Source organism: Phoenix dactylifera, chromosome 9, assembly GCF_051530095.1.
Source record: "Phoenix dactylifera cultivar Ajwa chromosome 9, Ajwa_hap1_PhDact_Kaust_v1.1, whole genome shotgun sequence".
Taxonomy (NCBI): domain Eukaryota; kingdom Viridiplantae; phylum Streptophyta; class Magnoliopsida; order Arecales; family Arecaceae; genus Phoenix; species Phoenix dactylifera.
Genome location: NC_143198.1, coordinates 33403980 through 33544071, shown reverse-complemented (window position 1 = coordinate 33544071; position 140092 = coordinate 33403980). Strand labels below are relative to the sequence as shown.

The 140092-nt window shown below is 39.8% G+C and overlaps 12 protein-coding genes and 1 pseudogene across 26 annotated transcripts; 8 read left to right on the top strand and 5 right to left on the bottom strand.

Annotated features, from left to right (window-relative positions):
- Positions 1-1230: 1230 nt before the first annotated feature.
- LOC103721202 (transcription initiation factor TFIID subunit 7-like) lies at positions 1231-6820 on the bottom strand. Of its 6 annotated transcripts, none has more exons than XM_088705181.2 (6): positions 6596-6820; positions 5979-6151; positions 2862-2995; positions 2538-2790; positions 2023-2194; positions 1231-1249 (listed from the first exon to the last, which is right to left on the bottom strand). In XM_088705181.2, the coding sequence occupies exons 2-5, from the start codon at positions 6091-6093 to the stop codon at positions 2031-2033; spliced, it is 666 nt and encodes a 221-aa protein (XP_088561307.2). In that variant the 5' UTR covers positions 6094-6151; positions 6596-6820; the 3' UTR covers positions 1231-1249; positions 2023-2030. The 6 variants fall into 6 exon arrangements, with proteins under 6 accessions (XP_088561307.2, XP_088561306.2, XP_008809541.2 ...); XM_088705180.2 differs by lacking the exon at positions 1231-1249 and adding an exon at positions 1325-1340; XM_008811319.6 differs by lacking the exon at positions 1231-1249 and adding an exon at positions 1695-1913.
- Positions 6821-8867: 2047 nt separating this feature from the next.
- LOC103721195 (subtilisin-like protease 4 pseudogene) lies at positions 8868-11201 on the bottom strand (annotated as a pseudogene).
- Positions 11202-22061: 10860 nt separating this feature from the next.
- LOC103721181 (potassium channel AKT1-like) lies at positions 22062-30400 on the top strand. 2 transcript variants are annotated; one of them, XM_008811277.6, is made up of 11 exons: positions 22062-23232; positions 23848-24213; positions 24393-24450; positions 24534-24851; positions 24950-25195; positions 25300-25398; positions 25563-25595; positions 25704-25889; positions 26030-26227; positions 26324-26399; positions 28908-30400. In XM_008811277.6, the coding sequence occupies exons 1-11, from the start codon at positions 23039-23041 to the stop codon at positions 29822-29824; spliced, it is 2691 nt and encodes an 896-aa protein (XP_008809499.2). In that variant the 5' UTR covers positions 22062-23038; the 3' UTR covers positions 29825-30400. The 2 variants fall into 2 exon arrangements, with proteins under 2 accessions (XP_008809499.2, XP_008809491.2); XM_008811269.6 differs by having other exon boundaries at positions 22449-23232; positions 25701-25889.
- Positions 30401-31439: 1039 nt separating this feature from the next.
- Positions 31440-35942, bottom strand: LOC103721173 (boron transporter 4). Its single transcript, XM_008811256.5, has 12 exons — positions 35839-35942; positions 35660-35742; positions 35111-35303; positions 34861-34999; positions 34609-34774; positions 34356-34522; positions 34002-34175; positions 33726-33821; positions 33512-33631; positions 32628-32950; positions 32014-32314; positions 31440-31771 (listed from the first exon to the last, which is right to left on the bottom strand). Exons 1-12 carry the CDS (start codon positions 35940-35942, stop codon positions 31565-31567), a joined length of 2073 nt encoding a protein of 690 aa, XP_008809478.3. The 3' UTR covers positions 31440-31564.
- Positions 35943-39285: 3343 nt separating this feature from the next.
- LOC103721163 (uncharacterized) lies at positions 39286-45611 on the top strand. Its single transcript, XM_008811246.6, has 6 exons — positions 39286-39535; positions 40798-40956; positions 42139-42306; positions 42531-42688; positions 44437-44606; positions 45387-45611. Exons 1-6 carry the CDS (start codon positions 39442-39444, stop codon positions 45439-45441), a joined length of 804 nt encoding a protein of 267 aa, XP_008809468.3. The 5' UTR covers positions 39286-39441; the 3' UTR covers positions 45442-45611.
- A 2646-nt stretch (positions 45612-48257) lies between these two features.
- LOC103721157 (EG45-like domain containing protein) lies at positions 48258-52608 on the top strand. The gene is made up of 3 exons (XM_008811234.5): positions 48258-48490; positions 48578-48878; positions 50099-52608. The coding sequence occupies exons 1-3, from the start codon at positions 48379-48381 to the stop codon at positions 50103-50105; spliced, it is 420 nt and encodes a 139-aa protein (XP_008809456.1). The 5' UTR covers positions 48258-48378; the 3' UTR covers positions 50106-52608.
- A 4217-nt stretch (positions 52609-56825) lies between these two features.
- LOC103721143 (uncharacterized) lies at positions 56826-64575 on the top strand. 2 transcript variants are annotated; one of them, XM_088705175.2, is made up of 7 exons: positions 56826-57271; positions 57393-57595; positions 59559-59644; positions 61462-61608; positions 62821-62944; positions 63837-63997; positions 64219-64575. In XM_088705175.2, the coding sequence occupies exons 2-7, from the start codon at positions 57421-57423 to the stop codon at positions 64309-64311; spliced, it is 786 nt and encodes a 261-aa protein (XP_088561301.1). In that variant the 5' UTR covers positions 56826-57271; positions 57393-57420; the 3' UTR covers positions 64312-64575. The 2 variants fall into 2 exon arrangements, with proteins under 2 accessions (XP_088561301.1, XP_088561300.1); XM_088705174.2 differs by having other exon boundaries at positions 63837-64123.
- A 5274-nt stretch (positions 64576-69849) lies between these two features.
- On the top strand, positions 69850-75928 carry LOC103721128 (uncharacterized). 3 transcript variants are annotated; one of them, XM_088705173.2, is made up of 6 exons: positions 69850-70029; positions 70110-70149; positions 70250-70330; positions 70461-70668; positions 74075-74342; positions 74539-74677. In XM_088705173.2, the coding sequence occupies exons 1-6, from the start codon at positions 69877-69879 to the stop codon at positions 74545-74547; spliced, it is 759 nt and encodes a 252-aa protein (XP_088561299.2). In that variant the 5' UTR covers positions 69850-69876; the 3' UTR covers positions 74548-74677. The 3 variants fall into 3 exon arrangements, with proteins under 3 accessions (XP_088561299.2, XP_008809417.4, XP_008809425.4); XM_008811195.6 differs by lacking the exon at positions 74539-74677 and adding an exon at positions 75560-75928 and having other exon boundaries at positions 69860-70029; XM_008811203.6 differs by lacking the exon at positions 74539-74677 and adding an exon at positions 75560-75928 and having other exon boundaries at positions 69862-70029; positions 70479-70668.
- A 1650-nt stretch (positions 75929-77578) lies between these two features.
- Positions 77579-96105, top strand: TTN7 (Structural maintenance of chromosomes (SMC) family protein). Of its 6 annotated transcripts, none has more exons than XR_015969175.2 (31): positions 77579-77716; positions 78361-78395; positions 78524-78599; positions 79811-79849; positions 79987-80054; positions 80156-80227; positions 81589-81668; positions 81765-81843; positions 81959-82076; positions 82155-82330; positions 83604-83849; positions 83936-84057; positions 84154-84298; positions 84842-85014; positions 85105-85204; positions 85623-85759; positions 85851-86052; positions 87588-87675; positions 87756-87906; positions 88761-88911; positions 89037-89228; positions 89326-89509; positions 89592-89662; positions 89737-89888; positions 91664-91832; positions 91922-92068; positions 93892-93987; positions 94700-94874; positions 95228-95421; positions 95495-95615; positions 95745-96105. XR_015969175.2 is itself a non-coding variant. In XM_088705171.2 (30 exons), exons 2-29 carry the CDS (start codon positions 78381-78383, stop codon positions 95416-95418), a joined length of 3495 nt encoding a protein of 1164 aa, XP_088561297.2. In that variant the 5' UTR covers positions 77579-77716; positions 78361-78380; the 3' UTR covers positions 95419-95421; positions 95495-95704. The 6 variants fall into 6 exon arrangements, 4 of the variants coding, with proteins under 4 accessions (XP_088561297.2, XP_088561295.2, XP_088561298.2 ...); XR_015969174.2 differs by having other exon boundaries at positions 95495-95633; XM_088705171.2 differs by lacking the exons at positions 87756-87906; positions 95745-96105 and adding an exon at positions 88630-88700 and having other exon boundaries at positions 88801-88911; positions 95495-95704.
- A 569-nt stretch (positions 96106-96674) lies between these two features.
- On the bottom strand, positions 96675-109038 carry LOC103721099 (uncharacterized). The gene is made up of 3 exons (XM_008811151.6): positions 108771-109038; positions 107244-107366; positions 96675-97143 (listed from the first exon to the last, which is right to left on the bottom strand). Exons 1-3 carry the CDS (start codon positions 108907-108909, stop codon positions 96926-96928), a joined length of 480 nt encoding a protein of 159 aa, XP_008809373.1. The 5' UTR covers positions 108910-109038; the 3' UTR covers positions 96675-96925.
- Positions 109039-112453: 3415 nt separating this feature from the next.
- LOC103721092 (uncharacterized) lies at positions 112454-120063 on the bottom strand. The gene is made up of 7 exons (XM_008811145.5): positions 119289-120063; positions 117721-118028; positions 116614-117336; positions 115580-115708; positions 114989-115192; positions 113276-113476; positions 112454-112638 (listed from the first exon to the last, which is right to left on the bottom strand). Exons 1-7 carry the CDS (start codon positions 119554-119556, stop codon positions 112516-112518), a joined length of 1956 nt encoding a protein of 651 aa, XP_008809367.2. The 5' UTR covers positions 119557-120063; the 3' UTR covers positions 112454-112515.
- Positions 120064-127485: 7422 nt separating this feature from the next.
- Positions 127486-128191, top strand: LOC103721663 (GDP-fucose transporter 1; the record flags this gene model as incomplete). Its single annotated transcript, XM_008811959.4, is given in 7 exon segments — positions 127486-127554; positions 127557-127609; positions 127611-127673; positions 127675-127698; positions 127700-127889; positions 127891-127956; positions 127958-128191. Coding segments are annotated over 7 exon segments (699 nt in total), but the record flags the coding sequence as incomplete, so codon positions are not given.
- A 2142-nt stretch (positions 128192-130333) lies between these two features.
- Positions 130334-136071, top strand: LOC103721087 (ADP,ATP carrier protein 2, chloroplastic). Its single transcript, XM_008811132.6, has 5 exons — positions 130334-131330; positions 131952-132218; positions 132302-132445; positions 132581-132928; positions 135369-136071. Exons 1-5 carry the CDS (start codon positions 130479-130481, stop codon positions 135801-135803), a joined length of 2046 nt encoding a protein of 681 aa, XP_008809354.4. The 5' UTR covers positions 130334-130478; the 3' UTR covers positions 135804-136071.
- Positions 136072-140092: the final 4021 nt, after the last annotated feature.

Sequence of the window (140092 nt, the reverse complement as noted above, 5' to 3'; positions counted from 1 at the left end):
CACAAGAGAAGGGTGTGGAGTGACTCTTTTATCCTGTACGGAACGGTGCAATTTAATCCTGATTAACTCGTGAAAATAGAAAAAGAAAGGAATATCACATCATGCATGCTTATAGATATCTATGTGGGGCTGATGAGTTCATTTTCTTCAGGCATCTCTTGGTACTGTAATAAGCTGCCTGTGTAGATTACTCATCCACCATGATAACGAGGAACTCAGCATTGCCGCTGTTTATGTTGATTTTTTAATCATACAACTTTTAGACTTCCTCATTACTGTGGTCTCATCCATCATCTAATTTGGGCTTTGTTGTATCCAGATTTTTAGAATAATACCCTCTTTATTCTAATTATGCCATTTCTTCGACTAAATTTCCCCAAGGTAACTGCAAGGTTTAAAATAATGGTCATCAAAAGTTTATCATGTTATGATTATTGTTCAAGTGATTTGGGAGGTCCCTCGTTGCATTCCATGGAGTTTTAGATAACAACTGCTATTTAGTTGTCATCGTGCTATAGGGACTCATATTATAGAAACGGCCATTATTTAATAGTTTTTACTTATCGTCTAATTAGATAATTTTAAAACTCGAGCCTTCAAATCGAGTCAAGAAAATGAGATTTTATTCTGCAATCAGAGAAATTATAAAATAACATCACCACTTTATTGTTTATCCATAATTTTCTATCATGACAAATGATAACTCCTATCGTAAAAGAAATTATTTTATTTCTCATATTATTCACCCCAAGGTTAAGACTAAGCAAGAATTGGTCATTATTTTGACCATTACGGAAGATGTCAGATGGTATAGAAAATTGCCCAAGAAGATTGATAGACATATAGACACCCTTTGAAGAAATACAAAATTACCATTGCAAAGGCATGAAATAATGATTTTTTTTTCCTTTCCCGACGACAGGTTGCATAGATTTTTTGAGCCTGGCATCTCCTATGTAACCACAGGCAATTGAACTTCAACAGCACAAAGGCAGCACAAATGGTTTCTAGAATGCAGGATATTCATCTCCACATGGCTAAGGATCAAGACATGCTTTTAATGGCCGAGGTCTTCCACATCTAAAATTCAATTCTATTGATGATATGGTCTACTCCCTGAATTTGCCTATATGTTAAACCAGTCCGTCGTGGATGTCTGAGAAGAATGTACTTTAATTGTCAGCTGAAGCAGGGAAAATCAAGATTTTATCAGGACAGAGGATGGAAGTTTTACTAATCTCTCACTGCCCTGCATTGCAGAAACTATTGGTTAAGCTCCTCATCAGAAACTCCACTGGCAACGGCAACTATTGATTAAGCTCTTCAACAGAAACTCGAGTCTGTAGGAGATATCAAGAAGGCTAAATAAACATCACGGCCAAATTTTGAGGAAATTGCATGGCCATCATCACCCTATATAGCTTGAAAGGAAAATTACTACCAAATTTTGAAAATCAACTAGCATGAATATCAAAAATAAAATATCCCGATAATCAGATTTATTTCCCTTGCCTTTATCACATAGAACACATGCACAACGTGCGCTCGGATCTTGGTTTGAGCTAGTGCAGCTACTTTGACAACAAGCATGGCACAGCCTCTTTCTTTAGCTAAGCTTCATACAGGCAACCAAAAAATTGGCATTATCCAATGCAAAAGGGCTATAAGAGAACTGCCTTTGAGAAAATGTAGGATTGTAACAAAAAAGCGACCCGGGACCAGTTTTATTCTCCTCCAAAATGAGGTTTTTGAAGTTCCAAGACAGGCCAAGAGAATTTAACGCGAGTTTTTTTCCATGACAGCATAAGCACTTGTAAAACCTTATAGAAGTTAATGGGCCAATTTAGCATGCCTCTTTTAGAGGACAAGCTGGGGGCCTTTTCCTACAACCTCTCGGTTGTTGCAGCCAAAGTCTGCAGGAGATCAGCACAATTTGCACCTCTATCATGCACTTCAGAGGGCTAAAGTAAAGCTATGAGAAGCCTTAGATAGTAATGCACATTCTACCAACCAAGTCAGTACCTGCTACCCTAACTTTCAGGCTCCAGCGAATCATCAGAGTCACCTCTTTCGCGTTCGCCGCCCCCATTAGTAGCAGCCTCCAAAGGAACATCTTCTGGCTTTGCCACAGGCGTCGGAGCATCTTTCTTGCGCTCACCACCTGCCTCAGGCCCAACCATTTCAACATGCAAACCTAGGAAGCAGTCAAGGAGCCATTTCACCATAAATAATTGATACATCTGCGTCTTACATGGAAAGAAGTGCGTGGAAATTTCAAATCTAACATATAACCGAACTTAAGACATAGAGGTGTTTCAGATAGGGAACAGGAATCAAATTGAAAAGAAATGCACTGTTAGTTCACAGTTCATTACTGCTGGAGAATAAGAAGGTGAGAACAACACTGGAAAATGAATACAAATGGTCACATGCATGCATGCATGAAACGACCTCCCAGGAATTCATCTGCACGCACAAGTTCCCAGTTGCATGAAAAGCAATGATATCTCTGCAACGGTATCATCCAGAAAGGATATTCTCTACTGTCCCACCAGACATGATGTTGAGTAGATCTTTTTCAACCCGCTGGACAAGCTCCGGCTGCACATGCAAAAAGATGTGAGAACTACCAAAAATATCATAGACAAAAGTTGCACCTAGGTACAGTACATTAAGATCAGGTTCTCTGCGGAATCGCCTTCTGCGAGCATCCCTCATTGGTGGGGTAAGGCCATGCTTGTACTCGATCCCTTCTGGAGCAGGATCGCCTTCTTCTCTTAACGTAATAATCTGTTCCATTTAAATAGCTCAAGTACTAATCCACCTTTAACCATGCAAAACAGTGGACGGTCATCAATTACCTGACCAATATCAGCAGTTTTGATTAACACACTATCATCATAAGTTTTATAAGATTCAACTATGCAAGGAAGATCCAAGAGGGAGGCAGGAAATCTTTCATTGCCAATCATAAAAGTACCAGATCTTCCATCCTCTGCATGAAATAGAACTTATTAGAAGTTCACAAAAACAATCAAGAGAAGAAACATATGAACTCAGAACCAAACATCATACAAGAAAATGCTTGGTGCATGCAAGATGCAACATAAACAACATAAGATAAAAGAACAGGTAGGCATTAGAACACCATAGAAGGAACCAAATTTTCTTTTTAAATTATGAACTACAGGTCACTGCATCCAGAAGAAAAACCAGATGGATAATTACATTAACAACATTAATAGGTTGAATCTTCCTTTACATTATTGGAAGGTATTCCCTGTAAAAGGGACACTTAAGTGCCTGGGAGGGCTCATTATGAGGTTAAAGTAGAACCACTCTGTAGTTAAAAATATTTATCTCTACCCGTATCATGCTCAAGTAATAGGTCCACAATCCATCCGCACTATCTTCCCCCACAACTTCACCCCTTAAGATATCTTTCCTCTTTTAAGCTCCACTCCACAAACAGTTTTTCAAGCACATTCTATTATAAATTGGATAAATAGAGAGAATCAAAATGCTCTTATTATATTTTCGTGCTATGACAATGATAATATTATTTTGAGAAAAATAATGATATATCATCTCGTAGGAACCTTGGAAAGGAGCTGAATCAAGCACTCTGCTCTTTCTTGTCAATTTTTTATTTGGCTAATTACCTCAATATAATCTATTTAGGAGTGAAACATAACCTTTTTTGATAGTTTAGAATCACTTCCTTTGCTAATCAAGTATCTCTCCTTGTGATTTAGTTGGAAACCACATCACTTCAAAAAAAAAAAGCAACAATTTCTACTTGGAATTCAAATAATATAATATGCACTAGAATTTAAGAACATGGCAAAGAAATTATTAGAAAATCAAAGACAAAATCAATAGTAACCATGAAACTTTAAGATTAAGATTAAAAATAATAATTACATAAGTAAAACTTTTTTTTTTTTAATCCATTCACATACAATGATACTAATAAAATGTAAACACTATGCAATTAAACAAGTTCAAGCCATTAGCGAAGTTCAATCACTGGGCATCATACATATCTACTTCTTAGAAAAAAATAATAAAACAAAACAAAACAAACCAATAAGAAGAAGAAGTACATATAAGAGGGAGCACCATATTATCTTTATCCTGTTATAAATATAGACTTGGACGTAGTCAAAGCACTAGGGCAAAGGTGATGCATAGACTACCCTGTTGCCTTCCTAGTGTGCCAATGATGATGGTCCCATGTGGGGCATTGATGGGATGATGGGTTCAACTGTCATGAAGCCTCACTCATCTAAACATTCTGTGAGTGGCGGTCCTGCTGAGGAAAACATCGCCTATCTTGGGTGATCACTCATGGCCTCAATCAAGGGTGACAAGGATGATGGGTTCAACCTCTGTCACGGACATCTTTTACCATCCAAAGATTGCAATGAATGGTGGCCTGATGTCAATGAGAACGTCGTCATTGATCTCTGGTGGCAATCACAGATGGCCTAGCTAATGCCATGGCAGAGAATGAAGACATGGCCAATGATGGTGATCCCTTTGATGAGGGCACTAGAGTCATGACGCAGAGGAACCTTTAGCCAAGGGGATCGGCAAGGTGGATGTTGGCGGGCAAAAATCTCGGGAGAAAGATAAGTAGCGAGAGGGAAGAGGGATTGTGGGTATTTTTGGGATAAGTAATGGGCCTTGATCCTGGAATAAAGGAATCCACCTCTCCTAATAGAGTAGTTTATTCCAGGTTTACCAGGGTAATGGAAAGTTTGACTGGAGTAATTTACTCCACATTAACTAGAATAAAGTTCTCTTGTTTGGCAAAATAGTTGGTTTAGTTGATATTTATTCCACGGTATTTTGCTTCCAAACATAGCCTAAGAAATCAACAATATGCAAAGCAATTAAAAAAATGATCATATATTTTAAAGATGGGGGAAATCCAAATTGCAATGTCTAAAACACACAAACTGCATCTGATGAATATACTACCATGGTATCAATAATAACGAAATCTTCTGAATAAGTCAAGATGAACTAACCTCATTTAACAAAGGAAAATAACTTGGAACTACTTTAGACGAACATGACAATCAAGTTCTCGTGCAAGCATAACAATGTGACATGCAACTGTCGACAGATTGCAACTAGCAATAGCTTTAAATTGCCAGAAGCTAACTCCCACACCATCCATTATTTCAGAGAGCAACCTTATCACCTCCTCTGAACTGAAGCTCATACCAAGATTCTATAATTTATCCCATCCCAAACCCATGACTAACATATTAACCTCCCTATTCCAATCAACTATCCAATTGCAACGCCTATATCTTGATTTATAATGCTTGTGCTTGAACTATAATCATATTTATACATCATATTGCATAATTCTCGACAAGTTTTGAAATGCATGAGCTACAGTTGACCTAATATTCTGGCTAAGAAAAGTTCTAATATATGAGAAAAGATGAACAGGATTTCAGAGCTCTTGCACTCAAAGAGGTATATGTCCTGGTTAAGAAAATTCGATCTCCTAAATGGTTTCTTCGCTCTCTCCTGTACATTTTTTAGAACTGGTTAGCATTCTCCTAGATCTGTCTAGGCAAAACTTCCAGAACTACCTTCTGTGAGGTCCACACCATTGGCCGCACAATTTGTCGTAAGAGAGTGGTAGTGTGACAGATTTTCTTACAGGAAACCCCATCAGCCCTAGTCAACTAAATAGGAATTACCATCACTTTCACACGCAGGTCTTGTGATCTCCAACTATGCCTTCATGAAAAGTACATCATAAGACTACAAATTTGCATGAAAAGTAGTGAATCATGGGTAAGGAGAAGAGATTGCCACAAGCGCACCATTACAGTTTGCAACGCAACTCAAGCCCTTCGACAATTATCAGCAACAATCAGGTGTGAACTAGATTACCTTGCAGGACTATTTTAAAAATATGGAAAATAAAAGGCATAGGCACAGGGAAATACCTGAAAAGGACAAATCCAACGAACCGTCTTCTGAAGAGGAAGCGTTCTCATTGAAAAGGCGTTCTATTCGTTCGGACACAGAAGGGGGGACCCGGAGTATGAATTGTTCTTCCATCTCCCAGACGCTCCCAACTCAAGCGGTGCAAACTCCTTAGGAAAACAAATCTCCAACCCTAAAGATGAAATGAAAACAGCATATAATACCTCTCAAAAGGAATTGAATAATATAGCAAAATATCCATGATGCTGAATCCGACACTTCACCAACTACTATGCTTAAATTTGCCCTGAATCCCATCAGAATTCAGCAAAACCCTAGCTTGCACAATGAGAATATCGATAGGTATAGCCTTGCATCCCAGAAGAACCACTCGTGCAACCCATCAATTATGAAACCCTATAATAAATTAATCAGAAAAATAGAATAATGGGGTTGGGTGGGGGAGCGACGAGATTACGACTATATTCGATCGAAAAATCCTCAATAAGGTAGTTGTGAATTGCAGATCAAAGATTAATTTATTAAAAAGAAAGGGATGCATGAAAAGGGTTGAAAGAAAAGCATCGGGGGAGATTCAAAAAAAGAAAAAGAAAGGAAGAAAGGAAGAAAGACGCACCGAGTGGATCCCAAAACCCCACAACGATCACAGAAAACCTGTCCCTCGCGAGCGGATATACAAATCGAAGAATACGAAACCCTAAAGAACACGGATATTAGGAAAGGAGAAAAAAAGCCATTTTTTGCGTCGACCGGAGGAGGTTAGGAGAGGGTTCTCTCTCGCCCTCCTTCCCAAGAGCTCAGGAAGGGCTTCGAATGGGACGAGGGAAGAACGAAATTTGGGGAGTCGGGGTAGTTATAGGCGCGGCGCTTAGCATTCATTTAACGCGACCATTTGGACCGTTCGATTTAATCGCGCTCTGGCTCAACTGTATGAGCATACACGTGGCAGGTAGCAACGGCGTCGTCGATGGGAAAGGGAAAAAACCATTGCTTTGTCATTTATTATCTCTAAATTCTGTTGGCTTCACTAAACAAGAATAGTGTAAACAGTCGTTCTAACTAAAATAAATAAATATTAATAATAATAATAATAAAAGTTCTGCTTGAAATTCTAAACACCTTGTCTATTGATTGGAAAAATTTTACTATAAAAACCAGTGGGTTTTTTCTTTTTTTTTAAACTTGCAAAAACGAGTGGGTCAATCTAAACTATAGAATAATAATAAATATGTAAGTTGGAGAGAGGGATGTGAATAGTATCAAAAAATTTGATAACACGATTAGATTATTTTACAATAATCATATATATATATATACACACATATTCAAATTAAATTTTTGATAGTCTTATGAAATAGAATTTGGATTTTATATTTAGGATTCAGTTGCCCAACTCGAATTTACAATGTTTGAATATGAAAACTTGATAACTTGAAAAACTGAAGAACGTAGATGTATGTGGTATATGTAAATACATCAATATAACAAAAAAAATCAATTGTTCATCTCCTATGTCATGGTTATTTTCTGATGCAATTTCTATTGTAATAAGAATTCTTTTAATTTTGAAAATTATTAACCTTCAGAAAGTTGGCACACTAAAATCATATACCAAATTAAACATCAAGAAAAACTTGAATCCAATTACTAATCAAATTTGGATGAGAGTTTTTGTCTTACTGTTTTTTATGAATTCAAACCGAGCCCAAACTTGATCTCTTAAAAGTTGGCGCACTAGAATCATGTATTACATTGAATACCAAGAAAAAAAAACTTGAATTTGACTGCTGATTAAGGTTGATGGGAGTTTAAATCCTAATTTTTTTTTGATGGATTTGAATTCCAATCCCAACTCAATTTTTCTTATTAAGTTCAGATGCATATATAATATGGATCTTACCAGAATCCTACCCATCTAAAACCCTAGTTTTAGGGATAGTATTACGTTGGATCATGTCTAGGTTTCATTATTCTTGAACTATACCCGCTAGGACCATGGGCTTATTCTTGTAGCAATATTGTTGGACCATCTAAATCCATTAAGCAGTTATATTACCGTGTTATTATCACATGATGGCTGCTAAGCATTGTCCTTCTTAAATAACACTTCTCTAATTCAACTCGAGGGAGAGAAAGATATCAAATCCCAAGACCACCTATCAGCCAAGCAATTTGGAGTTCCAAGGGGGAAGAGCGATCCGGACATCAACCATTAAAGAGTGTGTTTTTGCTGCGTGCATAGAGATATAATTATACATGTGAATGAACAAACATATGAAAAAAAACGATCAGGGCAATGGCAAGTACAAAAATCTTGATTCAAAATCTTAAACATCTTATCAATTTTAATAAAGCGAGGGTTTATGGGAAAGCAAGGAACCAGCAACCCGACCTTCTCAGCGACCCAGCCCATGAGAACAACCTGTACGCTTGTCAAAGAGCAGGGCTCGTAACATGGCTGTCAGCTTGACACATCCAACCGTTGCACATACATGGACGGGAAATAATCAAAATCGGCCAGTAAATATTATTACTATTATTGAGGGGCATGATATAACAGCACACAGATCCGAAAATCAAGAACCAGCCAATTTAAAGAGCGAGCGTTTATGTATGCTTGAGTGAAGGGTGACAGGCTCCAAAGTCGGAATTTTCTTTCTTTGGAGGGTATTATATCAGTGGCTGAGGCCATAACATTGTACGAAACAACTAACCGTGCAAGATTAAATTAGCCAGCAAGCCTCAGCAAGATTATATTTATTTTCGCAACAACGATCATTATATGTGTGTGTATATATATATGTTATATGTTATTGTACCCCAGGAAGTAGAAGAAGATGGAGCAGCAGCAAGCAAGCACACGTCGGTCGTAGCTCAGGCATCGGCAATTAAAACGCGACAGAGATGGGACTCCTGACGACGTGCTTCTTAGAAATCCAACGGAGCTGTCCTTCCGAGTACCGGCCTGGAGACTTTCCGTTGGTGCTAAACTCGACGGTATAGCTCTTCTCTTCATTGAGACTGGAGAACTGAAGCACCTGAGGAGTTACTTTCACGCTCACCCCTTCTGGTTCATCAACCTTCGCCGAAAAGACTGAGTTGGCCTCCCCAACGTTGGTCGCGGTTCGACTTACGGTCGTCGTCGTCGAAGACACTCCAGGCTTGTTAAGGGGCGATCTTCCAAGGTTCACCGAGATTGATGGCAAATTTAGCTGGTCAGCTTCGATCTTCTTGACAGCGGAACACTGGATTCGACGTCCGACGACCGTAGAAACCTGGGAATCGGAGTACTTCAAGCCGCCACAAAGGTAGCCAATGTACTCCTCTGGCTGGATGTCGTAGATCAGTCCTGGATCGTTGGCTTCGGATGGATCGACATGTCCGGCACCCATGGCGAAGACGCTAGCGGGAGCCATATTGCCGGATGCTTCATCAGCGATGGGCTTCCCTTCACGATCTACCGTGTGCGCCGTCGTCATGATTGCTGATTTAATTGCAGCTGGCGACCAGTCCGGGTGGGAACTGTTGAGCAGCGCTGCGACTCCAGCTAGATGAGGCGTGGCCATGGAGCAGCCAAATGCAAAGTTGAATATCCTGTCCGTCTTCCCAGAGGGGTTCGGTCCGACCTCCTCGTGCCATGCTGATAGAATATCCACACCGGGACCGATGATATCGGGCTTCAGAATACCGCCGTTCACCAGGCTCGGCCCCCTCGAGGAGAAGGAGGCAACTGCTGGAGCTCGGCGGGCTCCGTATAGCGTGCCTTTGAAAATTATGGTGGCCGTCGGGTTCTTTTCCGTAGAGAAGTAGTTTACGACCTTCAGAGAATCTTCGTGGTTCAGATGGGCAGCTGGGATGACATGAGGATCGGCTCTAGTGGTGAAATTGTCCCACCTCTGGTTCAGAACTATGAGGGCAGCCCCTCCGGCGGCCTTCACGAGCTCGCCCTTGTTCACGGGGTCGTTGAATCCTTGCCCGCACAGCACGATCTTCCCTCTTATGTTCATGCCGGCGAACGCCCCCTTCTGGCAAGCTTTCTTGACATCTGTATCTACGACCCCAGGGTAGGCGATGGGCATCATCGTGGAGCCGCTGAAGTTCCCCGGTTGGTAGGCAGATTCTCCGTCAAATTCCATCCCGTTACCGAGCCTCACGGTCGCGCTCGCTACCCTGTCGATGGAGCTTGCCCCCACGGTCAGAATCCACGGTGCATCATTACCTGTGCTGCTGGGGTAGGGCCCTTCATTTCCAGCGCAGCAGACGGAGATGATGCCCTTCTCCATCGCTCGGAACGTGCCTTGGGCGATGCCGCTTTTGTGAAGTGCGTCCCCCTCCTTATAGATGGACATCGAAAGCACATCGACGCCGTCACCGATGGCCTTGTCGATGCCGGCTAATATGTCGGTGTCGCTGCAGCCGGTTTTGTGGAACAATGTGCGGCACACCTTGTAGACCGCCAGGTGAGCTCTAGGGGCCACGCCGGCTGCGGTGCCCTTGGCTTGACCGAGTACTTGAGCACCATGGACGAAGCTTCCAGCCGCGATGCCGGCAACGTGAGTCCCGTGCCCGATGTCATCGTCCGGCGTGCGGCTGAACCCGAAGGCCGCCGCACCGATGAGCTTGTTGTTGCAGGGCTTCGGGACCCACCTGTTGCATCTGGTATTGTTGAACTCGCAGCAGCCACGCCATCTCATGGGGGGTTCCGGCATGCCCTCGTCGTCGAAAGAAGGATGAGTGGGAACGATGCCGCTGTCTAGCACCCCTATGATGACCCCCTCGCCCTGCCTGGACTTCTTCCAGAGGCTGCTGTATTGGTCCAAACCCAAGAATTTTGGAGTATAGGTCGTGCCGAGACGAAGGTGCTGCTCGGGTCGTGCGGACACGAACCCCTCCATCTTCTCCATGGCCTTCACTTCGTCCGGGGTGAGCCTCCCTGCAAACCCACTGATCGCACGGTGGTACGAGTAGACCAGCCTCGGCTCACCCGAGTCGAGGGTGGTGTTGGGCAAGAAGGATTTGTGCCAGTTCTCAAGTTGTTCAGCGCCAAGGAGCTCGACGTCCTCGGGGGGGTAAACGTGAACGATGTACGTCTGGAATATTTGGCTGCCATTGCCGCCAACTGGATCGACTATAGGAAGAAGCTTGCTGCAAGTGGGGACCAGAACATTCCATGCTAAGAAGAAGGCGAGCAAGGAAAAGCCCGTACCTCCTAGGCTCGCCATGATCAGAAAGGATGGTAGGGGACTGTTGATTGGGGAATATTAATTGTACAGAGGAGAGAGGGAGGTTGGCCTTCTGAACTGATGATGAAGCTTAAATAAAGGGAGACGCGCGGGAACTTTGGATTCCCTATAGTATCCAAACAAGCTTGAACGTAGAGGATTCGTGGAAGGGGGCAACTCCAGCTGCGACCGAACAGAACGGGCGGCAATCATGGACTGCCTGATGGACAACTAGTGGCAATCATGCACTACCTGATGAACAACTAGTGGCAATCATCAGAGCTTCTTTAGCTCTGAACCATGAAAGGGCTAAAGTTATTGGATCAGGGTTTATCTTTAAAGGCCCATTGTTTAATGGATGAATATTATGAAAATGTTGATCAACTTCTTTTTTATTACTCAACTTATCCATATTATTATGCTTCCCTCCATGGATAAATTATTTTTTCTATAGGTTGTATTCGCCCATAAAACGGAAGGAAATCTTATCCACCAAAGCGAATGATAAGTCATTTTTCCATCGGCCAGAAAAATAACTTTTTATTTATTTTCTAAAATACCCCTAACTCTATAATAATAATATATAATTTATATTATACTATACTATATATAATATAATACAATAGTATTATTATATAATAATATGTTATTATCATATATGATAATATTATTATATAGTGAAATTTATTAATTTAAAGGATATTATGGAAAATATAGATAGATCTTAGCAACTTATCCGGAAAAGAAGTAATGAAAAGAACATGGGTAAGATACTTCGGAGTTTTTTTTGTATGCATAAAAGAACATGTGTAAATTATTTTTTTCTCTCTAAATATTATCAGAAAAATACTTACATAGAAAAGTATAAATCTTCGAGTAAATTTTTTAACCTCTAATTAAAGAACAAGTCCTAAGTGACTTTGCTATGAGGGGTCTTATCCAGATTTCTCATTAATAATGGTGTACCTCATTATTCATTATGATAAGCTTTTTTGAAAGAAAGATTCTTTTCATTAGTTGAAACAAAAAAAAAAAGAGAGTTAGTTAAATCTTCCTGAAGAAATTGAAATCAATGTCCGACAACACGATTCTATCTTTCTCCAAAGAGCTATCATTCCAATATCGCCATGTTTAACTGTCGTATTAAAATTGTGATAAGAATCATTCTCATTTGTCGTTTTCGTCCAACTCGGAGAGGGGCCAAAAGCGGGGCTCTTTCTTTGAAAAGGGACCGAGCTTTTATTTTGTCTTCCTTTGATTTGGAAGAAGGTCTGGGTGAGAAAAAATAGAATATGAGAGCTCACCAACGAACCTATCTCACATAGATATTGGAGAAGTATGTATTGTGCATGATTTTCTAATATGTTACAATAGTATAGCAATTAGTTTAACAGTTTTGAATCCAATGCGTGATTTAAGTTTGGATAGATGGTGCATATTCTGTTATAAAAGATAAAAATGGATGTTCAATCTCAAAATGCAATTTTTTTGAAGTATGTCCTTTTTTTAAGGAAATTAAACATACCTCTTTTTCTGGTAAATATAAGCATAACTTTTTTTTTTAGTGAATCATAATGTTTCATACATGAAACATATATATTAAGGTATATGGCTCCAAAAAAAGTCTGCTCCTACTTTTATTATGCAGCGATAAGCAGCCATAATGATGGTGTTGTCAAAAACCTCAGTCGTAGGCTACTTAGGGTTAACAAGAGAACTACGATGGGCGTCATTTTTCGTTAAGAGAAAAAAAAAAATCTTTCCTTGGGGCCTCGTTGATATTTTTCGTTAAGAAAAAAATATATTTTATGTAACAGCTATTTTCTCAACAAACCGATTTATCTTTTTGGAGTCATGTATAATTATGCATTGGTGTAACATGTTCATTGGCTTCTACTCGCATGCTGCGCAGTTGTTGGGTTATTACTATCTACAACTTGAAGATCTAGAGCGCTGCATTAGGGTTCTGAATTTTTGGCACACTGAAGATGTTGCATAAAGTCATAAAGATGTTTTAGATGATGTTGCATTTGTAGCTCTACCATATCTCATTGTAGATGGCAAAACTACCAACTCTAATCGAACAATTATTATAGGAGGATAAGTTGTACATGTGAATGTGCCAGATTTTAAAATTTGAGATTTTTTTTTTGATCTTTTTACTTAGTTTTGTGTATTTTATTTTCTAATTTTTATAAATATTTTTTTAGAAATTTAAATCATCCGTTTAAAAAAAATGAGGCTATGTGTAAATGTGAAGAGCTCTGCCAAAATTATTATTACTTTTTGAATGAAAAGGAAGGTAAAAACCATCCAGCATTCACTGAATTTAATAATTTAAGGTAGAGAAAAGAGATGCCACTGCAGACAAAGGTTTTCAGCCAGCAAAGTATGGAAGCAGAACACGATTGAGGCTTCCAGGTAAAACTGACACCGAACCAAGTTTAATTGATGCGTAAGAGTTATATGAGAATTAGTGCTTGCCTTTTCATACCTTTAGTTTGTAATACTAAATACTTGTTTAATTTTAAAGAATTTTTTCTTCCTTTTAGGTAGACAAATGAGGGCATTGCCCCCACAATTACATATGCTCAACACAACTCCTAATGGATCTACCATTATATTATAATGGAAAAAAATTACCTTCATCCATCATAGTTACCAAGATAAATAGGGAAAGTTTTGTGTTCATTTGCGACTATCTTTTAGCCAAGTCTTGGTGTAACAAATTTACTATACTCTTACAAGATGTAGCACTACTATCTTTAGTGCAAATACTCCATCCCTCCACGAACATTCATCACCACTTGTGGATCCACCAACTTGAGAGCAAGGGATCCATACCTTGGTAATCAAAGAAAAGAAGGCAAAGACAGGACGAAGCATAGTGGGAGGGCAAGGGGAGGGTCTTGGGGAGGTAAAATAGCATTCAAAGGAGAAGCATGGTAGAATGGTAATCGGGAAGGATGACGAGGCAGCCAATTAGGATATCATAACAATTTGACACCCTTCTAAGGAATAGGCTATACTTGTATAAGAAAATTAAGTCTATTCTTAGCCATGTTTCTATGCTTGAATGAAATAGGATAGATTAACTGGATTATTCCATCCCTATTCAGCCATCCATATTGGAGCTAAAATTTCCCCCATTTTTTATTTGAGCATATTGATGGAGCCTAATTATGTCCAACTATATGGACAAATTATATCTTATACTCACTGTACCAGCTTAGCAGTACATCGAGCCAACAATATGCTGCCGCGTGGATATTCTAGCCACCTCAATGCAAGGAAAAAAAGGAAGTGAATTTGGCCGAGTGCTCCACCCCATCTCTCGAGCCATTGGAACCCTAATCGAGCACTCCATCCTTCTCTTCCAAGCAAATGACCTCGCAAGAAATTATATCCTCCCTCACTTTCTATCCTCCATCGAATCAGATTGCTACCAACCCGTCTTTACTCGATCCAACGCCACATATCTTCCCATATGTCCTTCCACCTCCATCTCTGCTTCCGCCTCTGCTCCCCCACAATGTCGTCGTCTACCCTGACACGAACCGTTTCATCCCTCCTATTTCCAGCACCTTCGTCGCTGTTGGTGGTTGTGGTTTCTCCATTGATTCTAGTACCTCCCTTCCGACATCAAAATACTCTTTGATGGGACGGTACTCTCTCTCTACTCTTCTGTCGGCTGAATTTCCTTACCATACCAGAAAATCGCCACAAAGCCCCTCCAACATCCTTTCCCCTTTCCCTCCTCTGCTGCCACCGCCCTCCGCTACTCCCTCCTGCACCACTCTCGATCCTTGTTCAACATCTTCTGGAAGCATGACACTTTCAACGATCCTGGCTCTAACCCTGACACCATAGACTTCCTTTTGCCACCACCTCCACTACCAATGGCAACCTTCTTTGGGAAGATCTAGATGTGTGGTAGTTAGCGGGAGCTCTGGCCATCATAGCTAGAGTGGTGGATATTGCCGAAGAGGCTGATGATTGGGGGCTTCACCTTGAGATTAGTACAGAAATGTAAAAAATTCAAAGCCATGCATGCATATTAGCATGGTTGGACTTGGGCTTGGTGCTTCCCTTGGTAGAGTCCTCCCGATCGTATATAACATTCATGTTCATCCATTCGATCTCATCCTTGATTGGGACCACGAAGGTCTCCGCCAGAAATTTTGGCCCCTTCAATGCTGCTGGAGATAAATCCAACGACCGCTTTCCTTTGCCGCTGGCTTTTTTCCTTACTTCGAGATAGTCAGAATGTGCACATGGCAACATATTATTGGTTTGGTATACCGCTAAGCTAGTACACTGAGTGTAGGCTAGATTTTTCTAGCTATGTGGGATAGCTTGTTCGATACCATGAGTTGGATGTCTTGGTGGAAAAATAATAAATGAAAGAGGAGTGCATTATTGGAACATTAAAATAAGCATGCTTTTCCTTCTTCTTTTCTGTCCTTATAGAGACGACCAATCTCGATAGTTGGTTACTGATTGAAATCCATTGGGCATTTCTTCCTATCCATTTATTCTTGTTTTATTTTTGAAGAACATAGAGGGGGGAGGGGGAGAGAGAGAGAGAGAGTTCTAATTTGATCTTTCCTCCTTATAAATTTGCTCTCATGATCATTTAAGGTTTTAGTAGGATGCAAAAGGTCTCATACAATTATCTTCAAAATGGAAGTATAAACACATTCATGATTATTTTTGTTTTTCTTGTTGGACAAGTTAAAAAGGGACACTAAAAAAAGATAATATTGGAAAAGTATTCTAGCACTTTTATTTCTCCGTATTTTGGAGATGGCTAATGTCATTGGGCTCTTTGAACCAAACTTGAAAACCTATTAGAATGCCATTCAACCTCTAGCACGCTCCTATCTAACAATGCTTGATCTCTCCTTCTACAAGATCATCTATAGGAAGTTCCTCTATAGACTGGGCTCTCCATTCCAGGCAGTCTTGACTCATCCTACATGAGAACCTGTGTGGTTGTATTTGATACCATATTGATTGTGCATTGGGTAAATATTAAGTACTTATACAAAATCAAAGAATTCAAATAATATTTTTCAACTAGTTTTTTCTTACAAGGTTTTAAATTATAATAAAATGGTATTAGAGTGGATCCAATCCATTGCCCATGCAGACCAACTAGCCCTTTTGGATGAGGTACATGATTGTTACATTCCAAATCTCAGTTGATTTTTTTAAGAGTTTGTTTGGATGATTGAGTTGAAAATTCTATAAGATTAGTAGATTAGGCGAGTACAACGAATAAGATCATAAAATTACAAGCTGAGTTTGATATGTATTCATAAAACTCAAGAATAGCTATGGAGTGGGCAAGTCCGAGCCCCTAGGCAGAAAAAAGAGAATTGTTGAGTTTTTTTTTCTTTATGGGAGTCGAGCATGTCTATTCCAAAGCTAATTCTAGGTACTTATGAATATAGGCTTAGTTCAGCCGGCAATTCTATGATTTTGCTGATTGTACTGGCTCAATCAACAAATTCAGTAAAATTTTTAGTCCAATCAACCATTAGACCTCGAACAAGAAATTTGGGATTCAGATCTAATTTTTAGAAGCAGCTTCACCCTTGAATTTTGGGTTTTATGCGATTTATCATTCTTTTTTATTAGAAGTCGGAACGCGGGGACCCTAGACACCGGGCCTCGTAGAAGCCCGATGGTGATCGAGGCTCAGGAGCATGGGACAAGCAGGGCAGTGCGAAGAAACTCAAATGTCAAAGCCCCTCGTCCAAATGTGAAAAGATGGAAATGACTTTGAAAGTACGGAATATGGAATAAAAACTTCTTTTGTTGTATAAAATTAAGTCCTCCCTTAAATCCGCAGGAAGAAACGTCCAGGGGGTTGGTTTCAAAGATGGTGCAAGAGGAGGATGAGGGGGCTTTAGGTTTTTTTTTGTATTATTTATTTTTTTTTGGATAAAAGCAGCTACTCATCTCATATAGATCGAATGTGAGTACAGCTATCCCGATCACAGAAGGCTTTGGGCTCCGCTAGAATTCATCTTTCCCCAAAAAATGGATTCAATGGATGGACGACTTAAACCATTTAATAAACTGTCTCACAATTTGGTCCCATAACAAGGTTTAACTGCTTCTCTCTCTCTCTCTCTCTCTCTCTCTCTCTCTCTCTCTGACATTTTATGTGCAGATTTTATCTCCAATATTGAGCATCAACGTCTCGCCTCGCGAAGAAAGATGAAGCGCAGCTTGTGCCAAAAAAAAAAAAAATAAATAAGGATAAAGCATAGCACCTAAAATGATGAGCCCTAAAATGATGGCTGGTTATTATTGGGCCACCCAATTTGCTAGAAAGTGATTGCAAGCTCGAGGCAGAATTCAATGTAATGATGGGCTGCCCAGACACCTCGATGCAGGCCATCATGCCTGCCCGGGAAATGGGATGCATTGGCTTTAAAGGTTGCAACAATGAATGCCGGCTTTGGAAGACCGAATTTTGGGGCGCGCGAACATCTAGTGACTGACGTCCCGGAAGTCCTACAAACTGTGGGACACCCATGCCAAAGCCCGTCACTGCTCCAACTGCAACCAATCTCTCCGGCGCTTCACATGCATACAGTGGACGGTGTTTTCGAGTCGGTGCATCTTTATACATTTTTGAATAGCCATTTCATCGTCTATACAAAAAGGTCAATAGCTAGCTATTGCAGCTCTTCAAAAAAAAAAAAAAATCACATCCATCTTCAACATAAGTGATATAAAAGCTATGCAGTTAAGTGTTCCCTATATTTATTTCATAGCTTGAGGAACTAAAAAGAAAATAAAAGGTGGCCCAAGAATGGTGGTCCATGAATGGCCCTCACCGCCTAAATAATGGCCCTTCGTATCTAGATCTTAAATAGATATATAGGTAATATAAATATATCTTTTATTAAATAACAAAAAGAAAACAAACTTTGCTTACATTTTGACCTCCATTGACCAATTTTGTGGGCAGGGACAGAGTATCAAAGTTTACACGAGCTTAATTTATTTGAACAAAATTCTGGAATAGGAAACCTGCCCACCGAATCCAATGCAGCGACTTGGAGGTCATGTGATGTGATCGAAATACACCACCTTTTTGGATCCACGCAAGTATCGTGTGCAACTTGCACTTATTTTCCCCTTTTCTTTCCCCTTTTTTTTTGACCCTTTTGGAATTTGCGAGTGCTTCCGTGCCTTAATTATCTTCTTTTCACGTTTTAAAAAGGCTTCGTGGGTTTAGTGGGATCCAAACTAAAGACGTTCTTGATTGGAGCCGAGAGAACCATCGGAGCTGCGTTTAATTTGCTCTCTTGTGAGCCCTCTTTTCTTTCTTTGGGGCGGCCTCTGACTTCCTTTTCAAAGAATCCCGGTAAAATGACCTTTCTTGAAGGGATTCATCCTGGATCCTGTCCGCCATCGCATCGGACTTATAAGAGTTATGCTAACCAGACTCATGGTTACACGTGGACCGTCACTGCCGTTCAAAACTTTAAATCATGCATGATTCCTTTCTCAATGAATCATGACAAAGATTTGCTTAAAGAAAAAACATACAAAGGAAGGAAAAAAAAAAAATCAAAGCATGATAGGCGCAAGCCTAATGGGACTAGCGGAGGCCACTCTTTCCAGTGTTCTGGCATGAACTTGTAGTTGCACACACGATGAACTTTGATCCCTCACAAATCTAGTCTCCGGAAATTTTGAGAACTCTGTTAGAGATTCAGCCTATCTGCCTGATATGTAAATAACTCGTTTTGAACACTCTTAAGAACAAGTACTTTCGTTGTTCTACCTTATTTATTTTAGTTATCCGTTTCCTGCTTTGGCAATTCTGTTGTACTAATATTTAGGAGAATTATTATAAATTTAAATTGCATGCTTTATTTTTAAAATCCATACTTGGTAATAGAATATAATGATAGATGGCGTTGCCAGTGGACTTTGTTATTTTAGAGGGTGGACCATGGTGAGCAGAAAAAGGGTGATACCTCCTCAAATTTTTTAAAAAAAATGTTGAGTTTGTTATTTTAGAGAGTCTGAAATGAAATTTTCTTTTGATCTTTCTACAGAGAGAGAAAGAAAAAGTTATTGTTTAATCAAAAAAAGAGAGGAATAGATAGAACATGAGGAGTAATACAGTATCCTGAAAGTGAAAAAAATTGGAGAAGCAAAGATTGCATGCAGTGATGGTAAGACAGCTCTATAACCTTAACCTTAAGGTCTTGATCGAATTTATATGATTAAATATTTCCTCATGTTGAAAGCTTGTAATATACAGTATAATAGATTTTTTTTTCTTTTGACTGAAAGGGAGATGTTAACCACCCCGGCATAATAGAATATTTTATACACAAGGGAGGAGTTTGGTCCATGCAGAGCAAAGGTCATGAGCTATTTTCCTGAAAATGTTGGAAGAAACTCAAACAGGACGCTACTGAATATTGAAAGGATATTTCATCCATTTCATGATAGGCACAGCCTACTTACTAGGGAAAGGCTTGTTAGAGAGCTTAATAACTTGGTCCTTGTTGAATTGGTTGTGCCTATCATGAATGGTTGTTAGGACCGATCCTTATTAAATAGGTAGTCCTTATTAAAGCTCATACTCGTTTTTTAAAAAAAAAATGATGGAAGAAACTAAAAACAAGATGCATGTGAATATGGCAAGGACAGATCAATCATTTCACGATAGGCAGAACCTATTTAATAAGGACTAGCTGCAATATTGGGCGATGTCTTATTCTTTTTATCTAAAATTTACATATATGACTCAGAATACCAAAATTACTACAAGTGATATCAAGACGGAAAGATATATGTATATATATAAAAGAAGTCCAAGGAATAGGCTCTTCCAATTCAAGTACCATGGCATATTCTCAGAATTGTTGGAAGAAACCCAATCCAAACGTTACGGGGATTTATTTATATGGTAACCTGATCAAGTATCTGAAGGCGCCAAGCTATTGTTTTTGGTATATATGTCCACATTTACGAGGTTAGTTATGAATCTAGCTTGGAGGCGTATAAGGATAGAAAGACGGACACTGTTTGGATTTTTCTTTTTTTTTTTTGATGAAAAGGAGGCTAAAAAAAGCAGCCACCCGGCTTTTATTAAGGATGATAATATATTTACAAAAGGAGTGAGATCAGGTGATAAGTTACCCGGGCGGAGAAAGGATGAATGGAAGATGGAAGCATCTCAAGCATCATTTAACATCAAATGTGTAAAGCCGCGAGCAATCTCATCATTCTCCAAGAGGTTTCCAAGTCAAGCTCTACTTCCCTCATAGCCCCCAACCAGTTGAAGATTCTGTTTCACAAGCATCGAGGAACCAGCCGGGTTTGTTCAGATCTAGACATCAGGGAAGTGGAAGCCGGAGAGTATGGAAGTATGAGAAGCTATCCTCAAACACTGACTTGCCGAGAAGGCTCGGAGGAGTAGCGTCACAACTCGAACTCGACACCTAGATTCGAAACACGACATAGCTACATACTCTCTAAAGTACAGCTTTAGAGAATATGCTAGACTTAAAAATTTATCACAACTTAAATATACGTAAACCAAAAATAATCTCAATTGATAACATATAACAAATCTATTTAAATTACAAAATTTAATCATCTAATCAATATTAGTGATGCTCTATCTAATCATTTCTTCCACCCGTGATTTCAACCATAGCCATATACTATGCAACCTGCAACTTTGAAAAAGAAAAAGATGAAGAAGGTTGCAAGCTTTATAGCCTAGTAAATATCCGAAACTGCTATACCATAAGTAATAAAAAATAATTAATTAATAATGCAAGATGAATATTGTATCAACGGTCAGAAAAACTCATAAATATTGTGCACATAAATTCTTATTATCATCTTTTCAAGTAGCATATATACATATATATATATATATATATATATATATATATATATATATATATATATATTACTAATTGTTCAACTTATGTCATGTTATTTGTTTCTCATTAACTTGATTTTCAAGTTTCTTATTAATTTTTTTTTGTTTTGGACTAACCAAGATCATGACCTAGCTCGAAGCTGATACCATGCATAAGCTCGTGATGGCTTTATGACCCAACTCGAGGATGATCTTACGTGTAAGCCCGTGGTGGTTTCATGACCCAGCTCGAGGCTGATACGACACATAAGCTCGTGATGGCTTTATGACCCAACTCTAGGCTGATACCGTGCATAAATCCGTGGTGGCTTTATGACCCAGCTCAAGGCTGATACCACACATAAGTCCGTAGTAGCTATCCAACCCACGTTATAGCTCATGGTGGCTTCCCATGTATTAGCAAAAGTAGTCAAAACCATATCTCATCCGTCTGATTTGTCTGTTACTCTTGTCAAATCAATTATCATATATACAATAATTTTATCAATATAGCACCAAGTTATTTTGTATCAGTCACTCTCGCCATATTAATGAATCAATTATTCAGTAATTACCTAATTTTATAGTTCTAGTATTACCCGTATTCTCTACTCTCCTTTAATTGAAAATTAAGATAAAAGGTTGGGGCCTTACCTCAATTAAGAAATTAGAGTATAAGATTTTGTAGGGCTTCTTCTTGCCTGGATGACTATATCTATAAAATATAGATTTGTATAGAAAGATATACTAAGCCAGTTAGATGACGACCAATTATTTGAATCGGTTAGCACAACGTAACTCAATCCATCTAATAAAAATATTATGGGTTCAATGGTAGCTGACAACATTCGGGTGCATGACGGACAAAGTCGACTAGGTAGCAGGGTCTGATGATCCAGGTCGGTTCGCTTTGGCTATTCAAGCCAGTCAACTCATGAAACAAGAAATGCATCGCTCTATTTTCTACCCCTTGTAGAGCTAAGGGTTCAAAGTTTTGGGCCATCCAGGTAAGGAAGCGGAGAGATGATAGCAAGTCAGATTTCCAGCAGCGGAGCAAGGAATTCGGAGGAGCCAACAATGGCAGCTTCGGTTCAGCAGAAAAAGAATTCAGAATATAGCGATGGTCAGCTGCTGAGCACAGAAATGGACAACTTAGAATGAGTCTGGCACGCAGCTCATGCATAGACATCGACCTTTTCCAGTCTTGACAAGAAGAAGGTCAATTTCGGATCCTCTGCGGTCACTGATACCCGCCACGGCAAGAGTTGGAAAAAAAAGGGCAGCCGCACGTCTCTAAAATTATTGATGCGGCGACTATCCGCGAAGGTACGCCACTGCGGTGCAAAAGTACCGCCAGGATCCCCATTCAAATTTCACGCTTGTTTCGATCCTAGCCCATGACAATTCCCACCCGTAGCCGTAGCCGTAGCCGTAGCCGTAGCCGTAGGCGTCTTTCCTATCGCAGGTGAGCTGGGCCTGCCAGACGGAGAGACCGTTGCCTGCGTGCGCTCTCATCCCCTATAAAAGAAGCAAACCCCTCGAAACCGAGCGCCAGCGAGCCATGGCGGAATTTGGGAAGGACTTTTGCTAGGGTTTCCAAGCTCTTTCGAGCGATCTATTTCGTATAGCAGACGGGGAGAGAGAGAGAGAGGGGGGAGGAGTGGTGATGGGAAAAAAATCGGGAAAGAGGGATTACGAAGGGTGAGATCGAAGGGAGACTTCCTTTAGCGTCGGTGGCGGTGGTGGTTGGAAATAGATTTATTGTTCTTTAGGGTTTTCTCTTATAAATAATAATAAAGAAGACTTTTTTTTAATTATATATAAAAGAAACAAGGGAGACGGAGAGAGGGAGAGCGTTCAGAGAGACGCTGGAAACAGGGGATAGAAGAAGGGTCTGGACTGCGGAGGCGGAGAAGAAGAGATGGCGGCGAGGAGGAAGAAGGGGGTGTTCAATATGCCGGTGATGATGTGCGGACGGGAAGCGGAGACGGAGCTGTCGAGGGACGGGAGCCATTACAGCTTATCAAGCGGGATACTCCCCTCCCTTGGGGCCATGAGCAACCGGAGGGTCAAGCTCCGCAGGTTCATCGTATCCCCTTACGAGCGGAGATACAGGTTATTCTTTCTAATCCTCTTCTTGTTCTTGCCCTTTTGCTTCGCATCGTTCGAGAGAGATCATGGGCTTTTGCTTCGCTTAAATCTGTGGAAACTTGTTTGTTTCCGTACTTGGCCCCCCTGTTCTTGCTTGGGCTGTGGACATTTGGAAAGAGAAACGGGTGTTTTGATGAGATGTTTTTCTCTATCTTTTTCAAAGAACGGCGGAGTAGAAATTTTGGTTCAAAACCTTATTTGAATGGGTTTTTCACCAAAAGAAACTCTTTTGCATTTTTTGTCTCATCGAGTCGTTGATATTGCTAATTTCAAATATGTTAAATCGTTTTTTCTTGGGAGAATTTTTATGAATTAGAAACGTGCTGACATGGGTCTGCAAATAATAGAGAGCCAATAAATTTGATGATTTTTTCCTCCCTTCCCGTTTTCTTGTCTTTACTGTTAATGGATTTTAATTTTACTTGCGTTTTACCGAAGAACGAGCCATGCTAAGTGTAACGAGTTTTAATTTTTGGAAAGCAATAGAGAGGAAACCAAAGGAAGCTCGGGTACCAAGATGACATATTTTTGATGAAAAAGATATCATGCGAATGCTGATGTTAAAATTGGTTCATGCAGATCGTGGGAAACATTTCTGATCATTCTGGTCATATATTCTGCCTGGGTATCTCCGTTTGAATTCGGGTTCCTAGTGAAGGAAAACGGGGCTCTAGCTATGATTGATAATATTGTTAATGGGTTCTTTGCAATCGATATTATTTTGACCTTCTTTGTAGCCTTCATCGATAGAGCAACATATCTTCTCATAGATGATCCCAAGCAGATTGCTTGGAAGTACATGACCAGCTGGTTTGTTCTGGATGTTGTTTCCACCATCCCCACAGAACTTGCTCGGAAGATTCTGCCTCCAAAGGTTCGGTCGTATGGATTCTTCAACATGCTTCGGCTCTGGCGTCTCCGAAGAGTTAGTGCACTTTTTGCTCGGTATGATTGCATGAGCATTCTCTAGCGTTTCAATCCTTCATTTCAGGATATTTAAATTCTCTCTCTCTCCTTTTCATATTTCTGCTAAAAGGTGCCGAAGGATGCAGTTTCAACTCTCGTGGCAAACTTTTCATTTTTGTACAAATTTTTAAATTTATTTTTTAATATCAATTGTCCAGGTTGGAAAAAGATAGGAACTTTAACTACTTTTGGGTTCGATGCGTAAAGCTTATTTGTGTGAGTATCTTTACTTGAAAACTGGTCCTTTGCGGTAATTTCATAGAAATACCTCACTCATTCATCTCATAATGATCTTATAGGTGACTCTTTTTGCTGTCCATTGTGCTGGGTGCTTCTATTATCTTCTTGCTGCAAGATACCACAATCCCAGCAAGACATGGATAGGGGTTTATATGCCGGATTTCCATGAAAGAAGCTTGTGGGTCCGGTATGTAACCTCTATGTACTGGTCAATCACCACTCTAACAACTGTAGGGTATGGAGACTTGCATGCAGAAAATACGAGGGAGATGATCTTTGACATCTTTTATATGCTCTTCAACCTTGGACTAACAGCGTATTTGATTGGTAATATGACCAATTTAGTTGTTCATAGGACAGGCCGAACTAGAAAATATGTGAGCTCTTTTGACTTGTAGTGCAATCTTATCTTTATAAGCATGGAAGTGAATGTGATAAATGTTTTGTCTGCTTTGTGGTTGATGTGTTTCTTCAGAGGGATACAATTCAAGCTGCCACAGGTTTTGCGCAAAGAAACCAGCTCCCAGTTCGTCTGCAAGACCAGATGATCTCACATCTGAGTTTGAAGTTCAGGACAGACTCCGAAGGGCTTCAACAGCAGGAGACTCTCGATGCCCTTCCCAAAGCCATCCGATCCAGCATTTCGCACTATCTATTCTACAATCTTGTTCAGAAGGTTTACTTGTTTCGAGGAGTTTCCAATGATCTGCTTTTCCAGCTGGTACAGCAATACGAATGTTCTCTGACCTTTTTTAACTTTTCTTCCTTTAGTGCTACTTGAGCTATGCTCTCACCTGTGTGCCTTGTTTAACTAAATTTTTGGAGGTCTCTGAGATGAGAGCTGAATACTTTCCTCCAAGGGAGGATGTTATCTTGCAGAATGAAGCACCCACAGACTTCTACGTACTAGTGACTGGCACTGCTGTGAGTATAAAGTCTTTGTTCGTGAAGTAATTTTGGCACAACCTGTAACTACATCACATGAATTAGGATTTGCTTTACTTGTACACAACAAGTTTAAAGAACTTCTTCTGCATCTTTTAAACATCAATCATGTCTTGAGGCTGATGCCTTGAACTCCCGTGTAGGAACTGATAGATCACAAGAATGGAATTGAACAGGTAAATTTTTGATTGATTTAAACATTTGAGAGATAGGCTATAGTGGAATATTTCACATTAGAGATTTGTAGGCAGACAATTTGCTCAAAAGTACTGATCATTCAGCAGATTTTGCGGGTGGCCAGGGCAGGCGATCTTGTTGGAGAGATCGGAGTTCTTTGTTACAGGCCCCAACTATTCACAGTTCGAACTAAATCACTGTGCCAGCTATTACGTTTGAACCGTACTGCATTTCTTAGTACCGTTCAGTCAAATGTTGGAGATGGCACAACAATTATGAACAATCTACTTCAGGTTCATAAACTTGATAGCCTTATGTTGCATAAATAAATGTGTAAAATTCTGATATATTTTACACCATTCCCTTATTTTTATTATAAACAAGCCACCTGTTTTCGTGCTTTGCTCTCATATGTCGTTCTGTTTTTCTACAGTATCTGAAAGAGCAGGAGGAGGACCCTGTGATGGAAGGAGTCTTGAGAGAGATAGAGAACATGCTGACTTGGGGTCGACTGGACTTGCCTCTTACTCTATGTTTTGCAGTAATTAGAGGAGATGATTTACTTTTGCATCAGCTTCTGAGACGTGGTCTGGATCCAAATGAATCGGACAACAATGGGCACACGGCACTGGTCTGGAATCTGTATATCATGGCATCTGTAGTCCTTACTCCCATCTCAAATACATGAAAAAATTTGACTCCCTTCTTTTCTCTATTTGTTAACCAGCATATAGCAGCATCACAAGGAAGTGAGCATTGTATTCGTCTGCTGCTAGATTATGGGGCAAATCCCAACTGCAGAGGTATGCTAAAAATGTATCTATAATTTCACAAAATGCCCATAATAAGCTGAATCCATCTTGCTATATTTGAAGGTTCCTTTTATTCACTTTAGCTTACAGTTAACTATTTTACCTTACCAATAGGGTGTTAGTGGATCTATTAGCTGCCTCTTGACTACCTCATAGGCATGTACAGGCTCATTGCAGATTCCATTTTCCACGAAATTGTGTAGAATTAGATTAGTTACTCGCCACCACGAGACAAGCTACAAGATTTTTGAGTTGAGATTAAGGTCATTATCAGGTTGCCCTTATTCACTCTTGCTTATAGTCATCTATTTTACATTACCAAAAGGGGATTGTCAGATTCTATTAGCTTCCACATGACTACCTAATAGGCATATACGGATTTATTCTACCAAATTGTGCAGAATTTAGTTCTTTACTACCACCAGACAAGCTGCAGACTGTTGAATTGGAAATATTAATGCCATTATCATGGTTTCCCTTGTTCAATTTTGCTTACCGAAAGGGTATTATTAAATTCTGTTGGCTGCCACTTGACTATCTCATAGGCATATTTCCACCGAAGTGTAGAATTAAATTAGTTAATTTTCTTCATCTGACAAGCTGCAGACATTTGAATTTGAATCACTGTCAGATTTTCCCTGAACTAATTTTGATCTATTAAGATCTTACTTAGATCCTTTCTCTGTGTTGTCCATTTTCAAATATTTATTACTCCACAGAAGCACTATTCCTTATCTAGATCAGGAGCAAGACCGCATGCATCTATTGATTTATGAGTCTGGAATTGCCATAATATTTACATTTTATAATTTGTTTTAATGGCATCCTCATTTCGTTTTTGTCCTGGTTCCCCTCTTAAGTCTCTGAACAACAAAGTGATGCCCCTGTGTAGTTACACATGCTAACTTGACTTACTGTTTTAGCTGCTTCGCATCTATCATCTTAAACAGCCATGGCTCAATTCGGCTTTATGGCTCATGTGGCTATGAACTTTAAAGTGGTTTTGTTGTGAGACTTCATTGCTCAAATAGGTCTTTAAGCAGCTTAGCACCTTTGAATAATATTTGGACTTGTATTAGTTCGGATGCCCATGGAACCATCATATTTTTCTGATTTTCATCGTTTAATCATGTCAAATCAAATTACATAAAATATAATATGGAGAATTAGATGTAGCATGGAGCTCAGTGGTACATTTTGAGTATGGTGGTTATCATGGGGAACAAAATATAAATGTTTTCACGTGGGTCCAATATGCTGGTTTTTATACATAATCACAAGGATAAGCGATTCGGATATGGGCTTTAAGATTTCTTAAATGCCAATTTATCTACTTATCTCCATGATTTTCTGAGTTCTTGCTGTGGCTGGTTATTCATTTAGTGTAGTTCTTGTTGATGGCTATTACATGCAGAAAGGTAGCCCATGTATCGTATTAATGTCTAGAGTGTAAGATAACCACTTATACCGAAGCCTGACAATTTGCCTGATTTTTGCCACTGGTCACTACCATCACGCAAGGGTTATTTTATTGACATATTTATATCAAATTATTAATTATTATGCTAATATTACTGCTTAACTTTTAAAGAGGGGAGGACCTAAACTTACGTAGTACTATTATGGCTAGTTGTGTTGCAATTTGAATGCGGACAACATGATTTCATGTAAGTTCAATCTGTCTATTTGTTTAAATGGCTCCTGATCTGAATGACTTCTTGCATATGTATGATTGCTTGTTATTGATCAATGTTGCTCACATGATCAACTACTATAGGCAGAATGTTACTCACTACGTAATATTGTGCCATAGAGTGTAAAATATCTGCTTTTGGATAGTTCACTTGTATGGAAGCACAACTTGCTCTGCTTTTACCAATAATGGCTTCCATCATGCAGGTTTTTATGTATATTTAGCATCTATATGTACGTTTTTTTTGTGAGAGAGAGAACCTAAGCTTGTCATGGATGGAACCTAAGCTTGGAGACTGCTGTTTTTGGTATTCTTTAACGGATCGGTTGGCTAAATAAGGGTTCATTAAGCTGATCAAAACTAGACATCCTTCTCTTAAGAAAATGGTTGTTGGGATTCCCCATCTTTTCATCAAAAATAGAAACAACTAGATATTGTTAGTTTTACTTTATGAGACGACTTCCTGAGTTGTTTAATTTTCCCCTGTGATTCCTGATCATGTGGCTAAATTTAATCACATACTTATCCGTAGCAATGTTATTTGGAAAATTGATCTCCTGGATCTTTAGAATGTCATTCTCTTTCACAGGGAAGATATCGAATGCAAATACTGTTTTTCTGTTTATTTTTTCTATAATTTATTTTATGCATATTGGCATTGAACCTTTATATACAATCTGTCATCTTCGTGCTGAATGTTATGATCTGACACTGTCCTATCTAGCTAGCTATCTAATTTCAAGTCCATCTCTCCATTCTGTTCCATAGAGCGGTGCTAACGTATCATTATATTTTGATGTGCCCAGATTCTGAAGGAAGTGTTCCCCTATGGGAGGCTATACTTGGGAAGCATGATGCTGCGGTCAAACTGTTAAGAGATAATGGTGCAAATCTCTCAGCCGGTGACATGGGCCTGTTTGCTTGCATAGCCGCTGAGCAGAACAGCCTAGAGCTGCTTAAGGACGTCATTCGTTATGGGGGAGATGCAACATTGCCCAAGAAAGATGGGAATACTGCACTGCACCTTGCTGTTTGTGAAGGGAATCACCGAATAGTGGAGTTCTTACTTAAACAAGGAGCTAACATTGATAAGCCTAACTGTCATGGTTGGACTCCCAGGAATCTAGCGGAACAGCAGGGGCATGAAGAGATTCAGGCTCTCTTTGAAGCCAAGAAGGCATGCGAAAACACTTCTCCTATAAACAACTCCACACCAGTCTCTCGTCCCATTGGAAGAAGATTTAGGAGCGAGCCTGTAATTCCACATGTATCCCATGAAGGCGCACCTCTGTCTGGAGATGGGTCTTTGGAGGAAGGCCGCCACCCCAGGCGGAAGAGCAGCGACTTCCACAACTCGTTATTTGGGATCATGTCGGCTGCTAACCTCGAGAGGAAAACTGGACTTTTCTCATCTATTGGCCCTCCAAGGACCATGATGTCGTCAGGTGCTGCCCTGCATTACCCCCACACCTCGCAACTTCGGGTGACCATTAGCTGCCCAGAGAAAGGTGACATTACTGGCAAGCTTGTGCTTCTGCCATTATCACTAAAGGAACTCCTTGATATTGGTGCTAAGAAATTTGATTTCTTGCCCGCTAAAGTCCTTACAAAAGATGGTGCGGAGGTTGATGATGTAAAGGTTATAAGAGATGGTGATCATCTTGTTCTGGTCAGTGATGATTGGATGAGACAAAGGAATCCCCAAGAGGCGAGATATTCATGAGTTGATTTTTTTTTTTTTCCACCTTCATTGCCAGGCTTTGTTGTGGACCACCACCATGTGGTGCTGATGGTCAGGGGTATGGAGAACGTCCTTGTGGCTGGTCATCTCATCATTGGATCTTAGTTTTTTTTTTTTTTTTTTCGTATGAAGATGCAATTCAAGCATCAGGATTGGTAACGTTTTGAAAGGCGAAGCCACAAGCGCAGAGTGCGTTAGGTCCGGTCCGGTCCTCTTCTGGAGATAATATGTACGACTTGAGTGGAAAAGAGCAGACAAAGTTTTATGAGAGGGAGCAGATTGATGTAGCAGATAACAAGAGGATAAGCAAACTTGTTACAAATTACGAAGGCATCTTCTTCTTTCTCCTCCTCTTCTATGATTACCGCTAGTTGGCAGTCATGTTATGACATCTTCCAAGGCGCATCTATGGACATGATGAGGGTACGAAAAGCGAATGAAATGTGGTATAAGCACTGTAAAAGCACAGGTTGCTTCATTTTTTTTCTTGAGGAACCATGAACTTTGTTATAAAAAGGAAAAATGCTGGGTAAATGGTCCAAATTATTGGAAACAAAATTGATAAGCAAAATTTTTTTATATATTTATTTTGCGAGGGAAATAAGCAGAAGTACCATGCCAGTCCAGTATCTCTACGAATCGGATAGAGCCTGTTTGATTGTGAACAGACCTTAACACGTCCAATTCCTGATTAACAGCGCTCAAAAGGGAAAGAGAATAAGACAGTAAAAAAGAGCAATATCATGCACTAATAATAGTATAATAAAATTTTTAAAGCGTCCAACCATCTTTTCTGAGGCAATATACAACTGTACTGCTGTATCGTCTTAATCGATCAATTCTTCCATATTCATGATCCTCGTAATATCTAAGCAGTTCTTTAGATAAATAGTTTAGACTCTCGGCATTCTTCTACATTTTCCTCTTTCCCCATTTATCGACTGATGTAACAAAACCAAAAAAGAAAGAAAGGAAGGAAGGAAGTGGAACGAAAGGGGAGAAAAGAATGAGAAAAAAGAAATCATGCACACATTATAGTTGCTATTTTCTTTCCACCCTCTTTCTCTCTTTACAGATGCACTGCATCCTTCGATGAACCAACTAATTTTCTGGTGCAGTGAAGAACCAGATCGCTTTCCATCTGAAATTATTATAAACAATGACAATGATCTGCTCACAGCTGCCCCAGAATTCCTTCAGATTTTGCTTAAAAGTAAGCACATTCTCTTTCTACAGATCTTGAGGGCTCCCCTCCTCCGGATAAACCTACAATCAACAGCGTAACACGCACGTTAAGCAGCAAACATATTACAGGGAAAAATGATGCTCTTCATCCCAAGTCCCAACCACTAAAACTCGAACCATCCGCCATTTCTTGTCGAAAAGCTAACCAACCAATACATGACATGGCTCCGAGGGCAATAGGGCAGGCTTGTCATGGTAAAACCGATGCTTCGCAGTGCCACCTACTTTCATCTTTAGAAATGAGATGTTTCAAGTCTATGGCCATTCCAGGAGGGAATCTCAACCCGGTTGAAGAAAAAAGACACATGAATCTCTGCTGCACGGCTGACTGGTATCCCCTCTCGAATTATATCCGGCCCGGAAACCTTTTATTAGCACGTCGAATCTTGGTTTCCACTGGGTTTGGATACCCCGATTGCTAAAAAATTAAGCACATGCAGGAAGGCTACAGTTCTACGGTTTTCCATGCATGACCTCCTAGCTATCAGCACATGTATACCTATCTGATGCTGCACAATATTCTTGGCCAAGTATTCTTACCTGAAGGAACTTCTCATCGGTGAAACTTTTGGTCCTAATTTTAAGCTCTCCTCTGCTGGTCGTGAGTTCATCCAAAATTTCGGCATCACATAACTCATGATCGCTGTCCGCACCTTCTGACGGAGAATATTCCCCCTCGAGGGCCTGCATGGGGGAAAGCATGTCGTTGAAAGCCTAAAAATATTTATCACGCGGGTGCAAACAGGTACGTACGGCACAATGGTGGCGATTAATTAGGTACAAAGAGGGGTTGGAAGTGTCTGAGAATACGATCAGACGTGCGAGAATCCAATTGTGCAGCCCACGAAGGAGCATGCCTCACAAATTTATCAGGGTTTCTGCACCAACTACAGCACGAGCATACCAAGAAGCAGGAAATGGCTTACCCGAAGTGCGATGCTTGGGCGGTGGATTGAGAAGCTGGGATGGCGACGAGGGGCTCCAGCTACTACCTCATATTCGGCTGCGTCCAGTTCCCACAAGTGATGCGGGTGAAAGAACTTTGGGAGGACGTGCTGTCTGATGCTAATTAGCAAGAAGAATGGCAGCGGAAACAGAATTCCGGCTACAGGTATCCATGTCAGGCCAAAGCAGAGCAGGAAATATGCTAATTGGAACATCGTGAAGCAATTTATTGCTCTGAAGGGGACGGACTCGACAAATGGAGCATGTTCGCCTTCCAGAACCCTGCCAGCAGTTACAGGAAACCCAAACCCGATGGAATTATATAACGCTTCTAACGAAGGGTGGATATGAAATAAACAGAGTTTATCTTCTGGAGACTCAAAAAGCTGACAGAATCTGGTATTTCAAAATTTTGCAGGACGATACTTATGTTTACTGCATCAAAGACGAGGCCTGGTGAATAAGATTGCATCGGACGAACTCACAAAAAAGTTATTCATCCATATATTCTTGCACTCGTACAACCGGGCAGGATGGATGATGAGGCTGCTGCATGCTCAGGGTCAGGGGAGGGGAGCAAGTGCAGGAAACTTACTTGAAACGCCGACCAGGAGTGACAAACAGAAGCTTTATCCTCTCCCAGAACTGACTCCCAGGGAGGCTATCGACGGCCATGTAAGCAAAATATCCCCAGAGAATGGACGTGGGTATCTTCTGGATGACAGGCATAGCTCCAAGACAAGCGCCCACCAGGATGGACTGGCACAAGTTGGTTACTCTCTGCTCGTTGACCCGAACAGGCAAATGAGCATCTACGGGTTTCTCAGGGTCAAATTTACCTTCATGTTCTCCTTCACCAGCTTCATTCTGCATAACCGCGTCCTTCAAGTCCTTCAACTCCCTATCTATCGACACGGCCTGCATAAGAGGTGGTCATATTAAAATTCATTAAGGGATTGCTGCAATGTCAATCAACCGGAGATCTCAGTTTACATTCCCCCGGCACATTACCTTCTTCTTCTTCTGCTTCTTCTCTCTCTCTCTCTCTCTCTCTCTCTCTCTCTCTCTCGTGCCAAAAATCAGGCCGAGGCTGGGACGGAACCCAGCGACAGTGCCTTTACCAGCTCAATCAGTTTGCACGCTTGAGAAACATCTATTCTTAACTCATTAAAAAGAAAAATAAACTAGTTTTGCTGATCATTAAAGGTCGGAATATAGAGGAGCACGGAAACTAATCCCGCTATATTGATTTATAAGCGGATAGAAAAGATATGGACTGGGGGGAATTCTGAAGATATATCAAGGAAAGTAAAGTGGAAAAGCGCGATACTTTCAACAACAGGTCTAATATCACTTTTAACTATAGCTCCTGAGACTGAATCATGAGCCATGATATTATCGCAATAACTGCACACCTCACGGGGCAAGGATTAACCGGAGACATGTTTACGGCCTTTATCATGGGATCTCATTACTTACATGTTTATGACCTTTGCCCATTTCTATAAACACGTCTTGCATCTTGCCATATATCTCTGATCTGCTAGCATGCTGTTTTATGCCTTCCCTTGCAGTCTTGACCATCTTCTTGTGTATCAACTGCAAGTCCGTAGTCATAAACGGTAAAAAAAATAAAAAAAAATAAAACAGAACGATGAAGCTGCGGGCATAAATTCTTCCAACGTATGCACACCTGTCTCTTGAGTACGGCTAGGCTCTTGGTATGCATGGGTGACTGCGGCAGAACCCCATTTGAAGGAGGGATTCCAAGCAACCCACAAATTAAAACCTACAATTACAAATTTAATGAGGCGGCAGTCTGACCATCTTTTTTTTTTTTTGTTAAATAAGTCTGACCATCTTTACGCGAGAAAGAAATAATAAGCTTATAATAAGCACGCTTCTGATAAGTGCTGCCAATTTTGAAAGATACAAATTGATGGAAAGGTACAAGAGAGGAGCCACATGCCATGAATCCGAGAACCAAGATGTCATAATGGTAAGCTGAAGGATTTTGGAGGTTGAATTCTTTTTGCTGAGCCATCTGTGAAGCCACACTGTGGTCGAAAAAATAAAGGCCCGCAACCATCACGGCAGGTACTATGGCGGCAAATATGTAGACCAGCGGAACCGACAGCAAATCCTGCAATTATTTACGAAACAAATCATCTCAGTTTGCGAAAGCCGGAAAACCCGAGCATGGTACGAAATAACAAAGCATATGAAGGCAGTCTGTGGAATGTATATATATATACACACACACAAGTTGAGTACTGAAGGAATTAAACGAGACATATGAGGACAGGGATCGGCATAAGCATACCTTCGCAACGGTCCAGTGCTGCAGCGATTTGGGTTCCCATGGAAGTGGACTAAAAAGCCTCCTAGGAACCCCAGAAGGAACATCGTTCGGGACCGCATAGGACAGTGCTGTCCACACCAGAACCATAAAGGTAACCCCATACTCCGCCATGAAGCTTCTAAACCAGCCTGCATTCAGCAGTGACGAACTCTTCGTACGTATATGAGGAAAACTTTAGCAGGAGGTAGGAAGTCCCGCGGGTTGTTTCACAAACCTGTGCCGCATCGCCATGTCCCTGCCCTTCTGCTCTTTAAAGCAGTATACAGCAAGCCGATTGAGAATATGATCCCCAGCAATCCATTCGTGTATCGCCATTCAAACTGCTGCACTGGTACCCTCGGGTCTTCGCCTTCCGATGTGCTAAACTCACTCACTACTCCCTGCGACCATGAAAAGATTTTCATTTTTATTATTCGATTTGATGTGCTGAAGTACGTACTTTACTTCTTCTGCCATTATACTTTACCTTGATGGCTTGTTGGATGAAGAGAACCGAGATTAGCATCCCAAAAAGTTCATCTGCAATCCTAGTAAATCTAACAATAACAGCACCGGCATTAAAAATAGAAAGAAGAACCAAGATGCACGCTGTCCAGATACAGACCCTGCATTAGATAAATGTAACCATAATCAAGTAAGCGAACAAGAAATCTTGAACGAGTGCGCGTGCATGCGTATGTGTGTTTGCATCTGTGCTTCGAATTTATTCGCATTACCATCCGCTCCAGGCTAAAAACAGATGCGGTCCAAGATCTGGACGGCCTTTGGCAAAATCGTACAAATAAGAATACATTATGACGGTGGGCTCTGCAACTCCTAGAATCAACATGGGCTGGCCACCGAGTATTGAGTGGATGATACCACAAACAGCAGTAGAAGTTAAGGTTTCCACCGTGCCAAGCGTTCCATCTACAAGAAGTTACCAGACAATTTTCTCAATATCAAGGCATCATTAATTCTATGCAATCTACGAGCAACTAAAGTTAAGTTTGCGTTTTTGGAGAGGTCATTCCATGCACCATGTGGCTGTGCACGCAGCCAATCTCAGCTGCCCCCCATTCATCCATCAAGTGCTCGATTTGGTGCACCGCTTGTAATTACCGCTGTGCATGCAGGGCCGCGTGGTGCACACGGTATGGGGAATATTTTCTCATATTTCTGGCTTGAACGCCCGCTGGTGTAGGATATATTTGAGGCTATATTGGTTCTATCAAAAGATGTCTGGCTATATTGGAAATTTTACTAGTAAAATGTAGATTGTTCACCTGTGTCCTTCATTAACTGCTCTCCAAAGGCTATGACAGGAAGAGCAGAAGCAAAAAAGACATACAAAGTAGGGGCCAATATCCTGATGGATGAACAACCAAGTTATCATGAACCAAATAAAGGTTAGAATCCTAATCATCGGAATGTAAAGAAAAAAATTGTTATCTATTGGACGTACCTGCAGCCTGAATTGAACCCACCAATCCAATCTTGCTTGTAACACGATACTCTTCCTTTGACGTCTTTAATAACACCTCTGAATGGAGCTCTAATGGGATCCATCTTTCTGGAGAGAAGAACGAGGAAGGACCAGCTTTGGCAGCATACATATTACAGAAAAGCGAGAAGTAAGAAAAAAAAAGAAAGAAAGAAAAACCTAAGAACAAGGCCTCTCGTACGTAGTATAATCTGTTAATAAAAATCAGCTTCACAATGACAGTAACCAATGAACTGCGTGCAGAAATTTTGCAGTTACATGGAGAAACTTTGGCAATTAAAAAAATTAAAAGCTTATTTACATATTTCTATAAGATTAAGCTAAAAATTCTGTAAAAATCGGACTTATTCGCCTATATAGCTTTATTTTTCAAGAATCTGTCCAAACCCGACTCAGATCCTAGTCTTTGAGTTGCAGGAGAAAAAAAATCTACTTGTGGGATTTAGGCTAGGTGGCATCTGATTGATATAGGGCGATGCTTAAATGGACGGCCTAGTTCATGAATCTTATAGAATTTTCAGTCCAATTTTATAAAAATAGCTAAACATGCTTAATTTTTTTTTTTTTGAAAAAAAAAAACTTAGTCAATTGCTTCCACTTTATCAATAACGTCAACAAAAAAACCAGGATTGCAGCAAATTGCATAAGAAGCAGCAGAGAGTTACTCTTTGATATTAACCCGTTCCATCCTAAGGCAACAACCAAAACATCAACCCCAATGAATAAATAAATAAATAAAGACAAACTAATAAACGAAGGAAACGTAGATTTGGAAGCAGATATATTTAGATTTTCGAAACAAGAAGAAGATTCCATCAGGGCTACCTGGTACTTCAATGCCAATCCGAGAATCGAGATGGATGACTTTCGAGACTAGATGACGAAAATCGAGATGGAGAGGTTGGGGAGGAGGACGAAAAGTTATATGAAGACAAAATGGATGCGTTGTTTTCTCTCGTCTTGAAATGATGAGTATTCCTGTCGCCGGCGGCCGCGCGGAGAACCACGCGAGACGGAGCCGGTTATCGCCGGAGAAGGGGCGGGTCCCCCTCCCTTCCCCCTTGGTCCTTGGTTCCGGTCGGTTCCGAAGCAAGAGGGAGGGGAGACGCATGACCCCCGCCTGTTCAAAAAGGACCCCAAACCCGGGAGACGTGGTGGGTCCCGCGTCCTTCGCGGCAGTTTTTTACGACGGCGGAGTCCCGAACGTAGGAGCCGTTTGATTTAACTGAATCCACGGGGAGCTCAGCATGCAGCAGTTCACGTGCTAGGCTGGAGGAATCGACCAGCTCCGTCGATCGAAGGTTTGTTTCTCCTCTACTTGACCTTCTTATTCTTTTGCACATGTTTTTTATGGATTGTTAAGAGGTTTATTCGGTTACCAACTCATTGCAAAGAACAGTATTTGCCATTCGCTTCAAAGAAATGGGTGGTTCCAAAAAGAATGCTTCATCTCCCTCTCTCCTTTCTTCTATATGTTTTTTCTTTAGTAATCAAAGTTGATTGAAATGCCTATTGTCTTGCGAGTTAGGCATTTTGATTTCTCAGAACCATTTCTTTTTTAAGAGATCCCATTCTTTCAAATTTTTGTTGTCATATATATATATATATATATAGTGTCAAAAATAATTTTAGATTTATTTATTCATTTATTTGATACTAAGATAATTCATATAAAGGAATAATGTGCTTGAATTATATGATCAAGCCACAAATGCGGATATTAACTAAAATTACATATATGTAGGGATACACATGCATGAGAACACATGTACATATTAATGTATGTATATATGAAAAAGAGTCCCAGTGGTCCCCGAGTTTTCACCGGATTTCATATTTGAGTTGTTCATAAAAAGCTCAAGTTTGACTTAAATTTAATTAAATAGGCTGATTATTGCGGAACAGTCTAAGATGGAGCAAGAGCAGTGCTACGGTAGCTCTGGAGGAGTCCATCAGAGTAGTTACTCAGGTGTCTTGCACCGATCACTTTGCTGCATTGCGACGCATTCAAAGGGCAAGGCTTGGCTTGGGTGAGCTCTACTCACCCAACTGTAGAGGTGATCACGGGTCTTCTGGCCCGCCCGGCCCGGCCCGGCCCGAAATTTTTCGGGCTTGGGCATTGAAAAAGGGCCCGTTGGTCGGGCCTGGGCAAGAAAAGCGGCCCGACCAAAAAAATCGGGCCGGGCCTGGACACTTAAAAAAAAAGCCCGATTCGGCCCGGCCCGACTATAAAATACTGATAATATTTTTTAAAAAAAATAAACCCTAAAACTAAAACTAAATCCTAAACCCTCCCCTCCCCTCGCTGAGAGCCGCCGCGACCAACCCCCCACCCAACCCCCCCCCCCCCTCCCCCAAACCCCCCCCCCCCCTTTCCGTCGCTGAGAGCCGCCGCCGCCCCCCTTCCTTCGCTGAGAGCCGGCGCCCCCCCTTCCTTCGCCGAGAGCCGCCGCCCCCCCTTCCCTTCGCTGAGAGCCGCCGCCCCCCTTCCTTCGCCGAGAGCCGCCGCCCCCCCTTCCCTTCGCTGAGAGCCGCCGCCCCTCCTTCCCGTCGCTGAGAGCCGCCGCCCCCCCTTCCCTGGCTGAGAGCCGCCGCCCCCCTTCCTTCGCTGAGAGCCGGCGCCCCCCCTTCCTTCGCCGAGAGCCGCCGCCCCCCCTTCCCTTCGCTGAGAGCCGCCGCCCCCCTTCCTTCGCTGAGAGCCGGCGCCCCCCCTTCCTTCGCCGAGAGCCGCCGCCCCTCCTTCCCTTCGCTGAGAGCCGGCGCCCCCCCTTCCTTCGCCGAGAGCCACCGCCCCCCCTTCCCTCGCCGAGAGCCGCCCTCCCTTCCTTCGCCGAGAGCCCGACTCGGAGAGGGAGAGGTGGGGGGGGGGGGGGGGGGAGCGGGAGAGCTCGGAAGTTCCGAGTCGGAACTCGGAGAGGGAGAGGTGGGGGGGGGGAGCGGGAGAGAGGGAGGGAGGTCGGGTCGGGCCTATCCGGTTGGGCCTGTCGGGTCGGGCCTGGGACCAGATTTATAAGGTCGGATCGGGCCTGGACAAAAATTTAAGCCCGACAGTCGGGCCGGGCCGGGTCTGGGCATAGCCATCGGGCCTAATTTCTGCTGTGGAGCCCGGCCCGAGCCCGGCCCGATCCGGGTTTTGATCACCTCTACACCCAAGTAAAGAATAACTAAATCAGTGTCCGTGGCTGTTGTCTCATTTGGGCTAAATCAGTTGCCCGTAGAGCAACCGACAGTGACCGATGGACTGATGGGACCCTTTTGTGGTTGCCCATTCAACAGCCAGTGGCCGCCGGCGTGCACTCAATTAAGCCCACAAGTACTGGGCCGGGCAACCACCAAAGTGCTGGTGGGCCTTAACAATTCGCAGCGAATCATCAATTTATTCCCGACTTCGCATCAAATCTGATCCTCCTTCGTATCATCAATTTAACCGGCGCACATTTGGATTTTTTCGTGTAGGAGACCAACGCCGCAAAGTTTCAGGATCCAGCTACCCGCCTCTAAGATCGGCGATCGCGGCCCGTCGGTCGGTCGCTCGAGAGGGGAGAGGCTCGATAGATAGAGGGAATGGTTCCACCGCGGCTTCTCCTTCCATTTCTTGGTCATCTTCTTTTAATCTCCCACCTTGCTCCGTCGATCTCAGCCGATCTCTCCTCTCATGGTAACGTTGAAGGAGACCTAATACCTTCTTCTTCTTCTCTTCTTCTTATCTGGTTGGGAATTCATCTGGTCCTGGAGTCTCTCTCTCGTCGCTAGTGCGATCTTGTAGTCAGATTTGTAATTTTGGGTTTATGATTTGGATTTCTTTCTGACGATCTTGCTCTTTGGCTCAAATCTGTTCGGCTGTTTTACTCTTTAGCTAAAATCTGTTCGATTATGGCGTAATTCAACGGCTATTCTGGTTTGACATTCCCTTTTCTTGTCTCGCAAAAAAAATTCCTTTTCGTTGTATCAAAAAAAAAAAAAAAAATCATTTTCTTGTTCTTCTCAAACCGTGAAGTTGTCTGGGCCTTCCCAACTTGGTATCTTTTATTTCGAGTGCGATCATGGAGTTAGTTTCGACAATTTAGGGCTCATGATTTGAGCGTCTCGCGGCATCAAGTTTGCTGGCGATCATGCACTCCCGTAGAGGAAGCTGTTATTCAGTTGTGGATGCCTGTTTCTTGGCTCCAATTCGCACAATATTGTGTGAATCAAGTCTTTTCTTGTTTGTAATGCCCTTTCCTCGTTTTTTTCTCTTTCTGAGGGTTTTCCCTGGTTCTCTTGTTTTGATATAGCTATTTGTCATTTTAAGTGCGATCTTGTTTTCAGCTTTGTAAAATCGAGGTTCATGATTTATTTCTCTCGACATCCTCTTTTGCTTGTGACGTGTCCTACAGGAGGGTAAACTACGGTCTTGTTTGTAATTGCTTTGTTCTTGGCACAAATTTGTTGAATCATCGGGGAACCATATAGTGTTCTTTTTGTTTTTAAGTTAGGGATTTTGATCTGTGGCACCTCGTGTTGTATGATTCCGCGAAATTCAATATATTAATTGATCATCTTATCAAGTAAACATCAAAACTATGCTTGAAACTGGGTATCATGTTCATATGGTTTATTTTTTTGTGGGTTGTTCTACTACTAATCTCTCAAGATGTGTCGGGAGCAGAATTCTTACTTTATTCCAATTCATAGTTTTTTTTTTGTGGGTTGTTCTACTACGAACCTCTCAAGATGTATCAGGAGCAGAATTCTTACTTTATTCCAATTCAACTGTATCTCTTGTTTATTTTTAAGAACAATGACATTGATCTATTCCAAGGAAGCAAGCATTTCATTTCCATATATTTGTTAAATTTGTGATAGTGGACTTAATGTTTCATTCGATGTTACATTTTTTTATGTTAGTTACCTCATGGATGTTGCATCCTCAAATTGTAGGGTGCTACTGGACTGAATCATGTCAAAGCAAATGGCTTGGAGGATGTGGTGCAGGTTATGTCATAGCTGATCAGTCAGACAACTGCAATGGTCTTTGTGAAGAGTCCAGTTACCCACCATGCCTTCCTTTCCATACCCATTTCCATTGTTGCAAACCAGGTGCGCCGAGACTTATTTGTTTATATGTGTTTAAGTGACACAAGATGGCCATGCTAATTTATTAATATTGTTAAAGTATGTGCAAATTAGTATTGAACTTTAGCAGATTAACATGTTTGGCCTTCTATGACATGGATGCAATTATTGTTGGAAGACGATGACTTTAAAGTTCTATAGTTGGAAAGTTGTATATGTTGCAAGGAATAAAGTATGCATCTTTTATCCTATAATCCTACCTGCACTTTCACATAATTTGCATAATATAAATCATTCTAAACCTCTAATATTTGCTAAAAAGGATGCCAGCATTAACAATTGACCAATGGAAAAAAAGGCATTCATTTATTCAAAAAAATATGCTTAGTCTCCTTGCCTCATGGGTTTGATCGTTTCAATATTTTGTTAATCAGAATGTACTTTCCAGCAATATTTGCTCCAAGATTACATCCCTTTACATTTTTCCTATTGAAGATGAAATCAGAGTCTTGTATAACAGATTGCTTAATTAGCCAGCACTTCACTCTCTACACGGCAAGATGTGATTTTCTTTCTCAATCATGTTTCAACCAAAATTTGGACCAAGATATCTTTTTAATGATTTGATATCATAGATTGCCTTTTCCTTGTACCTTTAATGCCATAAAATGAGGATTCATTGCATTTACACATCACTTTCCAATAAGTTGACGTGCCATGATGAAAAAGTTTGAGACATCAATGAACCATTCTTTTATTTGCATGAACCCTCCTGAGCATGTTTTCTATGTGCATTTCCCTTTTTACGTACCTTCAGCCATTATATCAAGTTCTTTTTTCCTACTCCATACATGAGTCTGGTCTAGTATTTTTTTAGGACTAAAAGTAACCAGACTTGCTTTAGACAACTAAAAGAAGAGATCATGGTGTAGAAAACAGCTTTTTTTTTTCATGTTTGTGTGCGTGCATGCACCTTAATAGCAGTTATCAAACTTTTTCAAGCATGCCATTATATTTTTGTATATGTGTGCTAAATGTAATTACCATTTCTAATTCGATTTTTTTGTTAATTGTATGTCTTAAAATTGTTTAGCGACCTTGAATACAATAGGTGAAAATGGGATTCCTTAGTTCAGATCCCTAGAGCCCCAAAATAAACCTTTCTTCTTATATGTAATACCTTGTCTTTTGCTTTCTTATAAGCAGAAAGTCCAAGGGTAACAAATAGGTGTGCAAGATGCCAGATCAAGTTGGACTTTGGCAGTGAGTACATATGTTGCACTGATTGCTCAGATCCTTACCTAATTGACAAGAGTAGCAAATTGGGTTATTGTAAGAGTGGTGCAGAGTTAGCCAAGCAGTTAAAACCCCAAGGTAAATATCATATGCATTTTTTTTTCTATGCTCCCGCTATGTTGAAAATACCTTCCTTTCCTCCCAAACTGACGTAATGCAAACATTTTTACTTGTTATCTTGAATTTAGAGCTTCATGGTGTGTGTTACCTGTTTGTCATACATGAAATCCATTGAAAAAATTATGGCAATTTTATCTTTAAATGCAACATTTTTTTTATGCAATACTTTTTGACCCTTGCAGAAATTTTCAAGTGGGTTGCTGGGCCATGGATGAAATGCTCTTCTCCTTGTGATGGTGGAGTTCGTTATCGAGATGTGGGTTGTTTTGGATCCATTGATTATGATGCATCCATCAAACACTATCCAGTAGATGATAGCAGATGTTCTGCAGAAGAAATGGTCAGTCAAAAATGTGTTCATGTTCATTAAGGCTTTGTTACATAGTCATAATTTTTCATTTTTTTTTCATGTCATGTTTATGAATCTAACAATTCATTTACTTATTAAAATTCATCAAAAGTTCAGACAAAACATCATATAAACTTGACACAATGTTCTGGAAGAATAAGAGGAAGTAAATGAGGCAAAATTGATGGAAGATCATGAAACTCATTCAAGAAAAGCCAAATTTGTGGTAATTTATATTGATAACAAGCATAATACCAATTCTATTACTAATATGAATAATACTAGCAATAGTGATGAAGCAGAAGAGATGGTTTTGACATGCTGCCAGCAACAATTGGATTTTCAGTGGCATATAATAAAAGGAGCTGATGGTTGATTTTGAAAGGTTGTAAGACTCATAATGTTTGAATATGACAGGATTTTTCAAATTCCATATTGACATGCCCAAGATGTTTTAGATCTAGAAAATCATGAAATCTATCCTGGGCAAGGAATAATGACACTACTTTATCTCCTTTATCTATTGTTTTTTTTTGGTTTGATTCTGTGTTGTGGCTGGGGTTTTGAACTTTAATAGCAAGATTTTTTCTACAAACATCAGACATGTAAGTGAAACTGACAAGTTTCTCCATCTAGATGGGGATAATTGCCAGCATGTGAAGTATGTTCCTTTCTTGAGATTACATTGATAATGTAATTGTAATCATAGTCAACATGCCTTGTTTCATCCATTTACAACCAATTTCACTATTCTCTTTTGAGCTCTACCCTTTCTTCATTCATAGTGTTAAAACTAAAATAGGTCATTCAAGATTCTCTCATATGTTCTACAGAAATTCCTTCAGTTCTCTCTTCTGAGAATTTTTCCTGGCTCGTTATAAGAAATCCGGGCTATGTTATTTGTAATTTGTTTACCTGATCTAATATCTTATTTCATAATTCTCAGAAGAGAACTGTAAACGTCATTTCTGTATTGCACAATTCTGGTGTAACATCACCAAAGAACCTCTTGCACATTTCTTTTTCCCATCTTAAGTGTTTATATAGATTAAGTTTAGATTCCTCTTGTTAAAATAAGAACTAGGTTTTATGGTTGACCTCATCCCTTGCAAAAGTGTTTAGTTTACTAATATCTTTTTCAGTCAATATTTTTGAAGCTACAAAATGTTGGAGCTACATCTATATCTAAAGGACATTATCATCCAAAGAGCCTCAAATTATGGCAGAAGTATGTTGCATTCTTGTATAGATGCAATTGATCCATGAATAAGAAAATTTACATACTCCAGATCCTCAGTATTCTGGGCACATCGATCATAGGTTGGACAAATTAGAAGGATATCAACAAGATAGCTTGCTTCTTTTGGATTTTCTTTCAATGAATATGGGGTTGTGGAATTGCTTTCTATATAAAATCCAGAAGATTCCTTCAAGTATTCTGTTACCTTTTATAAATGCTTATAATAATCTGATACTGGTGCAGAGTGGAGTATAGACAATGAAATTAGATTGCTTCCTCTGCCTCATCTCAAAATTCATTCTGCCTGTTGTTTCCCAGCCTCATATCTGATGTAAGACTTGGTGTCCTGGTGTAATAAAATAGGGCACTGAAATCTGTAAGGGTTCCATAAGGGTGTGTAATTCATGTATCCTCTTCTTTAGGTGCTCCGTCATATACCAAGCTCCATCATACAATAGCACATGTTCCTTGTCTCATCATTCTCTTGGTTGTGTGGCAGCCTGCTAGACAGGAACCTTGCAATCTGCACAGCTGTGCAGACTTCAGCATCAGTGATTCAAATAATGGTGAGCAAAGGGGGATGTCAAGATGGTTGGTTGTATTATTTGTTCTTCTTGGACTTCTTTCCATCGGAGGGCTTGGCTTTGCAGGCTACACTTATTACAAGCGGTATGTATTTACCGAGCTATATCTTTATCTCTATAAATTATTGAATATTAGAATCTTCTTGTTATGCAGAGGTTTACCTTTAGTGGAGGGCCAGCTACTTCTTAATTTTACTCCACTTTACAAGCAGTCTGTTGCTCATTAACTGACAATTGTAATTTGTATGGAACATTAGCTATATATTCTTTTTAGTATTCTTATTAATTAATTATGAGGATGCCCCCAACCTACCCCACCCACACCCCCCCCTTCTCTCCTCAACCCACCCACCAAAAAAAATAAAAGAGATGGGAAAAGGGATAAGAGTAAAAAGATTTGCATGTACCGGGGAGCATCCATCCAAAAAAATTTAAATGGCAGCCCTTGGATCAGAAATGGAAGTAAAACCATGAGGGACGTTTTTCTTTTCCTGTATCACATGCATCAGGAGTGGATCAGGTTTTTGACACCTTTCCACTTGAACTCATTTTGGAAGTGGCCTATGATCTGAAGGCGTGGTTATGGTGTCATTCATCTGAAGCAATGCAATGACTTGTAATCTGATGAGCAGGTGGGAAGGCCTCTCATGAAAATGATAATGGCCACCTGATAATGTTGCATGAGACCACGCTGGTCATTCATTCATTGCAAGATTGTATCAACTGGTTTGGTACTTGGATTGATAGAAGGTTCTAGGATGCTAGAATTGAAATAAGTAGCTCCAAACGTCTGATGTGATGCATCATTTCTTTGATCAATTTGCTTACAATATCTCTGAGCCTTTTTCTTTGTTGTTTGCAACAGGAGAACCTCAACCCCAAGCGGCTTTGTGTATATCATGCTTGAAGGATATTCTTGAAAGATTGATTCATTTCTGCTCAAGGGGAGCAGGCATTGTTTGTTCTTTGTTGTGTCATATTCGGAATATTCGTGTAAGTGGTTACAAGCTGGAGGATGTGCATGATTGTAAAAAGTTTGATTCTCATATCCGAGCTCTTACGTCTTATCAAGCTATACCTTTGGAGCCAAGCTTTGTTCTTTTCTTTTTTTTTTTTTTGTTCGCTGTTTTATTTCAAAGAACCTGGGAAGGGTTTACCATGACGAGAAGGCGGCTTGTTAAGTCCGTCTCTAAATTTAGAAGGTTTGACTTGCAGGCCATATTTGCTTGCTGCCAGCAGTATGAGCTCGGCTGATACTCCAGTCAACAGATTTTGTGCCGATCTTTTCCTCTTTTGTTAATTCTCTTGTAACAACCAGCCTAATCCGCATTTGAAGAAATCGAATCTGGTATCGTTTTCATCTGCAAGAGGCTCTTGTTTAAGTTGTAATCGTTAATCAGGAGAAAGTCTCTTTCTTTCAGTACTGTCTGGAGTTATGATCATGACTAGAGTTGTCTGGTGCTCGAGAATGCAATGGTCTCCTTTCAGTCAATGAGAAAGAGTAACTGGGCTATTGTAGATTGGTGCTGCCTTTACATGCCAGCCAAGCTGACCAGCTTAGCTCTTAGGTCGAGCATTCGTAACATGTCCGCTCATGGCCTGCTTTTGGACAGCAGAGTATATTATCCGGCAGCACTGCGTCTGCTGTGGGAAAGAGCTGAAACAAAACTGATCGGCTAAACGATGTTTTAAGATTCATCAAAGGCCATTGAATCCATTGACTTTTAAAAAATTTTACAGATAAGATAAAAACACTTTTTTCAGTCTGGCTCGCTGCACATTCTCTCTCTCTCACACACTTCTCCTCCGTGCGATAATCTCTCACTTCACCTCCATGCGGTCATCTTCACTCTATTTCTCAAAGGTGGTTTGTGAGAGCGGATCTTAACATCGGCATTCAAGTAGGCTCGAGCAGATCTTAACATCGGCATTCAAGTAGGCTCGAGCAGATCTTAACATCGGCATTCAAGCAGGCTCTTGATCTGGTCTTTGGCCCTTGCACATTATCATTAGAAATGTACGGTGGTAGCTGCATTCTGGTACAGCAAATGTCATGGTGACCGATTTTGCATCAAACATCAACCATCCTTTCTTGGGATAAGCCTAAAGCCCTGGAGTACTGGTAAGCTGGGGTTTCTGATGCTCGATGGTGACTCCTGGCAAACAAACAAGGTGCAATTAGAGGATGTACTTTTCTCCAAAGATTACTTGACATGCTGGTCTACTGGGGCAATTGGAATTCTACGACAGAAAGCAGCTAGTTGTTTACCGTTATATGCGGAGTTCACTTTCCATTGGATATGACGATGTTGTGGCACATTCCAAGCCACATGGATGGAACGAATAAGCGCGCCGGATGCAGCGGCTCCGGCGGGAATTTAGGCGATGGACCAGCCGCTAACCGTGACAGGATGTATGCTCTTGTCACACATTATGCCGCTTGGCACGTTCTATTTCTAGAGGGATGGACCAGCTACCCACTCTAATCTCTATCTTCCATCTTCCATCTGTTTGCACACATCGTGCGCGAAAAGTACGACCCGAACCCTTCAGCTGCAGCACAAATTGGTCTCTTTCTTTTTGTTTTTCTTTTTCTTTTTTATATAATTTACATTGGCTCCTCACACACGACCGATGAAGATGCAACCCAAAAAGTTAGAAGGAATAAGTCTGCAGAGTTTCACATGGGGCCCAACACCTTTTACCTGTCATTTTTTATCGTGCCAATGCCAGACGCGATGCACATCGCACATGAGAATCCCATGGATGAAGTCGGATCCTCTAATGATCCCAGCTTTGAGGATCCGATTCTGCAATCACGACCATCTGTGTACGATGCAATGGTAGTTGTACAACGGGTCTTTTGTATCGCATGCTAGTTGTTTCATCTACAGCACTCGATCTTGCTGCATTATGATCATCATATAATATATGGACGATTATGATTGCAAAACCAGATTGTCAAGTTTAGGATCAAACTTGAGAGGATCCAAACTTTGAGTATTGTAAACTTTTTTGATCTTGGATGGATACATGCCGACTTCGAGCTCATTGTCAAGAAGGTGTGGTGTCGTGGACAACATCACTTGGTAGAGATTGCAGGGATATATTTAAGCTGGAGAAACAATAATTTGCAAAGCTATTAAACCCTGGATGAAACCAACTAGACCAAGAAACAAACTCACCAATCGTTAAAACATTAAAAGTTAAAAATATATAAAATAGTTATAAAATAAGAAAAAAATATAAATATTGAAAAAAATTTGTTTCACGTATTACTCTTTTGATCATATAGATGCATATTCTAAACTGGTCTTTAATTGGAATATTAACATAAAATATTATCCCCCATCTATATATCTTCTAAAAAAATTGCAACGAGTACTATATATAATATAGAAAAATATTTAGGCTTTATTGATACTTTATTTTGATTAGAATAGTAAAGTATAAAAAAATATCCAAAAATGAAATGGAATAAATTAACTTTAATAAAGAATTCGTTAACTTTTTTTTTTTTGATGGAAAGAAGTAGTTTTTGAAAATATCAAAATCTCGAACTCCGGTAATTTGTTGCGTCATTAATTTCGGAGGGATCCCGGTGGAACCTAGTTGCGGTTGCTGACTGGTCAAGCCAAATATATTGAAAAAAAATACAACCAAATCCAAGATGGTATGGATCGTTGGCAGGACGGTTGGCAACAATTATGACTGAAACTTATAATAATGCTCGCAGAGAAGCCATCTCGATCTCTTCCAAGGCGACTCTCTTTCGTCCTGATAATAATAATAATAATAATAACTGACGCATCCGAAGCAATCTCCGGTCATCTTCTCTGGAAAGGCCTCGGTCGCCGATGTGGACGCCTCCGCCGCTCCTGCTCCCATGGCTCCTAACCTTCCTGCTGCTCCCCATGCCATCCCTTGCTGAAGTCGGCACCGCCTCCTTCTACGGACCACCGTATCTCCGTAAGTGCCACTGCCGCCCGTCGCCACCATCGATTCCTTCGCCAGCTGCTGCCCTTTAATCGTTCTAGCTCTGTCTCTCTCTAACAGCTACCGCATGCCACGGGAGCGACGAGGGCCAGTTCCCGGCAGACAATCTCTTCGCGGCCGCCGGGCAGGGGATATGGGACAATGGCGCGTCCTGCGGGAGGGAGTACTTGGTGAGATGCCTCAGCTCAGCCACGCCGGACGCGTGCGCCGGGGGCCGGACCATCCAGGTCGCGATCCTGGATCAGGCCGCCGCACTGAATTCGATGCCTTCGAGGAATGGGACCACCATGGTTCTATCAACCACTGCCTTCAGGATGATAACCCAGCAGTCGGTAGATGTCATCAACATCGAATTCACCCAGTAAGATTCCTCTCCTCCTCCTCCTCCTCCTCCTCTGACTTCTTTTTTTTTCAGAAAAAACAAAACAAAAAACAAAAACAAGCTATACAAGGCCTCGCAGTTGGTGCGGATCTCCAGCGACCCCTTCTAGCCAAGAAATAATTAATTAATGTTAATCTCCTCTCAAGACTGTACGTACGCAACATCTAATTAACCAACCACTTGACCAATATGATATATCTAAATGCTTCACCGGACGCTGTGAAATGAATTTCCATATCCTCGGTCTTCGCATAAGCAGGTGTTAGATATATAAATATATGTGATCTAATTACTTGTCATCGCTTAACATTTATAAAAGCAGTCGCCTAGGTACTTTTGGCTAGTCTTTTAGAATGAGATTATAAGGTTGTGATAGAAGGGTCCTTTGGTTTGGATGGCATCAGAGTAAAGTTGCCTAGGTACGTCAAAATGAGACTGTCTTGCTTCATTGTTCGAAGATTTTTGTTTTTCAAGCGCATGCGGTGTTCTAAGATTGCGCGTGCTTAATGGCATGCAACACTTCGGCTTCATGGGTTGGCATAATTATAGGAAGCATCTCAATGCGAATCTACGTTCAACTCCAGCTGTCGCTGTTTTTCGTTTGAGTTGGCACATATATATATGATGCTGTTAGATCGCTTGTGCATGCTGATTCCAGGGATGCGAGTAAAACTGCTTATCGTACTAGATGCGAACCAGGCAGTGGATCTCCATTGCATCTTCTAGCACTTTTATGATCTCGCTGCTGAACAATCTACGTTCCCGAGTAGCTTGAAGGATTTTTTTTCTTTTTTTAATCATGATCATTCTTAAGGAAGTGGATCTTGAATTGTAATGTCTTGGAATTCTCAAAACAAGCGAAAAGCCAAATCCAAGTAAACCACATGCGCGCAGATGGAGAGAAGTACTATATAAGGCGGCTCAGGAAAGCTATTTTAGCTAATATCATACAACTAGTTGTGATTCAACGATCTGATATTCCTTAATAATATCTTATTGTAAGGCAGCATATATACTTGAATGCGGTGCATCAATCGGAAAGTCTCAAACAGGGTGCTGCATGCAAAGATTCAAGAAACCCTGTTTTTGGAAATGTTTTTTCTTTTTTCTTTTTTCTTTTTTCTTTTCCATTTATTTGCCCTTAATTTTCGATATTGTGGTGTTATATCTGCTCATCTGAATGTTGTTTTATTTTGCAGGGTTTGACATGGGCCGGAGATCGCAGGACCAGACCAATTCTGAAGCATCAATGAATTCATTTAGTTTTTCAAGAAAAACAGCTGTCGATTCTTCTACTCCCCCCCTCCCTCAACTGTGCCATTTATTCTTCCTTTGTTTTTTTTGAGATAAAATTATTCGTCTTCTTTACTTTCTTTTCCTCCTTGCGCCGGCCAGGACTCAGGAGTGAGCGGGATATACTTCCCGGTAATTAACCTCACCTGAACTCCTAAATCTTCCCCACACAGCCCTGCGAAAGCAAGGACTCCGTCCGTCCCAAGTCTCTGAAACGGGCACAGATTTATTTACCAACAAACTTGCTTGTACCTTGAAGCAGATCTCCTGTGCTAATTTTCTTAATTAGCGTAAAGCAAAGCGACGCCTCTGTATTGTTGAAGGCAACCTGCAACTCTGCGAACCAGACGATAGACAGCAACGTTTGACCCGTCTCGTTGAACCCCACTAGTCTGAGAGATTGTTTTGTTGGTTTCGATTCTGGCTTTAGCTGAAAACTTTGATGCCTAAAATACAGTATTTTAACGTGTTGAGGACCGAGGTATGGAGCTAGAGACCAACCCTGCGTTCCAAGTTCCAACCAAATTGTCCAATGCTAATGTCAACCTTAATGTTTGTTTGCCAATCATTTATTGGCGGTGATTGGGATGGATTTGGTTATATATCCATCCAGCTGAAGTAGGTCGACCAAACATTTAGGGGATCGATCAGCAAAAGCATGCGCGCATCTTGAAGAGGATTGTTTTATCTGATGCGGTCCCTTCCAACCCTCGAGGCCGTATCCATCACGTTTCCCTATCTTCCAGAATAATAAAAACCATCGGAATCAAATCGGTTGGCCAGTGCCGCCCGCCCGAATCAAGTCGGCGGCATTCATAAGCAGGCCTTTTTCCACGCGGGATGAGCAAAGGCGTGGTTGAAACGGCTGCATCCTTGGCCCACACGGTTCTGAGCGGACGTTGAAGAACCAGGGGCAAACGCTCCCCGTGCCATTATAAGCGGAGAGGCTGAGGGAATGGCAGATCTTTGGATGCGCCTGTCCATTTCTGCCTTCCTCGGTATCAATAGAATTATATATATAGGCGCACACACAGGAAATCGTAGAGTTTTTCAAAAAGCTAATAATCAAGTCATGAGTAACTAAAAGGAGATCGAGGCAGGTCTCACTGTAGAAAATATGGACTATTCCGGCATTTATATGCCGATGCTAGATAGAAGCATCGGTAATTTTGGTTCCAGTGCCAAAATATGCCAATGCTTTTAAATAGCATCAGCGGTCATGATATTAGTATGACGCTACATAGCGTCGTCAGAGGCCAAATAAAAACGGTGTGATTAGACGACATCTAAAAGCATCGCCGGAGTCCAAATACCCCAACAACGCTTTCTCTAAAGCGTCGTCGGAGTCCTAATAAACCACCCGCCCCTGCCCCCACGACGCTTTCTCTAAAGCGTCGTCAGAGGCCCATTTTTCCGCATCCACCCACAAATACTACATAAAAAAATCATGCATCAATTGTATTTTGACTGACTTTATTTTTATGATCTCCCCCCCTCCTCTCTCTCTCTCTCTCCCGATCTCTAACCTCTCCCCCCTTCTTGTCCGATCCCTAACCCCTCCCGATCCCTTGAGCGAAGAGAGATGAAGAACTTGTGCCGGCGACAAGAAGCTTCGCGATGAAAGGGTAAGAAGACCCGCCTCGAGATGGACTTCGCAGCAACAAGCTTCTTCCGCTGCGGGGCCATGGGTCCTGATGACGAAGCATGGGGAGTCGTCCATCTGAGCGGCAGCCGCCGGTGGGTCCTGGGGCGAGGAGAGAGCCGAGAGGCGGGGGATCGGGATCTTGAGGATAGATCGAGGAGATCGGGCGTTGTTCCTGGGGTCTCGAAGTCGGGCGAGGGCTCCTGGCCTCAGGTACCAGTGGAACCGCTCCTCATTATTGGACGGCGAGGCCTTGGTGTTGGAGCTCCGAAGCCTTCGATTCATCCCTCCCACCGCCCTCCGCGAGATCTCTCCCTACATTGTCTGGTTAAATGCTTTATCTCATTTCGATTCAAGATCTTTCTCTTCTCCCTTCCTTTTCTTTTTTTTTTGTTAATTCAATTTTGTTTCTTTCCCTTGGATTTTACATTTTGGTTTCTAGATTGCTGAATCTTGGACAAGAACGGGAAGCCCCTTCTTTACCTAGTATTCATTGATTTCCACCGAAAGGGCCCAAATCCCAGGCCTCTTGTTGGCCCGCGAGGCTTTGCGGTCCCAAACCCAACACCAAGGTCCAAGGATGAAGATGATGATGGGACGTCTTTAATATGGATAACGCGCTCTCTTCTTGCTCCCTTTGGAGCCACGCCTATGCTACTCCAATATAGGTGCTCGGCGATGAGAAAGAATCAAAGTGTGGGGCTCAATATGAAAGAAAGATGACTCTATTCCAATAAGCAATAAAATAACGAGGACTCTTAGCAAGATCAGGAAGGGATCATGCTTTGCCTAGAACAATCTAAGGGGAGTTGGTTTACCCCACCCTAGCCCAAGCCTTGCAGCCGAAATTTCCACCTAGGGGACCTAAGGGACAACCCTTTACAATGAAGAAATATGATAATTGAAAGATGCCTTGGAAGGGCCCTAATGGCTCCTATATATAGGCCTAATGCCTATGGCTTATTGGCGAAAACAATTCAAAATTGAAAAGCTTCTAAGTTAGCCGCAAGGGGCTCCAACTAAGTTTGGCCCCTTCGGCCATGTGCTGAAATCTTTGGATGCACGGGATGCATCGCCTGGTTGGCTGGGGGCCGCGTCCCGTGCGTGTGCTGCCACTTGTCCGCGGTTGGCCTGATATGGGATCTTTGTTGGTTGGTTGGATTGTGCTCCCGAGCTAGCTGAGACATGGATCCTGGTTGGCCGGGACGCTGGTCTTGGTTGGCCGGGACGCGGATCCAGCTGCTTGCTCTCCCGCGGATCAGTGACTTGGCATTCTGTCCTCCTTTCATCTTGCGACCTGATGCATCTTAACCGCCCATGCCTTTGCTCACCAAATCTCTATGGAAGAGTCCGCGGACTCCTTTGATTCTGCACACCTCCTTCCTTGTTTGGCCCTGCGCTTGCACTGGAATTTCTGCCATGTGGCTCGGCCTGCTGTCTTTGGCCGAGTGCTGCCTTGTTGGGCCTTTCCTTGTTTGTTGCTGCGCGCGGATGATTGACACTTGGCCTCTGGCCAAGCCTTTGGCTCGGTCGACTGTGGCTTTCCTTTCTTGGCCTTCGGGCGCGCATGTGCTGGCTGGTCATGGTTCAATGTGCGCGGGCTTGGTCTGATTGGGCTTGCTTTGGCTTGGCTTAGCCCGTGCGCTTGCCTTTGACCCGATTAGCTTGATTGCGCTCGGCTGAATGCAGTGTTGGCCGAGCCTTGTGCTTGCTGTGCCATGCCGTGCGCTTGGACCTTCCCTTGCGCACGCGCACTCAGGTGCGCGCGCATGGGTTGGTGCCCCTTGTTATGACCCATGTCCATGCCCACTCTTGGCATGCGCGCAACAGGTTGCTGCGCGTGTGCCAAGTGCTAGCGCAGCGTGGGCTGGTGGCCTGGCTGTGCACCTGCCCTTTCTGGCCATGGTGAGGTTCAGGCGCTTCATGCAGGCGCGGGCGTAGAGTGCCGGGCGCGCACTGGTGCACGTGGCGCCAGGTCAGCCTGGTGCCTGGGCGTTGGCTGGCCCGATTGCTGATCATGCGTGCGGAGGGCCGCGCGTTGAGTCTGGTGCGCACGGAGGCCCGTGCGTTGTTGAAGGGCGCGCAGGCTGGGGCGTGGTCGGAGGATCACGTGCAGGCTGTGGCATGCGCGGGGGGCCGCGCGCAAGCTGGTGCGCGTGTTTCTGTTGTGCGCACGGAGGGTCGCGCGCCTACGGGGGGCGCACACAGTTGGCCGCCCGCCCCTGAGGCGTGGGCATGTGCTTGAGACTAGATGGGCGCACGAAGGGCCGCGCGCGCGGGGGTTCGGGCACGGCTGTGGCCGAGCGGGTACGCAGTTGGCCACGTGCTGCTGCTATTGGCTCCGAACCTCATGCAAGCGCTGGGCAAGGCCTGAGCGGGGCTGAGCCGGCTGTTGGCGAAGTGGGCCACTGCTTGGGCAAGCCTCCAAGCAGTAGATTTGGCCTGCTGGTTGGTCTTAGCTGACGTTAGCCTCGGCCAATTTCTCCAAAATTTGACTTGCGGGGCTAGGGTTCTCATCACCTCTCCCACCGTCTATTGTTCAGGTGTATAGTATCTTTTTATCTTGTGATTAACTTGATATTTCTTATTATAATTTCTCCAATAGGTTGAAGGGAATGGAGAGCATGGACAGTGATTCGGAATAGAGGCCTTCTCCTCCGCCTCTTCCTCTTTTTCTTCCTTGCCTTCGGACGATCAGGGACCGCCCCAGGAAGCCATCCTCAAGGTCTCTAGGGTTAAGGTTTCCAAATAAATTATTTAAAAAAATAATAATTATGCCGATGCTTACAAGCGCTAGTGGACTCCAAAACGGGCCGACGCTTATAAACATCGGCACAGTTTCCGTTCATTGCGTCGGCAAAAAAACTTTCCACCTCCACCTACACGACGCTTTTGCGATATATTTAGAAGCGTCGATGCCAAAATTACCGACGCTTATGGTCGATAGAGACTCTAAAATGTGTCGGAAAAGACTAAATTTTTTGTACTATCTCCAGCATCGGAAAGATACGTAATTAGGTGGGAGGTCGTCCAAGATAATAGAACAGGAGTATGGAGCCTTCAGTGCTCCATGCTCCATCGAAGTTCATGTTAATAGAACTTGGTGGAGGGGGAGTCCAAGATAATAGAACAGGAGTTGAAGACGGCGGATTAGCTCCCACCAGAAGAGACTCCCCTGGTACGGAAGCTAAAAACTCTGTTATGCATGGAAGCTAACATTAATTGTTTGGATCGAATAATATTTCATGTTTGAGTTCAAGGCCCCCCAAGTTACTTAGCCCTAGTAAATTGGTTGTTAGTTGTAACAAAAGAATTAGCTTCGAATCCCATCTTCCCCGAGGTTGAGAGATTGAGGGTGTAGTCTATTGTCCGTGCTTTTCTTTTGCCAAAACATAAATAAAAATAGTAATAATATTTAGTCTTAATCATACACGTGTATATATTTGATAAGACAGACATACTTGAGTTCAACGAGCAAGCTAAGGTGTAGTCTAACTATCAAAATCCACAAACCTAAAATAAGTATATATCCTAACAGAATTTTATAAGACATTATATAACTTAAAATATCCTATAATAAAATCCAGTCGGTACTACTGAAACTAATTTAACATCCAGAGGTCTTGATTATCCTATGGATTAAAATTTAAATTTTACGAGAAAGTGGTGTTCATGGTTACCTAATACAAAGGAACGGTCTCGATCATGCCTCCTTGCTATCTAGATTTGGATTTCCATCCGATCAAATGAAGGTTTCTGGATTAGATCGTATTTATCTTCTAAAGAAAATTAGACTAATTAAAAAAAATTAGACTCGGTCTGGATCAACTGATAGGGATAAAAAGGAAAAAAAAATTCTCGATTTGGGTTTGATCAAGAGCCGAATTTTGATTTGTTGACGATGTGGCTAAAACATTACATCCGATTCATAGATTAACCAACATAGGAAAGAGAGAGATACCTGATCTAAGCCCAATAGGACTTTTGGGCTTGATCTATTTGATTTAGATCCAATTGGAGGCCTAGCCTATTCGGTCTGGATCGACCAACATAAAAAAAAAAAAAAAGGAAAAAAAAAAAAAGAGAGACTTGGCTTAGGTTTACTCGGATGTTTGGACTAATCGGGCGAGGAGAGATAATAAAGAAGGGATGATTTCCTTCCTTTTTTAAAAAAAATATTAAATAAGGGAAACATGGGTTGAAAATAAAGGGAAAATTAGAAGAAGAGAAAGGTGAAAACAGAGAGGAAGAAGAGAAGAGAGGAGAAGAAATGAAAGAGAAGGAAGAGTAGATGGTGGTGGTTCGGCGGTCGCGCGGCTTGCGGCGAGGTGACGTGGCTAGCGGCGAGGTGGCCTGCCACATGCATGGAGGAAACGGAGGAGGAAAGGGGTGCTGCCCAAAGCTGCCTTGGTGCCAGCTTTCTTGGCTCGAAGGAGCGGCGAGGGGGGTGGGGAACTCACTGGTGATGGCAGAGGTCGACAAGTCTCCGCCGGCGGCGGCCGGTTCCCGCGGAAATAGAGCCGATAGGTCTCGAAATAGAGGAGGCAAAGGCAACCGAAAATTTAGAGAGAGGTGGAGTCGGAGAAGAAGATGGACTCCTTCCAGTAGTCCTCTTGCGCCCATCTCACGTGCCAAGCATGCGGGAGTTTTTTTTTTTTTTTTTTTTGGTGCTGCGCTAAAATTCGTGGGGCTGGTCAATGGACCGGGCCCCTGCAATATACAGCTTAACTTCTTAGCAAGGTCTCTTGGAAGTTTTATTGGAAACGTTTGATTTGAATTGCCTTCGCTCTGAATTGGGAGCATTACAGTTGTTTCGGGGTGTTGGCCTCCCGGGACCAGGAAGAAGGGTGCCGCGAGAAGAGGAGGGAAAAAAGGTAAATAAAAAAGAAAAAGAAAACAAAATAACACATACCTTGCGTCGGCAGAGAGCTGCATACGCATGTCTTGAAAGAGTTCAGTGTTTGCGGCCTGCAGCCGATCCGTGCACTCAGGAGCGGCAACATCTGCGTGGGTCCCAGGCGACAGGGCCAGCATGCGTCGCTACATTTATGATTTATCTCCGTCCTCTGCGTTGACCCAACTTTATCTTGGCCTCGGCCAGCACAGCAGCACCCGCCCAACGATGGGGCCCGCTTCTCTTTTAAAATCCGTCCATCGTAACCGTCCAAGAAGGACAACCTCCCTCAAATCGTCCGGTCGGCGAGCCCCACATCGCTGCCGCGTCGCGGAGCGAACTCTACGGATCTCCACGTCACCGTTAGAATTCTATGTGCGACGCAGACCTCGTCTCCATCTCCAACCCTCCTCCTCCGAGAAAGTCTTGTTTCCTTCGATTCTCCTCCATTTTTTTCCGCGAGAAAGTCTTGTTTTCTTCGATTCTCCTCCATTTTTCTGCTCCAACATCCGATGCGAATTTAGTGAGGATCCTCGCGATTAGGTTAGGGATGGAATCTGGTTTTCTTTATCCGCCGCTTTTGGATAATTTAAGGGTCTCGTGGGCTTCTGGTTTGATGGTTTTTATGTGCCTCATGATTGATGGTTTATCTTGTGGTTTCCAGGGTGTTGGAGTTTCCTGGATAGATCGAGATGAACGTGGAGTCGGAGGTGGAGCAGGAGGGGGAGCCCAATCCGAAGGATTCCGACCCCCTCCTCCAGAAGAAGGACGACTCGTCATGTAGTTCGGATGAGATAAAGGACGAGGAGATCGAGGCTTCTTCCGCTGCGTGCTGCCGTATCTGCCTCGAGCACGACTCCGAGCCAGGTGACTTCATTTTTCTGGCTTCTCAGATGATCAATTCTTTTGATTTTATGTGTTTTCTTTTGTTTTTTTTTTTTGGAGCTTTTGCATTAATTTCTGACTTCTGGAACAGAGAAAATTCTTCTTTTTCTTCTTCCTTTTCTTCTTCTTCTTCTTCTTCTTGATAGATTTTTTAAAATATTCAAATTTCAGTTTGAAGCATATTCTTGCCTAACTCAGAAATATGTAGTCAATTCCAGCATTCGTTAGGTCTGTGCAATTCAGCGGTTGTCTTCTATGATTATGATCCAAACTGTTTTCGTTGGAGTGCGTAAACCGAGTGCATGCCCCATTCTGTATGCTAATGGGATATTATAAAGGGAAAAAATGCAAACTCTATGAACTTTGAATTTTTATGGCCTGCTTTCCTGCATCACTTGTATGGATGATGAAGGATGAATACAACACCCCTCAATTCTGTAGCCTGTGTTCATTTGGGCATCTCTTTGCTGGCAACTTTGAATATATGGATTATAGCATTAGTAAAGTAATATTTGTATGTCATGTCTTTTTATTATGTAGCAAAGAATAATAGAAAGAGCTTGTTGTACAAACCAACAATTTACATCTTTTATCATCGATGCCAGCTAACTAGGTTTTTAGAAGTTAATGCCTTTTTACGACAGCATTGATCTTCTGCCATTTTGGAGCGGGGGATGTCAATTATTTTATCGTGATCTGTTGATGGCAATAACCTCTGCTTTTGAATAGGACCCTATACTGGGTTTGTATCTCATTTTGAACAGAACATTCTGTGAACAGAGTGGGGCCACTAGGTCAATGTGTGCATGGAGAACAATTAGGGAAATGTGATGTGAGGCCTAACCCCTACATAAGCAGGCCACTGGGCTGGAAACTATGGGAAACATAAACCAATCTAGAATTTTGACTGAACTCTTAAATTCACTTTAATCATGTGTTAGTATTGTTTCAGTTTTCTGCATCACCAGATTTTGGTATTTCATGCTTCTTATCCTTGTCGGGACCAGTAATAAAGTAATTATGGATGTGCTGGAAGAATCTTTCTAAGAGCTATCTTGTGATCCAGTCGCCAAATTTAGATTTTTATACTTATGCACTTTCATTTGCCTGAACTATATTATTTCTGTTGGTAAATTGTGTAAACCTATATCTATCCTTGGAAAGAAACCTAAGATGTCAGAAAATAAATAAAGCCTTTTAAAGCTCATCAGTGTGTTCTGAAACTGCATAAAATATGACCTTGACTAAATAGTTGATCACAGAGGGCGTTTCATGTGATTTTGCTAGGTCTTCCATTTCATAGTTGTAATCAATCCTTCATGAGAAGCGTGCTTATTTTCATAACTTTATGAAGGTGGAAGTTAGGGCCTTTACAAGTGAACATTTATTTCAATTTTTTTATAGCTTTTTAATTGTCAGATCAAACTATATGCATGTCTCTTTCATGCCATTTTTTCACGCATTTATACTTATTTGGTTTTTACCTTTTATTTAGTTTTGTTGGTCTTTCTGATGGTTACCTTAAACTGAAGCGTAATTTGGGACAGATGAAATAGAAAATAGATTGTTAGTTGGAGAGCAGTTAGTGGCTCGCATCTCTGTTACTGCATTCAACGGTGTAGATTATACACATAATGTAGCAGACACTCCATTATTTTCTGCACAAGCATGAGATTAGTCATATAGGGTAAGGAAGAATCTTAATATGACCTGTATTGCATCGACTACCACTCTTGAAGCCAGCCATGTGTAGAGCTTTCAAAGGTTTGCCATCTTTTTTCCCCTGCTGTGACCAATTTAGGCTGAGAACATGCTATTTTCCCTGTTAAGTGACTGCTTTGCTTCTGAAGAACTACATATTCTGTAAGATTGACAAACTGTAGCAGTTGGCAGTTCATATCATCATTGATGCATGATGGCCTATGGTATTGTTACTTTGGTGTAGGTGATGAGCTAATATCTCCATGCATGTGCAAAGGCACTCAGCAGTTTGTTCACCGTTCATGCCTTGATCATTGGCGCTCAGTGAAGGCAACTTTCCTCCTGGCCTTTTATTATGTTAAAATATTTTGTATATAATGGTAGATATCAGCATGTCGTTACTCTCCTGTTTGGCCACTTTGCACCTAAGGTCCTGTACTGGTGATATGAGGTTGTAAGCCTTGTATGGCTTGAGTAGTGTCTTATTGACTATGATTAAATTATTATTAGAAACGCCTTAAAAATATTTTTAGGTAGAACAGATTATGATGACAGCTACACAATACCAGAGGTCCAACAGATAACAGGGTTTTCAACCCATATGATAGAGAAAATTACTTAAAACCATAAAGAAGAACAACTAAAGCAGGGTTAAAGTACAGGTAAATAACAAATGATTAAGGGAATCTGATGTATTTAAGTATTGTATAATATTGTTTTCTTAACATCAAAAGTACCAGTAGATCTGTATTTTCTCATAATGGTTGTATAAAATAGCGATGGATTATATACGCAGGTAGCAAGGAGCTAATAAGAATGTCTAGAAGGCTCTTATTAAATAGTTAATAGAAATATTATAAAAATATTTTATAATATTTTCTCTTATAAATAATGGTTGAAGGCTCTAAATAGAAAACCAATTATAGTAAATATTATATTTGAAATGCACATGGAACTAATAGAAATGTTTAGAAAAGAAGGGTTAATTTTTGCAAATTCTGTCACTGTCTCATGGAACTACCAATAATGTGTACACTGGAGCAACTTATTCTATCTTGTTTCTTCTCATCTCCATGATACAAAGAAAACAAGGGCTTGGTTGGTTGCATAACTATTACAGGAAGGGTTGGCATAATGGGATTTGGAAGTTTGTTGATTGATAGGTAAAGCTCATGCCTACACAAAACATCATATAATGGTGTTTGACATTATGTGATTCTAAGATGTTCCAGTTCTTCATTTAACTTGACTATTAAATGGCATGATTTAATGGCGTGATCTCTCTCTATTTGCCTCCCCTTCCTGTTACCTCCCCTCTCTACCATGGATGTCCTGTTCCCCAGACCCTTGGATAATTTCCATTCTTGATAAAACTTGACTTCTAAATGGTTTTTAGTTTGTCTCTCTTTTATACCCCTAAGTTTCTAAAATCGACCATCTTAATTACTTTGTGTTACCCGAGTTTAGAGATGGCAGCCTTCCATCAGTCACTCAACATACCATTTTTTCTCTCAGTCAACCCCATTTCCACATATAAAATCATTGCCTTGATCATGTAGGTTCTGTATTTTATTGGACATGCACATGCCCACTTTACTAATACATATTTGCGTGTGCGCAGCTTTATCATTTTTTTAAGAAAAAATACATGGGAACAGACATCCAAATAGATCCATCAAATCTATGGTTACCTTGTTCTCAAACTAAATTTCAATTCCCAAAATGAGCTGGAGTTATGGTTTCCTTATTCTCAAACTAAATTTCAATTCCCAAAATGAACTGGATTACGACATCTAAGAATGTAGCCAAACTTTATTTGAGCTTATGGGCATAAGATCAACAATTTGTCCGTGCATTGTTTATCTCTCCTTCATGAATAGTTTGGTCATGTCTGCCAACCAGTGTATATGCATCTATGCTTATGCTATATAAATCGAGACAAGCATCTATTATATCAATGCAAAATTGTTGTTGAACTCGAAATTAGCCAGGTTCTATTTACATTTTGTCTAGGTCATAATGCGTACATGATCAAGATGTTTATGTTCTTTTCTCTTGTAGAGTGATTAGTTACAGCATGTTAATTTTTATCTGATAATACAAAAAATCTGCTGATGATTCCTTCGTCTGGTGGTTCTTTTTTGCAGGAAGGATTTGCCTTCTCTCACTGCACAACATGCAAGGCACAATTCCATCTTCAAGTAGAACTGTTCGCGGATTACTCTTGGCGTAAAATAAAATTCCGCATCTTTGTAGCCAGGGATGTCCTTCTTGTATTCCTTGCTGTTCAAACTGTAGGTGAAGGCTTTTAATTGTTCACTTTTAATGCTTCTTTAGGTGGTTGTTTTAAGTTTGAAGCAACATGCATAAGATTTAGTTTGCTGGATATAGTTTACTAATGCTGAACATGCTTGATTGGTCTGTCAAACATATTTAGGATTTAGTTCATTCTTATAACCTTCAAATAACAGTTTTAACAGGCCAAATTGTCATATGATATCTATCAAAATTAAGAAAGGATGAAATGTAATCGCACAACTGGCTGTTTTAGGGCCTGTTTGGATGCCCACACAAACTATCCGAGGATAAATTCCCCACATCTAAATTTTGAAAGAGAGGCAGTGATGGTAGATTAAAATCAGGAGCAACGAGAGATACTGGATTCCTTCTCAGATTGTATGTCCAGTGTCCCATATTTTTTTGGGATTGCACAAGCCAAAGTTTCGTTTCGGATCTAACCTCTTCCCACCATCTACCACTCATGGCATATTCTCTGGATATTTTGTGTGGGCATCCAAACTGGCCCTAAGATTTCTCATGCAGCTAATAATGGCTATCTTGAGGGCCTTTGCCTGTTTAAACTATTCATAGTAACAGTCACCTGACACAGAATGTGGATTCCTATCAGATGGCAGCAGTTCACTTAATTAAGCATTACCGCTAGTTTGCACCTTACTATAATTTGGCTGGAGTTTCTCAGAATGCTTTCTGTTCTCACTTTCAGGGATTTTTATTATTATTCGAGACCTTCCATTTTATATAAATCTTCACTTTTTTTTTGTGTGGAATCTGTTGATCCACTTTGTAGTTCATCAAGACATGTTTTATCAACATTTGGAAATGGTGCTTTATGGTGCTTTGATGTGCAATTACCATTCACATACCATATCATGGTGAATATATTATTAACCATACTATATTTAGGATGCTTTGTCAATTAATGCTGGAACTGCTGCCCCGCTAACTTCAGCTAAATAATGCCTCTGCAACTGATCTTTGAAGGTCTCAGAATTTTTTTGATGTATTTCTGACCAGTATCTACTGAGAGCTTTCAAAGATGGTTCTCTGTGAAGTATCAGAAATATGTGAAATTAGGATTTCGTGCCCTCTTCAACTAAAATGATTATGTTGATTGCATCACCGTAGCTTTTCCTCTAGAATAACTTGTGGTGTCAATATTATGATTGCTGATGATTGTATTTCGCATGTCCTACATTTTTTTGCAGATTATTGCTACCATTGGTGGATTTGCATATTTCTTGGACAGAAACGGGAGCTTTAGAAATTCATTCAGCGATGGTTGGGACCGCATACTATCGAAGCATCCAGTATCCTTCTACTACTGCATAGGTGAGTATTACATGATCTATTGTTGAGATTAATTTGCCCCATTTTGCTGCAATTTGGAAACTTTAGCCTTGTTTATTAACAAAAGACATAAAACCAAGGATTGTTGAGCCGGACCAAACCAGCTGATTTAGGGCGTACGAAACTGGACTAGACGGTTACTAGCACAGTTCAAGCATCCCATTCGGTTCGGCAGCCTGATTGCCACGTTCTATCGCCGAGAGGTGGTGTGGGGGAGAGAGAGAGAGAGGACCGGCCACGAGGTTGTCCTCTATGGAACAGGGGAGAGAGAACGAGGTGGAGGATCACAACACGGGCCTTTCTTTTGAAATCTTTTTTTATTTTTAAACTTTGAATTGAAGTCGGCAAGTCATATACTTTCTTTTGCCGAACTTGGCAAACCGTCTGGCGACTTCAATTAGAAATTGGAAAATAATAATAAAAAGAGTTCGAAACATCTCAGAATGGCATGGTACGAATCTGTATCATGCCAAACCGGTCGCTGACCGGTGCACCCAAAACACATAATTTTGACTAACAAATTATTCTTTACGTGGAGCTGTTAATTGGAACGTAATAATTGGTTGGCTGGTATTATATATGGTTGTTGAGCCAGCCGTGTAAACAGCAACAGTTGATTCTTTGCTGCAAATTTTGTACTTCAAGCTGCAAGATGACGTGTTGATATTGTTATGATATCGTGTGCTTTGGAGTGTTGGTAGTCTCTGTCTAAGAACAGGACTTTTCTTTCTAATGTACAGATCTGTAGTACACTCTTATTGCTTACTGTGCCAAAATTAAGATTACAATTCTGATAACATAAATAGCAGGAAGTGGGAAAATGTTTATGTGAAATCGGTATTAGTTTTTACTTGATGATAGTTTTCATCTGCAGGTGTCTTGGTATTCTTTGTGCTGCTGGGATTTTTCGGGCTTATACTGCATTGCTCATCTTTCAATGACAATGATCCCTGCATGGCGGGATGTCGTAACTGTTGCTATGGATGGGGCATCCTGGACTGCTTCCCAGCTTCAATGGAGGCTTGCTTTGCACTGGTAGTCATCTTTGTCATTGTGTTTGCCATCCTTGGCATTGCCTACGGCTTCCTCGCAGCGACCATGGCTATCCAGAGAATCTGGCAGAGGCATTATCACATCCTTACCAAGAGGGAGCTTACAAAAGCAAGCAAACCATATAAGATGCATTTTTTTCTTCCATGTTTGGGTTATCTTTCTTGTTCACTTTGTTTATCTAAGTTTATGCCCGTTCGACGCAGGAATATGTGGTAGAAGACCTCCGTGGGTGTTACACACCACCAAAGCTGGATCCTGAACATGAAGAGCGCCTGAGAATGCTCAAGCTTCTGTAGGGGTAATTGTGCTGGATGAAGTAGGAAGGAAGAGCATCAGCGCACCTTTCTGAAGTTGGTACATCAACCTGGGTAACCGTGAGTGGAATGTGGTCTCTCTTTCCTTTTTTTTTTCCCCCGTTATGAGGACTTGTGCGACAATCGTCCTTGAGTACGTGTAATGAATGTTCCATATCTTGACTCCTGAAGGTCTAATGTTTGTGTGAAACAGCGTATATGTATAGCTGAGCTGGTAAAAGCCATAGCAGGGCTTTGCACGTTTTATGTACATTGCATGCTGGTGTCTCGTAACCTGTGTGTAACTCCCAAACATGTATTGGAGGTCGATGCATCCAATCGAGCTTGCTCGCATCCATCAGATGTGCTTCGTACGAGCATGAATATGGAAACAAGGACCAAGATGACGAACAGGGGATGCTGGTTTTTGGTGCCCTTCTTGTAACAACCTGAAGTGCTCTGAATTAGAAATGTAGATATGAAATCTGCAGTGCTCTATGGGGCCAAAAGGGACACATCAAGTGATCTTCCAGCATGCTCCTGCTGTCAGCCGTGGTGATAATGCGAAGACTCGATCGAAACTCTGACGAGACCCGCCAGTTAAATGGTGCACCCATCTGCAGGTCATCCGGCGTGAGCTAATCTGATGCTGTGGTGGTGGGGCATGCTGGTTTCCCCAAGTGGCCAGGAACGTACATCTAAATTTTGTGGTCCAGTGCTGCCTCCATTATTATCTGAATCGTAGTACGTGTCACATGATGAACTCTTCCATGGGTGGGGTCGACGATACGCTTTGGATGCTAAAAACCGTGGATGGTTTTATATTTCAGGTTCTGACGGAACCAGACATTGGCCTATGATGAGATGGCTCTGGAGCCAGTCTTGCTCAATATCGGCGAACTCCCTGATGGCTGATGGGTCTGTCATGACCAGGCTGCATTCTTGATTAATGGCCCGTGCATTCTCACATGTTGCATTTACAGGCTCATTCACTCGATCTTTGATCAACCAGATAAAATATGGGAATATGGTTTGACTGGTCTCTAATAAATTGCCTGCATGAGAGCCACCTAATATTGGTTCGGGTGTGCCACCTTCGGTCATTTATTTTAAACGGGAGGTCGAGGTTGGATTCCGTTGGGTGGTGTTGATCCTTGCTTCCGTGCTCAATTAAGAAGAGCTCTGGTTTTACTTTTGCATGCTCGACATGGTTTGCCTGGCGTTTGGGCTTCAAGCTGGGGGGGGTTTAAGATCGAACGAACGCCCGCAGTTTGCTTTTTGCCCCTATTTTCTATGCCATTTCTCAAACATATTTCTCGTGCGCTCGTATCAATCTAGCTTCTTTGTGCTTCTAAAACTGTACGTTTATAGGCCTAATTATTCATTGTTCCATGTCATGTACAAGCGCCTGGTGATCATGCAGCCATGCTGGATCGCTATTGTAACAAGATGTCTCTTCACTTTGGCTGGCTAAGGATGGTCCGGTTTCATTTTAGTATTTTATCAGTGTCATAGTCATATGCTCGAATCCGGGATTGTGTGAGCAGTGATCCGGATATTAGGATGAAGTTTGTGAGGAAAACGATCGAAGGGGATGGAGAAAACTTGACAAATGATGAATGAAAATTTGGCAGATGCAAGAGAGCGCGGAGCCTGCATAAAGGGCAAAAATGAGGAATAGAAGATCAAAAGTTTACAACAGTAACTACAACCAACAACTTTTTGATGGATTTGTTTTTTTAAAAAAAATGGAAAGCGTTTTTCTTTTTTCTTTTGGGGTAAACCTCAATTTCTCTCATTCCCCTCCAGATGCATGAGAAGAACACATAACATATGGACATTCCATCTCAAACATAAGTTTTTTGTTTTTGATGTCTTTTTATTATTTATTATTTTTATATTTTGGGTTTTTGGGGTGATCGGCGGCGGGGCAGGCTTTGAATGAGTTCTCGACGGGTTTCTGCCAGGAATTCCGTTGGGCTTCCCGTTTATTGCGAAAGTATCGTACCGTTGCCGCTAAGATGAATGATCTGTATAAAGCTTTCAATGCTGAATCTTAGCCTCCCCTCCCTAATTCCATGTTTGATTTTTTTTTTCTTCATAAATTGATCCATCGGCAGATTTTACGTTTGTTTAGAAATTTCTCAAATAGGAGTTTGCCTAACTAATCGTGACCTTTGTCAAGCAGGTGGACAGTTCTTTATTTTTCTTTTTTTCCCATGAGACGAGGGCATATTGAAGACACCTATACCTTTTACCTCATGCCCATGCAAGTTGAACACCAGGGGCTCGTTTGGTTCGCGAAAAGTATTTTTTCTTCTATAAATATAATTTTTGAGAAGCAGATTTTTAGGAAAAGGATGTTCGAAAAAGTACTTTTGGCATGTTTGATTGACCATGGAAAAGTGACAGATTTTCAGAGTGCTTATGTTTGGTTGACCATTCATTTTTCTGAAAAAGTTATGTATAATTTCTATTATACGCTTAATAAAAATTAAATCTTTAGTGCCTTTTTAATATTGAATGACCTTTTTGAAAAATAAAATAAAATGGAATAATTTCTGGCTCATAGGAAAGTAACTTTTATATGTTTCTAATGAGAAAAATTTTTCTATGAAATGTGAGAATCATATTTTTATGGAAATACAACTTTTTCTTCTCTCTTCTTTAAAAACTTAAATTAAATAAGAAGCATCTCATTACTTTTTCGTTGACCATACTTTTTCTCTTTTTTTTCCCGCAAATCAAACGAGTCCTAGGTTATGCAATTTAAATAATGCCTCAAGCCCAACTTCCCCTAAAAACAAAATTTGAAAAAGCAACAGGAAAGCAAGGATGGCCTCGAAGAGCAAATAAATGATAATGTTTTGTTGTTATTTATATGGCATGACATGTATGATACATTTGCATGAGAACAAAGTAGTCCATCTATGTTGTGAACGAGTATAGCCAGTATAATTATATAAATATAAAAAATTTATGATCATGTTGTTTAAATAAGTGAGCCTAAATGTGAAAACTATCTCACCGAGTAATAAAGCTCCACACGAGCATGTTGACTGGACACGCTGGTAAAGTTTACTAATGTAGATGTAAAAGCTGCTTTCAAAGGATGATGAAGACAGGGCTGTCCGCTGTCACCTCTTCTGTTCATCATCTGCTCGGACTTCTTGTCACGAGCACTTCGCCATGCAGCAGTGTCACAGGAGATTGAGGCATATAGGCCGGCGAGGGGTGCGACATGTATCTCTCACCTGCTGTTTGCGGATGACTGCTTACTACTGTCTCGCGCGACACGGAGATCAGCTCTGATTATTAGTGGGATCCTGGAGGGATATTGTAGAGTTTCAGGTCAGATGGTCAACTTATCTAAGTCAGCCATCAGCTTCAGCCCGAGGACTGATCCTAGGGTGAAGGCCTCCATTATGAGCAGATTGGGGATTGGCGAGCAGGAGGGGACCTTTAGATACCTCGGGGTCCCGATTACTGGCCGACGCTTACGGCAGGGGGAGTGTTCGTCTATGGAGGCGTGTATCAGACGGAGATTGGAGAGCTGGCAGGTGAGCACCCTTTCAATGATGGGCAGAGTCACCCTACTGAGGTCAGTTTTGAGTTCTATTCCTGTTTACCTATTGTCTAATACACTGGTACCGGTGTCTGTGCTCCGCAAATTGGAGAGGTTGTTCAGGACTTTCATTTGGGGGCATCGTGGGGACAGAGGGGGCATCCACTTACTAGCTTGGGAGGTCATTTGTCAGCCAACCAGTCGGGGTGGACTGGGAATCCACTCTCTACTTGAGCGTAGGGAGATACTGGCCACGAGGCTTGCAGTCAGATTTCTTCTGGAGTCGGGGAGTATTTGGGCCTCTTTGCTGAGGGCGAAGTATGGTGACCCCATCACTTCGGCCACATTCAGAGCTGGACGCGGAGCTTCCTTTATTTGGAGAGAGATATGTGCTCGTGCCCCGGGGGTGCTGCCTATGATACGATGGGAGATTGGGGACGGTCGGACTATCAGGATTCTAGAGGATAGGTGGCTATCAGAGGGTAGATTGCAGGACTGGCCCACATTGATGGATCATGGGTGGTTGGAGGGGCGCACACTGAGTGCTCTGTTTGTCCAGGGGGAGCAGAGATGGGATGTAGATCTTGTTAGGCGGACTTTTGATGAGCAGCTTGCAGAGCGAGTGCTGGCCTTACCGATACCGATGGGGATGACAGTGGATAGGAGGATATGGAGCTTGTCCGGGCGGACGACAGTGAGGTCTCGCGATATAGCGCAGTGGAGGGGAGGAGTGGAGACCCGATATCTTGATGGTGCTTGGATCTGGAGACTACGTGTTCATCCACGCGTCGCACTATTCATGTGGAAGGTAGCTTGGGGCTGCCTCCCCGCGAGGAGTGTTCTGATGCGACGGGGAGTACGGATAGCTGCGGACTGTGCAGTCTGTTCGGAGGTGGAGGAGTCCATCTATCATGTGCTAGTTGAGTGCCCGCGGGCTGTTCAGATCTGGAGGTGTGCAGGGTTGGCCTACGACCCGAGGCAGAGATGGCCGTCCATTGCTGAGTTCATTCGCTTCCTGGAGAGTCCGGGGGCAGGGCCCGGGGTGATGGAGAGAGGGACTCGGGTTGCATACCTGGCTTACCACTCCTGGTTAGACAGGAATGCACGAGTCTTTGAAGGTCGGAGCACGCCCCCGGGGGCGGTGGTGGCCAGGGCCTTTTTGCATGCAGAGGAGTTTCTTAGCACTGCTGTGGGGTCACCTTCCGGGTTGGCCAGGGACATCTGGGGTACCCCCTCTGCTCTTGTAGCGCCCACTTACGTTTTCGTATCCTGGGTACCCCCACCCCCTGGCTTCCTGAAGGTGAATTTCGATGGCAGTATGGCAGCTGACCGGAGAGGTGGAGGTGTAGGCTTCGTCATTCGAGATCATGATGCCAGACTGGTGGCACTGGGGGGTCAGCGGATCTCCGATGCATCGGTGGTATGTGCTGAGCTCCGAGCCGCATGGGAGGGCGTATCTTATGCGAGACGGACACTGGGTGCTGACCAGATCATTCTTGAGGGTGACTCGTCCACTGTGATTGATTGGGTGAGAGGCCGAGGTCGTGCAGGTGAGGGCAGACTGCTGCTTATGGACATTCGCAGTCTTCTGCAGGCGTGTGAAACCTATCAGGCTACACACGTCTACAGGGAAGCGAATTGTGCAGCTGATTGGGTCGCTTCCTATGCGGCTCACCATTCTGGAGGTTTTATTTTGCGGGAGCCCGACACTGTGCCGGAGTCTCTCTTTGATTTACTCGTTTCAGATTTTGCAGGCCGTATCCACACCCGTAGGGTGTGAGCCGCCGTTGTACCAAAAAAAAAAAAAAAAAAAAAAAAAAAAAAAAAAAAAAAAAAAAAAAAAAAAAAAAAAAAAAAAAAAAAAAAAAGATGATGAAGATCATCATCTATGGATTTGCTGACGGTGATGAAACGCTGCTTTCAAAGTCCACGTGTCCAGGAAATACACTACACGGCAGATGACCTCTCTGAGTCGCTTTTGATGGCCGCGGCCCGCGTTATTTATGCACCTCCGTGCACCGCGTGCGCTGTTAGCGGGAGAAGAAGAAGAAGAAGAAGAAGAGCGCTCCTCCACCGCCGGTGGTGGAAGAAAGAAGATGATGTCGAGCGGTGGCTACACCTCCATCGACAACCAGAAGGTCTCCGGATCCGTGCCGGTACGCCACCATCTCCTCTCCTTTCTCTCATCTCGCTTTTAGATCTCTTCTCACTCCCACCCTTCCTGCTCTTCTCGCAGGCCGTCTCCGGTACGGATCACGTCACCGTCAAATTCGCAGGTTAGGGTTGGGGTTACGATTCGTTTTTTTTGGATTTTCGGATCTGGTGTTCTTTTGGATCTTGGGCGTGGTCGCTGACGCTTGATTTGATGCGTTGCAGATTCCAGTCTCCAGACGTTTCCGCCTGCTGAGGCCCAGGGCAAGATCTCCGCCGTCTTCCGCCCCCCTTCCGATGCCGACGGTACCAGATCCATCTCTATGATCCCCTATCATGGAATCATCTTGCTTGATTCGATATCTGTTCTCGTCTTTGATTCGTGTTTCTCCTCTTTTGCTCTTCTTTAGGATTTCTAAATTGCTTGATTCTTTAGGATTTGGTTTCTTGATAGATACGTTCTCGAAGCCGGCACGGGGGAGCTCCGATGAGTCGCAACCGACGGGGTGGATGCACAAGTTCACGGTGGGAGCTTACAAGCCGTACTTCGATGTCGATACGTCGGATGTCTTAGAGAGGATCAGAGACTCCCTCTTCCCTTTCAAAGGGAGTTTTACTGAGAAAACTGTTGACAATCCGGACTTGTATGTTATTCATCTCCACCTCATTAGCTTAATTATTCTTATATAGCAGCCGTGCGATTTCGATCCGATCGGATGTGTCATGTTATGATCCTTTCGGGAGGAACAGCACCGATTATCTTCTATTCTGTTCATCTTTCTTCACTTTGGCCTCTCATCTGAGCATATGATGCTTAATTGGTTACGAATTACTTGTGTTTTTGTAAGATATCAGAACAATAATGCTACAATCCATTCTTATCCTCTCCTTGGAATTAATTAGACGCGTCAAATCTGAGATTTTGATCATCCTATAGTTTTTTTTTCCGGAGTTGGGTGGTCTTATGAAATTGATGCTTGATTGCACAATCATTAGTAGAAACTGGTGGAGTAACATTAGTCAATTGTGACCAGCAAGAAATATGTGATTGAGAAAAGGTTGCCTTAAATTTTGGGTGCAACATTTGCAGAGGAAAATTTTAAGGTTCATCTGTTGCAATATTATCAAGTACAAAGTGCATTTGGTCTTTAACTATCTTTTGAACGACCTTCCTTCTTCTTCTTCAAAGTGTGAGCTCACAAACTTTAGCGGTGAAGAAAGATTGTTAGAATTTGCCATTTTTTGGATGAAAAATTTTGGTCATAGTTTCTTTTTAGATACATGGAGATTGAAGAAGACTCGTGGTTTTCAGTTGTTACTTTGGAGAAAAGGGACTTGAGATACCAGTTGTCATGTAACAGGTTTTTGAATAACCTGACTCAAGAAGGCCTTCTGGAGTTGGTTGTATGGTTCTGCCAAAGTCTGCTGTCATACCTTTTATTGATATCGAACACTTCCACATACGAGATCTTTGAGCCGGGAAGCTGGCATTGAAGGCTGTGGACTAGTACAAGCCCCATTTGTGCGCTATACATCCACATATTATTGGTTTCTCTATGAGAGCTATATTTAAGTTTGAGGAGTAGGACAAAATCTTCTTGGAGAGCACTAAATGGTCTCCTCCTTGTACCATGAGATTAAAAAGGAAATTTCATTATGTGGAGATGAATTTCAATTCGAGGATGAATGTGCTTAGAAGTGCAGTTTGAAGGACTTCTCAAGAGGTAGTGACGAAATTTAAGAGGGCAGGATCAGGTTAATGGGAGCCATTTAGATGGCTTAAACTTCTACAAAGTTAAAAGCATATAACAATAATACAAGTATCACATGCAATAAACTGTTATTAATTGTATATAACATGCCTCCTGGATAAGCATGCTTTTGGTTATCGAATTGTATGGTGCAAATGCCTTGTCTTTCAAGGTGTACCAGTCCTTAGAGTTATTGATGCAGTGCAAATTTCTAATTTGATAACCCATAACCCTCAGCCAGGGCCATCTAAGTTCAAATTCCCAATTGTGCTAAAATCAGCAGTTGCATATCAAATTATAACAACGTTTCATGCATTAAGTTCCTTGATCATTTTATTGTTAGTTAAACTTGCATTATGACTGCATATATGGCTGCAAGTTTACTTCTTATTACTCTAGGGATCTTCAAATATGATAACGGTGTCATCGTATAGACAAGTACCTAGTAAAAGTCAAAATTTATCTGACCTTAAATGTTTGTGGCTCATAATTTCGGTAAATTTCAGTATGGGATTTGGAGTTCTAGCAATTTTTCTAGCTTCTATTAGGTCCTAACTCATCCTGAGATTGCCTGTGGCACCAATACTAGCCCTTCCTCGTTTCTGCTGACCAAATCTGGCCAAACTGGCTGTATGCATGCAAAATAATGACGACTTGAAATGTGAGACAAGAGCCTTAGCTCCATTTTAACTAAAGAAACAATTATTAATAATAGAAATCCATTACTGTTCTCAACACTAATGACACCAGATAGCTGAGTAGATCAAAAGAGATCCCAAATAATAAAAGTTGCTACAGATTTGGTCTGGGATTTGTGATTTCCATCTTAACTTCTAAATTTCCTTATTGGTTGATGAAACATGTTTTCTGCTGAGTAAGAACTGCAAGATTTTATCATAATTGAACCTGCATTAGGTCTTTTATTCTGTCTATCTTGAAGTGAAAAGCAAAAATGTCATCTGCTGGAAAAATGTTGGTAACTTTGTCTAATAGCAGATACCAATATAAGGTTCCTTAAAAATCTCATATCGTGCGTTTACTTATGTCTTCAAATCACTCTTAGAGGGAATCCTCCTTATTTATGCTTCGCAGGAAAGCTTGTTAAGGAAGCTAACATTAGGTGGAACAAATATGAAGTTCCGCTGCCTGTTAATGATATAGAATGAGTCACTGATCTGTCAACTTTGCTTCTGTAAATGCTTGTTCTCCTGCCAATTCTTTCCATTTTAGTGCTTTCTGTTTTTCTTACGAGATTCTTATCAACTGATGATAACATTTCCATATCAACAGGAAGAGGCAACAAAGAGATCTGTAATGATAACTAATGCATTGGTATAAAAGTATTCGATAAGGATAAATAAATAGTTAAAAGTAGATATGCAAGACATGTATATGCACATGTATGTGTATGGCACACAGATATGCTTAATTCTTTTGATATTTGATAATGACGAAAGATAGTCTATTTACCTTGCTTTCTTAATGTGCGTGTCTTATGCCCTTTGTTCCATCTTTATGCTTTATTTTTTGCTCCATGATTGTCTTGTACATTGATATTTCTCCATTGCTCCATATCAATGATACAATACAGTCAACAAAAGAAGTCATGTCCATTCTCTCCATATCAGAGTTACAAAAAAGATTTAGAAAACTGACTAGGGGAAAGCAAATAACCTCACACCAGTAATGCTTGGCATCTTGACATAAATTTGTTACTCAAGATGAAACTTTTTTTTTCCAATTCAACAGAAAAGTATCTGAATTAAAATAAAGATAATTATTTTTTTGGAAAGCAATCGAGAAAACCATAGACGATGTGTAGGTATAAACATAAATAATTCTTCTACAATCAATTTGGTTTTGGCTTATAGATCCTCCTTTGCCTTTGGATACCGTCCAAGGGTAAGTTTTTCATGATGAAACTCTCTAACATCATTTGCAATAGCCACCACCCATTATTTGCTTCGAAAGTGAATCATGTAGATCTTTGCATCTCTCAGTTTTGAATAATTTTTGCATGTTTGTGTGCATGAATTAAAAAAGCTAGTGCATCAACTTCTCATTTTGGTTAAAATTTCTCAAGTCAATCTGTATTGCAGCATGTAGAGTTAAATGTCCGTACTTGCTCTGTCTGAATTGTTTCATTTTCGGAGCATGTTTAATTCCTTCTTTTACTAATGAAACTCATTCCTACATGCAGAACATCTGCATTTCTATATGGCGCAAATCCTAGACTTCATGCTAGATATCTTCGAACTTAAAATATTTTGTAATGAATTTGATCATATGTTTTGGGCAGGTATGGTCCATTCTGGATATGCACCACTTTGATATTTGTAGCAGCGGCTATTGGCACATTTGTTACGTACCTGGCACACAAGTTGCAGAACAAAGAGTGGAACTATGACATTAACTTGGTTACATGGTCTGCTGGTTTGTTTTATGGCTATGCTACCTTTGTTCCTCTTGGTCTGTACATCATTCTAAAGTACTTCTCAGCACCATCTGGGCTTGTTCAACTGTGGTGTCTATATGGATACTCTCTATTCGTATTCATTCCTGCCTTGGTAAGTTGTACAAATTTAGTTACATAAAATGAGTTCCTCATATAAGCATCCTCAGAGTATGTTTATGTAGTTTGGTGGTTCAAGAGGCATACACCTTGCATAGTATACATTTTGTTGAGTTTATTGTCTTAAAAGAATCAATTTAATGCATCTATTTATTCATTTATTACTGACCTCTTGCATTTAATGCATCAAGAAGCACTGATCTTCCTACCAACCAATTGGCACTTCAAGAGTTCATGGAAGGCTTCTCCTTGCTTAAACTTTTCTTGGACAGGACTTTTTAATTGGGTTGCCAGTAGGTTCAGGACTGTTTGTAATCTGTTGTCAAGCTTTGATGGATCGGACCCTTGATCTGTAAAATCTACCAGGGTGTAGATGGTTGAAGGCTTTTGTTAGTTAAAATCATGATTGAATGCTGTAACTTGGTGGAAGTGTCTAAAAACTTAGTTCTTGGTTTTTTCCATTTTTAATTGGAAAGGGTACTTTTCTAGCTTGGCATGTCTTGCTAACATTTTTTCCTCGTATTCCTATACACTGTATGGATTTCAGGGAAATGGGTTCCTCAAATTTTCATGCAATGTTACCGTATGTTCAAATCAAGTTACACAAGTTTTCTATTTGGGAGACTATTTTGGCCAATTTGGGGTTTTAGAAGCATCATTTAGTTTGTTTCAGCAATTCTTGACAAATTTGGTCATAACCAAAAGAATAGTTTACTCTGAAATTAGAAAAACTAATTTCTGAAATTTACCGCAAAAATATTGTTTTGAGCCTTCTTGCTTTGAAACAGAGTTGAAACATCTTGCATGGACCATTCCGTCAGGGTTGATTGCAAGGCCTTAGGAACCAGTTATATTCCACGGCATATGTGAGACGCGCAAATTCCAGTACGACTAATGTTAAAATAGCACAAGATGGTCTTATAAGGTGGGATGTAGAGATGGATAAACTGAATGACATAAGACAGAATGTAGAGATGCATCAATAAACAAGATGAACGTGATAGATATATATTTATGTAAAACACAAAAATAATTTGTTGTATTGCTTGTTAAGCTGGAAACTTGTTTCATTATTTTGATTATCTGTCTTTCTGGTAGAACTATTTATGTTTTATCAAGTTTGGTTGGATGATATCTGTTTGGTTTCTCAGATCAGGTCTCTGTGATTTGGTTGGTTTGGTGAATCTAATTGACACTTTTGCATTGTGGCAGTGCCTCTCTATTGTACCGGTAGAGATCTTCAGATGGGTGATTGTTGGTGTTGCGGGGTTCATGTCAGCAACTTTTGTTGCTCTTAATCTCCGTACCCACATTAAATCAGCTGGCGAGAGATGGTTTTTCATTGTGGCTGGAATATTTTTGTTGCAATTGGCCCTTGCTGTCATACTGAAGCTCTACGTTTTTACAGTAACTGTAGGAGCAGAGTAGGGTTAGATTCATGATATTATACATACAGTATTGAAAGAGATCCAAAGAAGCGAGGAATTCTTTTTTTTTCTTCTCCCTTTTTGCCCTGGTTGTATTTTGTGTATTAGTTCAAGCACACAGAACATGCTTCTGCAATCCATTCGAATTCTTTCATCTCTACATTTTAGTGACTTTGTCAGCTGGCCCTCGCTAGGCTGTCTTGTATTATAAGTGCACTACTCATCTTGGAGGCAAAACGGTTACTCTTTTCTTGTTAATCCGTATGATATGCTCCACCATCAAAGGTTGTTAACGCGATGGAGGATACGAAGGAAATGGATGAAGGAATAGAATTTTAGAATAAATATTTCAGGGTGTAGCATGCTACTTTTGTTTTCGAAAGTATACTATGTGCTGGTAGGTTTTTATCTTTCTGTTTGGGTATTTATGCAATACATATCATGATAGAGAATCTTTTCGAAATGCTGCGTTGCATATGAGGCGATCCAGTCAGCGGTTCTATTCGTCTTCATATGATAGAGAAATTCCTTTTAATCAAACTGTTTACTAACATTTTTGATGAATAGTGCCACATTCATGTATATCTCCCAATGCATTCTCCACCTTTTCCAAGTTCCTTAGCTACCTTCCTCCTTGTCTTCATCGTCCCCTTCATTCATTGAACTCCCCACTGCATTTTTTTGGGTCCTTCCTCTTCACCTGACTCTCGTCTTGAAAGGATAATCTGATCTAGCATGTATAATGCACGTTCAAGAGAAAATAAATACAAAATTTTGTGCTCTATGATATCTGAATTGTAAAGGAAATAAGTGGATTTTATCTCATTTTTTTTATTGAGGTCCCGCTCTTGAAAGAAAAAAGCGATTATAGTTGATTTAGATTTGGATCAAAAAATAAACGAAGGCATTAGAGACTTGCCTCACTAATAGGGACTAAAATCCATTATGTTCTTTCTTTGTTTCCTTGATAACTAATTTTTTTTATTTAGAAATTAGTATTATTTAAATAATTATTAGTTGTGTATTTTTTTAAAAAAATAGAAGGGATATTTTCTAAAAAATAGCTTGGAATGGGAATTTCTTAATATAATTAAATGCAGAAGATAATACAATCAATAGCTTGAAAATATGTATTTTTGTTTCTCCAAGAGCACGTGATATACCACGTGGAGAATGATGCTACAGATAGCATTTGAGTGCCATTTCTTTTAATCCATATTTTTATTTTTATTTATTTGAAAACAATAAATTTTTGATGCTAAAAGCTTTAGAATTCATGTAAATACGTTTAAGGATAAAGGATAAAAAATTTCATCATTTTAGTTTTTTTGGGAAAAAGGATAAAAACAATACTGAACGGCCGTTTGCTTTATCACCATCACCATCCTTTTCAAGCTGCATTCACCGTCCTTTTCAAAGCTGCATTTTTTTTTGGGAGAAAATTTGCAAACTGAAATTCAAAGCAGAATTTTGAGAAAAAATATGCGGCCATATTCATAATTCCTCTCATATTTTTCCGTGTACCCCACAGTCATGGTGCCTTCCGCATTTCTTTTCTAATCCGCTGGGTCCATCCGGAAAAGAGTGGCCTCTCCCAGAACGGACCACGCGTCTTCTCATCAGCGGGAGCGATAATAAAGTAGGATCGATCGTTTGTTACCATTGACTGCGACCCGCGACCAGCTCAAACTTAAAAGAACGCCATTATTTATTATTATTTATATTATTATTATTATTATTATTGCATCCTAAAACGTAAGCTTACACAGCACGCTACGTTTTCGGTACCATCTTACCCCTTAAATTATCCATATAAACTCTGTGCTCGCAACCGGGCAGAGTGTTTTTCGTTTTTCAGGTTCACTTCCAAGCGGGAAAAATCCCGTCCAACTGGCTGCCATCATCTAATCTCTCTCTTCGCCTCGAGGGATTTCTTCTCCAGGTATCCCCTTCTTCTCCCTCCTCCACTCTCTCGCCCCTACGCCCCCTTCTCTCTCGCTCTTCCACAATTGGGGCAGCAGCGGCGTCGTCTCGCTGCGGCAATTCTCTCCTCCTCTCCTGTCGCCGAATTCTCGAATCTTGGCTTCCAATCCAATCCGGCCATTTCCTCGCATTTAGGGGGTTCATTTCGCTCTCAATCCGCCATCTCTCGCCGAATTAGGCTACGTTCTTCCCTTCACTGGAAATCTCCGGTCCTCATCCTTCTTCTTTCTTGCCCTCCCTTTGTTCTCAAATTTCTTTCTCCATAACAAATCTTGATCGCTTTCTTGCACGAGAACTACATCGGCGGCTACAAACAGCTGGGTTATGAATGCTTCTCCTCCGCTGATGCAGTGGTGAACGAGAAACCCTAGCTCCGGAATTAGGGTTTTGGCCGTTTATGATTATAAGACTAGGGTTTCTGCAACGCCGTCTGATTTTCCCGCCCAAGTTTTCTTTTCCCACGCTTCCCCCACTTTTCCTCGTCTTAGAGATTCAAATTAGCTGCAAACAGCTAGAGTTTTGATTTACCTGTACAATATTAAATTGGAACCCAAAATCAGAGTCTTTTTGGATGCTGATTCTTTTCTTGCGCTGTTTTCTTAGGTATTGCATGGTGTTTCGGGATGTACATCAAGAAGGTAATTTCTACTTCATAAACTGTTTCTCGTGGTCATGGCAGCAGGACTTATTTTCTCATTTTCTTGAAATCTTGGTGTATAATTTGAGTTTTCCCTTTTGTTTTTGCTTTCTATGAATTCTTGATCAGGTGATCATTGAAGGGTTCAAGAGCTACAGAGAACAAGTTTCTACAGATCCGTTCAGCCCTAAAGTAAACTGTGTTGGTAATTACTACCCTTTCCATTTTTGGGCTTGTTTTTTAACCCCCGACCCACACCCCCCCCCCCCCCTCCCTTCTTTCGCTCATACGAACTGTAATCAGTGCATTTTCTAGCTTCAGAAGAACGTGCTTACAACATTCATCTGACCTAGTCTCTGGAAAAAGGGAAATCTTACTCTAAAGGTTAATTAGGTCCAAGTAAAAACCTGTTACCAAACCTTCTCCATTGGTCAATTTTAACACCACCCTAGAACTGATCAACTCTGTCTAGAGGTTCTAGGAAAAATCCAGACTAACAGTCTGAAGAACCAGCAACTTATTCCAACTAACATGCATTTCTGTTATAACTGTCAGCTCCTTTTCTTATATGGGATTTTTAGTATCTAAAATCATGTGCACATTTTGGTGCACTTGAGCATGGTTCCAAAATTAAGCATGGTTCTCCTAATGCATAAAGCAGGAGACATGGGCTGAGCACATTTATGTTAGCTTTTGAACCAAATTCCTGCAGTGAAAATTTTTAACCTTTTGTTGAGAAACTATCATTCACTTGGATGTATGACAACCATAATCTTCATATTTAAACTACATTAATGCCCATATATATATATATATGTGTAATATATGTATATATGTATATATATGCGTATTTCTGTGTGTCTATATATATATATGCTTATATATGTATGTCTATGTAGTATATGTATACATATGTACATATATATACATTTATACATCCATGTATGTATATATATATATATATTTATTTATTTATACATAAATATATCTATGTATATATGTATTTATGTTGCATGTATGTATTCTATGTATATGTGTGTCTATGTGTCCACATGCATTCCTTAGCTAGGATGAAGGATTCAATTCAGGTGACATCCTATTGTTGAATAAAGAAACTAATCTAGTCCAAGCATGACCAGCCAGTGCTTCTTGGTAAAGTTTACATATTTCCTTGTATATTAAGGAAATATGCATCTTATTTCCTTTACATCCTTTTATTACATAAGGCCTATAAGTTTTAATGCATTAAGTTCATCAAGCTTTAATTTGATAGTCTTTAAGCATTTAACCATAACTCATGCTAATAGTTCACTTAAATAGACAGTTAACATTAGGATTCATGAAAGATAATAAGATATGGAGTGCGTAGTTTGATTTATGTGTAGTAACACATGTTGTTTTTTGTGTTCTTGGCAGTTGGTGCAAATGGATCTGGAAAAACAAACTTTTTCCATGGTAACAAATGTCATCTAAGTATTATGTTGAAGTCAAATATGATGCTTATTTGTTGTATCACATGGGTTCAGTTCTCAGCATGCTTACTTTGACCTTTTCCCCCTTTTTTCCAATATTTGTGATGGAAACAATTTTAGCCATACGTTTTGTGCTTAGCGATCTGTTCCAGAATTTGCGCAGTGAAGATAGACATGCCCTTCTTCATGTACGCTTCCTTTGCTTGGATTTTGTGCTCTGCATCCCCCTTTCCAGAAGAAACAGAGAAGTTTTTCATGCTGACTTATTTTGTTGTGGCAAATTGAACAGGAGGGTGCTGGGCACCAGGTTGTATCAGCCTTTGTGGAGATAGTATTTGACAATTCTGACAACCGCATTCCAGTAAGTTACTGTATTTGTTTTTTTATTTGAAAGAAAACGTTTTTTGATTAATTTTTTGACAATTGCATACAGACCACTATGTTGCTTTCAGATCTTTTTTTAGCAATTTGTGTTATGCTATCTTTTATTATGGAAAACAAAGTCTTCTGTCGAAGTTGGAGTCACGGTCCCAAAAGGAACAAGTATGAAAACCTAGGCTAAGAAATTACCAATGTAGGTCTCTATCTCACAGAAAGAAATACAGGGTCATTTTCGTATATTTTTGCAAAGGAGCACTGGCATTGGATGTGGTTCAAGTATTGATGAACACATGTTGCAAATTTTCTTGAACATGGTTCATGCATAACCTTGTAACCTCTTGGTAGCTCATAAGCCTGGTCATATTAATCAAGGTATGGTTTCTGGCGTACTACCCTTAAAATCGGCCGATAAGTACATTCAATTGGTCTCAAACCATCTAAGCCAACTAAGCCATATTTGGGAAGTTCCTCTCTCCACTCTATAATTTGCAGGCTGAGGATGAAAAGCTGATCCCAATTCTAATTTAGAGTGGGCTGTAATACATTTGGAAGGCATGTTGATTATATTATTGTTGTCCCTTGGCATAGAAGTTCAGTGATGCAGGTTGTTGAGGTGGCACGCACAAAGGAGGTGCCCCCGACATGGAAATTGGTTGCTATATGTTGCTGCACTGGTGGAGGCAACATCCATCGAGTAGGTTGCCCCCAGCCCTTGGTGTTGGGCCGTTGGCATGGGCTACGCCGGAGGCTGAACACTTTATGAACCTTCATTCACCCCTATGAGACGACCAACCCTTGTAACCATAACTAGGATTGGCGAGACTCCACTGATGTTTCTTTGAATAAAATTATAAGGATCAGGGTGGCTAGCACCCGCCCTAGTCTCTAATGATGGCTGTGCAGGAATCATAGTGTCACTTGCTATGTGCTTGGTCTGGCCATTGGGAGCACTTGTTCTCATTGTAGTTTCTTCATAACCCAGGTCTTGGAGACCCCATATTTCACCATGATAGAATTTGGCCTTGCCTTTCTTAAAAGCCCAAAGCTTCAAAAAGTCAGGCCTTTTTGAGAGCTTGACACTTCCGTTCTGTAAAGATTGAGGGGCTAGAAAATAAGTGGTCGAATTAGCTGTATTGCTATAAATTCATTTCATTGACAGATGGAATACTAATGCCACAGCTGAGACAATGACCGTGGTCCACAAATTGATTGCTAAAATTCAACTTGTAGGTGATTTCAGGCTATGTGATATTCCAATCTTATGCTCTGGCATCTTGAAACTTAATTACCTCTAATCTGTGTAGAGCTGAAATTGTAGGATAACCTGATGCTTTACTGCAGGTTGATAAGGAGGAGGTGCGGTTGCGGCGGACTATCGGTCTGAAAAAGGATGAATACTTTTTGGATGGGAAGCATGTCACGTATGGTGTTTCTTTTTCTCTAAAATTGCTCATGGCATTCTCAAAATATCATGACGTTTTGTAAACCAAATAATGCAACTGTGTTTTCTTTTCCAGTAAAACAGAAGTGATGAATTTGCTGGAGAGTGCTGGTTTCTCTCGCTCAAATCCATACTATGTTGTGCAGCAAGGGAAGGTAAACAAATGCATGGCTGGTGATTTTTGATTTTCGTTATTTCTTTTTTTACTTCTCGATTCCTTTATGAAGTTAAATGACAGCCCTTCAAGATTTTGTTTGTTATTGATTGCAGATAGCATCTCTCACTTTAATGAAAGACTCTGAACGTCTGGATCTTCTTAAGGAGATTGGGGGTACACGTGTTTATGAGGAAAGACGGCGTGAGAGCTTGAAAATTATGCAAGAAACTGGCAAGTTCGCCATTAGATGTTGAAAGATGCTGGTCTTTTATGTATAGGTTGTCTTACATGATCTTTGTGTGCCATCAGGTAATAAGAGAAAGCAAATAGATCAGGTTGTTCGCTACTTAGAGGAGAGATTGAGGGAACTTGATGAAGAAAAAGAAGAGCTGAAAAAATATCAGCAGCTTGACAAGCAACGAAGGTCACTAGAGTATACCATTTTTGATAAAGAACTTCATGACGCGAGGCAGAAATTAGGGGAGGTCAGTTGTATTAAAAAAAATTAAGGTGTAACCTGTATTACTCTTTAATTGCCAATATTTAACTATATAATATGAACTGGCTACTTTTTTGAATTGTGATATTAAATTTGACAACAGCCCATAAGTTGTTAGAACAAGATGTTACAGATCATTTTTTGTGTCTGATCTTCAAACAGTCCATTGAAAATTTCCATGCTTTTCTTTGTTTGACTTCCGTACAGCCATATGTAGGGACAAGAATGGTGGATATTGACAAAAATAAACACGGTATTCAACTGTGTGAGGACTCGTGAGGAAGGAGAGCGGCATGGGTTAGAATTCAACACAAGATAGTTAATGTTAAAGGGAACTGCCATACAGGTTTTCCAACTGCAAAATTGTGTGCTTTGTTAAAAGAAATAGACATAACAGAGCCAGTTATAATAAGTCAAAATTTGACACATGCTCAATTAAGAAACATTATAAATAAATGACAACAAGGATTTACATGCCAGTCCATATTTGTGTCTTAAAATACATGGCATGGTGCATGGTGACTGCCACAGTTGTAGGAGTGCATTGACACTAGTGTTCACCAGCACAACACACACCCGAACACAGGTGTGTACATGCATATTAGCGTATCAATATTCTATAGTATAAGGAAGTTTGGGTTGACATGTAGCTGGCCTGTGCATATATGCAAATCAGACCTACAGATGCTAATTCCTCTATCGAGGTCCTCAAATATATAGAGCTAATAACCTCTTTAGTTTTGACTAAATTGTTCGAGTATTCGGTGGCTTATTGGTACTGTTGTTTTCATAATTTCCATTGCGCCTCATGAACAGATGAAATCCATGGCATTTCCGCGCACATCCTTTAGATTTCCTTTCAAATCCTGCAAAAGAAACATGCAGTTGGAAACTTACATAGCATCTGTATTAATGATAATCTCAAAATCACCCCATTGAACCCCATTTATGAATCCCATCAATTTGAACTGCTCATTGTCCTTGCTTGCTGTTTACCTGTGCACATTTGTATCCTCTCTCTCTCTATCTCTCTCTAAATTTCCTGTAGCAGACCGAATGCTCGTCCTGGGATTTATTTTTTTCCATGAGGAATTATCATTTTTCAGTCTGGGCATTTACCTTCATCATGCATGATACAGTCCCATGCACATGGCATGCATAATGTAGAAGAGATTTAGTCCTGGTACTTTATCAATGTTTGGCTGGCTATTCCATCTCCTTATTTCTGATGAATGCTTCATGCTGCCTTATTTTTGTAGATAGAAGAAGCCAGGAAGAAAGTTTCTGAGAAGTCAACCAGCATGCACAATAGTGTGCTAGATGCCCATGAAAAGCTCAAGTTATTAGATAAGGAATTCAAAGTTTTCACAAAAGAGATACAAGGATTGAACAAAGAGAAAGAGACAATAGAGAAGAAGCGAACCGAAGCACTAAAAGTGCACACACAGATTGAACTTGATTTGAGAGACCTAGAAGAGAGAATTTCTGGGGATGTCCGAGCCAAGGTTTGTTTTGGGTGATGGTATATAAAGGTTCCTTGATTTCTAAACTTATGTTATAATTCCCTTTATTCACTGAAATATGTTGTCAGGAGGAAGCTGCAAGGCAGTTGGAAAGCCTGAGAAAAGAGATCCAGGAATCCAGAGATGAACTCAATACTATCAGGCCCTTACACCAGTCAAAAGTGGCTGAAGAGGAGGAAATCGCTAAAGGGTATTTATTAAGAGAAATTCTTTTTGTTTTTCAATCACTATTCTTTAGAGGGGTTTTTTTTTGTTAGAAACCAAATGATATTTGTTTTGAGAACAGAATAATGGATCGTGAGAAGCAGCTGAGCATTCTGTACCAAAAACAAGGCCGTGCTACCCAGTTTGCAAGTAAAGCTGCTCGGGATAGATGGCTGCAAAGGGAAATTGATGACCTTCATCGTGTTCTTTCATCAAATATGGCACAAGTAATTTGACAGTGAATCCTCTCACCCTCTGTTTATAGAATTATTGCTTGCTCAGTTAGCCTTTTCTGCAGGGAAGAGTATTGTCTTTATGAGAACAGATTTCCATTCTTTCTTCTACCCAAATATAAAAAAAAGGAAACATGTTCTCATAAAGAAAGCTACTCTGCTGTTGAATTTTTTTGACATATTGCCCTTTAACCTAGGACTATAATCTGGTGTTATGTACTTCAAACCTGTGTATTCTATGTATGATATTCTGATGATAGAGATCCATCATGCTCAAAATTCCCAGATAAGATATTTCATCCATTTATACCACTCAGGTCCACATGATATGTGTTGGAATTAGGTTCAGATTAACAATTTCAACCGTATGGCTGGGAAGAACCTGATCATGATGGCTTGTTACATATTCTTTATAGTTCTGGAGAGTCACCATTAACTTCTAATAGTTTTCTCTGTTTCCATGTTTGTCAGTATGTCAAGCAGATGTATATGATTTTTCCTTTACACATGCTTCCCTTTTTTCCTTGAAAATATTAGGAGAAAAAGCTTCAGGATGAAATCCAGCAACTTAAAGATGAGGATAGTAAGTTGGGGGCATATATTGAGGAGCGAAGAGCTGAATTGAAAAGGCAGGAGCTGCTCATCACAAAGGGCCAAGAAGATTTTAACAGTTTAAGAGGACAGAGGGATGAACTGCAAGATACAAGGAAGTATGATTTTTCATTGTTCAGCTTAGTTTTAAAGCAATTCATTTTTAGATATTCTTCTATTTTTTTTTATGGGGAGTGATCATGTTTCAGGTCTTTGTGGAAGAAAGAAACGGATCTTTCTTCTGAAATTGATAGGCTTAAAGCCGATCTTGTAAAGGCACAAAAGAGTCTGGACCATGCTACACCTGGTGTGAGTAATTCTTTCCCTTGCTGCTTTGTGTTTCCATGCTGTTCAACACACAAATTTTAAAGAACAATTTACCTGCCAACATGACTAGAAAAGGGCAGCCCTCTACCTGCCCGCATGACTCATCTGATAAATATCTTGTTATCTAACGATGTACATAGTTCATCGTTAATAATTATTGGTTTATCTATTATGTGTACTGAAGAGTACTAGCAAATTATCTTTGCCCTTTTCTTTCTTGTTAATGCTACATTTCCTTAGATCATAAGAAATTTATTTATACAGAAACAGTTGCTTTATATTGAGTTTTATAAAGTTGGCATTTTTAAATAATGTGCACTAATCTTATATAGATAGAGGCTCAGTTGTTTCACTTATTGTTATTGCAAGTGATGATGCATCTTCTTCCTTCTGTGCTTAGGATATCAGAAGAGGACTAAATTCCGTCAACAGGATCATCAAGGATCACAATATCAAAGGAGTATTTGGTCCGATACTAGAATTGATTGAATGTGATGAAAAATTTTTTACTGCTGTTGAAGTCACTGCTGGAAATAGGTCTGTGTGATCAAACTTTACATCCATTAAGTCCCATTGCTTAATGACGTAATAAGTTTCTCGTGACATTATTTTATCATACTATGTGCAGCTTATTTCATGTGGTGGTTGAAGCAGATGAGATATCAACTAGGATAATTAGATACCTAACTGCAGAGAAAGGTGGACGTGTGACTTTTATACCACTAAACAGAGTGAAAGTCCCACACATAACTTATCCACAGAGTCCCGATGTAGTACCTTTGTTAAAGAAATTGAAATTCCGTTCTGACTATGCTCCTGCTTTTTCACAGGTATGTCATGCGTATGTCATTCTTTTTCATAAAACATATTTATGATCTGCCTTTTATGTTGAAATGGACACAACTGTTTAACTATGCATTAAAAATTACTTTTTCCTGAGCAATTCATATATTCAGGACTGTCAATATGTCACAGTGCAAATGCCATAAATAAAAATGTGAATCACAAAGTCAATGGTTTTTACTTGGATCAGAATAGCGTCATCTGCTGCCTCTTGTTTTTGACCTTGCCCCCCTTCCTGAATGTGCTCAGTTTAAGTAGAATATTTTTAACTTGCATATGTGATTTAACATGCACTATGTCTTTCAGACGAGACTGTAATTGAACATGTACTGTCATTCCAAATGGAGCCTTTTGGTTTGTGCCACTTTATGCTTTGAGGCGAGCCTATCAAGGACAGGCTTGAAGTTTGTCATTCTGTCAAAATAGTTTTCCCCCCTTCTTTTTCCTCCTGGTTGAAATTGATTCTCAGAACCGATCCTGAAACTGGTGTCAGTCAATTTTGCCAACTTCAGTCAAAGCTGACCAATTTTGGTCTGTTTTTGGTGCTTTGGAGATTGAGAGATTTATTTCCCTTTCTTTTTTTTTGCTTATTCAGGGGCAATCGTCGAGCCTTTAGTAAGTTTTTTTTGCAAACATAAACTAGATTTCTTTGAGTTTTAGCAAAAATGAAGCATGCAGGTGTGGGATTGCGAAGCCATTTAAGGAAGCATGATTTTCAGATATATTGTTGTGCTATTTTTTAAAATTGCATAAATTAAGCAATACTTATAGACCTTGCTTACATTCATGAAGTGCCATCAAAGCTGAAATTCAGAAATCAAAGCTTTTTTTAGCAACACATGACTATTTAAAAAATGAATATGTATACCTGGTTGAGAACATTTTGATTTTGAAACGATATCTAATTTGATTTTCTGACTTGTATTGCTTTTCTGATTTATCTTCTAGATTTCAAGGTTTCATTTTATTTCTTTATTCTTCTAAACTAATTGTGATCCACACTTATCTTCTTTTAGTTGGAGAGCTGATGATAAAATCATGATCAGGAATCTGTCTAGGATGCACTTGAAGTTATTCTTTACTCTATTAAATTTACTCTACAATTTCTGGCTGGGCATATATTGTTTTGACTTGGCTTAGGGTTGGTAGGTTCTTGTCTGACCTGATTTCATTGCTTGAATAATCTCTATCAGCCATCTCATGCATCCATCTTACTTGCAAAAGTCTTAAATATAAAAAATTGGGTTGACAACCAGTATCCATTTCCACCTGCTATCCAGCACAGTCCAGTTCATAAATCAATATCCAGTTAGTTGGTTTTTGGAGTTTATGTGCATTCATTTACTTGCTCTGGTGGTTGTATTTTTGTATGCATCCGTTCATTTCCTGAAGCATGCTTTGGTTATTTGGTCATCTGAAAGTTGTTGAACATCAAGTCAAGTCGTTGGTACACATGGTAGTTGACATTGGCTGTTGATTTTGTCGACTCTTGCATTCATCCTGAACATCATGTTATAATCAGGTGTTTGGCAGAACAGTGATATGTCGGGACTTGGATGTAGCTACAAAGTTTGCTCGAACTAATTGTCTTGATTGCATCACATTGGAAGGTGCAGATCAGAACTTGTTACTCTTTTATTTACTCCTATTTTTGTGTTAATTGTTTTCCTGATTTTGAGCAACATACCAGGTGACCAAGTAAGCAAGAAGGGTGGTATGACGGGAGGATACTATGATTTTAGGCGTTCAAAGCTGAAATTTGTGAACATAATTAGGCAAAATAAGTTGTCTATCCATGCAAAAACAGCGGAACTAGATGAAATTGAGAAGAAACTTAAAGATATCCTTAAAAAAGTTACTAGATTTGCTTTTTTATTTTGTGTGTGTGTGGAGGTGGTGACAGTTCACCTGTATTGGATTCCAAGTTTTGCCTGTCTGGGAAGGGATTGCAAGAAAGCTGCCATAGTCCATTTTTTCTCAAAATTTTCTGCAATTTCTGCAACTAACATTTTCGAACTGCATGCAACTCAAAGATATGCTTATATGCTTTTTATGTATGTGTTTCAGTATGAAGCACACAAGATGGATGTGAAATATATATAATGTATGGCACCAAATGAAATCTGGATGTTGAGAAGGGAGTAAGCGAAATTGAAACTCAAGGATAAATCAGATAGTTGAAAAAGGTCAAATGTTGATCAAGTGAAAATAGAACTTTTATTAGAAATATTGTACTGGACTTCCAATCTTCATCAGGTTGGACAATTTGAGGAATCTTGGCAATTTCTACCCCAGTTGAGCTAAAACACAAATGGTATATGTGATTGCCTATAACTTGAAGTGTCTTTATTTGTTTTGCGTGCACTGCATATACGTTAGGGCATGTTAAAATCATCAAAGATTAGTTTATTGAAATAGTATAAATGGATTACGTTGATAGGCTAGATCTGTCCCCAGGGGTCTCTTGAGCTATTTGACAACTGCAATTCTCCATGCATCTTAAGTGGCCTAGCCCATATATGACCCATTTTTTGTTTATGCACAATACATTGTTCACGATATAGCATGGTTACAAATGCTCTTGGGGAGCGAGGGATGTGCTTCTTGTAAACTGCGCACTTGCCATTTCCTCTGGGTAAGTATTATTACTATAAGACTGCAGAAGGATGTTGGTTTTCCATTAACTTCCCACACAGATAGAACAGGAAATTAACAAGTTGGTTAGTGAACAACAGAAAATGGATGCACACCGTGGCCACATCAAGTCAGAGTTGGAACAACTTAAAAATGACATTTCTAATGCAACTAAGCAGAAGCAATCAATTGCCATAGCTCTTGAGAAGAAGGTGCTTATCAAGTTCTTTTGCTTAATCTGATTGTTTCTTTGCAGGTCTATCATCTATTCTTTGTTGATGCATCTGTAATTTGCTTAGACTTATTCTTCATTGAAATGTATTTTGTATTCTTACAGGAGAAATTGCTTGCAAATGCCCATAACCAAATCGATCAGATCCGAGCTGGCATTGCAATGAAACAAGCTGAAATGGGCACTGATCTTATTGATCAACTAACACCAGAGGAAAAAGATCTTCTTTCTCGGTTAAATCCTGAAATTACAGAATTGAAAGAAAAGCTTCTGTCTTGCAAAACTAGTCGAATGGATGTCAGTAAACCAGACATGTTGCACTAGGGCTTGTTACCATGGATGCATTATAAAACCTTCATACCTTGTTCTAATAGTTTGATCCTTGTTTTGGTAGATTGAGGCAAGAAAAGAGGAGCTTGAGACAAATTTGTCCACAAACCTTGTGAGACGACAGCAGGAGTTGGAAGCCATTATTTTATCTGCAGATTCTGACAACTTGCCCATGGAAGCCGGAGCGAAAAGGCAGGAATTAAAGAACTCTAAAGCAACTATTAATGAATTGACACAGCAGCTCAAAGGTTGGCCTCTCGTACCGATTTCATGCATATCTCATCTGTATAACTTGGGCTCATATCTAACTGATAATCATTCTTTCTACAGCTGCTGTGGAAAATATAGATAGTCTTACAAAGAAAACACGGGAAATAAGAAATTCAAAAGAAAAACTAAAGGTACATGCTAGTGTATATAGATGTTGTATTTGTGGGTTTTATTTTTATCATCTTTATTACTGTTTATAATGCAGACGCTTGAAGAGAACTATGAGAGGACACTTCAAGATGAAGCAAAAGATTTGGAACAGTTGTTGAACAAAAGGAATATACTTCTTGCCAAACAAGAGGATTGCATGAAAAAAATTCGAGATTTGGGTTCCTTACCATCTGATGCTTTTGAAATGTAATGCATTCTTCCTCACAAAATTCTACTGTTATGAACTGGTATATAGTTTAGTTTTGTGTATTAGTTGAGGGTTTTTTTTGAAGTAATGTAATAGCAGTTATATTGTGTTATTTGTAAAAATTCAGCGTTTGCACACTTCATTATTGAATAGCTCACAGTGCATTATTACTTTCTGTTTATCTCGGTGACTCTTATCTTTAGAAATGGATTACGACAACTAGACTCTGCATCGTATATGTTCGACCTCTTTGGCTTTAGTGGTGGTTGAGGGGATGAAGGTCCATAAAAGCCCTGCATGTTTTGGCATTAGGTGGCACAGGCTTTACTTTAATTTATACAATTGAAGTTTTTTTATTTGATGGAGTTTTAGGTGGCTTCTTGGTCTTTCTGTTTCGCTCAAAAAATTTAATAGACTTTAGAAATGCTTGTTTAGAGCATTCAGATTAATAATGTCATTTATATTTTGTACTTTTTTTCTTTTTCCGGTATGAATTTTGTTATGGTAGTAGAATAATTCAGTTATTTATTTCCAGATGTACTCCGGGGAGTCTTTTAGTGACTGATAAACAAAGTTAGAAGAAGTGCTTTCTTTTCCTTTTTCCAAGTTTTAATATGCACAATTTTAGCAGATAATCTTTATTGTTGAATATGGCTGTCATTGATGGGAAATGCTTGGATGAATGTGGTGTTGGAATGATAATGAATGTTTCCATTCAAGAGTGACCTAACCAAGAGGTATTTAACATTTGTGACCCCCTTTGGCTGTATTGCATGTTTATCTAAACTAACTAGCTTGCTTAAAGGTTAATAGGATTTAAAATCCATTTAAAACCTTCTCTTATTAACATAGCTAAAGTTGCAATGTGATGCTTTTGTATAATGTTTCATTTGTATGCGCTGGACAAATACAATGCTATCTGACTACTTACAAAAGAAACAGACAATTATTAAATTCTTAAGCTAAAGCAGAATAAGTTCACTTGCATTGCTTTGTGGAAAGTTCGGTTTCAACTGTAAAAATGATCTCCTTACTAAAGTTGCATATGAAAAGTTTTTTCATAGTAAGGATCAACAGCAACTATGGTCCACCCTAGACCAATTGAGTTGATGGTCTGAATTGGTGGCATTCACAGTTTGGAATGGTTCGAGGGTTGATGATATGTGATGGATATTTCACATAGACATTTGGATGTGATGGATATTTTTGGGTTTTATTCTCTGCAAGACATGAAGGTTATGGGCTTTGGGAAATGGTAAGGTCGCTCCATTGTGGCTTGGTTTCCCTGGGTTCGAAACATAGAAACAGTCTCTCCGCACATAGAGGTAAGGCTGCACATAACTGAACCTCATCAGATCTTGCAGTGGTAGGAGCCTTGTGCACTGGGATGCCCTATCCTTTGTAAGGCATGGGTTTAAATTTTTTTTTGCAGTATACATTACATGGTAACGAGCTAGAGTCATTTTACATTCGTAAAGTGGTTTGCTGAAAAGAGACTAGGATATAAGGATGTCAAACTGATGTATTTAAGGAATCTTGTGAAATATAGAGTTACTGGTTTCTATTTCTTTCACTTGTTCATCTCATATATATTTTTTACTAAGATCAGAACATTCCGAGGTTCTTACATTTTCAGATCAGGCTTTTGCCGCGTCAAATTTTCTCATAAGCCCATTCAGCTCTGGTTACAACTTGGAATAATTGTTTGACCTATTTGCTGCTGCTTGCAATTGTCATCAAATTATATATATATTTTTTCTGGACAAACTTGTAGATATAAAAGGAAAAGCACGAAAGAATTACAGAAGATGCTTCATAAGTGCAATGAGCAGCTGACACAGTTTAGCCATGTCAACAAGAAGGCTCTTGACCAATACATGAACTTCACGGAGCAACGCGAACAACTGCAGAATAGACGAGCTGAACTTGATGCAGGTGACCAGGTATTGACTTTTACTTGGTCCAAGTTACATGCAACCTTTAACTGATTCTTGTTACACCTATATTATTTCATGTCATTGCTATATTGCAGAAAATTAGAGAATTGATTTCAGTTTTGGATCAACGGAAGGATGAATCTATTGAACGCACATTCAAAGGTGTAGCAAGGCATTTTCGAGAAGTATTTTCTGAACTTGTGCAAGGTGGTCATGGCTACCTGGTTATGATGAAGAAAAAGGTTTGTTTATTTTTAAAATTGTTTTCATATATGTTATACATGGAGTTTTTTTTTTCTAAAGTTGAGTTTGTCTTCCTGAAGTTTCAGCATATTTTCTGTGTTTATATGCATATTGTTATTTGCTATGTCGACATATGTTGGTTATGGGAGCTTTAGCATTTAAAATTTGGGCACAATCATATGTATTTACTGCACATGCTTTGCTCACAAAAGTTGCTGCTGAGATGTTTGAAGGACTTACATTTAACTTATGAAAATTTGCTTTTCCTCAAGCACCCTTGCGTTTCGAAGGTGATTCCTGTTCTGAAAATTCAGACTTGAAAATAGCTTCCCTTTTTGTATTCTTTACCTTGAAAATTCAAGGAACATAGATTTACAACGGGATTCTTGTACAATTTTTAAAATTCAATTGGAGGGTTTTTAATATGTCAGGTTCCTTCCATTAGCATTAACTTGGATTTCTCTTTTTCTTGACACTAGGATTTTCAAAATCAACTGTCTTGTATGTAAGAAATTGAACTCAGATGATTCTTTTATCCAATTACAATTTTATCTTTGGTTTGTGATGCTTGTCTTAGCAACTTTATTTTTGTTGGAAAAGAGTATATGATGTTTTATCTTAACATGAGGAGTATGAATGGACAAACAAGTCAACACTATAAAAAATACTCTGGAGAAATTATAAATCATTATTTATTTGAAGTGAATTAGTGCTGAGTTATTTTGCACCCCTTTTTAAGGGCAGATGTTTTACTTATTTTAGTAAGTCAGTGTGGTCCAAAATGAATGGCAAGGACCAGAAAACTTACACTTCCATCTTTCAGAACTTATTGATGATAATGGGTCTCGAATTTCAACATTCAAGTCCAGTCTGCTGGCAAAGATGACCGCCTCAAGTTCAATAGTGATCCTGTGAGAGGTGCTCACCATGGATCTTGTCATAGAGTAAGAGTGTTATTTTATATATATATATATATATATATATATATATATATATATATATATATATATATATATATATATATATATATATATATATATATATATATATATATATATATATATATATATATATATATATATATATATTCCACGATGCTCTAATTTATGTTTTCCTATAAAAAGTTTGTAGCAAAAAACTTTTATTTCTCTCTATGGAACTATTATTTCCATCTCTCAAGGAGTCTTCAACGCATCAATGTCTAAGTTAACTAACTTAGGACACTTTGATTTAATTTTTAAAAATAATGATATATAAATATATCAAATTATATCTCATACCTGACTAAGATGACTAGTCAATTGTACTTCTTAATAATTAAAAAAGAAACTTCCGTCTATGCTATTCTACATTAATGAGAAAGAATAAAAATATCTGCATTTCATAATTAGTGTCTGATTTTTGAGCTGGTTGCTTGGACTCTTAAAAAAACTTTAAGAGTTAACAAATGCAATAGCATGCTCCAAACAATCTTTTGATAGTATACTTCAAAAGGCTATGCCAAGTGTTGAATATTCTTGTTGAGAACATGCAGGCTCTTTTTATGGGTTTTTACATATAAATGGCACTTATGATACATGCTCTTGTTTTTATGTAATAAGAGGGGTATTTATATTTCTTAGTAATATTAAAACTTTATTGATGGTAGCAGATATGATTTAATCTTATTGCATTAACAAGCTCATATTGACTTTTCTTGTATTAATCATATGTCTCATGTATCTCTTTTTTTTGTTATAAGCTGATAAGGGTAACAATCAATGCATTTTCTGTACATATGACCATCTTGACTAACGGATTTGAATTCCTTACCTTTCAAAAGGATGGTGAACTTGGTGATGATGATCATGATGAGGATGGGCCCCGTGATCCAGATCCTGAAGGAAGAGTTGAGAAATACATTGGTGTTAAAGTGAAGGCACGTACTTGTTAAAGAGACATCTTTTTCTATGCATGAACTTTTTCTGGTTTTGAAATTTAAATAAATTCAAGTAAAAATCATTTTTCTTCCTTAGCAAAAGCTGGTATAAAACACGAAAGGCATCTTGTATCGTGGCATTACAGGTGACCACAAGAAACGTCTATAGATTGTGAGACATCTATAGGCCTGCCAAGTTGCATTTCCTATGAATAGTTAGTATCTTCTATTTTCCAGACCATGTAATGTTGTATATTAATTAGTTGTTTTATATTACTCAGGCTAATGCTGATTGAATTTGTAGATCTCAAATCTCAAGAAAGACTCAAACCTTTAAAAGTGGAATAATGTCATTAGTACTCATCAGGGTAAAATTATGAGATGATTTGTTAGGTACTAGTACAAGGCAGGTGCTATGCACATGCCTGGGCCGATAGCTAATTTGGAGTCCGAAGTTGAGGCATGAGGGAAACTTCGCATGCAGAGTCCGAGCAGGAATTCTTGTAAAAGAGATATGGAGGGCATCTTGGGAAATAAAAAATGGAGCTGAATGACCCAGTCTCATGGATGGAAGAACTCAGGAGTTTCGATTTAATAGTAAAATAGATTGAACATTAGAGGACAAAATGCTCTCTTGACAACTATGCTATTTTTTAGTTCCTACCTGAGATAAGTTTCTGATGTGTTGCTCTGTGGCCTTTTTTTTTGTTAGGTTTCTTTTACCGGCCAAGGAGAAACTCAATCAATGAAACAATTGTCAGGTGGTCAGAAAACTGTCGTGGCATTGACACTGATTTTTGCCATCCAACGGTGTGATCCTGCTCCATTTTATCTGTTTGATGAGATTGATGCAGCATTAGATCCTCAATACAGAACTGCTGTTGGAAGTATCCTCCTGTTTAACTTTTGTTTACTGTGAGCAACACATACCCACTGGTATACGCACATGTTTGATAATGCATATATATGACCATCATTTGTAACCATTGGATTATTACAAGGCACCTCCTCTTGTTTCTTCAAAGGGATTTTTACTTAGCAGGGGCCTAATTCTTGGAACTTAGCAGGTCAGGGATCGTGTGAATGTTTGTCTAGGAGTCTGCCATCTTTCAGTCCTCTGATCTTTAGTGGTTTTCATGAATAGACAATTTCCTACATGATATACCTTGTTTACCATTGCTATCACGTTTCCTGGTCAATTAGTTTGCCTTTTTGTGGAATCTTAACTCTTATGTTAAAGATATGATCCGCCGTCTAGCTGACATGGCAAATACTCAGTTCATAACCACCACATTCCGGCCAGAGCTTGTGAAAGTTGCAGACAAGATTTATGGTGTGACACACAAGAACAGAGTTAGCCATGTCAATGTGGTTTTAAAGGATCAGGCTCTTGATTTCATTGAGCATGACCAGACACACAATACTGACTAATCTGTAAGCTCTTCCAATTGTCCAATTTCCGTTTTTGAATCCTGTTCTCTTGTTGACCACAGAACTTGATATGCAGGCTTGATCCAGTTACAGGCAGGCTTTCTGAAAGCCGAATTCCACGACCTGGAATGCGCTGTTTAACTGCATGTTTGCCCATGTGCATGTTGGTGGCGGTTGACTGTTGTAAGATTAAACATGTATGACCTTTAAGGGAAGTATGTATATAATACCGAAAAACTGAAATTTCATTGCCCATCTTTATGAACGTTCTATCATGTTGGTGATTTGTGCTTGATGTATATTTGTGGTGGTTGATTTGTCTGCAGATCTGTGGTTGTGAGACATGGGTCTTACCGGGCTTCTGGCATTGGAAGTTTTCGTGGATTGCTAATTTTGATCTCAGCTTTTTATTCAAGGATTTATAATATGTTTGGCCTCTGTTGCTAGCTCTTATTAGAGATTATCATAGGAAGTTTCAGTTTTTGTTTGTTTATTTTGCTTTCTAGTTTTCTGGTTGGAGAACTCAAACAGCTCTCTCAAAGAGAAGAAAACTATCCCGCGCCCAATACCGTCTGATGGAACATGAATTTAGCAGATGTAACCTGTGATTATGGCCTCTCTGAGTCTCAAACAAATGCTTTCTAGTCAAAAAAGAGTATATTGTTTTCAATGTTTTCTAGTTCAATATATCGGCTGGAGGTAACTGTTATATCGTGCATCAAATGACAATTAAATTAATTTTTAATATTATGATATAATATTTCTATTTGATGTAGAATTTAGAAATATTCAAATCTATAAAATTTAAAATATTTAGATGACAATCAATGGCTTGAAAGTCCAAATTGTGTAGTTTGGCTCATTGGTGGTGTTTTTGGTACAAGGAATGCATGGATAACAGATTTTCATAAGAAAATTTTAATAACTTGCACGTCTCATGACATGATTCATAATCCTGCTTTTCATTTCATGAAATCTTTTATTGCTTTTAAGAAAAAAAAACATTTAGGGCCAACATACTTTCGAAAGCATCCTAATATGTATGTATTTTTTATAATTTTTTAACCATTAGTCCATGCATGAATGTATCAATATTTGCCAGGACCTATCCAAATATTTATACACCCATGCATAGGCCAAGGGGTAAATAATAATAATATATAGATACATGCATACACGTGTGTGTTCAAAGGTTCACAATATCATTTTGATAGAAATATAAAGTACAAGATACATCAGCACCATTAAAATAAATATGAAACACGTAAGTAGCCGGAATTTGGGAATGGTTGTTGCAACCAACATTGTTTTAAATTAAAAAAAATCAGACAGCCACAAAAGAGTGCTCAGAAATGGTAACAGCAAGATGATGTAAATGCATGGTATCTCAATCTGCCAACTCATGATTGGAAAAGTAACTCGAGCTGCATATCATTTCAATCTCCTGAACCTCAAAGCCAAATTGTTTGACCTCTGGGCATTTTACAAAATAAACATAAAAAGTCACTCATTTCTTTGGATGAACCTGAGCAATAATCTTACTGAGAACATAGCAATCAGGTGGAGTGATGTTTGTATAGTAGTTCTGTATCGTATCTGTGATTTCAAACCCAAACTTCTTATAGAAGCCAATGGCATCATCGTTGTTTGTCTGCACATGCAAGTAGATCTCTGATATGTTCTGCTTGGCAGAAAGATCTAATACATGAGTTAACAACTTTGTACCTGCAAAAGACAAGCGAAGTTTCAAGTTGGCCAAGATTCTTAATTCATCCCATAAATGTTGGCCCCGATAAACTGATTTAGAAGTATAGACTATTCTACAAACTAGTTAAAATTGGCACTAACAATAGACTAAGAGAGGTCTACAAAGCTGAAAAGCTTATACAATTTAAAGATACGAAAAATTATGTCATCTTTACGGAATCATACATCAAGAATAAACAGCAGGTGATGTTATGACTTATAAGCTATTAAGTCTTCACCCTAGAATAGAACTTGGATAGACCAGGATTAACATAAGATTAATAAAAACATTTTAGGTCTGTCATATAGTCATGGACTAAATAACGGAATACACATCTCCATTCTTAAGTATGTTTGGCTAAGCTTCTAGCTATGCACATTGAAAATCAGGATCAATAATGCTCAACACATAATGCGTAGCATATTATCAAGGTCATCATCATTGTTTGAGAAAAAAAAAAAGATCGAATGTTGCAAGAAGAGGGGCAAATATAAGCAGAGGCGGCAATTGAGTCGGGTCAGATTGCATCTAGTTTAGGTCAGATGTGGGTCAGGTCAAATATCTTCGACCTAAAATATGACCCGACCCAACCCACATAATATGTTTAATAAACAGGTCGAATCCAGTTAAATGGGTTAATGGGTCATAAATAGGTTAAACAAGTCTTAAACAGTTTAAAAGAATTTTAAACGGGTAGGGTCATGAACCAACTAACTATTAAATGTCAACATAAGAACAAGTCAGAACTCTAAACCTAAACCTGACTGATTATGATCTGGACCTGTTAATGTGAAACTTGAATCCAATAGAGCTGGGTTAGTTGCAGGTCCGGCCATAAATTGCTACCCTATACATAAATCATTAGATTTAGAACGTAGAATGTTAAATTCAGTAGCAGCACTCCAAAAACCTGCTGAGTATTAAGGCCAGCAAGTCAATGAAACAAAAAGCTAAATGACCTTAGATTTTTCTTTTCTTTTTTCTCAAAAAAACTGGAATGGTCTCTACTCAAATATATTTATCTTGCTTAATACATTTGCAAGAGCCGAGCATTTACAAAACAGATGATGGGGTCAGAGATTGTATCAAATCATTGAGCAGCCACCCAAACCGGAACTAGCATAAATATAGAGTTTGGGCAGAGATGAAACAATCAATGAAAATGGTTCCTAAAGAAAACTATGCGACACACCTGATATGTCGTCTTAGAATTTTTTTTCTCTGAGAACAAAATCTACAACTTTACCTGTCCAAAATCAAGAAAAATCCATTTGAACAGTTGGAAAATCAATCTAAAATAATGTGATAATAAGAGACGGTTCCCTAAAAAAATTACTGCCTTTATATAATGCATGGTTTTTAGTGCATATGGTGAGTGCACAATCACCTCTGAGCTCACTCAATCTGGTTGATGGGCGGGTGGTCAGAAGGAAGCAGAAGCGGTGGTAACCAAGCAGCAGTATACAGGGACAGTGACAACTTGGTGGATCCAACAAGGGAGCTAAAATTCTGGGGAGGTGCCTATGCAACAGCACCAGAGTCATGGCAATAGAAATCTTGGTTCCAAACTTATCATGGGGGTGAAACTAATGAATTTTTGGCTTATCTTCTAAGCCAGCAGTACTAGGGCTGCATTTGGTTTGAGAATTAAAAAGAATCCAGATCAATTGGGTTAAATGGATCGAGTTGGAGGAGAAGCGTCAAAGTCTCCACCTTTCTGTATGAGTAAATTATTCTGAGGTTAAGTGAGGTAAATAAATATATATAAAAATTATTACAATAAATATACATAATTATAATAATTACTATAAATAAATATATATTTATATATTTATATATTTATATATATTTATATCATAGCATTTTGTGACTTATTGGTAAATCTACTTTAATTCTTTATCAACAAATAATATGAGACCATTGACATGGTTAAAGCTAAGCTATTTGAAGTCCGGGCAAAAATTGTACTTTTTCTACTGCTAGGTAAGTACCAAAATGGTTTAAAAATAAATAGTAGGTAATTTATCTGATATAGAATATTTTTTGATATATTTTGTACCTTTTGTTAACTCCATGTTTGATGTTTGTAAAACATTTTTTTCATGATTGGTGATGCATTTTGCATTTCATAATGAACTAGTGATGTCCATTGTAATCTATTGGTGTGCTTAAGAGTGCTGCTAATTGTGCAAGCAGCCCACGTATGGGGAAGCAGGGAGCTTCAGTTGATCCAAGCTTGCTCATCAGAAATTGCAGTGATGATGAGAATGCTGATGTTGAGAGTGCAGACCCTCATGAGGAAGAAGACCTGTCCAAAGAAAATTATGTGAAGAACCAGATGAAGAACCCTGTGAAGAAGAGCCTACTGAAGAACCAAGTGAGGAACAAAATGAGGAACCTAGTGAAGAAGATCCAACAGAAGGATCCGAGCCTCAGTCATCTCCTGACAGTGACAACGATGAAGAACACCATTCGAACTCTGCTCTGTCAAGTTCAGAGAAGAAGAGAAGATCAACAGATGCATTGGAAAAGCATGCACGGAAAAAGGCAGAAGCAGGATCAGAACTTTCAGCCAGAGTTATATGCTGGGTCTTTAGGCATTGATCTCAGGACAAACCCAGTAACTTGAACATTTAATGTGGACCATTTTCTTCTGCGCTTTTGAAAAGTGATTGATCTAGGAGGATCCCCAGATTCGACGTAGACTACTTTGGCCACTTCGAGTAGGGATGGACAGGATTCAGAAACGAGATCAGTCACATCGAAAAGCCGAATAATAAGCCAAGTTTTTGAAGGCCATAACTTGGTCATACGATGTCAATTGAGATGATCTTTTTTGTTTATCAAGTAGTTTTCCAAGATCTACGACATGATGCCCTACCCTTTAGAGGGCGGCGCTCCTAAAAATAATCAAGCGAAATTCCATCATTTGGGGTATGAAATGGACCGGTCAAACCGAAAATTTTTCTTTCGAGTAAAACTTTGATCAGGCAAATCTCTCCATCTGAAAAAAAAATCAGATGGAGCGACAGAAGGCAAAGTTGATGTATAAGTCGAGATCTACCTCCTATAGAAGCTTAGTTTTTTTTTTAATTATTTCTATTAGTCATATTTATTTTTAAACAGCTCGTTTTATTAGAATTAGAAAGAGAAATCTAACCCGAATTGTGTAAGGGCAAACCTCACCATTATAAATAGAGCCTGCGTACTTCGTTTTTTATCATCAATGAAATAAAAAAGGAGACTTAAGCCATACTTTCACAATTCTTTCACCTTCTAATTTTCTTTTGAGAGATTTGAGTTGAGCGAGTTGAAGAAAATCTTCCTTCTCTTCGATCAGATCAAGTTAGTACTATAGCGTCGATTCTCTGTGGGGTCCTTAATTCATGATCCAAACACGTGAGCAATACAAACAATCAGGAGAGAAGCTATCCGTGCTTCAAGTACATAGAAGGACAAAGACGAGTATGGCTGCTAGATTTTCTATATTGATGATTAGACGAAGGGACGTTTCTACAAGTAGAGAAGATTGCCCAATTTACCGAGATCATCTCTAGATTGGCGATACTTTCAGCACAAGCATCAGCAACTCCTGTTGCGAAGCTGTCTCCTATGTCTGGAGATGAAGATCCACCATCCAACGAGGAGGATGAGCAACATATAGGTACACAATCTCTCTCTTCAACCCTGTAAGTTGAAACTCGAATCAAGATCCTTGTATACGACAGGATTGTTGATGTAGAGAAGCTAAATAACTGGTTACATTAATTAAAGACCTACTTTACTATCTACGGATACTCCAGTGTTCAAAAGGTAGCTTTTCCTCATCTCAAACTTTCTAGTTATACTCTTACTTGGCGGAATTCCTATATGAGGAACGACGTTTCTAGTTTGACATGGAGCAAATTCAAGAGCCTAATCAAGAAGCAGTTCTACCCAATCAACCATGAGGAGAATCGGTGGATGTATGATCAGTTTGTCCAGGACTACATCACTAAGTTCCACAAGCAAGCAGTCTCACTCAAAATCTCCATTGACGATCATGCAGTTTTCATAAAGTACGTTGAAGGTCAATATGAGAGCATCCATAAGAAAATGAAGCTCTTCAAAGTTGAAGGCATCAGTGAAGCCAGCATGAAGGCTATGGAGATTGAGGAGAAGAATCGACCTAGGGAAGACAAGAAGGGCGACCAGTTCAGACAAAATGGTGGAAAATCAAGTCAGAAGGGGGAGCAGGACAAGAAGTAAACCAATACGGCTTGGAAAAAATCACTATGATCACTGTAACCTCCATGGACACTAGAAAAAAGCGTTGGAAACTTCATCTCGAGCTACAATCGAAGAGAGATGCAGAAGGATGATAATTCCAAGAAGAAAGAAAAGGTGGTTCTCAATGCTGTAGAAGTTTGAGAAGCTGCTTGAGCAAGTAGACTCCAAATTTAGCTTTGACGGCAAGGGAACCCAAGACAACAACTGAGGCAAATCTAAGGTGCAAGAGGAACTCTTCCATTTAAAGATCCAGGTAAAGCAGAGCATCATCGAGGCTATTGTAGATACTGAAAGCCAGAAATACCTCATATTTGAAAACCTAGTTTAGAAGCTAGGCTTGCAGACCAAGCCTCATCTACATCCTTACCCTCTTGGTTGGATTCAAATGAACGTCGAGTTGAAGATCACCAAGCAGTGTACCTTCAAGTTCGCCATAACTGAGAGGTATATTGACGAGGTAACTTGTGAAGTATTCCTTTGGATATTTGCCAGGTTATACTTGGGAGCCTATACCTTTAGAATCAAGATGCAATCTTCTACAGACAACAGAGAAAGTATTATCTCATAAAGGATGTAAAAGAGTTTATGATCAATGCCTCAAGAATACAAGGTAACATTGACCTTGCAACTACTGCTCAAGCGAAGCAACTTGTTAATGTCTACAACAAGTTTATGATTATGGTACAACCCGATACTACTTATAAGAGGCCAAGCTCTCGCCCTTTGGTTGCACTGACTGATCTTCGAGATCGAGATCGAGGAGTCGTAGTCATCGTCGACAAAGAAGGACAGCAAGGAGCGCCCCTACCACGAAGTCCATATGCAAAAGCAGAGCAAATGATTTGCTGAGACCCGAGAGCAAAGAAAAACTAGAGCAAAAACCATCTCCGAGCAAAGCCAGATAGTTCAACCGCAAGACAGAAAAGCAGATATTTCCTCACCTTCGGTACTGATTTAGCGGGAGCTACATCTCCTAAACACCCTGATCTAAGAGGATCCCTAAACTCGATGTGGACTACGTTGACCACTAGGAGTAGGGCTGGACAGAGTTCAGGAGCAAGTTTCACCACATCGAAAAGCCGAGTCGCAGGCTAAACTTTCGGAAGCCATAACTTGATCATACAGCGTCTTATTAAGATGATCTTTTTTTAAAAAAAAAAAAATCGATAGTTTTTGAGATCTATGACGTGATGCCCCACTCTTTAGAGGATGGCACCTATAGCGATCGAGCCCAAATTTCATTTTTTGAGACCTAAAAAGGGCTGGTCAAACTGAAAATTTACTTTTCAGACAAGACTTTGATCAAGTGTATCTCTCTGAGAAGAATCAAGTGAAGCGATAGAAGACAGAGTTGATGTAGATGTTGAGATCTATCTCTTATACAATTTTTATTTTTTTACTTATTTTTATTAGTCATATTTATTTTTGGAGAGCTAATTCTATCAAACTTAGAAAGAAAAATTCGACTCGAATTGTGAAAGGGTGGACTTCACCATAATAAATAGAGATTGTGTAGCTCATTTTTTTTTATCATCACTGAAAGAAAAGAAGACTTGAGGCCTACTTTCGTAATTCTTTCTTCTTCTAATTTTCTTTTGAGAGATGTGAATTGAGCAGTTTGAAGAAATTTTTCTTCTCCCCGACCAGATCAGTGATTTATCTAGGTGTTCACATATGCCTTTGGCTGAATAAAGAGGAATAAATGATTTAACAATCTTCCAAATTATCCCCTAACTAAATGTAGTCTAAATGAATATACATATATGGAAGTCGTTATAATATACATCTGATGTAAACAAAAGATTTTATGTACGTCCACCAGTTCAATGTTGGTGATTCAAAAACAAAAAGGCAACTGTTGGATGTGATTTAGAAGGCTAAAATACCTTGTCCATAAAATCATATGTTTTGGAAAACACCTAACTTGCGCATCAACTCAAGCCACATGTTTGGTTGTAATTGAATGGTAGGCTAGAAGTTTAGAAAAACACATGATTGTTTATAAGTAAATATTTTTAGGCCTTAAAAATCATATCCAGCAGTTTAGATTTCCATTTTTCAATCATCAATGTTGAATTTGTGGGTGTAAAATCCTTTCTACTCCCTATGTGTACTTCACACGTGTATATATTATGAAAACAGTAACGTTATGAGCACCATCCAGATACACATCAAATGACAATTGGTGGCATGGAAAGGCTAACCAGTGATGAAAGCTAATGACTAGCAATATCAACAGCCAAAAGTTGCACCAAACTAGTCAGAGTAACGAAGCTATCAGGACACATTCAGAAGGCTTTCCATTGGCTACCATCAAGCTCTACAAGCATTTGAGCGTAGCAGCTATCAGTGAACCAAGAAACCAAGGCAAGGAAAAAAATCATAGGCACATACTTCCAGCAGAATTAAGACAGTCATGAGAAAAAGAGGAAAAAAAAATAAATGCAAAAGTAACATACCAGTAAAGTAGCCTGATATTAATCAAGTTACCTTATCAACATTTACTTGTGAAAGGCACATGGAATTTTCTAGTCACATGCTACAGCTGAAGAAATTTTATATTTACAGACCAAAAAACTTTCAGAATTCATCTATAAAATCTCATATATCCATGCAAAATGCAAGATAGCAGGTGGCAGTTTTAAGAAAAATGCTGTAGATAGCAAAACAGCTACAAACAAGAGGCTTTACAGATGAAAAGTCAGAGATAGTGCGATTAGCACCTCGTTATGAACAATCAGGCTGCGAGTGCAGTCTAAACTCGATTACCCAAATTATGTGAACCAGATTATCAACAAAATTTATGAAAAAATCCATATCAGCAGGAAAGTGTGACTAATTGCATCTGCCACAGTTTCAGCTTTATATCAGATGATTGGCTGACCATATTGCACCAAAAGTTTAGCCTGGAATGCTCACATTCACTCAACTTTTAACATTACTATATTGCAGAAGATATATCTAACAACCCTACTGTTCAGTACTGCAGTTCGGATATCGATATTGATAAGGTTAGTGCTAATATCAAAAAAAAAAAAAAGGCCAGTGCTAGGTATGGTGGACACAAAGTGCAATCAATATAGTAGAAACAGAGTAATGCTATCAAAAGCATGTGTAGTATCACAAGTTGGTGTCATATAAGTCCATCTTTTTATGACAAGCACACAAAAAATGGCAAACTCTAAATATATGCAGCAACTTTTGTATGTCATCTGATGGTATCATTGAATGTGTTTTCTTTTTGATTGAGAGGAACACTGCAACTGAGGAATTAAACTTACAGAGAATTTCTTCCTATGATGATAATAGGGAAAATAATAATCATAATATCTAACATGTTCTATCAATTGATCAAATTCAATAGGAAATAAATTATTTAGACTGACTTATCTAAAATCTTCATACAGGATTTTCCAATAAATTTTCGATTATTGCAATTATATCAAGAGAATTTATAAAGAAAACTTAATAGCTTTTTAAGCAGAGTGAAAATACATCCAAAAATGATGGAGCACAATGATACATGTATGACATGACAGTTCACACTAAGTCAGTTTTACTGTTTCAATTCTTTACCACCACCAACAACAGCAACAACTATCCCACCTAGAAAAAATTATAAAAGGAAAGAGAAAAAAAGAGAGAAAAAATAAATCCAATTATGCATAATATAACTTCCTCCATTATATTATTGATGCTTATGAAGTTCCTAGTTTGGATCATTCAGATATATCTATACCTGAATAACTAGACCTATACCCATGCCAGCAAGCCCTTGGAGTTCAACTCCATTTTGTTAATTGTATTATATAGACTTGTCTTTGATAGAACCTCACAATCAGAGACCTTTCTTCTCTTTCCCTCGCAGGCATATATTGACATATAAAGTCTTGTACTGCATCTTTCTTCGAGTCATCATCAGCAATGGGTCTACCTCTTTGCTTTCTCTTATCATTTTTTCATGGTTCAATTTCTCGAACAAGACCAAAGTTGGTACCAAAAGAGGACTCTTTCCTAGTAATATGGAAGCAGGCAATTTGCACTACTTGCACATAGCATTTATAGAAGCTGATGCCTGTGGGCTTGTCATGGTGTGCTATCTTGTAGTTCATGTGCCGTGTCAATGATTGCTTAATAAACTCCTTTAATTGCATAAGCCATAAAGAGCTCATGAAATGAAGAATTACACCGCAGCTCTGCAACTTTATCAAAGTCATACTACTTGCTTAAAAAGGCTTTATGTTAAAACGAAATCTGATAATAGAATGACAAGCTTGCAACAGATCATACTTTTACATTAAATAAACTTGTAAGCTTCAGGCCACGAGATGTGGTATCACAATTGAGTTACTTGTATAACAACAGACCATGCCAGGCTTTTAAAACTGCTTATTTAGAAAATTGTTGCACACTAACTTCACATGGTACTTGACACAATCAATGACAATCACTGTAGGTGAGGCTAAATTTTCAAGTTAACATGTTTGACCATTTTTTTTCTTTACTGATGATAACAATGTCTTCTCAGAATTTTCAGGCTAGGCCACAGCCAGTTTAAAAATGTACCTTGTATGTGCTTCTTCCTAATGACCTTTAAGGTAATAAAAAAGACAACATATACTCAAATCAAAGGCTAAGATGACAATGAGGTACAACTTGGCCCAAAAGAATGAACTAACTTGAAATATCCAACTAGATCTACGTGATCTCACAAGAAATCAGACCCAGCAAATAACATTACTTCCTAGAAGATATGATGGATGCCAAAGTAGAAAAAAAATATTGAAAAGAGGCCATGCATTATGGAAATTAAAAATTGCCAGCCAGAAGACATACAATTAAATGTTGGAATACAAAGGTAATCTATGTCCAGTTTACATGAAAGATTTTCATGAGGGCTACTAAATTGGGGGAAAAATTGTTCAGACTACACATTATCCAGGAATTTGGCTTGGTTGGATATTATAACATATCCCAAAATAATAAATTTCATTGCCTTCCTTGAGGAGAAAATCTATTCGGTTACAAGAACATAACTTGGTGATCATACCAGATCCCAATTTGAAGAGACAGGCCATGTAGTTATCATCCTTATGTACAATACTAATGCTACAATAAAAAACAGAATGCAGAAAAAAAACCAAGCAACTATTAATGAATTTAAGACTACAACCACAGAATCAAATCTCAAATTTTAAGACAGCCATAAGGGCTACAAAAAAGGATGAAGTTTTTGGTTCAGGGTACCAGTTAATCATAATGATATCATAAGGATAGTGTCAGTTACAGCCTCACAGCAACACAATTGATTGTTCACAGGAGGAACAAATATTTTTCATTACAAGAACATCACTTTTTACATTTTACTTTGGTAAGCATGACATAATCCAACTTGAGGCGCAAATTTTTTATTATACAAAAAGGATAATGGAGAGATCCAGTTCCATGGAACTGAAAAATCACTTCATATCACGATTTATTATGCTACGAAAAAAAAACTGTAACTTGAGATATTTGATGTTTAGTCTGGGCATGAGAAAGCTCAATTAATTAAACCATATGTCTATTAACTCAAGAAGCTGAAAAACAAGTCGTCATATGTTTAGGTTTTCAGAATGAAAGTTGTCTCTTTCAGCAATGAAAAGTTCCTTTTCCTTTGAAAAAAAATATTCTACCAAATATACATGCACATTATGTCCACATATGTTACTAGACAAAAATGATGACATGGAAAAATGCATTAAACAAAAGGTGCTCTGCAGCATTTTGCAGACAACAGATATAATACAAGAAGAATCCATCTGCTTACCAATTCCTAGGCCACGGTATGGCGCCAAAACTCCCAATGTCATAATGTAAACACGAATGGCCCCTCCTTCCTTTTTCTCAAGGCGACATGCAATTGAACCAACACATATGTCACTGTAATAAGCTACAGAAGAGTAGAACTATGTCAAAGAATAGGACATCTCTATGCATCAAAAAAAAAAAGAAAAGAATACGACATCTGTAAAATTTAAATAAAAAATATCAAGTTTTCAATGGCAACAATTGAAACTAAAATCCACGAAAATGCCATTGTAACTATACCATGATCCCAGCAGGACACTGCAACATTTGATTGTTAAGATGTCAGTTGAAAACAAAAATGACTTCCAACATTAAACTTCTCAAGTCAACACCATTTTAAAATAGTATTATACCAAACATAGACTTAACACATTATAAATTTTGTTGGAATTTTGCACCTCAAGAAGTAAGCCATATTAAAATATGTATTAGGCATACATAACAATATAGCCAGTGTTGAAAGAGAATTGTTCTTTGGTGGGCAAAGAAAAGACAATATATTTATCACTTAAAGTTAATCAGTACAAGTTATAATTCCATTCTAGAGCTTAATCACAAAAAAAAGTAAATGATTCTTATAATTACTTAACAAATGTATAAACTACAATTGTCAGCTGACAAAATCAGCAGACGACATTACAATCATATTGATTGCCTGTTGACTGCTCCTCATTTGAAAAAACAGAGCTTTTTAAAAATTTTAGCAAACAACTTGCCAACCGTCAAGTCCAGTTTCTAATAAATTCTAAAGGACAAACCATAACAGTAATTGCACATATAGTGATATGACTAAGTTAATTAAGAAAACCAAGGTGATTTGCAAAACACCTGCCAATACAGGGGAAGGAATTACAGCCATGAATTTATTGGACCAACCATAATGTTAATACAAGGAAAGACAAAGAATGTATACTAAGCAGAAACAAAGAGGGGAAAACATATTAGCTACTAGTACTACGCGAAAACCATCCAAAGGACCAGTTTATCCAAAACACTAACATAAGCAATCATCAAAAATAAAAAATAAAAACCCTAAAAATGTACATTCTCTAGCAGAAAGTATCGAAAGCTAATTCGTACAATTAAAACCCCAAGTCACACCAATGTACCGCAACATCTCGCTAGGTAAAAACGCTAGTAAAGATAGTTCGGGAAATCTCGATTCTAGTTCCTAGAAAACAACAAAGAATGTCATGAGATAAGCCAAACGCTAGAATTATATTTGGATGAAGCAAGAAAACAAAACAAACCCATCAGAAAACAATAATACAAGAAAACCTCGAATGTAGATCGAAAGAAGAGAGAAAACCAGACCCCGAAAAAGGATTAAGGTAAATCAAGAACAACCAACCCATGTACAAAGTTCACCCGTCAAGATCGATCGCACGTAGCAACCAATCAAACAAGAACAAGATAAGTATCCACATCTAATCTATTGACCGAGAGCTAAAGAGAAGAAGAAAGATCATGAGGAAGAGAAACGGACCGAGCTTGGTGAACTCGCCGGAGGAGAGGGCGTCGGCGTAGTATTTGTCGTTGTAGCGAACGGGGAAGAGAGCGGTGTTGAGCTTCTTGAGCTGCATCACGTTCTTGTCCCGAACCCCATCCAGCGATATCACCCCCATCTCTCGCCCGCTCCCTTCGCCCTCCTCCGCTTGCTCTCTCGCGCTCTCTCTCCTGTCTATCTATTTCCGTATCCCCACCTAGCAAAATATATGTATGAACCAAGAAGGGGGAGAAGAATAAACGGAACCCTTAAGTAATATGATCGACTTCTTGTTATGGAGCGGGCGAGCATTCGTCGATGCCCTCCCTTCTCGACTTCTTCCTCCAGGGATGACTCCCATCCCCACTTCCAATTTATATATTTTTATTTAACGTAAGTTGCTAAAATTCTTCTCCAAATCTTAAGTTTATCGCATTTGAGCTTAGTAATTTATAAAATCTAAATAGAGAAGAAAAAAAATGCACATATTTTTTTATACCCGTAGATGACTGTTTATATAATTTAAAATTATTGATTTATTTTTAAATTTTTTTATATAATAATTAGATTTGTTTTAAAGTTAATAATTTGACTAATATTTTATTAAGTCATGAATTAAAATGTTGAATAAGAATAAGCTTCAAGGGAATAAATGTATATTTTTTAAAAATATGAAATATAAATATTTATTATATCTCTAAATATAAAAATATTTTTGTAATTTATTTATTTATATTAGTTCAATATTAATTACAGATATGCAGCTTTAGGGATTCGTAGGACCCACGTTGGTTGGTGGTGGGTTCGGACCCATCCTATTCCTATTGGGGCTCAATTTGCTGAACGCACACCAGGCTTGGGCATACGCGCGTGAAAGAAAGATTACCGCCCAAGTGGGTTCCAATAAAAGATACTGGAAAGGAAAGGTGTGAGACCTCAGGGGGAAACCCCAGTTCGTGTGATTTTCCAATTAATTAAGAGAATAAAAGATGCGAGGAAATAGCATCTCAAGTCTTCGGGAGGCGACGGCTCTCTCTTTAATCAAAAGTCGGGACGGTGATGAATGGTCGAAGTGAGCCACTTCCTCTTCACATCCGGCAACTTCCGCGCGGTTCACGGCCTGTCGCTGACTCGCTTCTATCAGCCGGCCAGCAACATCAGAATGGAGCGGCCATCTATTCGAGGAATGCGATAGCAGCACGTATCTGAATACGAACCACCCTCGAGGAAGTAGGAAGTAGGCTTTCTGAGTCTGCAAGTTCGCGGGAGCGATGCTGAAGGATGCTACAGAAGAAACCAAAAAGAGGCATAGGAAGGAGCTTAAAAGCTACATTGAAACAATGGCACGGGCGTGCGTCGACTTTCGCGCGAAAGAAGGATTCTCGCCTTCCTTCGCTCGAATCCTTGGCGACATGTTCTCTTGCTTCTCTCAGCAAGAGAAGCTTTCTACTCCCGCATATTCCCCGTCGATGATCCATGGGCTGGACCCTGGCTCAGTACTTGCACCGAAAACCGCTCGGCCATTCTCATGTAAGAAGTCCACCGATGCAACATCCCCGGACATCGCCCTCGAAGGAACACTAAGGCCCTGTTTGGGGGAGCTGTTAGCAGTAGAGCTGTTAGAAGTAGAGCTGTTGGAAGTAGAGCTGTCTGAAGTAGAGCTGTTATAAAAAGCTGTTTGCTGTTTGGTAACTACATTCGTAAAGTGCTGTGGTACTTTGTTTTGTGTTTGGTAAACAAACTGAGAAAGTACTTTTGTATGACAAAATTACCATAAAGGACATTGCATAGTATTATACAACAGAACATAATAAAACATAATATAAATTAATACATAAATATACGATATAGTATAATATTATTGTAATATAAAATAATATTATGTTAATATAGCATAATAGTAATATAATTATTAGAGTAAATTAATATTTGGTAATTTAACATAATATTAAATTATTTAACATAACATATTAATGTATTATGATATAATGTAATATATATTATATTTATAGTATAATACAATAATAAAAGTATAAAATATTATAATTTTTAGTATAAATTAATTTCTTATAATATAACATAATATTAAATTATTTAAAATAACATATTAATGTATTATAAAGTAATGTAATATAATACAATATTTATAGTATAATACAATAATAAAGGTATAAAAAATTATAATTATTATTATAAATTAATTTTCCATAATATAACATAATATTAAATTATTTAAAATAACATATTAATGTATTATAATGTAATGTAATATAATATAATATTTATAGTATAATACAATAATAAAGTTATAAAATATTATAATTATTAGTATAAATTAATTTTTCATAATATAACATAATATTAAATTATTTAACATAACATATTAATATATTATGATATAATATAATATGATATTATATTTATAGTATAATACAAAAATAAAGGTATAAAATATTATAATTATTAGTATAAATTAATTTTTCATATTATAACATAATATTAAATTATTTAACATAGCATATTAATGTATTATGATATAATATAATATGATATTATATTTATAGTATCACACAAAAATAAAGGTATAAAATATTATAATTATTAGTATAAAATAATTTCCCATAATAATTTTTCATAATTTTTCATAAAATAATTTTCCGCGGTCCAGGGGCTCTTCTTCGTGGTCCACGCTCGAAGAGGACCTCAGCGTGGGCCGCGAGGTTGATGATAAAAAAAAAACAATAGATTGATTTTGGAAGGTATGGAAAAGGATTAAAATTTTTTTCTTCTAAAATGTGGTTGAAGAGATGCATACAAAAATTGAAAAGAAAAATACATTTTCTTACGAAAGGGAGTCTGACGGCTAGAGTTCTTGGCTCCAGCAGATTTTTAGGTTTATAAAGGGATAAACTATGTAATTATGTTATTTTAATATGGGCATTTTTGTCAAAAATACAGCTTTCCAAAAAAGCTGAAACAACTTCCTCCCAAAAGCTCCAAATTAGAGCTTCCTCCCAAAAGCTGTTTTCAGCTTTCCGCAAAAGCTGAAACAGCTTTTTGAAAAATTTACCAAACACAGTTTTTCATCTAAAAGTACTTTTGGAGGGCCAGAAAGTGCTTTCTGACCCTCCAAAAGCTCCCCCAAACAGGGCCTAAGTCTAGGGAGGCACAATTAAACACGCCGGATTCCGGGTTGGTGGTTGTACGGTGCACGGCGGTAGCATAGCAGATACGTGAGCTAGAGTGCGGTTTAAACCCACCGGAAGCAGCAAAAAGAAACAGAGATGTGGGCTAAGACAACTTATTGGGCTCCAATGTGCGGTGACCCACGTCAGTTACTCGCAGTCAGGTCGTAGATTACATAAACTATAGAACGAGTCCTCTGAAACAAATAAAATAACAGTTCAACCCACTTCGTCGTGGGTCGACCAAGTTTCCTATTAATTTGACCTTTTTTATAGTTTGATGCACGCGAAAGGGAACCATAAACATTTTTTGCTTCGGAGTATTAACCCCACAAAAACTGTCGAGAAATCATGATTACGATTCCAGAAAAAATTAAATATAAGCAGATAACGACAAAAAAAAAATATATGGGAGCTCTAGTAACCCTGAGTATTGGGTCTGGCTCCAACAACTATACGCAACCCGAAACCGCCCCCCTCCTCAACAAAATAAAGAAGGCATAAATAGGTTAGACCTCTAGTCCTTCCCACGAGAAGAAAATAAACAAGAAATAAATGTGCTACTCTTGCAAGGTGCCTGCCGATGGCAACAATCTAGTAGTAAAAGGTATGAGAGCCGCTAGTAGTGCCTTTGGGCACTCTTCATGCGGCAGATGCCCACACCCTGATATTGCAACGAGCCTCTGCAAAACGATCATGGCAAGAATTAATAAAATCATTTTGAAAAAAAAAAAAAAGCTACATTAAACAGTTCCCCTTAGCCCCCAACCATCTTCTGTAGTAGAATCACTTGCTATTACACGGAGATATGAACGTATAGAAGGCAATACTATTCTTAGTAGCAGTGTAATGCCTGAAGGTGAGCTAGGTATTTAAGTGCTGCTTGTAAGGGCTTAAATCCAAAACAGTAGGCAAGATAACAGGAATGGGCATGCAAATAAGGGGAAATCAAAGAGACGAGATTTTACACATCTTTCAAAGTGGAACAGGGAATTGTTCAGGATCAGAAACAGGTGCATAATCAAGCAGTCACTACCTGTATAGGTCAAGTTGCACTCACAAACATATACTTGCTACTAACAAATTAAGATATGCAAGCACAACACTACATATTTTTTAACGGAACGATAGGTCAAACTTCCATCATTAACGACATTACATTGATAACTACTCGCTTCAAATGACACATAAACAGGAGATGCGCAGCAGTTTCAGCATAACCAACAGGAGATGAGAACATAATATAGCAGTTTCAACATCATATAGTAGATGAGGACATAATGCTGTTCTCCAAAAGTATATAACAGTGGAAAAGCTTACCGAATTTGCAAGCTGTGAAGCCATGGCTTGAGCTGATTTAAGAGAAACGAGTGCATCCTCAGCACCTGCTACCACCAAAACAGGAAGGTCTTCTACTGATTTCAGCAGTGTTGCTGCATTTTGTGGGGAGAGAACTGTTGCAAATGACAGACGTCCCATCTCATGCAGTGCTTCATCCCAACCTTCCACATATAATGGGGCCTGTAAAGGGATATCAGTTTTAAGCTAAAGCATGGCGAGCCTCATTTTTATGCAGAAACAGGAACTACAACTTTAGTAACTAGGATTCTTTTGCGCACCCCTCAATAATTTCTTAACATTGTATCTATCCGACAAAAAGCAGACTGTGTGTACAAATGACCTCCCAAAAACCAGAAATTTGCATTTTCACCCTTCCACTTATATTACACTTCTTTTCATAGTTATAAATTATCGTATTTGCTTTACCAAAAAAATTATAGTATTTACATTTCAGAAAAGATTTTGGCAGTTAGATTCCAATTTGCTCTATTTAAGGTATAGCATAACTTTGTGGACTCTAGAGCACAAAGGTTATCACTTATCAGTTGATCACTCCCCTATCTTTAACTTTAGATTGGCGCAAAAACAAAAACACATGAATTTAGTTATGAAATGACCATTCTAACTCTCCGCTCAGAAATGAAGTTACACTACTGTATGCTAAAGATCACTCAGTATTTTCAAGCAATCACAAAACTTAATCAAGTTCTTTAGAAATTTATCTGATTCTCCACTAAGCTTTTGAGTTGGAACAGGAGATTATGTTACTAAAATATCAGCTTCTTTACTTATTTGACTAATTCTGAATGTCAAAAATTATCATACGATCTAGACAGTCCTAAAACATTAAACTTCAAATGCTCTGACACATGTTGGAGGATGTGCTAGTAACTAACATTTTTGTAAACAGACAACGTTGTGTTCTAGCAAATATTAACATGCTACACACAAGTTGGTACTCTTCATTATGGGAGACTCAGAATAGACAGGCTCCCAGATAAAAATTTGCTGAGCAGAATAGACATATTACTTAAAGAAACCACATGTCATGAGGATGCAACACTCACGCATGTACACAGAAGTGGACATGATAAAAAGATACTCAGAATATAATATTGCCAATTAATGTTTCATAACATCAAAGAGCGGTCAATTTCAAGAATTTAGATATATCAGGAGCGGCCTCTAGTCGCTAGATACACGATACAATGAATATGGAAATTTTGACAAAAAGCATTGCTTTAGTAGTACATGCATGTACACACGCAATTACTGCTTCACCATATTCGACATTTAAAATGAAATATTACATGCTCAACAGGAATAATATGCAATGCAACAAATTCTCCACTCCAATTTAAGGTGATTAGGGAATTCATGAAATTTTTTGTTGCCAGAGCATTGTACTAGAACCTAACACTCTTGCAACATGAGACACATCACTGTTAAAAACAAATAAGTAAAATCGCCGATTTTTTTTTTCCTTCAATTATTCCCATTCCCCAAGGATAATGTAAAGTTTGAGGGAGGAAAAAAGAAAATTTATCCTCCAAGGAATTTATGAAAAAAAAAGGGTCAAGCATTTAATCAATATATTCTTGATAAGAAGAAGCAAATAATACGCTTTTAGTTCGGGACACATTATTCTTGTGGAAGTAAAAGTGCAACAAAAAGAGTAGGTAGTAGTCATACCTTGTAGAGGCTCAAAACTTCTGTTGTTAGCTTGGTAGCGTCATACCATGCATGGCGATTGATGACTTGAGTAATTTCAGCACGCAGCAAAGGACGGACCATGTGCTTCTTCCCCAATGAAGTATGCAAGAGAATTCGGGCAAATGCAGGAACAACTTCTCTTGTTAAGCTGACACTAACAAGTACCACACCCTTGACTTCAATCTAAGAGATGCAAGCATTAAGTTAAAAAACCTAGTGGACCCAAAAAAAAAAAAAATGAACCATCTCTAAGCATGGATTTGTAAGTAATCTGCATGGGAATGTTTTTCGTATGTTTAACCAAAAATAGCAAGAGCAATTTTTTTAAATTATCAAATGCAAAAGCTCAGCATGATTTAAACTATAAAGTGACATTACACAGACATCCAAGTACTAAAAAAGAAAAGGCTTTTCAAAATAAGGTAAATGACATGGCACCATATACACTTACAAATACCATTCACATGATTTCTACATGGAAATTTTCAATACAGATATAACAATATAGCAAAAAGGTTAGATCACAATAATATCAAGATATACCATCAAAGGCAAAATTCAGTCACTTACACTGGCAGATTTACCAGAGGCAAGGATTTTCTCTGCAGCCTTCAAAGCAAGAAGGCCTCCATCATCATGTCCAACCAAAACCACAGACAAAAAACCCATCTCCATGCAGAAAGAAATAAGGAGGTCAACCTGCACATGTTTAGAACAAAGCATAGGCTTCTTCAAGATCCGTAACATGATTAAAAACAAAGATAATCAGAATAACATGTCAAAAAACTATTGGAAAGAATGCCTTGAAGAGCAGTCAAATGATGCAAAACCTGCAGTAGTGCACATACAGCATATGGCCCTCAACCATCCTGGATTTCATTATATCTCATGCCATGGCACTTTCCACTAGGACTTGCCATTACTTTGCATGTGTAATTAAGAAAGATGTGCATTATAAACAAATGGAAACTTAAGAAGTATGAAAACAAGAATATAAGATAGCACATCAGGCAACTGATTGAGAAATTATGCAAAAACAAAGGCATAGTTACAGTATTAAAACACATGCAGAAAGTGTCTCAACAAAAGAGAACTGATAAAGTTTTCATCCTATACTCAAACTGAAAATACAAACAAGTTACAGAAGCAAAATTAACAAATACAAGTTTCCAGCATCAATTGATAACCTCTGACTTGTGAATCAACTAATCAAGTAAACCATTCTGAGGGCAGGAGGTGGAGACTTCTTCAAGAACTAATGAAAATTCATTGAAGCATCATGCAAATCAGAAAGGAACAGTGTAACAGTACCCAGAGAGAATTGGATGGCAAAACAGATTAACAGAAATTAATTTTCTCCTCCCAAAAAGGCATGAAATGAAAATATATGAAAAAGCTTTAATGACTTAAAAACAACAAAACAAGTAATCAACTTTTCTTGATGGAGCACTAAAGCTACTGGAAAAGAGCGCCCGCCATATGTGCTGAAGATTGTGTGTATGTGTGTGTATGTATGTGTACATACGTACATATACATACCCCTATGCAAAAGACTTGAAAGAACAGCAATATGTCGAATTGGACATGAATTGTAGAAGAATCACCTGGGATTCTAGCATGTATGGGTTCGGCGATTGCTTGCCTTCCCAATCTTTCCTGCTTGGGCGAGATGTTAATCCCCACCCAGGCCGATCAAAAGCCACAACCGTGCAGACAATCTGCTGAGCCAACACACCCATCACATGCCTCCATGAGAACGCCCCTCCCCCAAACCCATGTACCAGGACAACAGCAAGCTTCCCCCTATCCTCTAGGCAGGTTCCAAGAATAGCAGAGCTAGATGAATATTCATCACTTTTGCCATCATCAAGACTCAGAGAAGGAATTTCATCTGAATAGAACAAAGGTGGAGTTGCAGAATCTGCTAATAGTGGTGCATACAGAGACGAATTTTGGAATTGGTTACTGAAGCTTCTGTTAAGATGATAGTGGCTTTTAGGTGGAATTGTCAAAGGCCTATCGAGTTTAAGCCTTGCAGAGGAAAGGCTTAGTGGGTTTGCATCCGGACCAGGTTCATGGAAGAGCGAGGAGGCTAAAGAATGAGAGCATGGTGAGTCAGACAGACTGAGCTTATAATGAACTGTAAGCCCATGGCAGGCAATGAATAAGCTATCAATATCTGCAAGAAAGCTGATTGGAAGGTCACCCTCTTCATGCACTATTGCTTTTCTTTTCATTTCACTGTCACTCTTTGAACTTCTTCCACAGGGTGTGGGAGATCGAGGGATCTTATGGCATCCAGAAAAGACATTCTTGCATGTGAGCACCTGAAATGTAGAATGAGAGGAAATTAACTATATATGTAGGATATTAACAGCATTCCTGAGTTCTACAAGATAAACACTTCAGAAGTCAAAAAAAAATGCAGACAACAATTCTTCTCTGGAAAGTGATATTTTGATGACTTGGTGGCATTAAAAATAACAAATTTGAAGTGCCGCTATGTTTATATACCATATATTTGCAATTACAAATGAAATTTTGTGTATGTCCTGTGTAAAATAATAGCACAGCAGTCTATGAAAATAAGTTTGCAAAGGATAATAGTATATAAAATTTAATCCCAAGGTACTGATATAGGAGATATAGCACATAAAGGCATTTGAATTGAGAAAATAACAATTAGAAAAATGTAAATGAAATGAACATACTGCTTCTGGATCTAAACAGTGAAACAAGAGCTTCCTCCGCGCTCTGCAGCTTGTCCTGTAAGCAACTACAAAATGACCAAGCACAAATACCAATGAAGAAAGGAAAAGAACAGGCATCCCCCAAGATTTTCTTAAATGCAGTCTCTCTCTTCCCGATAAGCGTGAAGATTCTGGTTCTAATTCAGAGAGAGGAGTGAAAACACAAGCCTTAACTGACAGGATGAGCACTGAAGCTAAGGAACAGAGCGTTACTGTTCCAACATATGGACCATGAGAAAGCGCAGGACCATCGCACAAAGAATAAACACCTGCAAGCAGAAAATATGATTATGCATTGGACATAAATACTTTGAAAAACCAGATGAACTGTCAAGGTATTTGAGTATGAACTTAACTAGAACATTTCTCTCATTACGATCAATCATTAATATACAAGTAAACAGAGAAGAAGAGATGGTTCACAGGTCAAAAATAATTGTTTTCTTTTTTCTGTTCATGAATAACGTGTTTTAAAACATGTTTCCACTTCATATAATTTTACAGAAACTTGATGAATATCATAACAACCAAAATCATTGCAAATATTATAAAAAGAGAAGGCAATTCTTAATAAGACTCAATTCATCACCATTCGTGCAGCACAGATAAATTAATTTCACGAAAGCACTTCATGTATCCAAACTGAAAGTAACATGAAGATTGTTGGTTTAACTAAAAATATAGCTAATGATTCATTGAAAAGGGATTTTTTTCAGTTTATTAAAAAGACACAACATGTTCCTTATTGAAGGAATGGAACAAATGACAAAATAGAGAAAAAAAAAAAAAAAAGAGGAAAAGAAAGAAATGCGAGCGTCGTTGAGTAATACATTAAACAACGTCTATGTGAAAAAATGAAAAAGAAAAAGTCCTCCTAACTTTTCAAACCTACAGATAGGTTTTATTGGGAGTGAAAATTTCAGAACTTATTTAATACATGTTAAAAGAAATTAGGGTTTAGAATACTTGAGAAGATGCAAATTTTCATCTTAATCCTATCTACAGTTACATTCGATGAAAAAAAAATTGAAAGTGGTATTGCAGCAGTGTTTAGCCTTTTCAGGAAACATAAAGGAGAAAAAGATGACAATGAAGGGAAAAAAAAGTTTTACACAGCTTTAAGATGAACGAAGAAAAAACAAAGCTCATGAAGAGCAAAAGAACAAGAGGAAAAAAGACCAAAAAAAGGAAAGAAAGAAAACTTTTGGTCAAAGCTCAAAAATTATTAAAATTCTAATCGTTTACAACAAAAGGCAAAGATGATTACGCTCTCAATTTTGAAAACTAGAAGTCATCTTCTCTTCATGATAGCAAAACAACAACCTAAAAAAGTAAAATTAGGAAGTAATATCAAAAATTCCAAATTCGTCCTCGGCTACGCTACGGTTGCCGATATCGCGACATATCATCGAGGAATCAGCCAACAAAAATTGGACAGAAAAGAACGAAGAAGGAAGGGGGAAAATGGAAAGAAAACAGCGGAAAAGGAAATAAACCGATCCAAGGAAGAAGGAGGAGCAAAACTATACATGTGATCACAAGAGATCGGGCGATGGAAACAAGAGGTATATCCATCAGCGAGCTCTTGAAGCCGTATCTCTCCAGGTGGCCCCTCACGCCGTAGCACCTCGCGCATGCGAATCTCGACGCCAGCACCAGCGACACCGTCACGTCCCCGACGGCCACAAGCACCGGCGCCGACGAAACGAGCAGCGACGCCACCATTGTCAGCATGAAGAATGCCGTCCGGAGCCCCCTCCGGACCCTCTCCAGCTTCCCCTTCCCCCCGGCAGCCATGTCCGGAGCTCCCGCCGGAACGTCGCCAGAGACCAGACGCGCTCTCCGGGATCCAATCGATCACTCCGTCGTCGTCTTCTCCGTCGAGCTTGCGAGAATCAGCGGTGGCGTAGGAGAGTACGGCGCGAGAGGAGGGGACGAAGCTGCCGAAACCCTAACCGGCAATCAGAAAAGATCGGAGGTTCCGTATTTCCGCGGCGATCCGGCCATTTCCCGGCGGCCTCTACTCCGGTGGCGGATCGATGGGAAGCACCATGGTCTGGAGCTCCAGGAGACGGGAAGGAAGAAAGAATCCAACAGGAACAGGTGGACGGGAAAAGAATGGAGAAAAAAAAACCAAGTACAAAACCTACAGTTAGAGAGAGAGAGAGAGAGAGTGAGAGGAGAGGTTGTGATGGTATCTATTGCACTATAGTCCCCATTTATTCTATGATTCTGTAATAATTTGAAATCTTCGTGCTATCGTTAATGTCGTATGGTGTATTAAAATCGAATACTTAGTAGTTTAAAGGAATTTAATCAGCTCTTTGTTTTCATCTCACACGCGCCTGCCGCTCTCTCGAGAATGACGATAATGCCCTCGGTCCCTTGTCCTGGACCGGCCGCCCAGGAGTGAAAAAGATGACGAGAGCTCGACCGTTGGATCAAAATCCGAGTGGTTCTTCTTGTGAAAGTAAAAATTCCGCATATGCGGGGGCCTCGCCCTTTTCTGACTGACAAATTCGAAGCTGGAGCCATGGTGGGGCCCACTGCTTCGTGGTGACAGCGTGGAATGATCCGACGGTGGGGGCGTCAACGAGAAAGAAAAATAAAAGGGCAAAGCTGACAGTGTGAATGTGGTCCCCAGCTGTAGAGCTTGCTTGCGCATGCTCCCCGGTGCCAACTAAAATATGAAAATCCAAGCACGCATCTCAAATCCGAGGTCGGTGTTGTCATTGAGCAAGATGTTTAGGGGTATGATTGTAATTCTGGGCGCTGCTTCCGAGAATGTGACCGTTGGCGGGTGGGGCGGATCGTGGTCGGACCGGAAACCGAAGCTCGGGAAGCGAGAGCAGAAGGAGAACAACATCAACGAAATATGCTCCCCCCCATTGTCAAAACCATTCCGGGAATCTGGCCGTCTTGTAACTTTCTGGGGCTGTGATTTGCGGAGCGTATCAGCGCCTCCAAGGAAAGCATGAGACTAGGTGAGTGAGGTCACATCAGGCACGGTGGGGGCTAAGTTGACAGCATGGGACCCCGGATGAACGCCGTGGCCGGATGCACGTGGGAGGCGGCGAGGGGGGCGAGCGTGCTCAAAAGAGAGATGCCTTGCTGGCTTGGGGAAGGTAACGGTCAGATGGGGCAGAAGGCGCGAGTGTCGGCATATAACGTGGACGACACGTGTCGATGATTCGGCGAATCATCCACCTATCGTACCGAAGAGGAGGATGAGGGCTCACGGGCACGGCGTTAGGGCTATGAGTTGGGCGCCCGAGAGAGGGTCGCGATGAGAGAAATAAAAGCTGAGGGAGAACCAGATAATGTCCATCCGAACTTTTGAGCATCCAGATCTGAGAAAATACAGATACAAATTTGAGTATCTGGCCGACAGTTGTAAACCTATTTTTTAAAAAAAAAATAGATGGGCAACTACCTTATCTATATTCAAATATCTGTAATTCTACTTAATTTTATATAAATTTATAATGTAATCCTACTTAAATTTTACTAAGCAAATCTACTAAACCTCAGTCCAGTAGCTTTCTCCGGCCTTAATTTTCAATAGGTACAATGCTAGAGAATGGCGAGTTCGAAGGAATAAAAAGAAAGAAAAGAGAGAGAAAGAAGAGAGAAAACCCCTGCTTCGGATGGAAAAGCAAACTCCTACTAAGGGTTCACTAATGCTCATTGTGTGCGACGCATGAACGAGTCCAGCATCCAAGTCCGGTTGGTCAAATAGTCTGGGCTCGGACCAGGCTATCGCAATATTTGAATAATGCGAGAACAAAGAATGTGGTTGGAGTGCTGATTTTTCGATGTGATGAGACCAATGATCAATTTATTAATATATAATACTTTTTTTTAATGTAAGAGAAGAGACCTAGGATGAACTTAAGAAAGGAGCACTTGTAGAGATGGCTCGAAAATGATCAGAGAGCTCGACAGGCTAGCCTATAAGTTTGTTTTTCTTTTTCTCAATATATTAAGTTTGAACTATTGGAGAGTTATAGAAAATTGTAATTTTGATAGAGAAATTGTTGTATGATTTATATTGTGGGACCTGGAACCGCAAAACTCCATTTGGCCCTCCTTTAGTGTAGCATCCATGAGCCTCAACTCCCCAGAGCAGCTACAGCCTTTTTTTTTTTGCCCTTTTTGGTGAGAAAAAGCAGTTGCAATTTTATCTATGATTATTTTTAAACTTAAATTCCTTTTTTTTTATCATCATAGGAAATTGACCCTAGTTATAAGAGAAGAGAAAGTGAACTTTGACTAGATCCAAGTTTCATTTAGAGCTAAAAATTATGTATATCCAATATTTATAACAAACAAATTAATTTGAGAGGAACAATTAGTGCAACTAGATTTATGACTATGTAAAATTAACCTAGATTTTTACATACCAAATTGATTATGTTGGTTCTATTGAGATGCATTGCTAGGTTCTAATTTTATGTTTAGCTGGTTATTAGTTTTAATAACTTTAGGATTCAAATCTATGTTAAGTTTGGTTGGGCTTAATATACTTGTGCTTCTTTTTTTTTAAGTTGAAGTGGGATGGTGATGTTTTTGTCTTTTAATAGAAGTTCTTGATATTTTTGCTTTGCAGTAAAAGAGAGATGTGGTTTTATTAAGAGAGGGAGAGAGTTTAGTGGCTCCCAGTACTTAATCCCTAATGATTGTATTCCTATATACACAGAGGCCAGGTACAACCTTCTTGAGGATCCATTATTCTTAAGAAAAACATAAAATTATAGTTGGCTCATAATGTATACAAATCATAGTAAAATATTGGGCAAAAACTTTAATGAAGAGTCTAGCTTAAACTGTGTTCTTTCGCTGAAAATCACTTTTTTAACCCTTTTGGATGAGTTTGGCTGAAGTCCAGTTTCCATTGCTGGGCAACTAAACAGCCTCTCGTCCATGTTCATTGAACACTTATATGCCTTCACGTCTAATATATAATTATTAAATTATATTACTTAGCTGTTTTCCCCTTTAGCGAGAGGAATGGGGGCCAAATCATAACTTTTATAATTACTTGGGTCTGTATTCTTCAAAATGTATCATCCAAGACTCAAATCCATGGGTCCGAGCTGATATCATATTTGGTGCCGAGACCTACTTTTTGAACCCTTTCTTGAAGACCAGCATTCAAATTCTGGCAACGGTCATGAGAAACTCTTATCGTGTCGTCCTGGAGGCTGCCCTTAACCCACTGCTCGGATCTCGCGTCTATCTGAGAGCTTGGAGCCGGCCATTTAGCTTTTCAAATTCTCTGTCTGGGTGAGAAAGATGGATCTTCTGACAGGAGACAGGTTGTACTTTGTGCGTATTAAAGTTTGAACTTCTCTTCTATAGAATATTTTAATGGTTTAATTAAATTCGAAGAGCAGAAAGAAAATTTGACCACTGGCTGCTTCTTTTTCAAGTTCGAACCACCTAAAGACTCTGTAACATATATTAATTTTATAGGACAACCGGCGTTTCATATATTTTAACTGGAGGAGAGAGCATGCTACAGTTTACTGAGTGGCTAGCCGGGATGGAAAGAAGTAGACAGATCGATGTTAGTCGATAACTCACCATGGATTGAGAAAAGAGGTAAAAAAAAGTTAGAATTTAATAAAAGATTTTGATGCCTTTATTAGACATGATTATGACCCTTATCATGCAAAATTAACATTCATATAAATTGTAACTGATGATCTTGAAGAAATACAAAAAATATAGATATTTGTTACAGTTTTCGCACTTGACAAAACGAAGGATGAAGCAGGGCTGGGTGAAAACGTTTCTTCGCACGACCATCATGCTCCTTAGGAGAGATTATGAAATACCATGCAAGGCTTTGTCCTTTTTTTGCTTAGCATCCAGGGCTTTGTTTTAACCTACACCCTTTATGCCGGGTAAAGTGAACTTCATGGCATATGCAGCTTCCAACTAGATCTTTTCTCCTGGAAAGTCTTTTGTTTCTCCTACTGCCACATTCCGTTCTCAAGTTCCAAGTTCTTTCTTTAATATAATAAAAAATAATAAGTGCAGAGAAATAGTGAAGCACTTGCTTTAAAGCATTTCACCTAGCAGAGAGTTTACAAGAATTTAATAAGTTTATGTTGAACAGCACTCATCATCTGTCCTACAACAGTACAACTATACCTTCGTCATGGTTGATTTCACCAAACTGCATAATATTTCTTTTTTCAGTGCCTCCGCCAATCCCTGCTGAAAGTTTCTATCCCCTACAACGTTAGTTGCATTACTAGGAAGGTGCCTTCTACACAGCATTCAACAAATCCCTAGCTACATTAATTATGAGCAGAACCCGCAAGTGAATCAGTGATGAGAATTCATATTCTGTACGTTAGAATAGGCCTCTTCCTGCCCTCTTGTGGTAACATAACAATTCTTATTACCTATAAATTATAGAAACAATTTGTTCTCCGAAAAAGCATCTAATGCATATTTTTTCCAATAAAATAATTAATAATAATATGCATACGAGTGAAAGAGATATTGCACGTTATAAAGTTAGTTGGAATATATTTTTTAAATTTTTTTAGTCCTACATAAATATCCAACATCCCTCGGATAAATAGTCGATATGCATGCATGATGCTCATATATTTCTCAATTTATAATTAATTCAGAAGGACTCGTGTGGTAGTATTCTTTAGCCTATATAGATTATAAATCGAATCCACTCTAATATTATTTTCAACAATTTAAATTTCATCTAAAAATAGTAGTCGGAAGATATTATTTAAATTTTTAGTCTCATATAAATATTTTATTTTTTAATAAAATAATTAATATAAACCTAAATATATATTTGTATAGATTCTCTTATTATGACTCACAACCTAGCACCAACAATATTCACCGGTCCGCTCAAAATTGCTATGAAGCACTCTCAAATGGTTGAATACATGGTGGACAATGTTTTCTAATTCCAAACCACAAAAGCCTCTTTGTCCTAGGGGCAGAATTGAGGATAGCACTGGCTAGCATGAGTTACACTCGGCGGGCTCTGTAGGCTAGAGCAGTTCAGCTCGAGGGCGACTGTCATTAATTGGATCCTGCAGTGCGCCGGTAGGGTGGGTGACTACCATTCGCTACTTAGAGACATTCGAGTTATGGTCCGTGGTGGGATGGCCTTGCAAACAAAGCATGCGTATAAAGAGGTCAATGGGACAGCGGATTGGGCGGCTTCATATGTGGCCAACCACTCTAGACATACTAAGTGGGGGAGAGGGACTTACCTAATGCACTCCTGAACTCATAATTTTTTTAATTTTTTTGATTGTATCCATATCTGTCATATATGATATATGGAAAAAAAAACTATATAAAAGCTAGAAAGCATGCTTCATGAAATTGGAGCCCAAGGAAAGCGCCAATTGGGAACACCAACTACATAAGAAACGAATTATTTGAAGGACAGGTGGAGACAACAACCTATGCCATCCATTTTAGTACTAGAAATTAGGAACGAAGTAGTGACAAAAACAGTAGTTGGTGAACAAGACACGACCGCACTTGCCCTTCTCTTAAAAAAAAAAAAAAAAAAAACAGAGAGAGAGAGAGAAAGAAAACCTCAAACTGACCCCATCTTTGGGTGTCTTTTCTCTCGGTCCTCGGCGTTTCGGTATGGTCTGCCCTCATTCTTCTCCTTATCCTCGAGGCTTTTAGCAACCGAGACAAAGCGGTGTTGTAGATTAGACGAGAGTATTCTATTGTCCTTTGAGGAGCATCACCTGCTGATCTGCCATAGGATGTAGAAGTGTGAAGACGGACTGGATTCGGCACAAGTCCAGCACTCGATGGAGGCCGTAGGATCATGCCATGTGGCAAAAGGACAGCAACGCAGTCAACAAGGACAACGTGAGACTAGAATATGGCTGGCTCTAAAAGAAAAGGGCAGTGCAAAAGCCGTTCGAACAAAATGAATGAAATGGTAGTAGTAGATGAGACGATGCCGGGCCACGGGCCACTTCCATATATACTCGAGAATCAAATTTGAACGAGTTCTACGTTTGTTGCTTTCAGGCGGGGTTGGTTGTTTGTTATTTAATTGTGCCAAATAAGGACGGCAGTAGTTGACACGAGAAGAGGAGCACATGGCACTTGACCGCCGATCGAGCTGAGCAGCCAATGGTGCGGCAGTTGCTCCTGAGGTGGCTAAATCTAGACATCAATGAAGCTAGAACAAGCTTCGACATGAAATGGCTGCCAGCTCGGATGCGAGGACCTACCTAATCCTCGACATCTGTGATTTTGCTCTCGCACGGATTTACCCTTTAGGAAGAATCCAGACGGGCTTTATGTTGGGCTAAAATTAGGGGAAGCATGGATTAGGCTCCATCTGAAGTCCCATACATGGGCTTGATCTGTACCCGTTATTTAGGTCATCCTGGCCTTGTGCTAAAGTGTGGGTTTTCCAACGCAATGGGCCGAGCATCATCCTGATTCCTGCCTCCCCTGCGGACAATTTTAACAGGGGCAACCAGTCCGTTAGAAGTTTGACAAAATTGCCTCTCACCTAACAATAACATCAAGATATTACTATAGTTCGTGTGGAATTCCAGGATGATATTGGGCATAGGGTGTTCCGCCCTAGAACCACAAAGGACAATTCATGGACCGGCAGAAAGATCTGCCTCTGGCACTCGCATTTTGAAATCCATCTAAAAAAAGCCTGTTACTCGTCGTGGCGCGCCACTCCCTGTACCATTATTCCTTTCCCGCGTGGTGCACGGTAAAGGGCCCTCAAAACCCAAAATGCCGCTCTCTTACCCATTAGGTATGTTTGGCTGGAAGAGTTAATTCTGAAATAGGAATAAAAATAAGTAGCTCTCATTTTGACCATTTAGTTGGAGGGAGTCTCATTCTTATTTCAATTCTAGAGAAAAATAGAAATACCCCAATCTCTCAAAATCTAATCTTTACTCTCCCATAGTACTCAAATCTAATTCCGATTCTAGTTACGAACCAAATGTGTCGAAGGATATTGCTATTCGAATTCTTATTCATATTTCGATTCTGATTCCAATTCTGATATCGCAAATCAGACACTTCTCTTTGTATATTGCACCTTTCTTAGATTGAAGAGAATTGAGCAAGGTTTGAAGCAGAGATCGCTCCTAAGCTTGGCTTAGATACCTGGGCATGCAGACCAATGCTGGTGAATCAAAACTTAAATATGACCAAAAGATCTTCTAAAGGATAACGTCTGTCAAGATTCAAAACCTCCAACCTCTTGCCTACAAAATGAGAGAATGTATTCCTTTAAAATTTAGATCATTGCAGTCAAACTAAGGCTTCTTTTGGTGCTTCTATATAATAATTGGTAGGGTGCACAAGTATCTGTACAGCAAATAGTGGCCAAGACGTTGGTACAGGTAGAGAGGCTAGTTAAATTCACCACCTCGTCTGCTGAGCTCCCAAACCCCTACCCCGGGCCCTCATTATCCTTTTCTATGAATTGAGCCCTTGACCGTAATCACCTAGTTCTCACTCACGACTGCGTCAGAGTTTTTTTTCTTTCCCCCACTTCGTAATGGCAAGATCAAAGCGAGACACCTATTTTCCGAGTATATTATCAAAGGTCCAAACAATTTTTTAGCTTATTATTAAAGCGCTTCAAGACCCAAACAGATGCTACGTGCAAGCACAAGTTCGTGAATTGCACCGACCGTCGAGACCTCCGCTCCCTGACTTCCGCTCCTGGCTGCCACTGCCGATACCTCCTTCAGAAAGCAGCCTTGTCCTTCGAAGCTCACATTCTTATCACTTTTGTCATTATGTTGAGCGGTGCGGTTGGTTACGTGATCGCTGATTCGGCGTTCACCCTCATGGGCTGTTGCTTATTTGGTTACCATCACGATAGAGATGGTTTACATAAAGCGCATGGTGAGGCTTTGTTCTCTACAATAATTTCCTCCTTGTTGATGGCCCTGGTGTTCTGGGTCGTGACAAGGGGGTATGTGGATGTTTTCACTGCTGCTGGGTCGAGTTCTGGGAGTTGGCTAAGGTTGGATGCTTTTATTGCAGTGACTTTGTCTTGTGTTTTTGGATTTCTAATCAGTTTCTAAAGTTTTGCGGCGAGGAGAGCAATCTCGGCCACAGCTAGCATTTACAGCGACTGGTGTTGTCGCCAAGTTTCTTGCTGTTGTCATCGATGTGTTGATCTGGGATTAAGCACGCAAGCTCAATTGGTCTGGTTTGCTTGCTTCCAACTCTTGTGGGTGGAGTTCTTTATCAACAATCGGTTGCTAACAAGCCAGCACCTTCCATCAGAGCGTGCGTCGATCTGCAGCGTCTAAACTGGCAAATATATAGTGGGGTTGAAGATGATGGCGCTTCAGAATTTCTCATAAAGGATGGTGATTCTGAAGACGAGAACCAAGATATATTTTTAGCTGTCTGGTAAGGGTTCCGAAGCATGAACCTTATATGAGAGTTTCTATTTCTTGATATGTGGATCTGTGGCCCATTCATGCTGTTATTGAGATAAGTACTATGCTATGGGGCTAACGTTTTATGCTCATTTCTTCCATGGAAGCTATCCTAGCGTTCTTCTATTAGGGGAGAGGGAAATCCCTGGCCGTTCTATATATCTTCTCTTCTTGTTTTACAAATGAGAATTCTTAGTGATTCAATGTCTGGGTTTGTGGCATCGTAGCTTCGTTTCGACTGGAAAGACAATCTCCGGTCCGTTGTAAGTGGGTCATAAATATCACTGAATATAAATGCAATTGCTTAAGTCGAACTATCTTATTTAGAATTTTGTGGGTTTCTTGTAATAAATCAAATTATGAATCGGATTTTACCTCAACTAAGCCAGGATTTTCAGCAAGTCCAGAGGTATCCCAAGGCATCGGTTGCTTATATTTATAACGAGGTCGTACCTGCTACTCTGAAAGGACTCGAGTTTTTGAGACATCAGTTGCTTGATAAAGTCGCGACTAAATCTTGATGGGTGGATTTGTTCCTGAAACAAGTGAGTCAGAAATCAGAATGTCAAATTCAGAACACAGGATATTATTCTCTATTTAGTGGGTGAAAGGTCTTGTAAAATATTTGCCATGTAGCACTGAGAATATAATGGTTTGAAGTAGTCTTGACTAAGTCGTACGGACTCGATTACGTTAGCAAAAGCCATTCAGCGCAGTATTCATGCTCGAGGATTTGTGGCACTATGTGGTTCCGCTACTTATCTCACGCAATTGAAACTTTGAGTTTATCAATTAAAATCTAGCTAATGAGAAGAGTCTCGGCACATAACACGATTTGAAGATGTGACCCATTGCATGGCTATTACGGTATACCATGCGCGCGTGGGATTAGAAGATGTTTGAGATTCATTTATTTACTCTTGGAAAATACAGTCTTCGGTTGAAGGAAAAGGCATTTCCGCTTGCCTTAGAATGCTATCCACCTAATTACAACACATGGCCGGGTTTGAAACTTCAAGTTTCCACAGCTGCTTGCTAGAGTCAGTCTTGACCATTCAGCCACCAACCCTGACCCTGGCTAGTGCCCGGAGGAAGTTAAACCGAAGGAAACGTCGGTGAGAGTAGGTCAAAGAGGGGGGAAGGAACCAGGGAATGAAAGGGAGGGGCGAGTGGCTTGAGCTTGCAATCCAATGATTTCCTGATACCGGGTGAATTTTTCAGGATGACAAAATGCCTCGAAAGTGCAAACTCGGGCTAACATCAATAGGCCTTGCTTTGTTCTGAAATCTAATCTAGCAACACGCTGTTTCGCATCAAGTTTGTCGACTATTTCTTAGTTGGGGTGGGTGTAAGGACGTTGGACGGTCGAAACTAATTAACCCTTGCACAGCCTGGCTTGGCTCGCCGATTTGCGGACGTGAGAAGTCTCTGACTCCACTCACCATACGCGACCAGCAGAAAGCCAGCAGCTGCATCAGGTGTAACGTCGTGCGCTCCTCGATGATCATCAATCAACACGTACCGATGCGCGCCACCAAGGCCGCACTGCTTTAGGTGACCGTCCAAAACAGAGAGTCCCCGTGTCCCCCCGGCTTAGACTAGACTGAGATAGGTCAAAAAGAAGCCAGCAGTCTTAGCCAAAAAAGAAAAAAGAAAAAAAGAAGGCAGCAGAAGCAACTAAAACTAGATTTTTAGTGGGACTATTAATAATTAGTAATAAATCCATGCAGCCGCTTCTTCTCGCATGTCTCGCAACTTCCTAGCGGTATACCTCCAGAATCGCGGTTCTCGGACTTGCGAAACACATGGGCGGCGGTGATTTGACTCGAGGGAGAGGTGGACGGTAGATTCACACAGCCCGCATACGATCCGTTCGCATATGATAGCCTTTCTTCAAGGGCGCATAATATCTCGGATATGGGCGCCGTCCGATTTACCACTTTCCGCAAACAACACATATCTAGGGGTCCAAGGAACGGCATCTGCGGCCAATAGAAAGCCATCCATCCGCAAACCCCCGTCCAACAATCTCATCATTTTTTTTTTTTAAATTTTTCTTTGTAAAAATCTCATCTGTAATTTTCCCCCCTAAAAAAAGAAAAAAAGAAAAAAAGAAAAAAGGAAAAAGAAAACCCCCAGACTCTCCCGCTTTAGCCCTCCTCTGATACAAAGGTACGGCTCCCTTCCTCTCCGGCTCTCCCTCCATATCTCCAGATCCTCTCTCCTTTGGAGGTGAAGCGGCGGCCTTTCTGCTGCGGAGATATGGAGGGAGTTCTTCGAGCCAAAGGCCTCATCTCTCTCCCCCTAAACCCCGGACCCCGAGCCAGAGACCTCCACCCCCTCTGGACCGCAAGAACCCATCTTTCCAGGAGAAACACCAAGAAAGCCGGCGCCTTTCCCTCGGCGGCGGCGGCGGCGGCGGCGCTCCGAGTACATCACTCCCATGGCTTCGCTGGTAAAGACAGCGGTCTCCGGTTTTCTGCTCCCACAGAAGCCGAAGAATCGCTCCTTCCTGCAGAATATCGGAGCGCGGGACGTGGCTTCTCCAAGAAACCGAAGAACCTCCAGATTTGTCGAGCTGAAGCCGCGATTTCGACCGATGGAGGCGGCTTAGTCGGGAGCGGAGAGAGGCGCAAGTTCTTGGGCTTGGAGATCTCGACGCTGAAGAAGGTTATTCCCCTGGGACTCATGTTCTTCTGTATTCTTTTCAACTATACCATTCTGAGGGACACCAAGGACGTGCTGGTGGTGACTGCCGAGGGGAGCAGCGCCGAGATTATACCCTTCTTGAAGACGTGGGTGAACTTGCCCTTGGCGGTGGGGTTCATGCTCCTTTACACCAAGCTCTCGAATGCACTGTCCAAGGAGGCTCTTTTTTACACCGTTATATTCCCCTTCATCGCCTTCTTTGGGGCCTTTGCCTTTGTTTTGTATCCTCTCAGGAATGTCATCCATCCCACCGCGCTGGCCGACAAGCTGCTTGCTGCGCTCGGGCCGAGCTTCCTTGGGCCGGTTGCGATCCTAAGGATTTGGAGCTTCTGCTTGTTTTATGTCATGGCGGAGCTGTGGGGGAGTGTGGTGATCTCGGTTCTGTTCTGGGGTTTTGCCAATCAGGTGAGCTGTGCGAAAATTATTGTGCGAAATTTGATATTTGACTTTGTTTATGATAACTGGTTATCTCTGGATCTTGATTCGCTTGCAGTAATTAAGTCTCATCAGTTAAGAATCGTATTTTGTGAATTGGATTTGTCATCATGTGTTCTTCCATATTGTCTTTGGGCATCTATATGCGGGCCTTATTTTTTCTTTTCTTTCTTATTTGCGTGCTACTCAAGGTCTTGCTGGAAGGTGTAGAAGAATATCCTTTCCATTATTTAGATTTCATAATCAAATGTTCATAAGTATAAGTTAATTTTTGTTTGATCTTGGACATGTCTTCTTTCTATTAATCAAGTTTAGGTGGTGCTAATGTATGAATTGCTATTCCATTGATGATGTCTTTGTTTAAATTGTCCCCGTATTCCTTTTGTGGTTTCTTTTTGCTACTCTTGTCTTGTTGGTGGTTGATTCTTTCTGTTGAATTTAGAACTTACCGTATGATGGCTGTTTAGCTGAACTATCCTGTTACGTTCTTCCAACCCCATAATTTGATTCCTGACTCTCCTTATCAAAAAATGATGATTCATCTTTAAATTTTCTTTGCTTTGACCCAGCACAGCTTTTTGTTTGATTCAGATTACAACTGTTGAGGAAGCAAAAGAATTCTATCCTCTGTTTGGCCTTGGAGCTAACGTTGCTCTAATCTTTTCTGGACGCACGGTAAAATACTTCTCTAACCTGCGGAAGAATTTGGGTCCAGGGGTTGATGGTTGGGCAATTTCGCTAAAAGGAATGATGAGCATCGTGGTGCTTCTTGGTCTTCTTATCTGTGCTATCTATTGGGGAGCGAACACTTTTGTTGTTAATGACCCCGCTGTACCAAGATCTATTCGCAAGAAGAAGGTAGTCGTTAAGGTTGCTTCTTCATTTTTATCTTTCTACTTGCTTCTTTCTGCTTCTGACAATTCAACATATATATTTTTCAGGAAAAACCAAAACTAGGTATGGGAGAGAGCTTGAAATTTTTGCTTTCTTCTAGATATGTCAGGGATCTTGCCACTTTGGTGGTTGCATATGGTATCAGTATTAACCTTGTTGAGGTCACATGGAAATCAAAGCTCAAAGCGCAGGTGGGCTATTTCTTCACCATCCCTTTTTTTTTATATAAAATTTGTCTTTTTATTTGTGTTTCAATTGTTTAAAACCTAAACATCTTTAATCTTTATTGTATTTGTTTCTTATCTTTTTTCTTCTTCACTTGGCAGTTTCCAAGTCCAAATGAATACTCATCTTTTATGGGTGATTTTTCAACTGCCACTGGCATCGCAACTTTCGCAATGATGTTGTTGGGTCGGGTTATTCTAAGAAAATTTGGGTGGGGAGTTGCAGCCATGATCACTCCAACAGTTTTGCTGCTCACAGGAGTTGGATTCTTCTCTTTATTATTGTTTGGTGAGCCATTGGCTCCCTTACTGGGGAAGCTGGGTATGACTCCTCTAATTGCAGCTGTTTATGTGGGTGCATTACAGAATATCTTCAGTAAGAGCTCAAAGTACAGTTTATTTGATCCTTGCAAGGAAATGGCTTATATCCCTTTGGATGAAGATATGAAGGTTTGTTTGCCCTGCTACCCTTGTGTGTATGAACATCCGTATGCCTTTATGTTTGAACTTCTGGATTTGCATAAGCATAATAATCATTCTACATTTTCGTTGTTATACCATGAGAAATTGTTTAATAAATAAGAACATGCTTCAACGAGCAACTGTTGGCCAGGGGTGGTTTAAATTTTAAATAAAGCTACAGTCCCCTTGATATGTAAAATGAAAGCTTACCTCTTGCCTGCATGCATCTCTGTTCTCATTTGTGGGTTGGCCAGAATTACTAGGGTGTACACCAGTGTGTCTTTAAATAAGAACATACTTGTACGAGCAATTGTTGTGAGGACTTGTCTAAATTGTAAATAAAGCCACAGTCCCATTTATACATCTCTGTTCTCATTTGTGGGTAGGCCAGAATTACTGGGGGTGCATGCCAGTATGTTCGGTTGTTTGACCACCACGAATACACATGCAGCATGTTTACCAAAAACTAGTACCATACAAATAGATCCACAAACACATGCATATACCTTTTTTGTTTGAGGAATACATAATACTCATGCACCATCAAACGTTTACTTTTTATTTAGGATGAGAGAATTTCATGCCTTGAGATTGGGTGTTAGTCTACCGCATACAGCAGTCGATATATGTGATCTCCTCTTGGTACAAGACTGGATCTGTAAACTAATGCATTATTTATTTAGCTAATGCAATGTATGTGCACATGGACATGTACCCTTATTATTATTTGATTGCAAAATGCATGTGAATGCAACATAATCAACATAATACTTATCATGTAAAACCTTCATTTATCCTATTTGTATTATACTACATAATCAACATGCATATTCATGGATGTGTGGGGGCGCATAATTTAAAAACCTAAAAAATTGACTAGACTCGAAAGTTAGCTGAGTTTAGTATCCAGAATATACATACTTATGTACAGGTCCCTATATAATTTATTGTTAATATATAATGTGTATATTAATTTCATAATTAAGATAAAAAAAATAAGAGACAACAATGACTACTTGGCATGCTATCAACAACTAATTGCATGTTAGTGTCAAGTGCTAGGAGGGGGCAACTAGCAGAACCCTCTCAACGCATGATGGGAATAGGGAAGAAGGTGTTGTGAGGGTGGGTGAAAGAATCGAGAATGATGGGGTTTATTATATTTTCACACTAAACATACTTGATGCGGGATTTGCACCCCGTCACCAGCACAGCCCGCACACCAGCCGAGCAGGGAAAGCGACCGCGTCCTCACCGAGGTATTGTCCGCTTTGGGGATCGGGGATCGTGACCGCTCCCGGGGGTCCGCGCTCTGACGGCGCCCCGGGTGGAACCACCCATTCCACCCCTCACGGGTTTGCCCTTCAAAAGGCGCCTCGGTGAGAAGAGGTTATTGAGCCCCCCATTTAAGGCACAGACCTTTCCGCTGATTAGCCGATGTGGGACTAAATTCGGGGAACCCCCCGTAACACAGCCCCCCCAGCGGGAAGGTCCTGTGCCCGGGTCGGCTCCTTGCTGGATAGGCGGAGGGCCAGGCCCTCCTTCTAGCGCCATCTGATGCGGGATTTGCACCCCGTCACCAGCACAGCCCGCACACCAGCCGAGCAGGGAAAGCGACCGCGTCCTCACCGAGGTATTGTCCGCTTTGGGGATCGGGGATCGTGACCGCTCCCGGGGGTCCGCGCTCTGACGGCGCCCCGGGTGGAACCACCCATTCCACCCCTCACGGGTTTGCCCTTCAAAAGGCGCCTCGGTGAGAAGAGGTTATTGAGCCCCCCATTTAAGGCACAGACCTTTCCGCTGATTAGCCGATGTGGGACTAAATTCGGGGAACCCCCCGTAACAATACTAAAAAACATCCTCCAATGGTTTGCTTGGAGTGAAAATTTGGAAACAGATGGTATTAAAATGGACTATAGTTAGTTAGTGTTTAAGACTCGATTGAGTCAAATGACTTGGACCTTAGCGAGTCAGCTGTGTCAAGACTGATCCGAAATCTAAGTTTTACACAAGCTGAGTCTCCTACTGTGTCAGTTTGAAAACCTGCAAAACTTGCAGGGTTAAGTTGACTTGGCCCAGTTTCGAGTCGACTCAATGAGTTTCTAGACGATCGTGTGATGAATTTCTTGCACACGATTGAGTCGTCAGACTATTGCATTTTTGTTGCTATTGTTATGCAATATTTAAAAAGACTGGCACTCCCTTCATGGTTGTTTATTAAGAACAAAGATTTTATCTAACTAGTATTTTCATTAGGTATAGAAACCATCTTTTCACCAAATACATATAGGATAGTTAAAATAAGGTCTGTTGATTATTACTGCTATTAGAAGGAAGTTGCAGCTAATTTTTATTGTTGTAGAACATTCCATATTCTAGAAAACCAAATTAACTTGTATGCTCATACTGTACTTTGACTTGACTGTAGGTAAAAGGGAAGGCAGCCATTGATGTTGTTTGCAACCCATTAGGAAAGTCAGGAGGTGCCCTGATCCAGCAATTTATGATTTTGACATTTGGGTCTCTTGCAAACTCGACTCCATACCTTGGAGGAATATTGCTGGCAATTGTTCTTGCATGGTTAGGTGCTGCAAAGTCTTTGGATTCCCAGTTCTCTCCATTGGCTAAGGAAGAACTTGAGAAGGAAAAGAGGTTGAAAGAAAAGGCAGAAGAATCAGCGACCAGGATGTCTGAGGAAGGCACTGATGGATCAGTAGGGAATATAAAGGTGCAGAGAATTGAAAATGGTTCTGTTCATGAAAGTTTGGCTAGTGAAAAGACATCAAATGGGTCCGCTCTGGAACCGAAGTTAGCTGCTGAGTTTGACAGCTCTCCGGAAAGCTCCACTCCTCGCATTCAATAAATTTATTCTCTGGAAGTCCTAAACGGCATAAGGTCGTAGGGTTATAAGGTTACCACTGGGAGCGCAACCTCCTCTCTAATTAGAGATAAATATAACATGACAGAGGCAGGTGTGCAATTGCGTCCTTTTGGTTAGCTGATAAGCTGGTTTGTTCTAATATTCTACTGTTGCTGTTTCCTTTATTGACAGTCAATGTGCAATTTGCCTGTTTTTGCAACTGTTATTATAGCAACCTTTTAAGCTCATAACTCTTTATAAAGAGTTCGAAGAGGAGGCATCTGTAATGGTTACTTACCAGTTCTCTTCTATTGCTTGGTTACCATTGTTTCACTAAATTTTAGGGTAAAGAATAAATAATAGAACTAGTAAGTGATCCCGGGTTCAAGTGCCATACAAATTTGGCTGAGCGAGCCAGCAGAAAGGATCCAGCAGTCAACAACCATCAAATCCTGTAAATAGTGAGTCTGACATGCAGGCCTTCAGATTCTATTCACCGCTATGCAAAACCACTCACCTCAGAGATTGACAGGTTCCAATGCCAGGCGATTTTGTTGTTTCCAAGGAAAGACAGTAAATATTGGCAGGAAAATAAAATTCTTGAGCACATCCACCTCATAGTCCACATCTTACACTCGATGACCAAACTCAAGCCATGCAAATGGCTCATCTCTGACTGATGACATCTTGGAAAAAGGATATTTTCATATCTCCTCCTGCACTGTTGTCTTTCTGCATAAACTCATGCAAGAAAACGGCTGTTTTCTGTAGGTGGAAAGTTACTATTTGGTTTCAAGAAATGCATCCAACATTTTTTTTCTGAAATTCTCAGGGACTGCACCAGGGAGATAATTGGCTACAATAGCAAGACAAAGCGTGGGGAGTTTGAGGATTGGTGTCGAATATGTTTGGACTTAATCTGACATATATTAAAGCTAGTGGTGGCAATGTTTAATTTGTTTGATTCATTTTAACTCATTTAACTTGATTCAACTCATTGTAACTCAGATTGAGTTACTTGTTTAATAAAATGTTCAAAGTTGGTTCTATAATTTCGACCTATTTAATAAATAGGTTGGTTGGCATATTTTTTGACCTAACCAAATTACATTGCTCTTTCTATTAATGTTGGAACGAGGAAGGAACAACAACGTCAAGTTATTATGAAACGACTCATTATAAGGTTCGAGAATCTGCATGACAATTATGGTGATCCAGGAGTATCATCGTACTCAATATGGACTGCAGTCTTCGGGAGCAAGATTCGCCAATCTGGAAGTTGAATTGTACATCGAACTTTCAGAGCCCTGACGCACGTATATGTATGTATGTACATATGTACTTGTATACTTGAGCCTGTGTACACGTATTCTTGAGACTGCTAGCCCATTGCCATCCTGTTCATGAAATACTTTAGCTAGACAGGAGTGGCTGTTTCTGGCTTTGTTGGCATGATTATTACGCTTAGAAGGCTTAATGGGCTGTCTTTGCTCTAATGTGATGCGTTGCTCTAATCTCTGTAGCGGCATGGGCACAATGCATCATCGGATCATGTGAAGGTCCTACCTGCTGGTCCGGTGAACCATAGGCTTTTGGTTTGTGCTCACGAGCCGTATGGATGAGAATTGGAACATAAACAATTGCTAATCTGTCTCCTTTTTTGTTATTGTTGTTGTTATTGTTGTTTTTTTTTTTATTATTATTTTTTGGTGCTACGACGGATAATCCATACAATACAGGCATGGATACACTCAATAAAGTCAGAAAATAGAATATCACGGAGCTCCATTCCTCATCATCATCTAGATGTCACGAAGCAATATATGGTCACTTGCACTAATTGCTAATCTGTCTTTTTGCGGTAATTATATAACATAACCATTCGTTTTCTTTTTCTGAGGATAGTCATTCATTTTCGTTATGTTTGAGGAATGGGAAAAGAGGCGGACATCTGGTGGATTATCAGATACTTTAGGATAAGAAATGGAGGTATCCTCCAAAACATTTTTCTTTCGGTGCTGACCTTCTGGTAGTTGGAATAACAGATTCACCATAAGAAAGAGGTGCCCCTTGAGTTCAGATTTTTTGAATTTTTTGTGTTTAAATATTTGCTCTTGATGCTACTATCAGCACAGTAAGTCAATCTGACAGGCACTTATAGAATGCCTCATATAATTACATCATATACTATGTTTTTATTGTAATCTGTTAACGACTTTAAAAATTCCAATTCTTATGTTTTGGTTTGTTGTGGTGCTGCCCGCCTGCAGGTCTGCTGGAGTGACTAGAAACAAGAATGATGTACTCGAGGACTGTTAGTCATAGGATGGAATGTCCGAGGATTGCTGCCATTTTGTTTGGACTACAGGAACTTATCAAGTTACATTTCCTTGTCTTCTGGATTAGGGTATTCTTGTGTAGGAAATCTTTATTTTGACGTTTGAGAGTATTGGTGTTTGATGAGTAATACTAAATCAATAGTAAACGGCTGCAGCAATGGCTCAAGATGAATGGCGGGCCATGTTCCGCTTTGCCTAGAATCTTAGTAGCAGGTTGAGATACGAATATGGACTTCTCAGCATGGCTAAGATTTCTATGAGGATAGAATTATTTATAGGATACGGCTGTTGAGTCTAAAATAAGCTCCTACATGTCTAAACATTGTGAAGCTTGATTATATGGACTGTGAATCAATTTAGTCTCAAGAAATGTTTGTTATTAGAGTATATTAATGAAGTGTGTTTGAACGAGGTGCTGGTTCTGGATAGGGTCAATAGCACGAGTCTTGCCTTATACACCAAGAGATTGTTTTTGTTTTTGAATTTGTGATATCTTGATCACAATGAAGTAATTTTTTCATTGCACCAAATCTTGCCTCTATTATTTAATATAATGTAATAAATAATATTATTATAGAAATTAGAATAATTATAGTATGAATTTAAAGCTTTTAACAGTGCTATATTTACTGCTACATATCACCGCAGTAAGTTATAATTCCCACTATATTAATAGTCAAATTTTGTCAATAGATTTATGGAGGCAAAAAGAAAAAGTTGCTACAAATTAAGCTTGCATGTATTATGGTAAAATCATATAAATGTGGAGGGGAAAAAAAGGCCACTGGAAAGTTTTACTTTGTGGTGACAATTTTTTGTCTTCAAAAATATTCGTCTTCGAAGGTGGCAAATGCAATTTTTGCAGCTAAATTTTTAGTTGTGGTGGACAAAAGGCCATTCTAGTTTTTCTGGTAGCCTGTTGTCATAAATGTTTAGTGCTAATTATGATATTTTCAGCAATATCTTTTTTGCCGTTGAAAGGCTATAATATTGCAGTTAAAAGTCTATATTATTGTAGGATGCTGATGCTGTAATTGGCTCCTGAGTTTGGTTTCCTTTAAGCCAGCTGCCCACCTTTTTGTTTTTTTTCGGTTCTTTCCATTTCGTTGATTCAATCAACGGCTTGCCACTAAAAATCTACAGACAACACCAGAATTTTGACTACAAGAATCCCATTTGATCTTGAAAACCATGCCATATCTCTTTCTAGACATGATTATTTTCAGAAACCTTAATTTCATTCTGCAGGTTAATTACCTTGGTGACTTAAGATCGGTATGTTTATATCTTTCTATGAGCCGGCTGGCTACGGAGCATTACAGAAAAAAGTTGGCAGAAAACTATAAGTTGATACTCATGCATTTTCTCATTGCTGGCACTCTTTTTAGCTCCAATAACAAAAGAAGCATAACTTTTCTCATCCAAACACTGAGAACACAAGAAATAGAGAAGTCCGTCCGTCATTTCGTTTGCCCTGTCTCTTTATCATCACTACAGGAGCTAATGTATTTTTGGACTCTAATTAGGACATAAAGCATAATATTTAAATGCAAGACGGTAGGAAGGAACAACAGCTGAAGCCGCACGGCGGAGAAGTTAGGTATTGTTTGGCGTGACCCTCTGAAGTGTAGGAGCGATGCTTGCAACAAAACCAGACAAAAATAAATAAATAAATAAATGATGTTTTTATCTTCAGGTTGACTTGCGTCTTGAATAATCAATCTATAAGCTTAGGATCATTACATTGTCCTTTTCTTCCATTGCTTATTGGATGATGACAGGACCATCTTAATAAAAGAAAAAATTGATGTTTTTACTTTCTTTTGAAAAGAAATATCCCATAGGCCTACATGATGCAACTTATAATAATTTATTTAAGGATGGGCATTTCTTTCCCTTCCACTGACGATCATATCCGTTTAAGTAGTAGGAATCCCTTTAGTCACGCGTGCT

What these genes read in the sequence shown, in the direction of transcription:
- LOC103721202 (XM_088705181.2), bottom strand. Translation starts at nt 6,093, where the DNA reads ATGGAAGAACAATTCATACTCCGGGTCCCCCCTTCTGTGTCCGAACGA. An exon ending in AAACTGCTGATATTGGTCAG is followed by an intron (nt 2,791 to 2,861) that starts GTAATTGATGAC and finishes TAAATGGAACAG; the next exon opens with ATTATTACGTTAAGAGAAGA. An exon ending in GTCTGGTGGGACAGTAGAGA is followed by an intron (nt 2,195 to 2,537) that starts ATATCCTTTCTG and finishes ACTGCTTCCTAG; the next exon opens with GTTTGCATGTTGAAATGGTT.
- LOC103721181 (XM_008811269.6), top strand. Translation starts at nt 23,039, where the DNA reads ATGGCGGCGAGGAGGAAGAAGGGGGTGTTCAATATGCCGGTGATGATG. An exon ending in GTTAGTGCACTTTTTGCTCG is followed by an intron (nt 24,214 to 24,392) that starts GTATGATTGCAT and finishes TCAATTGTCCAG; the next exon opens with GTTGGAAAAAGATAGGAACT. An exon ending in GGCAAATCCCAACTGCAGAG is followed by an intron (nt 26,400 to 28,907) that starts GTATGCTAAAAA and finishes TGATGTGCCCAG; the next exon opens with ATTCTGAAGGAAGTGTTCCC.
- LOC103721173 (XM_008811256.5), bottom strand. Translation starts at nt 35,942, where the DNA reads ATGGATCCCATTAGAGCTCCATTCAGAGGTGTTATTAAAGACGTCAAA. An exon ending in GCAGTTAATGAAGGACACAG is followed by an intron (nt 35,304 to 35,659) that starts GTGAACAATCTA and finishes AACTTCTTGTAG; the next exon opens with ATGGAACGCTTGGCACGGTG. An exon ending in GACATGGCGATGCGGCACAG is followed by an intron (nt 34,523 to 34,608) that starts GTTTGTGAAACA and finishes TGCTGAATGCAG; the next exon opens with GCTGGTTTAGAAGCTTCATG.
- LOC103721163 (XM_008811246.6), top strand. Translation starts at nt 39,442, where the DNA reads ATGGTTCCACCGCGGCTTCTCCTTCCATTTCTTGGTCATCTTCTTTTA. An exon ending in CAAGCAGTTAAAACCCCAAG is followed by an intron (nt 42,307 to 42,530) that starts GTAAATATCATA and finishes TGACCCTTGCAG; the next exon opens with AAATTTTCAAGTGGGTTGCT. An exon ending in GATGTTCTGCAGAAGAAATG is followed by an intron (nt 42,689 to 44,436) that starts GTCAGTCAAAAA and finishes GTTGTGTGGCAG; the next exon opens with CCTGCTAGACAGGAACCTTG.
- LOC103721157 (XM_008811234.5), top strand. Translation starts at nt 48,379, where the DNA reads ATGTGGACGCCTCCGCCGCTCCTGCTCCCATGGCTCCTAACCTTCCTG. An exon ending in CTACGGACCACCGTATCTCC is followed by an intron (nt 48,491 to 48,577) that starts GTAAGTGCCACT and finishes TCTCTCTAACAG; the next exon opens with CTACCGCATGCCACGGGAGC.
- LOC103721143 (XM_088705174.2), top strand. Translation starts at nt 57,421, where the DNA reads ATGAACGTGGAGTCGGAGGTGGAGCAGGAGGGGGAGCCCAATCCGAAG. An exon ending in TATTCCTTGCTGTTCAAACT is followed by an intron (nt 61,609 to 62,820) that starts GTAGGTGAAGGC and finishes ATTTTTTTGCAG; the next exon opens with ATTATTGCTACCATTGGTGG. An exon ending in ATCCTTCTACTACTGCATAG is followed by an intron (nt 62,945 to 63,836) that starts GTGAGTATTACA and finishes TTTCATCTGCAG; the next exon opens with GTGTCTTGGTATTCTTTGTG.
- LOC103721128 (XM_008811195.6), top strand. Translation starts at nt 69,877, where the DNA reads ATGCACCTCCGTGCACCGCGTGCGCTGTTAGCGGGAGAAGAAGAAGAA. An exon ending in CGTCACCGTCAAATTCGCAG is followed by an intron (nt 70,150 to 70,249) that starts GTTAGGGTTGGG and finishes GATGCGTTGCAG; the next exon opens with ATTCCAGTCTCCAGACGTTT. An exon ending in ACTGTTGACAATCCGGACTT is followed by an intron (nt 70,669 to 74,074) that starts GTATGTTATTCA and finishes TGTTTTGGGCAG; the next exon opens with GTATGGTCCATTCTGGATAT.
- TTN7 (XM_088705169.2), top strand. An exon ending in GAAGTCACTGCTGGAAATAG is followed by an intron (nt 85,760 to 85,850) that starts GTCTGTGTGATC and finishes TACTATGTGCAG; the next exon opens with CTTATTTCATGTGGTGGTTG. An exon ending in TGGTTATGATGAAGAAAAAG is followed by an intron (nt 92,069 to 93,891) that starts GTTTGTTTATTT and finishes ACCTTTCAAAAG; the next exon opens with GATGGTGAACTTGGTGATGA.
- LOC103721099 (XM_008811151.6), bottom strand. Translation starts at nt 108,909, where the DNA reads ATGGGGGTGATATCGCTGGATGGGGTTCGGGACAAGAACGTGATGCAG. An exon ending in CGGCGAGTTCACCAAGCTCG is followed by an intron (nt 107,367 to 108,770) that starts GTCCGTTTCTCT and finishes ACTCTTCTGTAG; the next exon opens with CTTATTACAGTGACATATGT. An exon ending in ATACCGTGGCCTAGGAATTG is followed by an intron (nt 97,144 to 107,243) that starts GTAAGCAGATGG and finishes TGTCTTTTGCAG; the next exon opens with GTACAAAGTTGTTAACTCAT.
- LOC103721092 (XM_008811145.5), bottom strand. Translation starts at nt 119,556, where the DNA reads ATGGCTGCCGGGGGGAAGGGGAAGCTGGAGAGGGTCCGGAGGGGGCTC. An exon ending in ACTGTTTAGATCCAGAAGCA is followed by an intron (nt 117,337 to 117,720) that starts GTATGTTCATTT and finishes TCTACATTTCAG; the next exon opens with GTGCTCACATGCAAGAATGT. An exon ending in CCTCTGGTAAATCTGCCAGT is followed by an intron (nt 115,193 to 115,579) that starts GTAAGTGACTGA and finishes TGCATCTCTTAG; the next exon opens with ATTGAAGTCAAGGGTGTGGT.
- LOC103721087 (XM_008811132.6), top strand. Translation starts at nt 130,479, where the DNA reads ATGGAGGGAGTTCTTCGAGCCAAAGGCCTCATCTCTCTCCCCCTAAAC. An exon ending in TCTGGGGTTTTGCCAATCAG is followed by an intron (nt 131,331 to 131,951) that starts GTGAGCTGTGCG and finishes TGTTTGATTCAG; the next exon opens with ATTACAACTGTTGAGGAAGC. An exon ending in GATCTATTCGCAAGAAGAAG is followed by an intron (nt 132,219 to 132,301) that starts GTAGTCGTTAAG and finishes TATATTTTTCAG; the next exon opens with GAAAAACCAAAACTAGGTAT.